Source organism: Camelus bactrianus, chromosome 6 (assembly GCF_048773025.1).
Source record: "Camelus bactrianus isolate YW-2024 breed Bactrian camel chromosome 6, ASM4877302v1, whole genome shotgun sequence".
Taxonomy (NCBI): Eukaryota; Metazoa; Chordata; class Mammalia; order Artiodactyla; family Camelidae; genus Camelus; species Camelus bactrianus.
This window is the reverse complement of record NC_133544.1, coordinates 35916185-36038080: the sequence shown is the minus strand read 5'-3', so window position 1 is coordinate 36038080 and position 121896 is coordinate 35916185. Positions and strand designations below refer to the sequence as shown.

General features: G+C 34.2%; 1 protein-coding gene across 1 annotated transcript; it reads left to right on the top strand.

Annotated features, from left to right (window-relative positions):
* The first annotated feature begins 15093 nt into the window (after positions 1–15093).
* LRRC9 (leucine rich repeat containing 9) lies at positions 15094–103329 on the top strand. The gene is made up of 33 exons (XM_045522061.2): positions 15094–16186; positions 22463–22543; positions 22806–23024; positions 23952–24092; positions 24886–24949; positions 25247–25317; positions 30150–30332; positions 33705–33860; positions 36363–36559; positions 37492–37623; positions 40160–40336; positions 40666–40783; positions 42607–42739; positions 44625–44747; positions 45372–45487; positions 50447–50659; positions 53834–53953; positions 55953–56144; positions 57280–57405; positions 59550–59684; positions 60719–60896; positions 62973–63193; positions 64597–64719; positions 72987–73117; positions 76426–76534; positions 77259–77398; positions 80773–80909; positions 84879–85096; positions 86991–87059; positions 90849–90989; positions 95433–95577; positions 97658–97826; positions 98739–103329. Exons 2-33 carry the CDS (start codon positions 22496–22498, stop codon positions 98776–98778), a joined length of 4485 nt encoding a protein of 1494 aa, XP_045378017.2. The 5' UTR covers positions 15094–16186; positions 22463–22495; the 3' UTR covers positions 98779–103329.
* The last annotated feature ends 18567 nt before the right edge of the window (positions 103330–121896 follow it).

Genomic DNA, 121896 nt, shown 5'->3' with positions numbered 1-121896 from the left:
TAAGGGAAGAAAGTTGGTGACAAAATCTAAGAACAGTTTAAAAAACCTTGAAAAAATGGGTTGTTTTTTCTTTGAATGGAATATCCAGTTGGAAAATTCTTATTGGCAACTTAAAGAATCGAGGCATTCAAAACAAGGTTTGCAGATGAATTAAATAATCACTTCATCTTCTCTCTCTTCTCCACTCTCGGATCTACCACTTTCGAAAAGGCTTAAATCTTTTCTCATTTATTTTCTCTTTGAACCTGATCAAAGGGACTACTGAAATAGTTCTAAATGAGAATTGCAACCATAATTAAACTTACTAAAAAGAGTCTGATGTGGAAAAGGCAACTGTGATTTATTGAAAGTCATCATTTTTATTCAAGTATCATTTGACTTCAACCAGCTTTGGTTAGTAAAAGGATATTATGGCAACATTTCACAGGCTGCTTCCTGGGGTCACTTAATGAGAAGGAATCTTAATTGTTCTGTCACTTCACAACACACACATGTTAAGTAGCCACTACTTGTCGAGTGCACCCCTGAGACCTAAAGGCAAGAGAAGACTGAGAGGGACCCTGTCCCTTGAGAGCTGCCCAATCTAGTGGAGAAAATTACAGTGAGGCTCAAACTGACATGGTGAATCCTTCCCATTTATCTGATTGTATGACATTTTATTTCCCCTCTTTGGTTCCTCTCTCCCTCCATTTCTCAGACAAACCTAAACTAATGTATTTATTTACTAAATTAAATAAAAGTGAATTCATTTTAAGAATCTTCTTGTACCTGCTTAGATTATTGAAGTCACTTGAAGATGCCATAAAACCTTAGCTAGAAACCCATTTATTTATCACATGGTTTCAAGTCTCCACACAACTTAAATAATTTTCTAGAAACAGTGATTTTTTTGTTGGACCAGAAGTTAAGAATACTGATTGAGGGAGACAGAATGAGAGTAATTTGATTTCAACTGTTGGGATATAGCCTGAGAAAATAGGCAAACTGTCTTTGAAGAAAATCAGGAAGAGTGTGGCTTTGAGTTTTTGGAATTATCCGTAACTCTAACTCTTGAATATTTAACCTCGATTTCACACATAATTTTAAAGTAGCGGTGCATTTTAATTAGAAATAGCAAACATCTGTTTATTCAAATACTCTAGTTCTAAACTTGTGTCTGGGAAACATAGAAGCAATAAAATCTAGGTCCATAACTTCTGGATATTTATAGATATTTAGGAAGAATAAAAAGATACCTAACAAAATGATTAAACAGTAATTAAAAAAAAGCAAACCTGCTAAAAAGAGGAAATGGAGTCTATTCTCCAGCTAATCCATTTCTCCAGAAAACAGTCCACATTTAGAGAAACTCTTGATTTAATACATTTGTTAAATACATGACAACTCAAATTTAATAACTAGGCATTTGTATACATGCATGTGTGAACACAAGATTGGGAAGCTGGAAAAAGAAAAGTCATGTCAAATGATCTGGTTATAAGCCAAGATTGAGGGGACCTTCTTCTGTGGCAGAAACCTCTCAGAACATTCCGTAAGCATAGCCCCAGTTCTTGTACTGCTGTCGTTCTAAGGTCAACAACCCACTGGAATCTCTGTCTACTGAAATGTTAAAAGTCAGTAGATTTGCCAGTAAATTAACAAATCTCTAGGTTAATTCTGTTAAAGTAGATATAACCCTAAAGATATCTTGTTTCACTTCCAAACAGTGATGGGTGTATTTAAGACAATCGCATCAAAAATCTATTGTGTTTATAAAAGACCCTCTTGAAATAAAGACTACTAGTTTCCCCTTCATTATCCATTTCCCTTTTTTCTATAGTAGTAAAACCTCCAATTTTCAGTTGGACGTAGGGCTTCCTTAAATTAACACTAAATTTTCCAGCCTCTATTGCAGCTATCTGTGGACTTGTGACTAAGTTCTGGCTGACGCTGTATGATTATAAAATGAAACTTCCTCCTTTTCTTTCTTCCTCTAGGCTGCAGGTATCTTAGACCATGAGGTGACCCTCTTAATAGAGGCCATACCCAGCAGAGCAACAAGGTAAAAAAGCTGAGTCTCTGACACCTTACTAACCCCAGATCACTCTCTCTCAACTTTGTATGAGAGATAAATAAATGTCTATCTTTACAAAGCCAAAGGTTATTTTGTGTTTTCTTTCCCTGAAGTCAAACCTCAGTCTCATACAACTGAATAGCAAAACAAAAACAAAAACAAAAACAAAAAAACAAAAAAACAAACCAAAAAACCCTACAAATAATCCAATTAAAATATGGACAGAGGATCTAAACAGACATTTTTCCAAAGAAGATATAGAGATGGCCAACAGACACATGAAAAGATGCTTAACATCACTGGGCAGCAGGGAAATGCACATCAAAACCATATGATATACCACCTAACACCTGTCAGGATAGTTATCATCCAAAAGACAAGTAAGTGTTGTTGAGGATGTGGCAAAAAGGAGCCCTCGTGCACTGGTGGTTGAGAATACAAATTGATATAGTCACTACGGAAAACAGTACAGAGGTTCTTCAAAAAATTAAAAATAGAACTACCATATTATCCAGCAATTAAACTTCCAGGTATTTATCTGAAGAGAAGAAAAACACTAACTCAAAAAGATATATGGACCTCCAGATTCACTGCAGCATTATTTACAATAGCCAAGATATGAAAACAATCTATGTGTCCATCAATAGATGAATGGATAGAAAATGTGGTTGATATACATGATTATACATATGAATATTATTCAGTCATAAAAAAAGAATGAAATCTTGCCTTTTGTAACATGTATGGACCTTGAAGATATTATGCTAAGTGAAATAAGTCAGACAAAATAAGACAAATACTGTATGATCTCACGTGTGGAATCAACCCTCCCCCACCTCAAAAGAAAACCAAGCTAATAAATACAGAGAACAGATTGGTGGCTGAGGGGTGGGTAAAAGGGTAAACAGAGTCAAGAGTTACAAACTTCTCATTATAAAATAAATGTCATGGGGATGTAATGCATAGCATGGCAACTATAGCTAGTAACATAGTATTGCATACTTAAAAGTTGCTAAGAGAGTAAATCTTAAAAGTTCCCCATCAAAAGAAAAAAATTCTGTAACTATATATGGCAATGGATGCCAACGAGACTTACTGTGGTGATCATTTCCCAATACACACAAATACCAAATCATTATGTCATATACGTGAAACTAATATAATGTATGTCAGTTATACTTTACACTGTAATTTAAAAGACTTCAATGATAATAAATGTGATTTTTAAAATATTGTTAAAAAATTAATTTCACCTACTTCTACTTTTTTACTATGGCTAATAGAACATTTAAAATTACACATTTAAAATTACACATTTGGGGATGGTATTAAGAGACAGACTACTATGTATAAAATAGATAAGCAACAAGGATATATTGTACAGCACAAGGAATTATAGCTATTATTTTTTAATTTTTTTGGAGAAGGTGCTGGGGATTGAACCTAGTACCTTGTGCATGCTAAGCATGGGCTCTTACGACTTGAGCTATATACTCTACCTGTAATTACTTTAAATGGAGTATAATTTATAAAAATATTGACTTACTACGTTGTACACCTATAACTAATATAGTACTATATACCAACTGTACTTCAATAAATAAATACATAAATAAAATTACATATATGGTTCACATGTATTTCTATTGAATAACACCGATCTAGAATATGAACTTTTTAGTATCGGGATCAGTAGCTATCTTCACAGAAGATCAAAAAAAGATGACGAAAATGGAGTCTATAGAATTTCAGATTTAGGTCAGGCAGGGGATAGACATTCTGCTAAAAGGGATTTTTTTAAATGAGAATGGAAGATTGCTAATATATCTTTTAAAGAAAGATTACCTAGAATGATTTTAAATGTGATTCTGTTTTAAGACAAAATGTGAATTAAATTTTCAAGATCTTTGGAGCACAAGCTCTTTAAAACTCTGGCAACTCTCATACAAAACCCACTATCTTAGGTTAAATCCTTCTATGTATAAATACATATACACAAATAAAAGCACATGGGAGATAATAACATTATGTATGTATTAGCTTTTACTGTATGTTGCTAATGTTTTCAAGGGTGTGAATGGCTTTCTCAAATTTGAAGTCTTGGATCTGATTTAAGAGGGTCATTTAAAGTTAATTACAATCTAATGTTCTGCTTGGTGTTCATCTTATATTTACACAATTAAAATTCTGCTTCTATTCAGGTGTTGAGTTTGCAGGTTGGCACATGCAATGATCATTCTGGTATAGCAAGCAAAATGATGCTGTCCACAGCTAGTAATTGCCTCAGATTTCTCCGTATTTACTAACAGTGCTACATCTCTTTCCCAAGACCTCTTGTCAAGTGCACAGATGTGCACATTAGCCATGGTTTATAAAGCAAATCAAGTATTTCTATGTAGCCCAGCTCTAATTTCTACAGATTCTGTCATCTTCCCGTACATGTGGCTAAGTGGTAGGTCTGCAGTAATAGTATAGCAAACTTTCACGTTCCCAAAATGAAGAGAGTTTCTTATTCTAACTGAATATTCTGGTTTCCTCAGTGTCAATATACATTTTAAATTTCAAACATTTGGATTATACACAAATACATTTAACCCAAACTACAGAATTAGGCTTTAAAAAGCAAATAAATAATACCCCTTTCTTTCCTTCCCAAGCTTGAAACTAACTGGGAAATAAACATGAGACAGATAATTGGAGATTAAAATGTCAGATTTAACACCGGAAAAGCCATTGGGAAAATGACTGTATATCTGTAGAGAAAAGAACTCACTAACATTTCCTATTCCCACTAGATCTTGCAAGAATCACCTGAGGGAAACTCTGGGTCTATGTGGGAGATTGACTTAGGCAAAATTGATGCCTCCCACTAGTCTGGGGCACAACAGATGAAAACAGGAGCAAATCCCCTGTAGTAAATTGGCTTTACCAAGTCAAGAAATTTGAGCTAATAGGGGTGGGAGTGGGGGAGGGTGTTCTCACCTTTGCTCTATTAACCTCTCAAATATTTTATTGCAAAATACTACAGATAGAAAAGAAATTAGGATAAATCTTTACAGGCAGATTGAGCATTCACATTGAACATTGATCCAAGCTAGACCAATCCACCTGAATGTTGGAGCTTGTGTTGAAACTGCTGGGAAAAGGGCACCCTCCTTCCATTAGGGTCCTTAAGCTGGCGTATTGATAGCCTGGCACCATATGGAGATGCTCCTCTCTGAAAATGAAACTGATGAAAGTAGATCAGAGAGATGGAGGAATTCTGAGTCCAGATATTACCATTTGAATGAATCCTGGATGTGTAATTTTTTCTAAGGCTTATTCTACCCCTGGACATTTGACCTGTTGCTTGTGAAAGTCAATGAATTTTTAAAAAAATTTATTAAACTTCTTTGAACTGGATTTTATTCACTTAACATCAAGATGATTTCAGGTTAATAAACTCTCTTGTCAAAAAAAATTTTTTTCCAGAAACCTAAAATTGTGCCATTAGAGGAGCATTCTGGGAGAAGTACTATACTATCCATTTTTAATGTTAGCTATCATCTTAGTGTTAATTTATTTACCAGCTTTTGGAGGAAGGGACAGTGGGAAAAGGACATTTTTATCAAGGATGCTTGTATTTTTTTCTAGGGAAAATGAAGGGATAAAGAAGCCAATTTCCTCCTCATTGAATCAGTTTCTGGTTAGAGTTTCATTATTAGCCAGGGAATCCCATCATGACTGATAACTAACAGCATCTGGAGAACTTTTTAAAATGTAAATTTGTGAGCCTCATTCTATATCTACTACCTGGCATTCTCTGGGATATGTCCCTAGAATCTTAAAAACGTTCTACAAGTGATTCTAATTACCAGATAGGTTTGCAAACAATCAATAGGTTTGGATTCTATTGTGGTCTAGAGTGAGGTGGTGGTTCTTTACCCTGGTGGCATTCATTCACTCATTCATTCATTCAGGTATTATTTTTAAGTTTCTACTTTGTTACAGTCCACAGGAATGCAAGGATAAATGAGATGTAACCCTAACTCATAAATATCACAGTCTGGTTGAAGAGACTCACCATAGGTAAATGTGTTACATCTTTAATGGAAGCATGAACCAAGATCTGGGTGCAGGTTGGAAAGAGAAAACAGCTTAGTCTGCTGGGGTATTGAGTGAAGGTGTTGAAAAGAGCATTTAAGGCCTAGGGACTAGTGGATACAAAAGAGTAGTGTGTTACAAGGCCTTACAATGCTCTGGAAATGATACATTCGGTGTGGACAGAGGAATTGCTGCAAAGTGGGGTGTGGGGATGAGGAAGCAAGAGGTAATTTGGTTTTGGATTTTATGATGTACTAAGAATTTGTGATGTTCTTGTGTGACCCCACTGGTATACACAATCCATAGATCCTACACCCTTATCTCCTTACCTTCCTCATGGAGTCACTTCCACACCCAGTCAATCACTATTAACCCTCCTGTGAATATATTCTCAAACTATCTGCAGCCTTTTACTTTGGTGCATACATTTAGTTAAATTCAACTCTTCCTATCTTCCGTGCCAGCACACACACAGCTGAATGTAGCTGGAGAAAAATCACAACCATACTGACAAGGGTCACTTATATTCCTGAACACTAAACTCATAAGAAAGTAACACTGTTGTCATTCTAAGTGAAGTAAGCCAGAAAGAGAAAGAAAAATACCATAGGAAATCGCTCATATGTGGAATCTGAAAAAAAAAAAAAAAGAACAGAAATACAAAACAGAAATAGACTCATAGACATAGAATACAAACTTGTGGTTGCCAAGGTGGTGGGGGTGGGAATGGATAGACTGGGAGTTCAAAATTTGTAGATACTGACAGGCATATATAGAATAGATAAATAAACAAGATTATACGGTATAGCACAGGGAAATATATACAAGATCTTGTGGTAGCTCACAGAGAAAAAAAATGTGACAATGAATATATGCATGTTCATGTATAACTGAAATTTGTGCTGTACACTGGAATTTGACATAACATTGTAAAATGATTATAACTCAATAAAAAATGTTAAAAAAATGAGAAAGGAATCATACCATAAAAAAAAATGTAACGCTGTTAGGCAATCATACTCTGTTGCACCTGGATCGCTGAATCATACATTTTCCTCTTTTAATGAACCTCAGCATCTTCCCAAATTCTTATTCTCAGGTGACCTCCTTTCTACTTCACTGAGAAAACTGAAACCATGAGAAGAGGGTTTCCCCATACCTCCACTACCACATACACCAACCTACCTGCTTCTGTGCCCAACCACTCTCTTTTCTCTCCTGTCAAAGCTGTTAGCTAGGGCTAACCCTGTGACCTGTGCATACTTCTGTCAACTCCTCAAGGATACTGCTGCAACAATTCTCCTTCTGTCTCCTGGATACTTTTTGGTCCCCATTGGATCGCTCTCCTTAGCATAAAAGCATGCTATTATTCTCTCATCTTGAAAAATATCCTCATTAACCCTACTTCTCCTCCAGCTTCTGCCTCATTTCCCTTCTTCCTTTTATAGCAAAACTCCCTGAAGCAGTTTTCTGTAATACTCATGGTCTCCAATATCTCTCCTTCCATTCTCTTGAACTCACTCTATAGAATCTGTCCTTTTAAGTAGTATCAGTCACCTAAATTCCCTTCCCTGACCTATCATCACTCAGTTTTCTTCATTTGGCACTAGAACGCCATACATTCCTGGTTTTCCTCCCACCTTTATGGCAGAGACTCTTAGTCATTGTTGGTTCTTTCTCATCAATCTTAACTTGAATATTCAAGTGTCCCAGAACTTAATCTTTCAATCTCTTCTCCTTTCTACTCACACCCACTCTTTTGGAAATCTCATCCTATCTAATGACTTTAAATACTATCTTTAGGCCGATAACATGCAAAGTTATATTTCTAGCCTGGACCTCTCTACTGAACTCCAAACTCATAAGTCCAACTTCTTACTTAGCTTCCCTATTTGCATTTCTAATAGGTATCTCAAATTTAAAATATCCAAGACTATGCTCTAATATCTTCTCACCCCCTAAAACCTGTTTCATTTGCAGCTTTACCATTTCAGAAAATGCCAACCCCTTTCTCTAATTGCTCAGATCAAAGCCTTGAAATCATCCTCTCCTTCTTTCACATCCCACATCCAATCCTGTATGCTCTTCCCAGACATCGTCATGATGCCTCACCTCCTTCCAGTCATCACTCAAACATCATTTACTGATAGTGGCCTTCCATGAATATCCAATTTGAAATTGAACGCACATGTGTGTGCGTGCACACACACACATTTCCTATCTCCCTTCTCTGCTTTACTTTTCTTTTTAGCACTTACCTCTAGCTAATCTGCTATACGTTTTACTTACTTATTGTCTTTTCTCCATTAGAATGCAAGTTACATAAAGGCAGGCATTCTTACAGATTTTGTTCACTAACTGTATCCTTATTGTCTAGAAGAATGCTGGCACACAGCAGAAGTTCAATAAACATTTGTTGAATGAAGGAATGCACAAATGAACAGACATGTAAAGGATGATGTGAGGGGGGTCTCTTAAAGCATGGCTTTATCAGATCTGTTTTTTAGAACCAGAGCCCTGGAGGTAATGAGGTAGATAGATCAGTGGCAGAGATTAGAGGCTGTCAGTAAAAAAGAAATCATGCACCTGAACTAAGGCAGTAGTAGTAGAAAGAGAGAGATGTTAATGAGCTGGACCAGCCGGGGTATGGATTAGAAAAGACAACAGGATGGTCATGGTGTGTATAGGGATGTTAGTATGATTTAACCTGCCTCATGTCAGAAGTGGGCAGGAAAGTTAGGCTATACTCTTCCTGTCTCTGCCTGACTCAGATTTGGCTCTGCCTCTCAACTTTAATCTTCTTTCTGGCTCTTTGGTTAAGTTCTAGTCTGGATCCCTTCTTGTATGTATAACTTTGGGTAAGCCCCAACAGCACCTGCAAATATTTGCTAGGGCTGCTGTAACAAATCACCAACAACTGGGTGTCTTAAAGCAGAAATTTATTCTCCCACAGCTCTGAAGACTAGAAGCCTGAAATCAAGGAGTGGACAGGGTCATGCTCCCTCTGAAGGCTCTCAGGAAGAATCCTTCTTTGCCTCTTCCTTGATTCTGGTCTTTGCCAGCAATCCTTGGCATTCCTTAGCTTGCAACTCCATCACTCTAATCTCTGCTTCTGTCTTCACATGATCTTCTTCTTTCTGTGTCTGTGTCTTCACATGGCACTCTTATAAGGACACCAGTCATTGGAATTAGGGGCTCCTCTAATTCAGTATGACCTCATCTTAATTAATTACATCTGTAAAGATCCTGAATCCAAGTAAGATCATATTGTGAGTGTCCACACATACTCGAATTTTGGAGAGAAACTATCTTCCAGATAAAGAGCTGGACATTTAGAGTAAACCATCATTATCAATTTGAGTTTTATGAACTTCAATCTTCATATAGTATTAGTTTGCTTAAAGTGGAGGAAACTTAAAATTTCCTGTGAGTTTGTAGACAAAAAAATTATTTGCTAACTTCTTGCTTTCCCAAAGAAAATGAAGAAGGGATGGGATGCTATGGGCATCCTAGAGGTCTAATACACCAAACTGATAAAAACATGAGATTGTTTATTGCAGCACTTAGCACAGAACTTGGTATTCATACATTCCACAAAGCTGTCTTGAGTACTCGCTGTGTGACAGCCACTAAACTGTCAACACAATGGGAAATGAGAGAGAAGTGATTCTGCCTTCACAGAATTCAAAGTCTAGTGGTGGGAACATACGCTAAATTTTGCAAAGATATGGGTGTAATGGTAAATATAAATCCAAAAGGTAAAAAAATTTTTTCTCCTGGTGTAAAAAGGTAAAGAGACTCTTCTTTGGGGGACACATGGCAGGCTGGTGATGCAGGTTGGTAAAAAGAATTCACCGAAAACCAAGAGAAGTTTAAGAACAACAAAAAAAAAAGACTTTAATAGGTACGCTGCTATAGGCAACAGCTGGCCACACAGACAAGGGGTGCCTCTGTGAGCCTCAAGTGTGAACATGCAGGGTGTTTTATTGAGGAAGGGACTGTGAACACAAAAGGATAGGGGAACAGAGTTTTGATTGGCTATGAGTGAGGTAAGGGGCTTTGGTATATGGGAGGATAGTGGAGTTTACGACTCTGATAGGAGGAAATATGGGCTGAGACAAGTTAGCCTGAGCTACAATGAAGTTAGTCATTTCCCAAGGCCATTAGTTTTGCTAAGGCAAACACCCGTCAGGGGTTCCATCTTCTAAAGAGGAGCAGGAGGACGCCTAAAGGCTAGAAGTCTGGGGGTATCGCAGGGCCTCAGCAGGCACCAGTTGGCACTGCGTGTCTTTTTCTCCTTTTCTTTCAGAGCATTACTTTAGAATACTTATAATTACAAGTCTTTCTTTGTCCCTTTTAAAATCTAAGCCACTTGCCAGCTTTATTACCCAGGAATGTCTTTCTCAAGGACCTGGGAGCCATCTTTTTGAAATGGAATCATCAAGGAAGATAGAGTCAAAGAAAACCAGGGCTGGGCAGAAGTTAAAATGGTGAAGACAAATTTTATTCAGGAACTACTGCAATAGAGGAAGAGAAAACTGAGTATAGAGCTCTATTCTGAATACAATAAGGACAAGTGGGGACTTACAGCCAAGCAGCAGGGTGAGAGGGGGGTCACTGGATAAAAAACTGCTCAGAAGAAACATCAAGGATTAGGGGGTTTCTGGACAAGTGGACTTGATAGGATTGTGGAGGAAGGAGGGCCAGAATGGTATGATACTGAGGGTGGGCGAGGAGGAGTCATTTAGGTAATCAAGGTTGAGAGATTTTCCACTAGGATGAACCAGAAGGATTCTTGCTAAAACTGGTCTTATAGGGCCAAGAACAGAGCTCAAGGGTGAGGCCTAGTCAAAAAGGACTCAGGGAAACTTAACTAAAGTTTGGTTAAAGAGCTCATATTTCTCAGTAGCACCCCTATCTCCCAGTTTCTGTGGGAGGGTAAGAGTTAACTTTGGTGGATGCTCTGCTCCAAAACTACCTTCTGCCATAAAGATATGAGTTTATTTTCCCTTTGGATAAAGCCAATGGCTGATACAGATGGTCATCCCAACTGCCAGTTGATAAAATGCTTATTTATTAATAAAACTGTTTTCTTTTCCTTCTACCTGTGTGCAGAGGTTTTCTGGGTTGCTGGGAGATTTTGGTTCTAATTATATTTCCCCAACAAGGGGAATGAGAATTCTCAAGCACTGTTGGTGGGAGGAAAATCTGGGTCAGCCATTCTGGAAAGTTACCAGATGGTATTTAGCGAAATATGTAAGTGTGTTTGCCTTTTGCCCAATAATTCTACTCCTGGCATATATTCCAGAGAAACTGTCCTTAAGAAAACAATTATAAGGCTGTTCAATACAGTATTGTTCATTGTAGTCAACCTAGGTGCCCATCACTAGGGAAACAAATAAAAGGTAAAACATGGAAGGTTTATTATGGAATACTGTGCAGAATACAGAAATAATGAACTACATGAACACACAGAAATAAAGATCAATCCTAAAATAGCACTGAATGAAAAAGAATTAGAATGCAATTTATAGCACAGTAACCTTTATATAAATAAAAAATTCAGACACACAAAATAGTACTACTTATTTTTCAAAGACAAATGCACAACTTGAGTTTTATTAGAAACATCAGATTTGTGCTTATTGTTGGGATGGGGGTGGGACTGATATAAAATAAAACAAGGGCCCTGAACAAACAACGTTGATAATGTGCCTGAGGAATACAATTAACTTTCTGAGCCTGAGGCATAAATAAAAGACACAAAAGGAAGGAGGTAGAGGAAAGAATTCTCCCACACAAAGAACTGGTCAGCTCTCTGATGAATTAAGACTACTATCCCTGCTTAAATTCACTGTCCTTCAATTTACTACCTTAAGAGCTAAATACAAATAGAACAGGGATGGTAAAATGAAGAGGTTATGTTGTCTGAGACAGAGTAAGAGCCTTCTTACAATTCCATTCTGGCTGTCTTTTAAGAAAAGCTTTTGCATTAATTACATGTCAACAAGTCATAGACAAAGATTATTTAAGTTTTTTAGGTAGACTTATTAGAAATAGCATTCTGTTGGTCTAATTAAAACTTTATTTCAGGACAACTCCTAACTTTTAATTGAATAACATATATTCACTCCCAGACATTAGTAATAAGAGGTCCCTGCTGATGACTTTCTAAGTGCCACATAATTATCTCTTCTACCGCCTTCATATTTTTATGATATATCAAATTCAAACATGTGACAGCGAGTTTTCACAGATAATCAAATAAAATCACTAACTGGAAAGTACTCATTTGCACAAGAATCAAATGTCAAAAAGAATACAAAAATTAAATTGGCATTTGAAATCTCCAGACTTTTGGTTCTCTGGGGAATTAAACCTGAAGGCATTACAAAGCCAAATTATAACTAGATGTCTCCACCATTCTCTATCAATAAGAATAGGGTTTGGGGGAAAATAAATTTAATCACCAACAAAAGGTTTTAATTAACAAATTATCGTACAACTCAAGATTTCTTATTTAGATCTATAAAGTCAGCTCTGTTTTGTTTAAATGATACTTCTTTAATTCAGGTGGTGACATAGTAAGTTTGCCATAATTAGTGGTAATATATCTTTCTGTAACCAAGTAGGACCCTAAGAGGCCTTCCCAGGACACACCCCTCCCCCATATCCTCTGCTGTAGCTCCTAAGTACCTAGATAACAGTATCTGATGTGCGCTTCCTGAGTTGTTTTATAGAGGCCAAAACCACCACAAATGTAATAATTAATTACTTGATCATGAACCTCAAGACATACTGGTGCTTAAGGATTGATAATGTTAACCACCTTGTTACTGCAGCATCAGCCAATAAGAGAATTGTGCACAAGTTGATCACATACCCTGTGACCCCCACCTCTCCCTCACCTGGCCTTAAAAAATGCTTTGTTGAAACCCTTTGTGGGGTTCAGGGTTTTTTTTTTTGGAGTATGAGCCACCCATTCTCCCTACTTAGCCCTGCAATAAAGCTTTCTCTGCTCCAAACTCCAACATTTTGATTTGTTTGGCCTCCCTGTGTGTGGAGCACACAAACTTGCATTTGTAACATTCCCAGTTATTTTCAGATTCAAGATACCTTTACCCATAAATAAGTAGATTTAAATGTATATGTTTATATACTGTTGGGGGACACTTGGCAGTGGGCTGGTGATGCAGGTTGGTAAAAAGAATTTTACTAAAGGCAAGGAAAAGTTTAAGAACAAAGGAAAGTTTAATAGGTTCGCTGCTACAGGCAACAGTGGGCCACACAGATGAGAGGTCCCTGTGTGCCCTCTGGCATGAAAAACAAAGGAAAACTTTTAGTTATGCTGCTATGGGCAACAGTGAGCCACAAAGGCAAGAAGTGCCTGTGTGTCCACCGAGTGTGAATGTGCAGGGTCTTTTATTCAGGAAGGGGCTGTGAACACAAAGGGATAGGGGAACAGATTTCTGATTGGCTATAAGTGAGGTAAGAAGCTTTGGTATACAGGAGGATAGTGGATTTATGACTCCAGTAAAATAGAGACATGGGCTGACATAAGCAAGGTAGTGGAATTTATGATTCCGATAAGGAGGAGACATGGGCTGAGACAAATCAGCCTGAGCTACGGTGAGGCTAGTCATTTTCCAGAGCTGTTAATTCTGCTAAGGCAAACACCCATCAGGAGTTTATCTTCCAAAAAGGAGCAGGCAGATGCCTGAGGGCTGGAAGTTTGGAGGCTGCAGGGCCTCACAGGCACCAGTCTGCACTGCACCCGTCTTTGTCTAGGAGTATGAAAAGAGACATGAATGAAATAAGGTCTCATTCACTTAGAATGTTTATTTACTTTGCTTGACTTTTAGTGGCTTTAATTTCTATTGTTTCTTGTATAGACACATAAAACCGTATCACAAAGAAGCTTTAAAATGAGAAAAGGAGATTAACAAGAATGGTCACTGATTCTGTATTTTTCCTTTGGTTTTAACTATAATCAGCTTCTGCTCCAAATAACACCTGGAATATGCTAACAACAGGCAATTCTTCCTTTAAGAATGACTCAGGACAAAGGTTTTAGTTTAGTAACTCACCAATGGTTATCAGTCAAGAGCTATACAAGAACTCTGACTCAGTTACTGACCAAGGCCTTGAGCTTTTCCTAGAAATAACGTTCTTAAAATGATTTGTTTATATAATACAAAGAAAACTATGTATTAGCTCTCACCCAGTCTTTTACTGATTAGGAAAGTCAACAGATTTCTAACAATATCAAAGTAGATCTTTTATCCAAAAGAGCTGCATCCTCCAAAATGAGAAGCTTAATGTAGATAATTCACCTAATTAATTTCTGACCCATTTTCTTAATCTAAAAGTTTTGATTTCTAAACTATCATTATCTGGTGTAAGATGAAAATTTACCCAGACAGGTCATCTTGTTCAACTAGATTATCAGAGAAAATAATAATAAAAGTACAAATATGAACCAGATTTCTCTGGTATTATTTTTAAAGCCCTAAACCATAAATATTGTAATTAATTTTTAATTAATTAATGACAGAAACTGAAATCTCTGTGAAATGAAAATTGTAGGGGGAAAATTACATTTTTCTATATATTTATGTATGTTTACAAACAATCGGTATTACTGAAAAACTATTTGAAATGAAAATATATTTAAAATCTTCAGTTCTATATTTTTCCTGAGAAAAGTTTTAAACTATAGACTACTGAATGAGGCGGCCATCTAGTGACAGAAAAGGGCACTACAGACCCTGTTTTGCACGTAGTGAATGTCATACATGTTCTATGCAGATCAACTGAAAACTAAAAAACTGTAGTAGCTCTGTCCAACATAAACATGATAGAAGTCACACATGTAATTTAAAATTTTCTAATCTCCGCTTTTACAAAGTAAAGGGAAACAATCGTTTTTATAATACATTTTTATTTAACCCATTATATCAAAAACATTATCATTTCAACATGTAATCAATACAAAAATAGTTTATTTTTTCCATACAAGGTCTTCAAAATACGATGTATATTTCATAGCACATCTCACTATGACTAGCTACATTTCAAGGGTTCAATCACCACACGTGGCTGTGGCTAGTGTCTTCCATGTTGGACAGCGCAGATCCAAAGAAGTGACAGCTACAGTTACTTTGATTAGCCTAAGTTCATTCATTTCTCAGCCCCTCTGCCCACTTTTTTTTTTTTTTTAAAGTTTCTCCCTTTCCCTCTTTAAATGCTACTTTACTTTGTAAAGTTTGTTTTTTTTTCCCCTCCTGTACATTTTGGAATATTCAAACGGTTCTCAAAGCTCTGCCCGTGATCAACACGAAGACCTTTGGAGGGTCCATGCCTCCTCTAGAGGGCACCAGGGCGTTACGTTTGCCTGTGCGGTCCTTCCATTTGGCTCGCTTGGCGCTCAGAGGCTCGGGCGGCGGTGAGCTACATGCCTGGAGGGCGGAGGTCGTGGGCCACCAGAGGGAGAGCACGCCGGAGGATGAGAGCTTGCCCGGCGGTCTGGCCGCCTTGTGACATCACAGCGCCGTGCCTTTGGGGTTCAAGACCAGCTAGGCTCCGGGGTTCCAGACCCCGAAGGTCAAAGATTTTCAATGGGAAAGAGCCGGGACTGGAAGAGGCAATGAGTAGGTTCCATCTCGTCCTCTGATCCGGCGAAGACAGATGAAAAGATGCGCTTAGGGACCGAGAGACTCGCGAGAGGGACGCTCCCCACCATTTTCCAGGAGCACCAGCGAGGTCTTCCGGGTAGACCCCCCACCTCTGCTGATTGGTCGGAGGTTGCCGCCACGTGATCCAGAAACGGGTCGATCATCCTTTTCCCCGCCCCCTTTACCCCCTCCCCACCCGGAGGTCGTGGGAGGCGGAGAGCGGTTTCCTAGGCAACCGCAGCGCGTAGTGTGTACACACCAAGCCCCAGTATAGAGAGGGTGTTGTGCCTGCTGCTGCAAAACGGGAATTGAGAGGTGGGAGTGGACTCCGCTCTGCCTCGGACTGCCCTGGAATCCACCCTCTCTCTGGGGTAAGGTGAGTGTCTGTCACCTGGCGGCCTTCGGGCGTACTTGTAGGCAGGCCCTGCGAACCTTTGCTTCCCTCTCCTCCCTTTGTGGGAGGAAGACAATAGAGAAGCACGTTGAGGTCCGAAGACCCCCGTAATTGTGCAGTGGAGATGATGATAATAATGAGAGGCAGTGACGTGGCTTTATATGAGGCCGTCAGGGCTACCAGAGCAAAGCTGAGGAGGAGAGGGAGGGTGGCTCACAGCCGCCTGCGCAGCCTTTACTGAGACCAAGTGCTCCTTGGAAAACCTTGATACTACTCACCTAGAGCTGGAAGGGCGTTTTTTTTGGCCCATCAGTAATAATCGATGGATTCTGATCTCTTTATAACCCGAGGGAGGAAGCGATTTAACCATACAAGGCTTCTAGTTTGTGGAGAACAAATTTAATTTTCGCACAATGACATCTTCCCCAGCTCTCATGGCAGACAGAAACATGGTCATTTATACGCTAATTGTTGTTATGCTCTGACTAATTGGTCATCTACAGAAAGTATTTCCAGTTATACCATATGGGACCATGTGGCATAACAATTAATTCAAACAATTCAATAAACTTTTACCCAATAACAAGCATGTGCCAGGTGCTATAATGGATTCGTTGTCCCTCCCTTCAGTGAACATGTAACCTGGTAAGGGAGAAAGAACTAGAAGCATCACAATGCAGTGGGACAGGTGCTGTACATAGGGCATATGCAGGCCTTAATTAGAGTCATAAGGAAAAGAATAATTATACTACTACCAGAGAGAGTAAAAGTCTTCACACAGAAGACCTTTGATTTAAGATTTTAAGGGTGTATGGAGTATGACATAAAGGGGAAGCTAGGGAGGGGAAACAGCATATGCCAAAGTACAGAAACATCCTATGCCATTCAGAGAACTATAGTTTGGCCAGTGCCAGGGGTGCTTTTGGAAGTTTGTGGTTGATGAGCTTGAGAGGTAGGCAAGAGTTAGAGTCTGGAGACCATGAATACCTTCCATGGGGAGTAGTGAGTGTGGATTTACTTTTCAGGAGATGGCTGTCACAGTAGTGTAGAGGATCAATTGGCAGGAAATGGGACTATAGGGGAGGTATCTGTTAAGTTGAAGTCATGAGAGCCTGAACCAAGGCAGAGGTGACTGGAATGGAGGGGAGGGGAAAAAGTTGATAGACATGTAAGAGTTATACACAGAAAGATTAATAAGTGAGTGAAAGTGAGAGAAAGGGTAGAAGAGTGGTTGAGCCTAAGTCCTAAGTTTCTTACTTGGATGATCAAGGATGGTGTCATTTACCAAGAGAAAACATGCATTAGGAGAAGCAGGCTGGCTGGAAGATATAATGAATTCAGTTTTTAACATACTGACTTTGAGGCACTTCAGATGGAGCTTTCTATGTGGGTAGTTGTATTGTTGCACAGAAAAGAGGAAGAGAAAACTAGTAATTCTTCACCAAGAAGGAAACTGTTGATCAGAAAAGTAGGTTTGAAATAACAAGTAGAGAGAAGCCAAGGAGAAAAAGTCAAACCAAGGAAGAAAACTTAAAAGAGTCACCAGCATTGTCAAATTCCATGTCAAGGTCAACTTAAGTTGAGAGCTGAAATGTGTCCAGTGTCTTTGGCAATTAGATTATTGTTGACCTGAAAAAAGAAACTGCAGTGGCCTGAGGTGTCCCCACTGAGATTGCAGTGAGTTAAGAATTGAGTAGAAGTATTGAAGTGTTGCTGATGACTACCTATCTTTGCTAATGTTTACTAGTGCTAATATGGTGCTAATGAATTCTGTCTAGAAGTTCTTCTGTAAAGGGATCTAAAATCAGCTATTTATAGAATACAGGAGGATAGGGTAACTTTTTTTTTTAAGATAGTAGCACCCTAGCATTCATATAATGGAGAGAAAAGAGACCCTAGAGAAGGAAAGATTCGAATAAATAAAAGGAGAAAAATTTGACAGACCCATGTTCTAACAGACACTGAAGAGGCTTCATTTTGGACAAGAGAAAGAATACTTTTACTATGACAGGAGTCAGGAAGGGAAAGAAATACAGTTAACCCTTGAGCAACAAGGGGCTAAAACTTATAGTCAGTCCTCCTACCCTTGGTTGTTCTGCATCTTCAGATTCAACCAGTCACGGACCCTGCAGTAGTGTAGTATTTACTATTGAAAAATATCCGCATATAAGTGAAACTGTGCAGTTTAAACCCATGTTGTTCAAGGGTCAACTGTATATTTTAAAAGGTAAGGGAATTTAAGGAGTATCTGATGGCATCACTGTTCTCTGTGAAGATGGGGGCAAGATCATCTGCTGAGAGAGAAAGAGAGAGGGAAGGGGGGAGACAGAGGAGAGAGAGAGAGAGAGAGAGAGAGAGAGAACTTGAAAAGATTGGTGGAAGTTTAGAATAGTCCTGATGCTGTGACTCCCACATTTATATCCTGTACTGGTTTCCTGGAGGAACTAGAGAAGACCTGCACTCTCTTAGATGGGAAGGCCCTGAAAAGAGCTTTCCCAAAGTGCACAGGAGTGGGTACAAGCTGGGCATCAGGACTCTCATCTCTTGATGGAATCAGGAGCTTATGCTGGGAGGGTCCACTTATGAGTAGAGAAAGCATACCAAGGCTTGCAAGTACCAGGAAGGTCCATAATTCAGATGCAGTTATGCACAACCTCATAATTCAGGTATAGTTATGCAAATTATAGAATTTAGGAGTTTTAAGTTACACTTTGTTTTGCTAATAAACTCCTGAATTACAAGTTTTTTCCTAACTGAGGGCATTGGTGAAGGGAAGATAAGGTGAAGTGAGAGAAAGGTTAGCATCCCAAATATGCATATTTCTCTATCAAGAAAAAGTAGTCTTCTTGAATAAATGGACAGCTATATCTTGTTCTTGAGGAAGACTCAATACTGTAAAGATGAAATTCTCCCCAAATTAATCTTTACAATCAAATCTCAGTCAAAATCCCAAATTAATTTAAAAACCAAATGCAAAATAATTACATCTTATTTAGAAAATAAATGTGAAAGAATACCAGGAAATTTCCAAAAAAGAAAATGAGGTGGGAATTTACAATATAAATCACAGTAATTAATACAGGATAGTACCATAGGGAAAGATAAAGCTAAAAGAAAGCACAGATTAGAAAATCTGAAATTAGTCTCAAGTATATATGATAATTTAGTGAATGATGAAGGGAGCAGTTAATGTCTTCTGAAATAGATATCTTGGACATAGACTAGAAAGCTTGGATAGCCTTTTGGTGACTTTGAGGGTGCTGAAGTCAGGCTTGGTCCCTTGTGTGGTGGTGGGCAGGCTTTCCTTTGATGCTCACAGACATTAAACCAGAATGCAAGGGCTTCTCTTCTCATGAGAAGAGGTGCTACACAGCCCTCCTTTACCTGGGGTGCCATCTGAGTAAACCAAAGGAGGGAAACCTGCTTCTCTGTACAGGACCCCATGGAGTACCTAAATTCCTTCAGGTTGTTCTTTACTAAATGCTCCCTTTCCTGGCCACTCCTATGCTGTAATATCTGGAAATTGTCCAAGAATGGGGTAAAGAGATGGTTGCCAATTGGAAGCAGGGAAGGAATAATCAGTACTACCTTTAGTAGACATCCGTCATCTAACCACTTCCCACCATCCTCACTCCAACCACAACCCTCTCTCATGTTATTACAACTGCCGCTTGACTGATCTCCATGCTTCTGCTCCCAACCCCTACAGTTTATTTTCAACAGAGTAGGTAGGGCAATCCTTTTCAAAACCTAAGACAGCTCTTGTTACTCTCCCATTCAAAAATCCTCATATGGCTTTCCATCTTACTCATAATGAAATCCAAAATCCTCCTAAGAGCCTACAAGCTAGCACGTGATCCGACCCCACAGTACCTCTCTGACCTCACATCCTATTATTCTCCATTTCCTCCACTGTGCTCCAGATACTTCATTTTCCTTGGTATTCTACAAACATGCCAAGTATACTTTCACACATTTTTCTTTTTTTTGCATTTGCTCTTCCCCCTGCTTGGATGCTTTCCTCTCAGATTCCCCATAGCTCATACTCCATCATTTCCTGCAGTTCTTTGCCCAGAGGCCACTTTATCAGAGAGGTCTTCTCTTTTCTCCCCTACCTGTCATTCTTTAACTGGGGATGTTAGGCCCTCAATGCATAAATGAATGAATGAGTGTAATGAACAGAGATTCCAGTGTATTACGATAATTTTCTGGCTGTATTTTTCTTTGTGATGCTAGCCGGAGGTCCTTCCTCAGCAGAGTGGGCAATGTCCCCAGTTTACAAAGCCTGAGTACAAGTACAGGCTGTGTGCAGTACCCTGATATAAATCTCAAAATCCTTTCACTTGGTCCCTGTGGATGGCCCACAGCCACTTTCTTCCCAATCACTGCTGCTCTGAGGTTGGGAGTTTTTTAAGGAGAGTTTTGTGAAACTTCTTCCTCTGGTACCTTGAATTTTGGGCTGGTTTGTACTAGTGATGGGCTTTTCTCTGTCTGATGCCACCTGCTTCATCTTCATTCAAAAGACGTCTCTCAACATCTCTGGCCATCTGCGCTCCTTCCCTAGCACAGCTACACATCCCTTTCTTATTTTCATAGTTCCCTAGTCATTCTAGTGATGTTTGGGGAGAGAAGGTAGATAAATACATGGACTCAAGTCACCATCTTTTTTCCTTAAAATGTTAATTAATATGTACACCTGCACATGTATATGATTTTGCATAAATGAATAAAAGTGAGCATATAAGTATTTTTAAAACATTAAGTAAATTTTCATTTAAGTATAACATATTTATAGAAATCACACAAATCTTAGATATCTAATTTTATCTTGCAAGGTGAATGCATTCCTTTAACAAGCAACTAGATCAAAAAATATATCTTCATCAGCACTCCCGAATCCCTCTTTTGTCTCCTCCTAGTCACTTAGCCCTGAAAGGTAATCACTATCCTGACTTTTAATACCATAGATTAGTTTTCAAACTTTATATGAATGGAGTCATGCAGTATGTATTCATTGTGTGTGTGTTTTCCTTTGAGCAACCTTGTGTTTGTGAGAATCATCCACATTGTATACAACAATCATTTCTTTCTTATTCCACTCGTAGGTATAAACCCAAAAGAAATGTGTACTTATGTCCTGCATGATAAAAATAACCAGGGGACCACTGTTTGGCTCCAAACTGGAGACAGTCCAAATGTCTACTAGAGCAGTAGAATGAATAAGTAAATGGTTATATATTCATATTTTACAATACTAAGCATTTTTTAAGTATAGGGTTTGTTTTCCCCATTTTTCCCAGATCCATCCCCATCCAATCTCTCATGCCTATCATAATCACAAGTTTTCACCTGTATCCAAGGTAACTCATGTTAACAACTTAGTATGTATCCTAACATATTTTCTCCTTATATGTACATAGTCATACACACATTCACATATCAATGTCTTTATCTATATCTATACACACACATATGCACACACATATCTGTGAGGGAGTTGTTATTCTAAAAAGTGGGATCACAATAAACAAACATACACAATTTCTCCATCTTGCTTTGTCATGTCCTCATATTAAAGCAAGATTCCTGTAATTTTTAAATAGTGTGTGTATGGAATAATATATTGATACATTAAAAATTACGAAAAATCAGGTTAAATTTTATTGAAGTAATTTAAGTATTAAGTAGTTCATATCTAAAATGAATAATTTGGCTAATGCATTTTAATAAACATTTATTACCATGCCTGTATGTCCATAAGCCCTGAGAATTCTTTTCTCTACTAACTACATGCAGAGAACTGTGTTCAGTTTTGGACACCACAGTGTAACAGGAAGAATAACCTGGAGCCGGTTCAAGGGATGGAAACAGGGATCTCTAGTGAGAGAATTAAAAGACATGAACTGGGAGCAAGGTAAAGGGGTAGACAGATGATTATATTCTTCAAGTATTAAAAGCTTATAGTGTAGAAGAAAAATTATACTTGTTTTATTTGAACCCAAGAAGTAGAATGACAATGAAGCGGGAGGAGTTATGGAGAGACAGAATTAAATTCAGAAGAAAAATAACTTTCCAGCAGAAACCTTCAGAGATGGAATAGTATGTCTGTCTTCAGGTCCAAATATACTTGGTAATGTACTGTTGGAAAATTTTAAGCCACAAGTGAGTGGTTCCACCTAAGTAGCTTTTAGGTCCCTTTCAATGACAAGGCATAATTCTAGTATTTACTTTATTTCAACTTTTCATTTTCCTTAACAGATATATTATTGTAACCTTTATTTTTAATGAAAGATGATTGAATGTGAAAACCTAAACCAAGAAGAAATAATTAAAGAACTGGTGAGTCAAAGCCAAATTTCTTTCAACTACATTTGTACGAATATTAAATGGAACATTTTTACACTTCTTTCTGGAGCTTTCCTAGATTTTTTTCTACCCATGACCTTTGGAAATAGAGAAAAATCTTATATATGGCACAACTTTTCTTCTTGTGAGAGTCAAAAATGTTCTCAGTGCAACTGAGAGTTTGTAATTTCTAATGGCAAAAATAACTTCTGATTATTTTAAATAGATAATAACCCAGTTTCTTTTTTGAAAACAGTGTTTATGCAATGGTTTATCTTATGAGATGGTTGGACAAGAAGGATCAGATACTTCAAAACTGGAAATGTTTTTCTCAGGGTATCCTCGTATAGTTGGATTATCACTATTTCCTAATTTAACAAGTCTCACAATTGTTGCTCAAGACATAAAAGAAATTTCAGGACTAGAAACTTGTTTACGGCTTAAAGAACTCTGGATTGCTGAATGCTGTATAGAGGTAAGTCTAAACATAACTTTACTTGAAGTATTTACACTGAATTCTTTGGCTTTGGAAAAATAATTCATTGAAATATATGCATGAGGCATGGATCAAAACAGATGAATTCATACATGATGAACTGCAAAAAAACTTTTACCCAGTAAAAGAAAAGCAAAGCAGACAAATGGACAAAATATAAAAACAGATTTATACAAAGGATAAAATAGAAATAAGAAACCAAAACATAGACACATTCTACTATTTAGTAATCAAATCAGATCAAATAATACCCAGTATTACTTAGTAGTGAAACTGCTTCACTTTGACAGTATTGGTTATGTGAAAATTATAACATCTGTATTGAAAAAAATATTGCAAAATGTATCAAAAGCCAAAAAAAGATACATCCCTTTTGACTCAGAAATCTCTAGTCTAAGATTTTATCCTAGAGAGGTAATTCAATAGCAGAAAACAACTGTATGCAAAAAGTTATTTGTTGCACTATTACTTATAGTAGTCAAAAATTTGAAATATAAATATGTTACACATAGGGTTATTTTGAAGAAAATTATTATAAACTTCATGAAATATTTTGTGATTATTTAATATCACAATTTGAAAGATTATGAAAACATTTTAGATGGCCTTATGTTTAAAAAATCTCACAAAATTATACAACTATTAGTATTATAACCATATAAAAATAAGTATAGAATTGATTAAAATTTAAAGAAAATATGAAAATTGAAAAATTTTATACTCAGGTGGAAGGATTATATGTTTTTTTCTTTAAAGAATTTTAGTTCATTATACTGGGTCTTGATTTTGCAATCTACTCCGAAAATATGATTTTTAAAATAAAATGTACTTAAAATCTACTTTATTGAAAAAATAATGGCAGAACATAAGTTAATACTATTTAGTCTCCTCTTTTTTTTTTTGCAGAAAATTGGAGGTCTTCAAGAATGCAGAAATTTAGAAAAATTGTATCTATATTATAATAAAATTTCCAAAATAGAAAATTTAGAGAAATTATTCAGATTGGAGGTTCTTTGGCTGAACCATAATACAATTGAAAATATTGAGGTAAGGAAACATTTTGCTAACAGTATTGTAATTCAGTTATATTTCAATTAAAAAAAAAAAGAGGTGCAAACTACTAAGTATAAAATAAGCTATAAGGATATATTTTACAGCACAGGGAATATAGCCAGTACTTTATTATAACTATAAATGCACAGTAATCTATAAAATTTTTGAATCACTATGTTGTATACCTGAAACTAATATAATATTGTAAATCAACTGTATCTCAATAAAATATTTTTAAAATAATAATTTAAAAATATTAAGGTGAGATAATTTCAATGATTTATATGTAAAGTCAGTTACTCCTGTGGAGTTTGACCACAATGGCTAAGAAATATTCATGACTAGTTTAATTATTGTTAAGAAGAACTAATGCAGATGTAGCATATTTTAATGTGTAGAAAACTTTGTAACATCATTTGCTTTTCTCTTCCCACCAAGTCTGAGAGGTAAGGTGTTATTTCTTCCTTGAAGTTTAAAAAAAAAAAAAAGAGGTTTGGGGAAGTTTTGTATGTACCTTGCCTAAGACTATAAACACACTCTGTGTGATGCATTCTTACTCCTCCTCCTCTTTTCCTCTATGCTCCCCTCTCTGTTCTCTCCTTCAATAATTCTCTCCAGGTTCCAGAGAAACAAAAACGGCTTCATTGAGGCAACCCCTTACAACTATGCTTGTGAAGTACACAGCACCATGTGCTCGGAACACCCAGAAAACTAACCAGATTCCTCATATTATTTATAAATATAGATTTTGATGATTTCTTCTAAATTATATTGTCTAAATTTTTAGGGCTTGCAAACTTTGAAGAATCTACGTGATCTCAACCTTGCTGGAAATCAAATAAACAGCATTGGTATGTACAATTTCATTTGGGATAGGAGATAATGCTATGGTAATTCTTTGTCAGTTTGAAAAGTACAGCCTTAGATTTCTTTAAGACTTTTTGTATGATATCTTTCAAAGCATTTCTAATTATAGTATATAAAATATTATCCATTATTCAGTAGTTACTAACTATACAATGTTACTGTTAGTCTTCTTTATGTGCAAGAAAAGATGGCCATATACAACTCAGGAATATGACAGGATATGAACAGGAGGTAAAACAAGAAATTTAATTTTTTTCTCATCTTGTTTTTTTAAATTAAAGGTCGATGTCTTGATCCCAATGAACAACTGGAAAGATTAAACCTTTCTGGTAACCAAATATGTTCTTTCAAGGTATGTTTAAGTGGAATAATTCATTTTTATTTACCTACCTGGATCATGAATCATCTTATTACCAAATTGAACTAAACAGTTCCCATTTAAAGAATAATTTAATTGTTTTGGACTACTCAGTACTCCTGGAAATTTTAGAGTCAGCTGACTAAATTGGCTCTAATGATCTGACACTATTAAAACCAATGAGATTTGCAAAATGTTAACCACTATATGCAAAAATAGATGAAAAAATGAGTTTCTTCTGCATAGCACAGGGAACTATATTCCATATCTTTTAATAACTTTTAATGAAAATGAATATATGTATGTACATGCATGACTGGGACATTATCCTGTATACCAGAAATAGACACAATTAACTGACAATACTTCAATTAATTAAAAAGCAAATAACTATTTACTTGGCTTTTAGGACACCACTGTCTCTTAGTTTTTCTCCAATCCTTCTGCTACACCTCTTTAGTTTTCTGTTTTTTTCACCCTCTCCTAGCATCTAAAACATGGATTGCCCCAAGTTAGTCTGAGATCTCTTCTCATTTCTATCTGCATTCATTCTCTAATCTCATTGTCTTATAACTTTAATTACCTTTTACCCACTATTACTCCTAAAGGTTCTCTGCTTTCCCTAACAAATACCCAGAACCATAGACATCTCCTGTCCTAACTCAGACTTTCCCCTCCACTGAACCTCCACCTCCTGTATCCTTCTCCACCTCTCTAAATGGCATATCTGTTCTAATAACTTGAGCCAAAATCCTTAGTCATTTTCAACTCCCCTTATTTATTCATATTCCATATACAATCTGTCATCAAATTCTATTGGTTCTACCTTCAGAATATGTCCAGTCTGACCAGTTTTTGCCACATGCATCACTACCAGCGGTTCAAGACACCATCGTCTCTTATCTGCATTACTGGGTGGGGGGGGGGGTGCCTCCTAACAGTTCTCCCTGTGTTTACCCTCTTACTACCCTCAGTCTGTTCTCCACATAGCAGCCCACTCCTTTAAAAATACGTCCAAAATCACTCTTCTGTTCAAAACCCTACCTTGGCTTCTCATCTCCTTCAGAGTAAAAGCCAATTCTTATAATGGCCCACTAGACTCTATATAATCTAGTCTCCCCACTGTATCTCTGGCCACAGCTTCTACCACCCTTCCCTTTGTTTGCTTCATTCCAGCCCTCTGGTCTCCTCACTGTTCCTTGAATATATCTAGCACACTCACCTTAGGACCCTTTCTGGAATATTCCTCCTCCATTTATCTTCATCGGTCATCTCATTTCTTTAAGGACTTTATTCAAATTATATGTTCTTAGTGATGCCTTTCTGCCTGACTTAGCTAAAACAGCAACAACCCCTACTACCCTCCCCAACCTGAAGCATTCCCATCACTCTTCCCCTGTTGTATGTTTACTCTTGGCACTTATCCGCAACTCTTACTAGAGTACAAGCTCCATGAGGATAGGAATTTTTTGGCCTGTTTTGTTCTCTGCTATATCCACAATGCTCAAAGCAGTACTTGACTTGTAATAAATCTCAATAAACATTTGTCAAGCACATAAATGAGAGAGGAAAAAACAAATAAGAAGACTTAATGTTTATGGCATATAATGTGAGTGGAAACATATAACAGTCATAATTTTAACAGTATCAGACTGAAGGTGCCTATTCAAACACTTGCTTTAGACAATACTGAAGAAAGGTGAGTAAATTTACTATAGAAATAATTTTGAATTGATCAATATTAAAATAGGCATTCTTTTACTCAGAGAGGAATATGACATTAAAAAGCTACAGAATGAGGCAGAATGTTGTTATAAGCACCTTAAAAAGAAATTTAAACAAAATTTAATTTTATTGGTCAAATTCAAAAGGAAATATTTGATGTGAATAATGAAGGGTTGACAGAATTTCAACAGGCATTGTAGGGAGGATCTTCTGCAATGCAGTGGGAAGTATGCATTCCAACTTGAGAAGAACAATATGCACAAAGGCATGGAGGTAAGAAATCAAGGGGTTTATCTGAATAACATCAGCAGAAGAGCTCATAGGGAGCTATGAAAGATTAAATTCGAAATGTTGTGGGAAGTAATATTTAAGGTAACATGTGAGACATGAGCAGGCGTTGCCTAGGGAAAGAAAATTCCACCAAAGGTGTGAAGGACCTAAGTGGTGGAAAGAGCATGGCAAGTTAAAAAACAAAACTAGAAATCCTCTGTCGCTGGAACAGTGTGAGGAAAAGAATCATGAGTTGAGGCTGAAGAGGCTAAGTGCAGAGTGCTGGGAGGATAAGGTATCAGCCTTCCTAGAAGCCTTACAGAAGTTTATGTCGTCCTGGCCAGCCATGGCAGCCTTGTGGTGGTCAAGAGCAGAGGCTGCACAGGCAGGAAGACCTGTCACTTCTAGCCCTGCCACAAACCAGAGGCAGCATAATACAATGGTAACGTGAAGTTGAAGTGAAAGTATAATATAAATCTCTTAGATTAATGACTAACACACAATAAGTACTCAGTAGATATGCTATTTTATTATTACTACTGTCACTTTAATTATGTTAAACTATTTCAGTCCTCTTATTTTAAAAAATAGGTTTAAAAATAGGACTATTTTGAAGATTCATTGTACAGCATAAAATTACAAAGGCTCTAATAATGATGCTTACTTATCATAAAAACCTTGAACATGGTTTACAGCAGCTTTTACTATTCTCATATTAGGAATGTTCCTGAAACATTATTATTCTGAATTTTTATATCTAACCTGTATAGTCATCCTAAAAAGATACTATCCTGGTGGTGATAAAAAAAAAAAAACCCAAAAAACCTCTATGCCACTTTCTTTACAACCTAGGTACCACCAACTAACTTTCAGTGAGATGTTGTACTTTCATAGATTCCAACATCACCTGACTTTTGAGTACAGGTGAAGGATTCCTATGTAAGACTTCAAAGTTCACTCCCACCATAGCCCAGACTGATGGTCCAATGTAACACAGTCACCCAGAAATCAAACAGTATCTTTACTCTTCAGAACAGGATTATCTTCCTTGCTCTGCAGAATTGGACCAAATAATTCTCCGCACAACTCTATCCGGAAATCTCCTTTTCAGAGCAACTCTGCTTTAGTTCCATTTCCGCCATGGGCCCAGCCCTCACCTCAGGTCCAGCCAGTGAGCTAAGTTCTCACTTGTCCAGAGAGAGTTTGGACACACATTATCCACCTGACCTTGTCCTACTCTTGACTCTAGCAGCCTGACTTTGCTACTTGCTTCCCCATTCTGTTTGTACTTTATCTTCAGAACTAATGCCTCCTGGTTCTTGCTTTGGATTTCCCTTAATTCTAATTTTGAGTCTCCTAACTGGCATTGCATTCATTTAGGCCCAACTCCACCGTAAAACCCTCTTACCCCATGTACCACCCTAGTAATACTATTATTGAGAAAGATGTGAGCATGTCTTTAAGGTTGGTAGAAAATAATAAACATTCAATTCAATTTACATTATTTATTTAGTGCCTGCTGTGTTCTAAATGCTGAGTGCTGGGAATACAATGTTAAACAGGACACACACCCTGCTCTCAAAGAGTTTATCTCAGGAATTGGCAGATGTTTTCTATAAAAGGTCCAATAGAAAATATTTTAGGCTTTGTGGGATATGTATGGCCTTTGTTGTACCTTCTAATGTATTTATTTTTTCCAACACTTTAAAAATGCAACCACCATTCTTCGCTTGTAGACTCAGGGCCAAAGCCTTTATAGATCCTTGGCTTATAGACTTGTGGATAACTGACAATAGGATGTGATAAAGTCTGTAACAAAGTTAAGCCTATTGGCTAAGAGTGTTCCATAGGAGGAGCATCTACCCCAAGTTTGGGGGATGAAACAAGGCTCTCAAGAGAAGATGATACGTAGGTTCAGCCTTGACAAATTAAGACGTAAAACTGGGTTGAAGTTCAATACACTCAAAGGCAGCAGCATGAGTGAAGGTCTAAAGATAAATAGGGTCTGGCACATTCTGAAACTTCAAGTTGTTCAGTATGGCTAAAACATAAAATGTCAGGGTTTAAATAGAAGAGACAAGACTGAAGAGTTAAGTAAGGGCAAGATGCCAAATAAAGGAAGGTAGAGACAGTGACTTAAACTTCAAGATAGAAGATGTTAAGGAGGAACATAGGCCTGGAAGTACATTATCAACCCCTACCCCTCTAGAGGCTGTGAGGAAAATAAGGCTCTCAGGAGAAAGCTAGGTTTCAGGTGCCCTTAATAGGAAGAAAGGGCATTTACAGAAAAAAGCAAACTCAAGCAAAAAACTTAAAAATCAGGAGTTCAGTGGTAATTATAATAGAACAGAGGTCTCATAGCGTTTGGTGAGAAGACCAGGTCTGGAGGCTGAGGTAAACAGTGAGCAGAGTTCCTAGGTGGTCAGCGTGGGGAATGGTGGGAATGGTGGTGAAGGATGTGGGAGGCCTAGAGGGGCACGTGTTGGCAAAGGCGCTGGGCAGGGAGGAAGTGGTGTCTTAACGAGTAAATGGGCTCCAAGGTTTCATGTGGAATACCTGACTTAGTAAATATTCTTTGGCCTTTTATATTTAAAATGCATAGTTACATAGAGTCTGCTGTTTAATTATTGTTGATCCATTTTTTTTATGTACTTAGCATCTTTTTTCACTAGGGAATAACATTTTATGCATCTAAATCACTTTAACGTATTAAAGCACATAATTCAAAAGCACTGCATTAAATTATGGGTGATCTTAAGAGTGCAAATGCCTCCTTGAGAAATGGACAGTTACATTTAGTTAATTGACCGTTATTGTTGCTGTTGTTTTAGGACCTCACTAACTTAACCAGGCTGCGTCACTTAAAGGATTTATGTCTCAATGATCCTCAGTATAAAACCAATCCAGTTTGCCTGCTGTGTAATTATTCCACACATGTATTATATCATTTGCCTTGCCTTCAAAGACTTGACACGTTTGATGTGTCAGCAAAGCAAATCAAGGAACTGGCAGATGTAAGTGCATCTATAATCAATTATCTGTGACTTAAGTTTAATTAACCGCTTCTTTCTGGCTATGTCAACATATGGGAGGTAGTATTATCTTGTCGGTCTTGTCACCAATTCTCCTTTTGCCCCAGTGAGCTGGATATTTCATATAAATACATACAAAATAATAACATTGGTGCTAGAATCTCAATTTTGATGACTACTGGAAGGGGAAATCATAGAGAAACATTATTTATAATTTACATAAAACTTAAAGAAGGAAATCTGAAAAATTATCATCACTGTTAAGAATAAATTAGTGCTATATATACAAAAATTTAAAAAGCCTAAGTAGAGTAGAAGTGAAACAAGTAACCTCCTCTCATTTAGAATATTATTTATCAAAATTAGAAAAAATGCATGGTTGATGGTTGTATGCCAGGATACAGTAGATTTTAATCTAACTAAAGATGGTTTGGGGTTTTCTGTAAGTATAAGTGGTACCACACTGCCAAGATCTTGAAGATCTTCGAAATTTTAAAGAGAGCTATTTCTGGGCTGCCACTGATGGTAAACCTCCCAGTAAGGGGCCTACTTTGACATGGTATCAAAGGCTTTATAATTTGGGAATAGAATGCATAGGAATTCACTATGTTTATTAATATTCTTTCCACATTGTATTTCTATCTCTCCATTCAGTAAGTGTCCTTTCCTTGTGGCTCATTCATCATTTCAACCTAGATAAAGGATGTCTTCATCTATCTATCTTATTTCTTTTTTCTTGCTAGCCTGAAGATTTATTCTCAAGTTCCATTCTCTCTCTTTTTTTCAAACTGAGATTATCCCCTCTCCCACCCCAATCTAAGAAGTGAACTGTCTTGCAGTATTGAGCAAAGGGCTGGAGTTCGTATCTACTAGCAGATGTTCAGAGTCACTGAGGGTCGGGGAGGGATGTCTTTCCTAACAATGTAAGTCAAAAATAACAGCAAAACTTTGCTGTGACAACTATAGTTTTGAAATTTCCATTATCATCTCTGTAGTTTTTCATCAGGCACTTTCTGAAAAGGTGAGCAGGGTGAATGTGCTTCCCTAAATTACTTGGTTGATTAATTTACCTAACGAATACTTAATGCTTGTTACATTCCAGGTACACAGTTCAAGGCACTGGAAATAGAGTGACCAAAACAGATAAAACCCCTGCTTCCTTGGAGTTTACATTCTAGTGGGAGAAGACAGATAATAAGCAACTAAATTATGTAAACAACTAGTATGTCAGTGATAAATGCAATGGAGACAAATAAAACAAAGGTGAAGGAAACAAGATTGTTGGTAGGGGCAGAGGAAGGGCTGTTGGCTCTTCTATATAGAATTGTTGGGAAAGGATTTACTAAGGCAATATTTGAGCAGGGACCTGAAGGAGTTAAGGGAGCAAGCTTTTCAGGGATCTGCAAGTACAAAGACCTTGAGCAGGAGCATGCCTCTCATATGTGAAGAACAACGAGGAGGCTAGTGTGGCCAGAGCTGAGCAAGCTGAGTAAGTGAAGGGGAGAGAAAGTAGAGATGAAGACCGGGGGTGGTGGTGGGGCAGGTCGTGTGAGACTGCAGAATGTTGTAAGAATTTTGTCTTTTACGTTGAGTGATATGAGGCCACTGGACAATTCTGAGTGGAGGAAGGATAAGATGACATGTTTTAAGGGGATCCTTTTGGAGAGTGGATTAGGAATAGAGGATTAAAGGGAAAAGGTGAAAGCAAAGAGACCAGTTAGATCCCAATAACTTGGATGAGAGATGTTGATGTTTGATACAGGATTTTATAAAGGAAGTAAAAAGTAATCAGATTCTGGTAGTAGTTAAAAGGTGGAACCCATCTGGATTTGTTGATAGATTGGATTTGAAGTGCAGAGGGAAAAAGTAAAGATTAATTCCAAGTTATTGGCCCAAGCAACTAAACAAGGGAAGGAGTTGCTATTTGATGAGATGAGGAATAGAATGGGAGTATGTTTAGAAGGAAGAATCACAGTTTAATTTAAGCATAAAAAGTTTGAACAGTCTTTTGAACATTTAAGTTGGATATATGAGTCTGCTGTTTAAGAGAGTTGCCTGGGTTGGAAATGTAAATATGGGAATTGAAAGCAGAAGAATGATACCAAGCCAAAGACTGGATGAATCACCAGGGGAATGGTGTGGATGTGGAAGTATGTCCCTTGGGTACATAGGCCCTGATTTTACTTGCTACTTTAGGCAAAAAAAAAAAAAAAAAAAAAAAATCAAGAAACACCATTTGCCATTTCCTTTTTACAGTTTTTTCTTCTCAGTTGCACCTCAGAAATAATCTCTTCCTGATCAGTAGTTTTTATCCATTAATCATCACCCTAAAACAGCTTTTTTCCCCTAACTGTTCTATGTTATGAATGTCTTATTTTTTGCAGAAGAGTTTAGTGATTTCAGTTTCAGAATTTCATAATATGTGTGGGAAAGGAAATTTCTTTTGCCTGTTCATCATGCCATATATTTGTTTCCACTCCATCTTTTATGCCAAATAATTCTGTTGGGATCATGACTTATCCACTCTCTACTAAATAAATCACATAAGAATGTACAAGCCTTCCAACTTATTTGAGGTACAAATTTCCTGGTAAAAAGAAATGCCTTCATTATTTCAAGTAAACAGTTAAAACTAGGTCACATTTTAATATGCATCTGATTTGTTTATTATCTTCTCAGCTAGTTCTTTTTGACTAATGTAGCTCCTGAGCACCATTTACCTGGGGTATTTCTTGATGATGGATTTAATCAATTTATCATGATAAACATTAATAACTGCATGATCCCTTGATATTAAGGAATTCAATATAACTCAATTAGATTATAGTTTAGTAATTTGCTCAATTTACAAGTTCATTTAGAGCATCCTTTCATAGATTTGAAAAAAAACCAAACCGTGAAATCCTATTTCTTAGCCATGCTTTTAAAAAAATGAATTGAATAATGTTACATTTGCTTTTAATTCTCTTAAATTTATTTTCCCCTAAATTAATCAAATAAGAATAATATATTTGTCTTAGTAGTACTGCTGCATTAGCTAAATGACTCTATTCTGTAAATTGAATTCTGTCTATAGTCTCTCGATATTGGCATCCTGAAAGTAAATGTAAATATGCCTCACACTTAAAATATTATCCACAAAGAAAATCTTTGAAACTTTATATTTTGCTTATTAAATTTAAATAGAGAATTCTGTGTAGCTATTATCATTTCAACTACGATCATTATTAGTAACCAAGCATGCAAAATTTTAAATGGTTACATAGAACATATCACACTCATATAGAACCACTAATAATCACTTATAATTTTTTTTTGTTTCAGCTAATCTTTTGGTTTTTTCCTCACTTTTAGACCACAGCAATGAAGAAAATAATGTATTACAATATGCGTATAAAAACTGTTCAGAGGCATCTTAATGAAGACCTTGAAAAACTGAATGAGAGAAAATGTAAATTACAGAAGTTGCCAGAAGAACGAATAAAATTATTCAGCTTTTTGAAAAAAAATGTAAGATTTAATACTGTAAAATTTCAATGGCCATATCTTAAGAAAACTGGCAGATAAAATACCATTATCTTTTACATTTTATATATGTATATATGCATACATATTATATGTACATTTTTATTAACACTAAGTTTCAAGTAAATTTGCCCTGAAGATGTTTTGATTCTAAGTGCTTAACTAAGCTTCATTCTGTGCTAAGAAATCTGCAGTTTAAAAAAGGTATAGGATTTTAATTAATTTGTAAAATATTTAAAATGCTGTGTATTTCAAAATGATTCGGAGAGTTACAGAGATCTGTTAGACTTATTTCACTGCATTTCAATTAGATACCAGCAGGCTGTGCTCAAAATTCATTTTCTTGTCTAAAGTGCTAAAAATTCCCTTACTAATACTATTAAGGTATAAAAAAATGGGAACTTTATAACAAGCTATACTTTAGTAGTTATATTATATATGCTTTTTTATTTAGAATAAAGTGGATTTCCCTTACTAAAAGTAGACTCTGAAAAATGAAGGATTAATTACCTCAAAACAGAACTTTGCAAATATAAGAACTTACTGTATTAAAAAAAATTATGAGAAAATAATGGGTTATTCAAAAAATGATGTTCCAAAAATTGTCAAACTACTTGGTAGTAGGGGATTGGATCCTTAGTTTATACTTTACCAAAGTAAATACAGCAGGGAAAAAAGAATTAAATGCAAAAATGAAAACATAAAAAAGTTGAAGAATATATAGGTTAATATATTTAACTGGTCTCAGTCTGCCAAATAAAAATAAATACTAGAAATAACAAAGAACAGAATTTAGATTTGATTGAAAAAAAGTAAAATGCTTCTGTACTAAAAAGTATTATTAATTAAACAATAAGTGACAATCTAAAAAATTGTTTTCAACAAACATGATGGACAACCACGATATCTTTAGTATAAAGGTACTCATAAATAAAACAAGACAAAAGGAAAATATCCAAATAGAAAAACTGAGGAAAAAATAAACTGTCATTTTACAAAAGAAAAAATAAAAACTGACTAATAAACATTTGAAAGAAGACCTCAATCTCATAATTAATTTCAGAATATGAAATAAGACAACAAGCAAACATTTTCACCTATAAATTTGTCAAGCACGACACATGATGGTCCTCTGCCTGGTGAAGATGGGTGTGTCACTATTGCACCAGGGATGGAGGTGTAGTTTGGGTGATGTGTATTATCAAACAGTCAAAAAATGCTCAAAGCCTCTGACCCAGTAAATCTACTTCTAGCACTCTATTCTAAAGATTTGGGTAAATATTTATAAGGATATTCATCACTGCACTTTAATAACAACAAAAAGTTGGAAACTACCTAAATGTTTAAGAAGAGAGGAAGAATTATTCATTCTGAAGGTAAAGTAGCATGTAACCATTAAAACTCACCTTTTAAATATATTTAATACTCTTTCTAAAATGAACAGAGTTTAAATTCATATCATAATCAGAAAGATATTAAAATTAAAATATTAACCCAACTTAAATTATGTATTTGAATAAAAATCACAGGAGAGCCAGTATGTGAAATCATCTTGTATCTGCCATTTTCACTGGCAAATGGATATATTAATGTATGAAAAATAATAGCTATAGGTTAATGTGAAAAGTAATAGCTATAGATTATACAAACTATAGACATTTTATAAAATATGCTTACTTAGTTTTTTAACAGCTAGAATTAGCCATTATAGAGAAGGGAGTACAGATACCTAGCAAATTTCTATTTATATACAATTCTGTGTACAGTACAATTTATCTTGAAATCCTACAAGCCTGGGACTAGGGTGGGGCAAATGAGGGACTCACCTGGGCCCAAAATCTAAGAGAGGGCCCCAAACCTCCATAATCAAGATAAATCATATATTTAACAAATACTTCTTAAAAATACAAATGAATGCAAAAAAGAGTCCATTATAAGCCAAACTCACCCCCCAAAATACTAAAATTTTAAATAAAGACATTGCTGTGCTGAGCTATATAGAAGACTGAGGCAAAAGGAAAAATGTGCAGCCCCATACCCATGTTTTTGTGTATTTTTATGTTAACTTTCTTCCAGAATACCAAAGTAGCTGAAAAAATACTGGAAAATTGAAAAGTAGGAGGAATAGAATTCAGATTGTTTCAAGTTTAAATATTTTCTCTATACCAAAACCAGCATTCTACTCATTTTACTTTGACTTTAGTAGAAGCAAACTCATCAATAATATTTAAAAATTTCTTTCTTTGCTTTTCTCATTTTCAATTAAGAGAACTGCCGTGTTTGAAGTATTTAATATTGTCTTTCACTTGATCAAGAGAAATTGGCTGACCGAACTTGTACCTAAATTATAATAACATGCTTGCAATGTTTTTTTTATGAAGTTTGGCTTATTTATTATCTGTACTTCTACTTTGTTAATTAAAATTAACTAAATATTTAATAGACTTCACTAAAAGATTTTGCTCTCTGGAACACTGATTTCAACAGCTGGAACGGGAACTAACTGAACTCAAAGGATCTGGCAAAGGGCAGAATGATAGATCCAATAACAATAAAGTAACTGAGCTTGAAAAATCAAGGAACTATGAAACTGCCACAGAAGAACCAAGCCTTCAACAGAAGATAGCGACCAAATTAAATGCCTTGAATGAAAGGATAACATTCTGGAACAAAAAACTAGATGAGTATGTTTAATGAATTATCTGTCTAGTTGTTCAAATTTGAAACATGAGGGAATAGAATGTTCTGGGCTTTTAATTGGCTCAGTTCCCTTCTTCAGGAATGGAAAGAATTATAGTATGAAGTAAAACATGAAATGTGTTTCCAGTCTAGTTTTTTGTAGAGATTAGCATTATTGGTTCAAAGATAGTATACAGTTTTTTTCAGAGGCAGTACTTAACTAGGAACAATGAATTTCCCCTGAGTGGCTGTGTCACATCATTACTCTAGTGTCTGCAAACTAAAACCATTAGTTTTTTTAACATTAACTGCTACTGGTGCAGACACTCATGATATAGATGAGACTGGACAAAGCACATACGACAGTTGTCTGGAATCATGTAGAAACAAACTAAGGCTGAGTATCAACTAGAAATATAAAGCAAGAAGACTTAGTAAGTACTGTGAATTTTCATATATGTATACTAGGGCATTAAGTGGATAAGTTAGTTTGTCCTATAATAATACTAGCTAAATAATAACTAACATTTATTGAATTCTTACTCTGTGCCAAACTCTATGCTAAGAGCTTTACAAATATTTTGCATATGATCCTCAGAAAAACCTATTCAGGTATAGGTACTATCAATATTGCCATTTTACTGAGAAACTACAGCATAAAAATGTTATGACGTCTAAGATCTGAGAGCCATAAATGGTGAAGCCATTAAGCCAGGAGAGTCTTCTAACCTTCACTTACTCTGAGGTTAACAAAATTTGAGGTGATTTTAATTGCCAAAATTAGAATGTCTTTCACCTGGTTTAACTGTTAGCACGAAGCATTCTTTATCCAGTGACAAAAACCTTATTTTTTAACATCAGCTTGAGAAAATTATCATAAATTTTAATGTTATGGTTTTTAGATCATTTTAATAGCTTTATTTCTTTTTTGAAATAGAATTGAAGCAACTTATCGTACTGAAGCAAAGCAAAAAAAGAAAAGTCATGGTTTATTGATCCCACTTTTGTTAATTGAGTTGGAGACTGTGGGAAATATCCACTTTGAAGAAGGCACTCGATCTGATGACTGGTAAATCTGTTTGAAATTTAGTTATAGTTAAAATTAGTTTAAACTAATTTTAAGTGCTTGGGTTTATCAACCAAATATCAACTTAAAAAATCTTAAAATGTCTTATTTTCAAAACACTTTCCATATAGAATATTCACCCACTGAAAACTGGCAGTTACCTACTTTTGCCACCTGTACATTTCTGTTTACACCATTGCCATAAGCTAACCTTGAAAACATCCTGATAGTATTTTCTTTGCTCTTTACCATATTGCCCTTAGCCCAAGAGCAGAATATAATTTAGAAGTTTATGGTCAAGTATTAATTTTATGTGTGTTTATACTGTTTGTTTCTGGGCTGGATATAGCCCTAGATTCTGAATCTAGAGCAGAGAAGGAAAGATAAAGCAAATCCCAGACAAAGAAGAGCTCTATGAAGGATCACACTACTTGGAGTTTCCTGTGCCCCTCCTGGGAGACCAGGCGAGAAGCTAGGAATTGTCCATTTCATCTCTTGCATCTGTTCTTGATTACCATGTGTATTCTTGATTACCCTCAAGGGCAGTTCTTGATACTTCTTTGTTATTATATAGCAGAACCTTATCTACATAAAATGCCTACGGAACTAGTTTCTATCAGAGTGCAAGAATAACAACAATAATTAGAGTGCAAGTAATAATGAGAGCTTCAGTGGTTCCAGGATGTTATTTAGGGGTGACCTGGACTGATTTAGGCTCAGAGGATGGTCCCTCTATATGTGAGACTGTAGGTTTCCCACTCCATGTGATGATCTGGTTGTTCAGCGAACCTCAACTAGTTAGCAACACTATCCTGCATTGCAACACTATCTCTATCTGTCTCTTCTACTGACTGTGAGCTCCTGGGCTTAGTTTGGTTTTGGCAGTTCACTTTTCAGTTCTAGGGGAGGAGTAGTAACTGGGCAGCTCTTAGTATCCTGGTTGAGTCTTTGCTAGTGAGAAAGGCAAATGCTCTACATTAGGAGTTCAGATGTTAGTCTTCATCAGGAAGCTCACCTCTGTGATCTTAGCCCACACCTATGCTCAGGCCCTGGTAGATTATCCCAGTTAGGACCAGTCATCTCATTTAAAGGCAGATGTATCCCATATAGGAGCACTTTACTTCCTTTTCAAATTGATCCATTTTTTTCAAATTTATTTTTATTTTTTTACTTATTTTTTCATTGAGGTAACATTGGTTTATAACACTATATGTTTCATGTGTACATTTTATTTCTACTTTTGTATACACCACAGCTTGCTCACCATTTACTTTCCATCTGCCACCATACAGTTGACCCCACCACCCTTAAATCTCACATTAATCTAAATTCTGTGCTACTGTAAGACAGGACCAGAGTTATTGTGAACATGGCCAGGCGAGGGCAGCAGAGAGCAAATAAGCACTTAAGAACATTCTCTTGAGCTCTTCACATAGTAGATGCCTACATCAACCTTCAGTTCTTAGCTCAAATACCTTCTTTGAAAGGTCTTACCAAGACTTATCTTAAGCAGTCCCCACTCCATTCCATACCCCAAGCCTCTCTTTCTTCAGAGCACTTATCAGTTTAGATTTTATTTACGTCTTGTTTATTTTTTATCCAACTCCCTCGGAATATAGGGTCCATGAGAGCAGGGACCCTGCCTCTTTCACTTCTGTATCCCTAGTTGTGAAGTTATTGCAACAGACCAACTGAGAGATGATGGTGATTTTGCCTGGAGTAATAGCAGTGGTGATTAATGAAATAGGGTCATATTCAGGATGTATTTTAGATGTAGAGCCAAACATGCTTGCTAAAGAACTGGATATTGGTGAGGAAGAGAGAAGGCAAGTTTTATTCCTGGGAGTTTAACCTAAGCTACCATTTAGATGGTGGTACCGTATACTGAGGTGGAAGACACTCAGGAGGAGCAGGTTTAGGAGCAGGTGTGTTGGATGAGTTAAGTTTGAGAGGCCTATTACATATGCAAGTGAATGTATCAAGCAGGTAGTTGGCTATTCAAGTGTGTGTATATCCAGCTAAGTAGGGTAAAGATAAAGCCTGAAAATAAAATGTTGGAATTTATTAGTGTAATCACCTAGGGATAGAGTTTATGAAAACAAGAGGAGAGACAGGCAAAGACTGATTCCTGGGGCAGTCCAACATTTAGAAGTCTGTCAGAGGAAAAAGAAGCAGCAAAGAAAACCATGAAGGAGCAGCCAATAAGATAAAAGCCAGAAGCATATAGTTTTGTGGAAGCCAAAAAAAGAATGTGTTTCAATAAAGGAGGATTGCTCCATGTCTTTTAGTCAGAATAAATATATAATAATTAATAAATGAACTATTATTTTTATATTTCAAACTTTAGCTTCTCTTTCATTGACTGAATAAAAATCAAAGTAGAGTTATACTGTATGACAGTGTATCTTTAGTGAAAAACATAAAATACGAGCTATTACTTTTTTCATATGTAACTTTGTGTTCTCAACATTTTAAGGAAAATCTTATTTTCTTTGTATATATTCTATGTATATTTCTATGTATATGTGTTCCCACATAGGTTTAACTCCTGCTATGAATTAATTCTATCACGTTTTTGTACATGGGACTTCAGAACATACGGCATTACAGGAGTAAAAGTAAAACGTGTCATCAAAGTTAACAACCGTATTCTGAGACTAAAATTTGAAGAGAAATTCCAAAAGTTTTTGGACAATGAAGATATGCATGATTCAGAGTAAGATGTTAACTTCGATAAGGAACATTTTTACAACAGTCTGATTTTAGTTTGTAAAAAAGTCTGTCTGTTTTAGAAGTTTACAATATTGAAAATATCCTTGTTAGTAAATAGTTCCTTTTCATGCATCTTCCTTGACAAGGATGACCTCATAGTTTAACCACACTGGAACTCTTTTTGAGCCTTAGGGAGAGTGGAAGTTTAATAGTGACTCTGGAACATCCAACGTAAATGGGAAACATCCTGGACAGGGCATATGGTCGTCTTATCTATGGCTAAGCTTTTTTAAAATCAATTCTAAAACTTTTTTTGTCTCAATTATTCTTAAGGAGCTATCGAAAGATGCTGGAATGCCTTTTTTATGTTTTTGATCCTGAAGTTACAGTGAAGAAAAAGCATTTGCTACAAATACTTGAAAAAGGATTCAAAGACAGTGAAACAAACAAGGTAGCATAAAATGTCATTCAGAATAATGCTTTCTTCCTAATGAATAAGGCTCTGCTACTGATTAAGCATGGTTTGATTCTCAGTCCTTTCATTCAAATTATAGCAAACTTCTGCTGTTTCACAGAAAGCTTAGAGCTATCATGGAAAGCACAATCCTTTGATATCCAAAGGGTATCGGTTCAGAACCCCCCACAAATACCTAGATTCAAGGATGCGCAAGTCCCTTATATGAAATAGCATACTACTGGCATATAACCTATGCACATCTTCCTGTATACTTTAATCATCTCTAGATTACTTGTAATACCTAATACAATGTAAATGCTATGTAAATAGTTGTAAATGCAATGTAAAGTCTGTGTAAATAGATGCAGGAGCAGGGCAAATTCAAGTTTTGCTTTTTTGTAACTTCCTACAATTTTTTTTCAAGTATTTTCAATCCATGGTTGGTTGAATCCTGAATTACTTTATCTTCCTGATTATCTATTTAATATTTCTAGGCATCTTATTTTTTATATTCTGTTCCTTTTGTAGATAATCTCGAAATCTACTTCTTTAATCTATTTTAAACTCTCTAAAGTCTTCTCTATCCTGTAAAAAATTCATTCACTTGACACTTCTGTGCTTTCTAGCTATCATCCTATTTTTCTCTCGACTTGCCACCATTTCTTTATTCTCTACTTCATTTTCCCCACCCTCATACTGACATTGCTTTATCTCTGTGTAGCACACAGATCAGATAAGCTAAATTTCTATGCTGTGATGTGCACACAATGAGTAAAGATTGATATTCATGTTCTGCATTATTTAAGAGTTGGGATCTGATTAAAAGGATGAGGTGTGTAAGCAGTTTAGAAGAAGGATTTGGCTTAGTTTGGCAGTATCTGGCTGAGGCAGAGGGTCATGCACATTGCTTCTGTCTAAAGGATAGTTAGTGGTATTCATTAAAAATCTGAGATTATACTTACTGGGATGTGGAATTTGTGGTCAGATGAGCCACATTTTAGTATTTTTTAAAATCTCTTTGCATAACTGGTTTCAATAAGAAAATAGGCAACTCAGCATTTGTAGAAAAGATGTATTTCTAGATAATTTGGCTACTAACATTTAACTGGTAATAATTTCAAAACTCCGAGTTACTGACAAGGAGGAGTAGACCTGAGTTCAAATCATGACCTTGCCAATTTCTACATGAGTCCTTCGGTAGATCACATAATCTCTCTTAGTTCTAGTTTTTTTTTTACTGCTAAAAACAGAGACTTTTCTTTGTTGTTTTGAGCTGCTTCAGAGCAAGTAATATGAATATTTCTAATAAAACAGTTTTAAAGAAATTAATTGCCACAATGCAAACTTAAGATTTCCATTCATTAGCACAATCAGATTTATCAGGAAAATAATGTATATTATTAGGCCCAATATATTATTAGACTATTTATTTATTTAAACGAGAATCTTCAATGTAATATGTAATTCCCGCAGAATTTTCTTTTTGGAATCTGCACAATTGCTGGTGGAATATCATTGAAAATGTGCAAAACTGTAGCTCCCGCACTACACAGAGTTGTCAGTTTCAACTTTGGCTGATTTTACAGGAGCAAAAATTGTTCTTTGTTACTTTTCATAAATCTATTTACATATAAATATAAAATGTATTATGTAAATAGTTTTACAGAATGAAGTTGCACCTGAAAGTTATCTTCTGCTTTTCAGTGAGTCTGACCTGCATTTTCTTTGCCCAGAAACAAAATAATAAACCACCCACATTAAAGCTGAAGTATGGTCAATTTTGTAAAAATATTCAGGCTCTTGTTTTGTCTTTATAGCTTCCTCTCAGAAAAGATGCTGTTATTCTTGCTAACAGCCTAAGTATGTGTGAGTGTCCCAGAATTGAATTTCTACAGCAAAAGTACAAGGATGAGAAGAAAAATTCTCTTGAGAATGAGTTCTTCAGGCATGGTAACACAAATATACAGTACTTCTGAACTTTTAAGTTCTCAATTTTAAGTCTTAAAATTCATAAATTATTTTCCTAACATTTTTGATACTTGGTTTTATCCACCTGGGAGGTTTTCTGAAACCCATTTTACTTAGTAGTTACCAGCGTGGTGATACATGACTTCCTAATCTATTACTTTGGTCCAGTTGTCAACAAATATATTTACTGAGCGCTTATTATCAGCAGCATTAATGACACTCATTTGTTACTCATAGCTAATCCAACTTACATGAAATAGACATTTTTCATAGTCTGCTTTTGTTTATTAAGTTGTGTCCTAAAAACAGACTTAACATATATATGTTATATGAACATACACCCTACACAAACCCCAAATTCATAGGGAAGAGAAAAGAGAACTCAGTTCACTTATGTGATAATCATCGTATAAAGCACTCAGGAAGGGAGCCCTTATTTATCCTCAATCATCAAAGTATAAGATGATAAGAAAACCTGGTTATAAATCTAAAATTGGCTAAAGACAAACTGTGAAGTGTACGGATTGCTTTAAATTTCCTTAAAGAATAAACTTTTGGTATTTTAATTTGTGTACAGTTATTAGTACTTTAGCACTCTACTTGCATCTTGTATGTGTGTAAATAAAAGTACATGAGCCAGTTTGTAGGACACGTCTGGGAGAGGTTCCCTGGTACCCACAGATTGGGGACAGAGACCAGTGCATCATGTCTTCTCTTGCCTCACCCTCTTCCACTGTTCATTCTTCAGTTCTATCAGTATTTATTGAATGCTTACTGTGTATTAGGCACTTGGTAGGTGATAGAGATATAGTCAACACAGACTAGACATAGTTTTTCCTTTATGGTGCTTACAAAAATTACTAATCATCCAAATAAATGTAAAATTATAATTATAGTAAAAGCCACAAAGATGAAGTATTAATGCATAGTACCAAAGAATGTAAAATAAAGAGAACTGATTAGGTCAGGGAGTGAGGACACCTTTTCTTTGGTCTCAACTATCCAACCTTCTGAAGATTGGGTAATCAAAAATTTGGTTAACTTCTCTAAGAGCGATATTCTAGATTCCAGACTATAGCTCTGCTAAGATGATCTGTGCTGAACTAAACTATGTGTGTTTTGCAGTCTTTCATTCATTTAATAATAATCAGAAAATTAAGCAGAGTATTGAACCTGGAAAGAACTCCCTATTTGAAAAAAAACTGCTTCTTTTTTTCTCATTCTTCTCCATTCCACTTAAGAAATACCTCATGATATTTTTCCTGATCCTGCTGGAATGTCCTTTCCAAAATACTTATGTTCTCCCAATTTACATTTCATAACTTGTACATAGTTTTAAAAGTCATCTGAATACTGTATGCATAATAATTATAAGTTGCTTCATAGGATTCAGTGACTCCTAGAGATCCTTAGGATTTAGTTAATTTCAAGTTTCTTTAAGATCTAAAAAACAAATGTCCATCCATTCAGTAGGCATATATTAAGTGCCTGTTATGATCTAAGCTATGTACTGGGTGCTGATAGTACAGAGATGAATTTTTACCCAGTTAATAAGAACAACAAAATTCTTATCTTAAATTACTTAATTAAAATGTTACTAAATTATTGTGTTATTTCCTTCTTCCTTTTCTGTAAAGCTTTGTTTGATGAAACAGGAATTATCTTTTATAGCTATTTTATTTATTCAACAAATATTTGTTGAGCTCCTATTTTGGATCAGTGTGCTATGTGCTATCAGTGGCAAGCAAGATAGCCAGGATCTCTACCTTTACAGAACACACAGTCAAGTCTGGGGCCAATAAAGAAGGTGATATTGGAAAATTAATAAAATGAATTAGTGTTTAAAATGTTTTGTTTTTCGTACTAGGCATCCTCCTCATTACAAAGGTTTTCCTTGGCCAGAGTGTTCAGGCTCATGATCAGGACTCCATCAGTCAAGCCAACTACCCAATGGTTAATTCAGTGTTCATTCCTCAAAAATATTTACTAAGTATGTCTTCTATGAAGAGAAATCTGTTTTCATCTTTCTGAATACAAATTGTTACAATTTAATACAGATGCTTACAGTTTAACCTCTATCTAACAATCCTTATGAACTTTTCTACAAAAAATTGTTCCTAGCTACTAATGAGCTTCTATTTTCCCCCCTATTTCAATGACATTTATATACATGTGTATATGTATTTTATTTTGTAAAATTTTATGTTTTACATACAGATATATATATCATATGTGATACATATATTATGCATATATAATATATATTTCAAAAGATAGAACCCACCCAACTTTTAACAACAAAGGTTTTAGAGTAATACATTTGTCAAAACTATATGGCAAAACACTGAATAAAAAAGTACAAAAAGGAAAAGGATATTAACGGAATTAAACCTTACTAGTCTGTGTAGTGAAAGGGTGACTAATAAGTACTTACAGAATTTAAAAAATTGTCTATGGTGGTGGGAAGATATGAGAAAAAACCTCAATAACATAAGATTTGAAACTTACTGAGTTTGTTGTTTCTTAATCTATATAAGAATGAAAAAAGTGTATTAAGGTGTTTCATTTTCAAGAGTGTTTGTTTTGCTTGTTTTTGTTTTTGATTTTACCCTAGATTCTATCATGGGACAACGAGACTGTGATTGCAGCAGTCGGCAGTGCAAGTGGTTTGTCTTTGATCATGACCTTGTTTTGCCTGAATACATCATAGAATTTGAGTATATTACAGCGGTATGAAATCATTTTTAAAACTGAAATTCGTTAAATGAGAACAGAACAATAATTTGAAGTCTAATAATATTATGTCAAATTTATAATATAGAGAGAGACATACTTCAGAGATATTGCAGGTTTAGTTCCAGACCACTGCAATAAAGTGAATATTGCTATAAAGTTAGTCACACAAATATTTGGGTATCCCAGTGCATTTAAAAGTTATTTTTACACTATACTGTAGTCTATTATGGGTGAAATAGCATTATGTCTAAAAATAATACATATATCTTAATTTTTAAAATACTTTATTGCTAAAAAATGCTAATCATCATCTGAGCCTTCAGTAAGTCATAATCTTTTCGCTGGTAGAAAGTTTTGCCTCCAGGTTGATGGCTGCTAACTGATCAGGGTGGTGGTTGCTGAAGGTTGGGGTGGCTGTGTCAATGTCTTAAAATAAGACAACAATGAAGTTGCTACATCAGTTGAGTCTTCCTTTCATGAACCATTTCTGTGTAGCATGCAGTGCTGTTTGATAGCATTTTACCCACAGGACTTCTTTCAGAATTGGAATTGGTCCTCTCAAACCCTGCCACTGCTTTATCAGCTACGTTTATGTAATATCCTAAATCCTTTGCAGTCATTTCAGCAATCTTCACAGCATCTTCACCACGAGTAGTTTCCATCTCAAGAAGACACTTCTTCACTCACCCATAAGACGTAACTCCTCACCCATTAAAGTTTTATCATGAGATTGCAGCAGTTCAGTTACATTTTCAGGATCCATTTCTAATTCTAATTCTCTTTCTCTTTCCATCATATCTGCACATACTTCCTTCACTGAAGTTTTAAACCCCGAAGAGTCATCCATGAAGGTTGTAATCAACTTCTTCCAAACTCCTGTTAACACTGATATTTTGACCTCTTTCCATGAATCATGAATGTTCTTAACAGCATCTAGAATGAAGAATCCTTTCCAAAAAGTTTTCAATTTCCTTTGTCCAGATCCCTCAGAATAATCACTAACTATGGCAGCTATTGCCTTACGGAATGTATTTCTTAAATAATAAGACTTGAAAGTCAAAACTACTCCTTGATTCAAGGGGTGCAGAGTAGATGTTACATTAGCAAGCATGAAAACAACATTTATCTCATTGTCCATCTCCATCAGAGCTCTGGGTGACCAGGTGCACTGTCAATGAGCAGTAGTATTTTAAAAGGAAGCCTTTTTTCTGAGCAGTGGGTTTCAACAGTGGGCTTAAAATATTCAGTAAACCATGCTGTGAACAGATGTGCTATCATCCAGGCTTTATTTTTCCATTTGTAGAGCACATGAAGAGTAAATTTGGCATAATTCTTAAGGGCCCTAGGATTTTCAAAATGGTAGTTGAACATTGGCATCAACTAAAAGAGCCTCTAACAAGACAGTCAGCCTGTCCTTTAAAGCTCTAAAGCCAGACATTGACTTCTCCTCTCTAGCTATGAAAGTCCTAGTTGGCATCTTCTAATATAAGGCTGTTTTGTCTACATTGAAAATCTGTCGTTTAGTGTCGTCACCTTCATTAATGATCTTAGGTCTTCTGAATAACTTGCTGCAGCTTCTTGAAGCACCACCACTTGCTGCTTCACCTCGCACTTCTATGTTTTGGAGAAGGCTTCTTTCCTTAAACCTCATGAACCAACCTCTTTTAGCTTCAAGCTTTTCTTGTGCAGCTTCCTCACCTCTCTCAGCCATCACAGAATTGAAGAGAGTTAGGATCTTACTCTGGATTAGGCTTTGTCTTAAGGGAATGTTGTGGGTGGCTTGATCTTCTATCCAAATCACTGAATCTTTCTCCATATCAATAATAAGATTGTTTTGCTCCTTATCATTCTTGTGTTCACTGGAATAGCACTTTTAGTTTTCTTCAAGAACTTTTCCTTTGCATTCATAACTTGGCGAATTATTTGGAGCAAGAGGCCTAGCTTTCAGCCTGTCTCAGTTTTTGACATGCCTTCTTCACTAAGCTTAATCATTTCTAACTTTTGATTGAAAGTGAGAGGTGTGACTCTTTCTTTCACTTTAACACTCAGAGGCTGTTGTAAGATTATTAACTGGCCTAATTTTAAAACTGTCGCGTCTCACGGAATAGGGAGGCCCGAGCAGAGTGAGAGAGACAGGGGAATGGTTGGTTAGTGGAGTAGTCAGAACACACACAACATTTATTAAGTTTATCAGCTTATAATAGCACAATTTTGTCACCCCAAAATAATTACATTAGTAACGTCAGAGATGACTGATCGCAGATCACCATTGCAAATATAATAATAACAAAAAAGTTTGAAATATTCCGAGGATTACCAAATGTGATACAGAGCCACGAAATGAGCAAATGGTGTTGGGAAAATAGCACCACTAGACTTGCTTGATGCCTTCAATTCATAAAACATGCAATTAAGCAAAGTGCAATAAAACAAGGTTTGCCTATATATAAATATAAAATGGTTATTCTGTTTAGGACCTAATTTTCAAAACAAATCATTGTGACACCTAAACATTTTTATTATGCAAATATATTACATGAGTAATATATGGCTATAGTCTCGCTGGAAAAGATTCAAATTGTATTGAAGAATGTAGGATAAACATGAAAATCTGCTTTCACTCCAATCCCACCACCACTCCCTATCATAAAGTCATCCACTGTTAACAGCTTTGTGGGCTTGCTTTCAATCGTTTGTGTGTGTGTGCATATGTGTGTGCATTTACATATATAACAATACATACCCTTTTACATGTAGAATCAAGTTCTAAGTATTCTGTGAATTTTTCTGCCTTTAACAATATGTTTTGGACATATTTCTACTTCAGCACTTATAGGTCTATACTTCATCCTTTCAGTGGCTACATACTATTCAATAGTTATTTGACTACTGATGAAACATGTTTCCATTTTTATTTCTGTTTAAAATAATATTTCACTGATCATCACTGCAGGTGCACCTTTATACAAGTATGGAAGGTTTTCTGCAGCATAGATTTGTAGAAGAATTGGCTAGTCAAAGGATATATGGATATGTGTTTTAATTTTGATAGATTTTGCCAGTACTCTTTACAAAGGTTGGACCATTTTACAAATTTCCAACAGTATATAATAGTACTTGTTTCTTATATGTCTTTACTAACACAAGGTGTTAGCAGTCTTTTTGTTTTCACTCTTACGGGCAAAAAAAGGATATTCTTTTATGTGCTTATATGGATTATTTATCGTTTCATGAATCACCTGTTATATCTTTTGACCATTTTCTGTTGGACTCTATCTTTTTCATATTGTTTATAAAAATCCTTATATGCATTCTAGATATTAATCCTTTATCTTTTATACACGTTCCAAGTGTTTTCTGTCACATTTATTTTAACTTATTTGTAGAAAAAAAAAGTATTTTTCATTTTAATTTGTAATTTACAAGTTAATTTTTAAGAGGTCAGATCTCTTTATCTTTTCCATTATGGATTCTGAATTTTACATCTCATTTCAGAAGGCTTATATAAATATTCTCCTTTATTTTCTTCTAATACTTATATAGGTTGTTTTAAAACTTTTAGCTTTTTAATTCCATCTAGTAATTGTTTTATATTGTGTAAGGTGGGATGATCAAATAATTTTTTTCTTAAAAAATGGATAGCTACTTGATCAAGCATCATCTTTTTAACTCTGTTTTGAAATATTATCTTTATCATTAAAATTAATTTCATATGTAAGGTGTCTATTTATAGATTCTTCTATTCTGTTCTGCAGTATTGGGCTTCTCATCCAGGAACATTAAGTCATTCCATTTACTCAAGTCCTCTCCCACATTTTTCTTTAAATAGGTCCTAAACATTTCTTGTTAAGTATAGTTCTGAGCATTTATATTTTACATTGTTATGAATGGGGTTGTGTCAGTCAAGTATGCTTTCAACAAAAGACACAGAAACCTAGACAAACAGAAAACAGAATAACTCAAATCATAAGAGGAGAGGCCAAGTCCCTGGCTGTTGTGACTGACTGTTCCATGAACAGCTCCATCATCCTGCTGCTGCCACTTCATAAGCTCTTTAGATCTGAAAGTTCAGTTCTTCACTTCTGGCAAGTTTTCTTCTCTTAATTCCTTGATCATTTCTTCTCTCCCATTCTCTGTTAAGCTCTCTCGAACTTCTTTTTGTTAAACATTGCACATTCTGAATTGATCCTCCATGTCTTTTAATTTTTTTCCCTCATATTTTATATTTCCATTTTTCAATTCTGTGTTCTGAAAGATTTCCTCAATATTGGCCTCCACAATGCTAATTTGACCTGCTGCCATATCCATTTGGTTTCTCAGAGCATTTATTGAATTTTTTTTCTATTTTATTGTTTTTATTTTGACTTTGAAGCATTTACCCTATTCTTTTCTACAGCAATCTATTTTACAGATGCTTTGTTCTCCTACAATTAAAAAAATTCTCTTCTGAACCATTTTGATTTTTCCTAGAGCCACTTCTAGAAAAATGTTCATTCATCCACAATTCTTACCGTATTTACTTAATTACCTGATAATTACCTAGTTATTCACATTGAATATCAAGTTTCTCAGGATCTTCTCTTTGAAATGGTTATCTCCTGCATATGTTTTGACTGCAGGTTATATTTCTGTTCATATTTGTCTGTCAATTCAGCTCCTTCTGATTTATGTCTCATAATTTCTAGTCTTCTGTCAGTGCCCTCTTCATTGTTACAAAATATTTTTAAATTATCTTTTGCCAGTTTTAAGGAATTTCAGTGGGAGGGGATGAACACACCCATTCTTAGCTCACAATTTAATCTACTCTCATAGATTTCCTAATGTGATACTGGTCACCATAGATACTACTATATAACTGAAAAAAGTTAATTCATCTTTCCTACATAGCCTACTTCTTTATCAAAATGATAAATACAGCAACCAAATTTTCAATGTTTTTAATAAATTTTTTAGGTCAAGGCTCACTCTTTATTTTCTTCATTCAACAATGTTATTCTAGAAGAAAGCAAAAAAAATTCAGAAGGATCAATGTTGTCCCAGGATTTGAAATTTGACGATGAAGTTATAAAAATGGATCCCAGGATCAAGCCCAGACCAAAACTTATTAGTTTGGATGACAAAACAATACTTTCCCTTACCAAGACTAGCATTTACAGTCATATTGTGGTGAGTATTAGGAAGAATAAAATTTGGTCAGAATCTATCACATGAAATCTAAAGATACTAAAGCACCTATCTAATGATGCCAGGCATCATGCCATCCATGCTGGGCATGCTTAAAAAAGTGTCTAGCCCTTTTCTTCTACAGATCAGTGTTGTCCAGTAGTATATGATATGAACTACATATATAATTTTTCATTTTCTATTAGGCACATTTTTAAATTTTTTTTAAAAAATAAAAGTTAAGATTAATTTTAATAATATAGTTAACTCAGTATATCCAAATATTATCATATCAACATGCAGTCAATATGAAGATTCACTAATCAGATGGTTTCATGCTAAATCTTTGAAATCTGGAGTATATTTTACACTTACAGCACATCTCAATTCAGACTAGCCACAGTTCAAGTGCTAAGGGCCACGTGTGGCTACTGGCTACCAGGTAGCTCTAGAGGTAGCTGTCTAATTTGCAAGGAACTTTACTCCTGAAAAACAAACTCTCTTCAGCTGATTAAGATGAAGACAGATAGGTTTCAAAACAGTTTCCAGGATTAAGCAACACAAACTATAGGAGCTTTATCTTTACAAAATTAATCAATAGAATTTGGGTGACTTACTGAAGCAACTTAACTTTACACTGAAGAAATTCTATTAAGATATTAAGCCTACTTCTGTATCTTGACTCCCAATCTGTCCATTTCAAATCTGCTACCATTCTATCCAAACTCTCTCTATCTCTGACCTAGACTATTTCCAGAGGTCTCCCTCCTCAATCACAACATTACACAACTCCAGGAGGCACCATGCACATTATGTACTGTTAATGTGCTCTTTGGACACCATTCACTGTATTACTGATGCAAGTGTGTGTGCGTTGGGCTGGAAGGAGGGAGGGTGCGTGCTTCCTAGAGCTATGCAACAGAGGTCCTGTCCTGCTTCCACTTTGAGCCCCCAACCCATTCTCCATGTTGAAGATAGAATAGTCATTTCAAAATGCAAATCTGATGTGACACTCTTTACCATTCCTACTTAAAATCCTCAAATGATTTTCCATTGTTTTAAAAATAAAACCAGAGTCCTTAATATGGCCTATAAGATTTTATATGATCCGGTCCCTGGCCTACCTTTCCGGACTCTTCTTGTAGTACCTTCCCTGTAGCTCTCTGTGTTCAGCCTCTTTCCTGTTTCTCTGTGTTCAGTTTCTTTTCTGTTTCTGTTTACCCTGTTTGCAGCCACACAGAGTCTCTGCACTTGCTACTGCTTCTGCATGGAATGCTCTCCCCTGACCCTGTTCTCCTTAGTTAACCCACATATATTTTAGATCTATACTTAAGCATTAAAGCCTTCTCTTACCTCTGAGTCTAGGTAAGATTCCTTTGTCATATGCCTGTATCCCTCCTAGACTGTAAATTCTACAGGGGCAGAGGCTATGGCTGTTCTTAGTCATGTATATCCCTAGCACTAGGGCAACTATATAAGGTAGTGCAGTGTGCATTGCACAAAAGGGCCACATCTAAGGGACAACTTTTATATAGAGAGTAAGATATTTACTACAATAATTTTCTGACAACTGTTGTTAAAATTTCTTATAAACAAAATCAACCTATTGTTACAATTTTCTAAAAGCTGGAAATAAAGGAATCTTGAGGAAATGATGCTTTTTTTCTAATTTACTCATAAACACTATGTGACTAGCATCAACTTTGCCATTATCTAGCACAATGCCTAACACATGTGAGATACTCATTAGTTACAATATCTTTTCAAACAGCGAGTGGTTCTTACAGAAAAACTGGGTTGTTTGCTTGAACCTGCAGTAGTAGACAAATTGATATTTAATTGACAAATTGATAAGAATACTTGAGAAGGCAAGTTATTCTTGCATGACACTATCTTTCTATGTATGCACTGAAAGCTGAGATACAGATAAAAATTCAGAGATGATTTTTATCTTGAAAGTCAATTACATAGCTCCATTGTGGCAGTTCTAAATGCATTGTTTATGATGACAGTTTTTTCTCAGGTGGTTATGTGAAACAGAAAGAGAATGCAAGAATAGCTTTTAAGATAGTAAGTGACATCACTAGTTTTAAGTCTGCTTCTGAAAATATTCAAAAATCATCTTTTTCAGGAAGTTTATGGGATTGCTTTGGTAAAACTGTTTTAGTACCATCCACCAAATCTTTAGGTCTAGGAGACTATCTTTACCTTAGAGAGGTCTTATTAGAGAAGGAACGCTTCATAACATGATGGCTTATCACTATCTTTATCATAAAAGTGCAGTGTAGTTATCATCGCAGGATCAATCTTCCAGCTGACAGCTTGAAGGAATTGTTTCTGAACTATAATGTCAAGATTTCTTTTGAGTAATAAGTTCTTGGTAATAAAGTCTCAGTAATGAAAAGTTTAATAAATGAATGTTCTGATTGGATTGAGCTTCCACAACATGTATACAACGTAAAGGAATTAAATTAAAAAAAAAAAACTTAAAAAAAATACCCCAGCACTGGAAGGTAGGTCTTTTTTATTATCTTTGGTTTGTAAGATAAAAACCAGAGAGGAGCGTAAGACTTAAGAATATCTTGGCCAGCTTGTGACCTCCACTGGACTATTAATTTGGTCAACACCCATAACATAAAGATGAAAGGCTTTTTCATCTTAAATTTGCCTATATTGCTTAAAAGCCAGCAAACTTTTACTAGATATTAGAAGAAGAATGTTTAGACATCACACCCTTTGTTTTCCTTTCTTTGTGCCATTGCTGTAAGAGAAATTCAAGGTACAGACCTCTTATTTTACTTTCAGTCTTCCCCACTAGATTGAGTTTTACAAGGACATCCATAAAAATAAATAAAATAATGTAAATTAAAAAAAACCCAGAGTGACATATAATTTTATATGTCCACAGTATAACAGGGTGTGAGACAGTGGTGGTGAGTGAAGGGGGTTGGAAGGTAGACACCTGATTTTATCATAATACCTGTTTGTTGGGAATACTGTGGTCAACTGTATTAATACAGTTGCTATTATAAACTATACCTTTTAAAATCAGATTATAAAATTAGACTATGCTTTTAAAATTAGATTTTTTTCTCATTGGTTCTCTCAATGTTATTTAAATAACTAGGATTAGAATATAATCTGTCTTTTTTAAATGTATATTTTATTTTACTTCAGAGTCTGAATCTACATGGAAACAGCTTGAGTAAATTGAGAGATCTCTCCAAGTTAACAGGACTTCGAAAACTTAATATCAGCTTTAATGAATTTACTTGTCTAGATGATGTATACCACCTGGTAAGAACTGTCCTTTTGAAATTAAGTAAAATAAAATTATTAATTTAATGAATAAATTATTTTTGTAATTATGACCTCATATATATCATATTCAATATTACACAGCCCAAATTAGGAGCAAAACATACACTATTGTATGTTACTTTCCCTAAAATAGATCTTAGATTTAGATCCTGTTTACAAACCAAATATACACCTGCGGTCATATCTGTTTTCTATCTACTTTAAAATAAATGTAGAACTACTCCAGACTTGCTTTTAAAATGTCATTTATAAAATACCATTTCCAATTTCTTCTGCTCATTTTCCCACTCTTTGTTTTTCTCCTTCTTGTGAGTCCTTATTTCCTCTTCACTTTCTAGCTTACCGCTTGACAGCTAATGTCGTCAGTCCTTCCCATCTGTTCATCATCTGTATGATTATTTCTTTCTCTTGGCCTTGTCCTTTCTACCTGAACATTACACACTTAGGTCTTTTTTGACTTGTGTTTGCCTTATAAATCACAGGACAAATGCAGTAATACACATGTACACATAGGTATGGCTCTTACCTGGCTTTTGTTTTCCTTGTTATATATAATACAACAAAAATAACTACATATGGGTTTCAGAACTCCAACCCAGCATCCCATTTCCACAGGTCCCAGGTCACTGACATACCTTTCCAGAATATATTATCATTCTCAGCTCTTGCTCATTCTCTACTCTACCTCTTTGCAAGCATGTCAAGGCCCTTGCAATGCTGCTTCTACCACTGGGGTGGGACTTGTTACTTTGCTTATTGGCTTTAGTATTAAACCCCTTTCTGTGTTTCTTTTGGTAAGCCAAAGTCCTTTTTTTTCCAAACTGAGGTAACATTGGCTTATAATATTATATAAATTTCATGTCTACAATATTATATTTTGACTTTTGTATACACTACAGCGTGCTCACCACTAAAGTTTAGTTTCCATCCATCACCACACAGTTGATCCCCTTTACCCATTTTGCCCTCCATCTACCCTACTTCCCCTCTGAAAACCACTACTCTGATCCTTGTATCTGTGTGTTTGTTTTTGTTTGGTTTGGTTTGTCCATTTATTTTGGATGTTTTATTCCACATACAAGTGATATTATACAGAATTTGTCTTTCTCTGTCTGACTTATTCCACTTAGCATAGTACCCTCCAAGTCTATCCATATTGTTACAAATGGCAAGATTTCATCTTTTTATGGCTGAGTATTCCATACACTGAGTAGTATGTGTGTGTGAACATTTGTTGCAGTGTTGCCAACAATTAGAAGCCACATAAATGTCCATAGTAAAATGTTTTAAACAATCCTAACAATTCACATATTAGAATACTAGAATAATGAAAAATCACTTGGAGAATATTTAATAATGTGTGACCATGTTAGAAGGATACAAAATTCTATATAATATAATCTATTTTATATAAGACAAATACATGAGCATATAATTTAAAAAACAATGTTTTCAGTGGTTCCTTCTGAGCAACAGAATTATATATGCTTTCTATTTTTCTTTTTATTTATTTACTACATTTTTCAGATCTCCAGAAAGAACATGTGTTACTTTAATGATTTTTTAAAATGTTATTAAAAACTGTACTTTTAAAAAAGGAAATTATAGAATGGAATAGGTTTAGTGTCTATCTCTGAAGAGGAACCCTTTTTAACCAGGCTGTGGGTTCAGTGGTATAAACCAGAAGCCTAATTCCTTGTCTGTTGGGGACAGATTATCATGCCAGTTTTTCTTTGCCTTTTCTTTCATGAAAACAAACATCAGCACTCCATGTATCAAGGGTGAAGTAGGAATTAAGAGAAAATGACTAGAATAACATACCTATAGCTCTTTAGGAGAATACGTACATTGATACTATTATTGCAGCATAACTACTGTCTAGGTTTTCTGTGAGGATTATCAGAAAGCATGTAAAGCACTAAGAGAATCAGAGAGATGATCTTTCTAGCATCACTTCCATTTGTATGTGTTGCAGTATAACCTTGAATATTTGGATGCAAGCCATAACCATGTGATAACCCTTGAGGGATTTAGAGGTCTGATGAAACTTAAGCACTTAGACTTGAGCTGGAATCAACTGAAAAAATCTGGTGATGAAATAAATACGTTATACAAACACACCACAAGCCTTCTCACTCTTGATATTCGACATAATCCATGGCAAAAGGTATGGCACAGACGTGTTTATTAAAAAGCAAACAATCATTTTTATTTCAAAGCCATTTCTCACTACTATTCAATAGTAGCCAGAAACAGGCAAACTATTTTTGTTTCACTACAATTCCTTTGGGTATTTCATAAGTTGAATTTATTGTAGTGATCAAATGAAATTGAATGTTACTTTAAGAAAAGTCTATAATTTCATATCAGATTTTTTTGCAACCACTAATAGTTTGAGACTATTATGGCTTTACTAGTGTTAGATGTCATTGCCAGTTGCAAACCTGCAGAGAATTTTTATTGCTCAGTGCACTGAAACCCTACGGTAATGAGGCACAGGAATCAAGAGTAATAGAATACAGTGAGAGAAACACTATTAAAGGGGGACCTAATTTGTCACCTCCCCTTATAAACCTGAATTATAAAGTCTTATGTTCTGTTATAAAAGACAATTTGATTGAACACTATTTTTTCATCACAAAAATAGGTAGACTCATGCTAAGAAATTTCAGTATTCAATGATTATATTTAAGACTATCTCCAAGTATTTAAAATAAGCCCCAAGTTTATGTCAAGAATCCTCCTTTCCCTACTTTCAAAATATATATAAGACTGTGTTCAACATTTTTAAAAGGGACTAGAGCATGATTGGTTCTATTAAACTGGCCATATTACTACGTTTATATTGTTGTATTTCTCCTTTTTCACTCAGTAAAACTGAAGGATTTTTTTCTTTTGCCAAATCAGGCTTCCTGAATGATCACAGTACAGCTATAGCCTTCTTGCCAAATTAAATGTCAAGGGCTAAAAATCTATATGGAATCCTGCTTGGAGCTGACTAGCTAAGTGCTGATCCAGATAAACAGGAGGCAGTGCAGTTGTTCTTTGAATACTTTTCACCACAGTCACTTTTTAACAGCTTACCACATTTCCTCCCTTCACCAGAGTAGCACCAGCCACCTTCAAAATAAAACAGATTAATTCTTGAATATAATTTAATTTTAACTCTTATGTAAGCCTCTTTTTAGACATATATGATGAAGTAGGAGACGCACAGATGGGAAGGGATGAAGAAGCACTTCTTTCCATGCCACAACATATGTAATATTTTGTAAAAATTAACTTTTGTTATTTTTCCCAAGCCAGCCACATTAAGGCTGAGTGTTATTGGCAGATTAAAGGCTCTTACTCATTTAGATGGAGTCCTCATTACTGAAGAAGAAGCAACAGCAGCTGTGAAATTTATTACTGGAACAAAGATCACTCAGGTTGGATTTTACTATTTAATATTTCTTGTTCTATTCAGAATATACAAATAGTAGTTCCTATACTCTTGTTTTGAGATTTTGTATTCTCCTTTTAGTGTGGTAATAAAAAAATCAATCCATAAGTCATATCACTTGAATTTTTTTTCTGTTTAAATGTATCCCATTTAAATACCAACTTGTTATATGGATTCTCATCCTTGCACACTACTCCAAAAATACCGGTAGAGTAACTGCTTTTTTCCTAGTCAACCTGAACTCACCAGAGTCCTTTCTAGAGCCTACATGAAAATAAGCAATTTTCCATGGATAAGGTAAGCTTAGAGGCCTTGAGAAAGCATTTGGTGAATTGTTTACCTAATGATGATATTATATGTGTCTGGCTGAAAAAAAAAACCAAAACCTGTTAACTTGAGGGAGGGTAAATTATCTAGATTAAGAATGCTACTTTAGCCAAAGTAGCTTCAACATCCTAAAAAATCTCCACTCTAGTTATCTACCTATTTACTTTTTGTGGAGTATTTAAATATTAATTCTTTAAACAATGTAATATTTAATTTTGGATCTATTCAAAATGAAGAAAAGAAAATTTTTATTGGTCAAAATAGAATTAACTCCTGAAGGAGAGGTGGGGATTTACCATACCAGAAATCAGAACTTACTAAGATTCTGTAAAACAATACAGAATTGGCAGAGTTAAACAAATAGACCAATAGAACATAATATAAAGACCCACAATACATGGTAGCTCAATAAATAGCAGAGCTGTCTGCACAAATCAGGAGGCTAGTCAATAAAAGGCCCTGGAACAAGTGCACTGAGGACTTCCTTACAAAAGGCAAAACCAAAAATGTTTTTAGAAGAAAAGATCAGAGATTATCATTTGACCTTGAATTAGGGAAGAATTTATTATGCAAGAAACAAAGAACATAAATTATAAAATACTAGATTTGTCTCTGTTAAAATTAATACATCTATTCCTCAAAGGGCATGCCATAAAGAAAGTGAAATGACAAGCTACATACTGGGAAAAGAAATCTGCAACATATCTAACTAACAAAAATATTTTTTATATATTCAGAGTATATTAGGAAAAAGACAGTCAATCAAACAGAAAAATGAGCAAAAGATTTAAACAGACACTTCACTGGAGAGGAAATCGGAACAGCCAAACAACTTAGGAAAATATGTCCACCACATTAGTATTCAAGAAAATAAACATTAAACTGCAATGATCTACCAATTTACAGCCACCAATCGGAAAAATATATTTTTTTAAATAATCAAGTTTTATCAAAAATTTGAAGTAAACGTTACAAGTGGTACAACCATTTTGGAAAACAAATTGTCATTATCTAATAAAGCTGATTATGTACATGCCTTAAACCCAGAAAGTTATATACTCTAAAGAAACTTTTGGATGTGTGCACCAGGAGTCATATAAAAGAATATTCACAACAGCAATGTTTATAATAGCAAAAAAAACTGAAATCAGCCCCAATGTTCATTAAGAGGAGAACTGATAAGGAAATGCTATATAGCAATGACATATGAATGAACTACCGCTACAGGTAGCAGCATAGATGAATCTTATGAATATAGTTGAGCAAAAAACACAACTCACAGAAGTATACATGCATATTATTCAGTTTACATAAAGTCCAAATATGTGCAAGACTAAATAATATCTTATATATGGATACAAACATAAATATATAGAGCAGCCAGTAAATGGTAGATAAAAAATTTGAGATCATTTGATTGCTTCTTAGGGATTGATTGATTCACTTGAGACAAGTGATAGCTTCCGAGGAAAAGAGGAAAAAGATTAGGATGGGGCACACAGGGAGCTTTTGGTGTAGTAGGAATATTCTAGCTCTTAAACTGGTTTTATGGGTGGATTATATGGTGTTTGTATTACAATAATCCTTTCAGTTTTACAAATATTATTTTGTAATCTGCTTAAAAATTAGTGAAATGTATGAAGTATATCTAGATACTGAAAACATTTTAAGGCAAAGAAAATGTCATTTTAAAAACTTATTCATTGGACCACTCATCTAGGAAACAATACTTTTAACTATATATATATAATTGGACCTCTTATGCTATTTCCTTAATTTATCATGTGTTTTTTATTTTATTAGTTATCTCTTTTACGGCATTCTAGTAGTAAAGAGGAGAGACCACGGATACTTAGTGTATGGCCTTCTGCCAAAATTCTGACACAGATTTCAAAGTTAGGACCACATTCACATCTGAGTGGAAACTGGTTCTTAAAGGTAAAGGTTAATTCTATTAAATCTAATATAAAAGCTTAATTTCAATTGATTTTCTGTCAGCTTTTGTCTGTGTATCATAAAGAGGGCACAAATAGGTCATGGGCAGAAAATTGGAAGAGCTAAATTAAAATTAAAAGGGAAGTCAGGTTGTGAGTAGTTATGTCACAAGGGCTAGGCCTCAACAGTGGTCACCACAGAGTTGGAAATTTAGGATAAAGGTACACTACAAATCCAAAGGATACGTTCTGATGATATGTCAAAATAAGCAAGGAAACTTTAAAGCTCAGAGCCAGGGATCAAGTCAAAAGTTTGGGTGGCAAGGTGAAAGGAGCCAAGAATCCTGGCAAAGGAGTAGAGGCACTGGTCAGAATTCAGCCAAGAATAAGGGAAAGGTAATAGAGCACCAGCAGCTCCTTGCTTCATAAGCACCCTTACACCTCCTGCCAGGTATCAAAACCGTGTTAAGAGAATCTGCTCCCTGAAAATGGAAGATATTAGTGGCGTTATTCTTATTACAGAATAGACATAGATATTTAGCTGTGATGCAGGCCCAGTAGCAGACCTGGCTGGCTCCACAGGGACTTCTGGAATTAGAATGACCTTTTAAATCTGTCCCAGGTTGGGCTAAGATGGCCAGGCCTTTCTTTCCCTCTGTCATTGGACATGGGCCAATCTGGGAAGGAGCATGACCTTGAGCAAGGCAGCTCTCTGCAGCTGATGCTGTCCCTGAAGGAACTGACAGTGGAAGGCTTTCTGCCAACAGCACTCCCAGCAGCTGGGACAAGTCCCTCACTGCTGGGAATCTGATTGGCACAGATCAGTGTCTGTAACACCATATAAGTCCCTCTTTGGATTTTAATCTTGTCAAATCTTACTTTCCTGTAAACTAAGAGCTTCACAGTATCTTTAGTTCCTAAAGGAATTTTTTGATGTTACTTACCACATATGAATTATTTCATTAGCCTTTTTATCTTATAACATTTAATATACTGATGTGATTTAAGAAGTAACAAATAATGTGAATTATTCTATAGATAACTGCCTTAAATTTAGATGGGCAACATCTCTTTGAAATCACAAATTTAGAGAAATTGGAAAATTTGAAATGGGCATCATTCAGCAACAATAATCTCACTAAAATGGAAGGCTTGGAATCCTGTGTTAACTTGGAAGAGCTCACATTAGATGGAAACTGCATCTCAAAAATAGAAGGTAAGGTATTCGAGAATTTGAAAGTCTTAAAATATGAATATCTAATTTAACGAGCAAAAAATGAATAACACTTAGGATGGCATTTCTGAAGAGGAAGATCTCCAGAGAAGTTTCAAGAAGGTTTGGAGTATTCTAAACACCTATTAGTGGGATCTGTGACTGGCTGCTATATAGAATGAACCAAACTAGCTGACTCTCACCTCCTCTGCCTTCCCTCTCCTCTCTGTACCAGTGTTACCATCTGTTACCAAACCTAGCACATTACAAACTAGGCAGAAATCAGAATGAATGAGGTGTGCTTTTGAAAAAGATAAAGCAGCCCAGTTCATTTTTCAGAATATAGAATTAAGGTTACATTTGAGGACTTTTAACAAAATGAACATTTTATTCTCTAGAAGTTGACAATCAAATGTACTATATAACTACTAGATAGCCTTTTTTTTTTTTTTTGGATGCACATACAAGTATAATTAAGCAGCTTTACTAATGTCTGGGTAAGTGCGCGCACACACACACACACACACACATGCATACTCATCTAGGTATAGAATATTTTGGTAACAGGGTTGTCCTTGTTAAGGAGAGAAGGTTAGAATTCAAAATTGTGCCTGGGAAAGAGACTTAATTTATACTTTATTCACTTTTGAATTGTTTTATTATTAGCATGTGTGTGTACTACCTTTTTCATAAATAGAAAACTTTATTTAAAAAATTACATATGCAAAAGCAAGTATTAAACATCTTTTAAGAAACAGCATGTATAACATTTGTTATACTTTATTTTAATGGCTGTTAACAACAGTTTCTAAAACTTGCTTGGTCATAAGAATCAGTTAGGATGTTTATTGAATATATAGATTCATGGGCCTCTCCTCTGTAGATTTCAGCTGAGTAAACCTGGGGGTAGCTCAGGCATCTGTGTTTAGAACCTCATCACTCTCATCACTAGTCTTCCATTCTCATACAACAGGGTATTAGTTTTGTGTTGTGTATGCAATTGGGTACCCTATTTCCTTTTTATTCCCCCCTATAAGACCATTGAAAAGAAGAATTCTTCAACTTATATCTTCTCTATACCACTTTTCAAAGATAGCTATCCCACTAAACTTTAACAGATACTTCTTTTTTTCCAGACATAGGTATATTTAATATCTATTTAAGGATTTTTGCTTTGATGGTACATCTAAACTGCCCTAGATCTATTTACTTTCAGCATTGCATAGTCCCATAATAGTGGCTGGTGTGGAAGGGGAGCATGGATAAAATTTATGGAGGACCAATTATTTATTTGCCAAAAGTTATCATTGATACTTTTCAAATGTCATTCCATTTAATTCCATAACCCCTTAGATTTCAGTATAACTGTTTCATGGATGAGGAAAATGAGGCTCAGAGGTTACATAATTTTATATAATTTACCTATAGTCCCAGATCTAGTAGTGGTACATTTGAAACCCACTCCAACTCCAAAATTCTTTCAACTGCACCATCCTACCTACAGTTATAAAGTGTCTATGGTATATAACATATATAAGGGTTAGATCGTGGTGAAAGGTCACGTTTTCTAAAGTTCTGTCTTAGAGTACGTTTAAACATACAAAGGTAGAATTAGCCAAAATGTTTCTTTTTAATACAAATGATGCCACAGTAAGGAATACTTTTCCAGAATGTTTCGTTCTAGTTTGTTACCCTTAATGTCTTAAAATGGGGGCTGGTGATTATTTTGAGCTTTGTGTAGAGCTTTGTGTTGCTGTGATGGTGACAATCTTAATTATATCGTTCAAAGGTTATTTGAATGCTTAATTCAGTATTTCCTACTGAATTAACCTTCCCTTATCACCTAAGAAGAACAAGTCTTCTTATAAATCCAAAATTGGAATTTAATATATTAGCTGGGACTTAATAAACATTATATTCTTCTTAAACAAAAGGAAAAACAATGATGATTAATACTATAAATTCCACAAAGCCACTTGAATTTAGAAAAAGAACAACAGTAAAAGGACCAGCCAGTTATTTTTTAATTAACCTTTCAGTGCTATCTAAATGTTTTCTTTAATTTGCTTATTTTTCTAGGCATTTCCAAGCTGACTAAATTAACCCGCCTCAGCATAAACAATAATCTTCTCACTGGTATGGAAAAGCATACCTTTGATAACATGCTTCATCTTCATTCCCTTTCTCTTGAAAACAACAGAATCACTTCTTTGAGTGGTTTACAAAAAGCTTTTACTCTGGTTGAATTATACATAAGCAATAACTATATTGCGCTCAATCAGGAGATCTACAATTTAAAGGTGACTATCTGGGGTACTAATGTTTTTATTTTTCTAAATATTTTTTGTTTCCTTATACTATGAAAGTAATGCATCTTCATTATACATAATTTGAAAAATACAGAAGAGTGTAAAGAAGAAAATGAAAATCAAGACTAACAAGGTTTATTAAAATATATTTGCATTCAGTTTATGTATACAAGCAAACATACGTATGTGAAACCATAATGTGCCCAACTTGATAACCATCTGGGGTAAATTTTTTTAGTTCTCCAATAAAATAACCCAAGTCCCATCCCTTCTAACTCCTGCCTTCCTCAGTATTTCCAAGGATTCCCCAACCTGATTGGGAAGTAAGATTCTTTAACGTTTCACGTTCTGAGAGAAATTCTTGATTATCTTTCACTTACGTACTGGTTCTTAACTGGTGGTTTCAGCTCTTTCTGGTCAACCTGGCCCAGCTTTGCTTTCTTTGATTATCCCTAAGAAGTCACGAATTCAAGGCTGCTGTACAGCAAGGCTTTACTGAAGGTTTGAATAAAATAGAAGTTTACTACAGCACAGAATAAAGAATTTTCTTCAAATGTAATGTAGGACTTCACTGTTTCTAAAGTTCAGTGGCTGTTTCCTACCACTGGGACTCTCACAATGGCCTCTTTTCTTTTGCTGATACATATTGCTAGGACGTTATCTCCCTACCAAAAAATTATGTCCATTTCCTGTCCTTTCTTACATGTAGCCTTATCCTCACTGTACTCCCCAATATAACGACTTCTAGAGCTTCAGAGTCAACCTAATCAACAATAGCAAGAAAATAAACCATTTTACATTATAGACACAGAGTAGTTTTACTCCCTCTTGTCTTAACCTCTCCCATCCATACCTACTCAGGGCCCTTCCTTCATAACAAATGCACATCAAAATATCTTGTCTACTAAGGAAGCATATTTTCCCTTAAGATGAATTCTGCTCTTCTCTTACAAGGCAGACGCACTTCAGCTTTATCCTTCATCAGAAGGCTATGTTTTTCATCGTTTCATTTCACTGTTATATCTGTATACATATATACTATTTAATATGTACATACACACAATGAAATAGGCCACTATTCCATAAACAAAGCATATTGTTTAAACTTTGCTAAGTTCTCTACAAGTCTTTATCAGTGGTAATACATTTAGTACCAGCATCTGAAAATGGATTCTAATCATATAATGTAGACCACTGAAATATTGCACAAAATTAGATCTTAATGGTCTGAAAGGGTAACCCTGGCACTAAAAAGTACACTTAAAAGCACTCAAATCACTATGAAGTGATAGAGTAATTTAAATATTAAAATTCAAGGATGATTAAACTCTTAAGGGGAAAAAAACTTGTTAGAGTGATGTATATCTCACCTTAAATGTATTTTTATTACCTAGGGTTTAAGTAACCTGGTCATTCTAGACATGAATGGAAACATTATTGTATGGAATCAAGAAAACTACCGGTTGTTTGTAATATTTCATCTTCCAGAACTGAAGGCCTTGGATGGAATCTCAATTGTAAGTCATTTTAGGACTCATGACATTTGATCCAAGCTTCATATTAACATATTCATAGCCATAATCATTTTGAATGTTGCTTTAACACTAGTATGTTACCCAAACTTACTATGCTTATTAAAATCTAGTTCTTCAAAGCATATTTTAGCTTTGGGTTTTAAAATTTTCTCCTCCGGCCAATTTTTAATTGTCTAAGTTGAGGTGACAGGGGAGAGAAGATGCTGCCTACATTTGCACCTACTGAATTCAATGCCTAACAAATAAAGAGCACAGTTTTATGGGACAGGATAGGAAAAACTGCTCTGGAGCCTTACCATCCTCTTGGGCCTAGAAACAGCTTCCTATTCCTGAAAAAATATAGTTGTTAATATTTAAGAAAAATACATTTGAACCAACAATTGGTATGTCAACATAACTAGTAAACTATACTAGTAAAAAAAATAACATTTTATACTGTGTGAAAAATAACACAGAACATAGGTCTGAGTGTACAAGCAATATTTGGAAACTTGGATTCTATAACAGGCAGGTTCATAAAGGGCTCTTGATTCCATGTAACAGGTTAAGTGCATGACAAATGCGTGCATAATAAAAAGGTTCCCTGTGTATCATTGCCTAGTCCCTGTCAGACAATACAACTCATCAAATTTCTAGAAAATTGAGAGATAGTTCATGATTATGTGGAATTTTGAGGTGCTCTGAGAAAATGACTAATTCTAGCCCTGCTTCTTCAGGGCCCTCTTCAGAATGAAGAATCAAAAATTCTCCCCCCAACATGAACTGTTTACTTCATGAATCTTGTATACTGGGTTTTATTTAGGTGTTGGCTTTCACTGAGGGATGTTTTAAAAATAGTCTTATGAAACTAGAACTGCATTTGCTCTAAGGACGTTGTTGAGGATCTCACCCTTCCTGTTTCTCTGTGCCCTCATTTGAAGGCCCACATGAGAAAGTGCTCTTAGAAGTAATTGTAGGAAAACATTTTTCCCCTAAGGAAAAGTTATGCTCTCCTTACTGACAATGAGTAGAATTTAAGTATTTTCCTTTTAACTTTGACTGCCTAAAGGCTCAGGGCTAAATTTATGGTTCAATATCAGAAACCCTGCAGGACTTTTCATCTATCTGTCCCTAACCCGTTTTGATCTATATAACTTATATCATTCTTGGTCTTGATCTTCACTATTTATTATTTGCATTTTCCTATTTGATTATATGTGCTTCCTGTAAGCTGCCACAAATTCTTGGTAGAATGAGGTAGAATATAAATGTATGAATTAATAATGGGACATGAATTAGACTGAATAGTTTAGACTTTAATTGAGAGGTAATGGGAAGGCACTGAAGATTTTTAAGTAGGGGGATAATAAATTCAAAACTATACATTAGGAAATTTAACATCAGTGTTTACAGTGATGAAAGATGAAAGACCAATAGGAGACTATTAAGATAGTCTACATGTGCGGTAATGAGAAACTGAAATGAATGACAGGGAAGTGACTTTAAAAATGGAGAGCTGAAAAGTATGAGAAATACTAGGAAAAACTGACAGAGCTTGGCAACCGATTAAATTTGAAGGACAAGGAAAGGGAAGAATAAACGATGTCTACAAGGCTTGAGTCTATGTGAGAAGAGATATCATAACATAAATATGATTATAGGAAGAAAAGCAGTTTCAGGAATAAGATGATTAGTGTTGGACACACTAAATTTTATGTGATAGTGGATCATCTGACTGGAGATGGCAAGCAGGCAGTTGAAAACACAGGCCTAAATTTAGATACAGACTTTTAATTTACATTTGTTTAGATTTAGAAGTTATTTGTAGAAAGCTGATAGTTAAAACCAAAAACATATGTAAGATTGTCTAAGGAAAGAGAGTAGAGAAAATAAACAAACCTAAGTGAGGCTTTCATACTTCCATTTAGGAAATGAAAAGAAGACACAAGAAGTAGATGCAGGGGGAGGTAGAAGAGCAGTATAATCCTAGAGTGTTTGAGATGTAATTGGACATTGGGCTTTAGAAATGACATGGTCCAAATCCGTTATTTTATGGATGAGCACAAAGAACTGATTTAAATGACTTATTCCAAGTGACATGACTCTTGAATGGTAAAGCGTGGACAGCTGAGCCTCACTCTGTGCCCAGGGCTCCATGGATAGATAGATAGTCATAGTCACTGCCTTCTTTGGAGTGGGAGTGAAAACTAAAGGAGGACATACACTGTGGAGAACCAAGGAGCAGTCTTGGTAATTGTATTTTCATTTTTTCCCCTCTTTCCACAAACTTCTGTTTTTTAAACATTATTTTTACAGAAAAAGTACAGAAAAAGGTCGCCAATCCCTGATTTAGAAGGCCATTAATCAAATGTTATTTTTATGATTATGAAAAATGCAAAAGCAGTGGTATGCCTAAAGCTGTATTAATATATTGTTTAAACTTATTTTGAGATTGTATCATCATTAAAGGTACAACCAGAAAAACATAACTAGTAGGAGATACATGTATTGTGTGTGTGTGTGTGTGTGTATCTATATTTGTACCTGTATATGTATATTAAGAGATTTATTAAAGGAATGCTTAACAGTTGTGAAGGCTGCCTAAGTTTCAGATCCAATGGGCAGGCTAGAACTCACAGTCACGGACCAAAACTGCTGTCAGTAGGTGGATTTCTTGTCTTTCAGGAAAGTCTCAGCTCTACTTTTAAGGTCTTTCAGTTACTTGAATTAAGCCCACTCAGTTTATCCAAGATGATCTGCCTATTGAAAGTCATGAATTAGGAGCTTTAGTTGTATCTGCAAAATACCTTCACAGCAACACCTACATTAATGTTTGATAGAATAACTGGAGACGGTAGTTTCACTTACTTTCCATCTCTGTTGTTTGGTTGGTGCATACACCTTTAGGATTGTTATGTCTTCTTGGTAGATTGACCCTTTCATCAGTATGTAATATCCTCTCCATCCCTGGTAATTTCCTTTGTGTTGAAGTCTATTTTATCAGATATTAATATAGCCACTCCTGCTTTCTTTTGACTGTTTGTGTGGTATACCTTTTGACATCCGTTTACTTTCAACCTACATATATCATTATATTTGAAATGAGTTTCTTGTTGACAGCACACAGTTGCATCATATTTTTTTGTCCACTACCGATATCTATATTTTAAATAATTGTTGACCATTCTCATTTAAGGTAATTATTGACATGTTAGTGTTTAAGTCTGCCATTTTATTTTTTGTTTTCTGTTTTCTCTATTAATCTTTCTTCCTTATTCTTTTCCAAAAAAGAGAAAGCTTCCTGTGAACTACCTGAACATTTTATAGAATTGTATTTTGATTTGTCTATAGTGTTTTTTAGTTTATCTCCTCGTGATTTTAGTGGTTTCTCTAGGCAAAAGACATAAGTTGAGCCTAATATGTATTACATATATATATTATAGTATGCTAGTGTTGACATTTTTACTAGTTTGGGTGAAGTATTAAAGACTTATTTACTTTTAAGTCTGTTTCTCCTCTCCTGTTTATAATTGTCTTAAATATTTCCTCCATGTATATTGAGAAACACATCAAACAATATCATACTTTTTACTTCAGTTGATCAAATATAATTTAGAAAAGTCAAGAGGAGAAGGAAAGTTACTATGTTGATATATTTCCAGTGTGCTTTTTTCTTTCCTGGTATTCCAAGGTTCTTTTTTTCTTTTTTTTTTTCTATTTCAAGAACTTCCTTTATCCATTCTTTTAGAGTAAGGCTGCTATTGACAAATCATTTGATTTTCCTTCATCTGAGAATGTCTTAATTTCCCCTTCATGGCTGAATGATAATTTCTCTGGATGTAGGTTTCTGGGTTGACAACTTTCTTCCATGATTTTTCATCAGAAACCATGGACACTAGAAGAATGTAGCACATTTTCTGAATAAGAACCACAATATTCTCTGGTTTCCATGATTTTTGATGGAAAATCTACTATAATTCAAATTGTTTTTCTCTTATAAGTAAGATTTCATTTCTCTCTTGCTTCTTTCAAGATTTTTTCTGCCTTTAGTTTTCATAAATTTGATTAAGATTATGATTATGTGTTTTGACATGGATTTAGGGGGAGTTTTCTTCTTTTGGGGTTTGCTCAGCTTCTTGAATCTGTAGATTTATGTCTTTCACCAAATTTGGGAAATTTTCAGCCATTATTTCTTCCAATACTTTTTCAGCCCCACTCTATTTCTCCTCTCATTCTAGAAATATGGTGATACTAATGTTAAATCTTTTTTGTGGTCCCACATGTCTAGAATATAGTCTGTCTCAGTAAGGTAAGGCTCATTTTTTTTTTGAATTCTGTTTTTATCTCTTTTGTTTATATTGGATAATTTCTATTCTATATTCAAGTTCACTGATTCTTTTCTCTGTTCTCTCTATTTTGCTATTGAGTCTATCCATTGTGTTTATTTGGTTATGGTATTTTTCAATTCTAAAGTTTCCATTCTTCTTTATATCTTCTCTTTCTTTGTTGATACTTTTTATTTCTCTGCTGAGAGTTTCTATCTTTTCATTTGGTTCAAGGATGTTCATAATAGGATAGTGAAGCATTTTTATGATGGCTGCTTTGAAATCTTTGTCAGATAATTATAACCTGTGTCATTTCAGTATTGGTGTTTGTTGATTGTCTTGTCACATTGAAAGTGAAGTTTTCCTGATTTTTAGTATGCTAAATTTTGCTATTATATTGTGCACATTTGGGGTATTATGTCACAGACTGTGGATCTTATTTAAATCTTCTATTTTAGCAAGCTTCCCTTGACACTGTACCAATAAGGAGATGGGACAGCACTTTGTTGCTGCCAGGTGTAAGGTAGAAACCTTACTTGGCCTCTGTTGACAAGCTGGAGGAGTGTTCCTCATTAACTGCTAGGCTAGAGTAGGAGCTCACACTCCCCACAGACTTCCACTGACTTATTCTGACTAAGTAAGACATAAGTGCTTCATTAATGCCGCTCAGACACATCATTACTACTGGGTGGAAGTGGACAGGCTCTCCATATGTCTCTAGTAACACTTGTGTGTCTGGGTACATTACTGCTGGGATAGGAAGAAGGTCCTGGCTCTCCATTTAGCAGGGATGGAGGAGTGCTTTGTTACAGCTAGGCAAGGGTGGAAGTCTATGCTCCCATTCTGCTATTCCTAGTGGAAATGGGGCTGCAATTTATCCCATGCTATTTGGCTGCAGTAGACCTGTTATTGCCTAAAAGTTTTCTGTCTTACTAAGGCTGCCCCTTTTCCTTTCTTGACTAGAGAGAGCAGGCTTTCTCAGAGACTTTGTTTGTTTGTTTGTTTGTTTTCTCCTGTAGGCATTTCTAGACTTCTGGCTTCTCCAGCACCTAGTCCAGCATATATGAGACAAAAAGAAAACCCAGGTCTAAAGGAAAAACTCACTCCAAGTGTTCCTTAACTCTCACACTACTACCATACTCACAAAACTTTACATCAAGTAATTCTCCAGCAAAAGTCAGAGGTCTGAGAATTCAATTCAGTTCTGACATTATCTACCCGGAGATACCATCAAATTGCCACACGCCAAGGGCTTAGTCTCACAATACTGCCCTTGCCCCCACTTTGGATATCTGTCATAAGTCCAGGATGTCACTTGTGCCTCTGACTAACCCTATATAGGAAGTTTCCATGACCCCCTGCTTGGGTTGATTAATTTGCCAGAGCAGCTCACAGAACTCAGGAAAACATTTACTTAACAGATTACTGGTTTATTATAAAAAGATGTGACTCAGGAACAGCCAGACAGAAGAGCTGCATAGAGTAAGTTATAGGAAAAGGCACAGAACTTCCACTCTTTCTCTGAGCACGCCTCTCTCCCAGCACTTATATGTACTCACCAACCTAGAAGCTCTCTGAACCCGTTCCTTTTAGGATTTTATGGAGGCTCCACTACAGAGGCATTATTGATTAAATCATTGACCATCGGCAACTGATTCAACCTCTAGTCCTTTTCCCCTTCCTGGGAAGTAAGGGAGTGGTACTGAAAGTTACAACTCTCTAATCAATGTTGATTCCTCTGGCAACCTGCCCTCATTCTCAGGGACTTTCCAAAAGTCACCTTGTTAACATAAACTCAGGTGTGGTTGAAAGGGACTTGTTATGAATAACAAGACACTCCTTTCACTTTTATGGCTCTGGTGCCATTTCAGGAACTGAACACAAAAAACCCAAATATAGTAACAAAAGATGCTGCTATGACTCTTACGTAGAAAATTTCAAGGGTTTTAGAATCTTTGTGCCAGGATCAGTAGACAAAAACCAAATATATATATTTCTTATTATAAATCACATTATCACAGTCCATGCCCTGGTCTTTGAACACAGATCCTTTACAGCAAAATGATTATAAAATTCAAAAGATATTGGCATATTACTATAATCCCATTCAGTCATTATCCAGTCCATAATGATATGGAAATGTCTCCCAGGATGAGGCCACTCACATTTGTAGCCTTCTATTTGGAGACCTTGTCAGGTTCCAAAAGCAGGAGTGGTCTTGGAAAACACAGCTACACCCTTTCAGGTATCTGATATAATTGAACTGAGACAATATCATCTCTTGCTCTGAGCCTCTTCTGAGGTAATGTAATATTAGAATTTCCTCATTACATAACCTATTTATTAATTCCTTTACCCATAACTGCTCTTCCCGTTTCTCTCCATTTACACCCATACTTTTCCACCTTTGGAAGGGACATTAGGTTCAGCCACTGTGCTGGTCTAGCTTGCAGACAGCAATGCTAGACTAGCAAATACTTCCCCTCAGTCCACTCCCATTCAGATACAGCAAGGTTATACAGGTGCAAAACTTGTGGGCTATTTTTTGCCACCAGGAAATACAGCTACATTCGCTGTTAACTCCAATTTGCCAGATAGGGTGAAGGCATAACCTGTCTCCATCAGGCCCTTAGGAATTCTGATGCAAGGTTTAAAAACATAGTTACAGTTTCTTGCTTAGGAATTTTCCCTGTTTCCAGCACTTACAGTTGCAGTTGCGGTCCTGTAACCACTGTATCAGGTAGGGAAAAACAGTTGAGGTGACATGGGGAGGAAGGGGAACAAAAGGTATAGTGGTTATACCAGCATCATCCTTCCTTAGCAAGAATTGCATAGTCATACCAGCAGCCTTGCCCCTCACCCCCAGATCCATCAGAAAAACAGCAATCTATCCAGTGGAGACAGTCCTTTAGCCCCACTCATGTTCCCAGGGAGTGTGAGCACTCTCACGAAGGCGTGTGAGCCAGCCCTTCATGCTTTTATCTCCTGCATTTTAGACAACAAATGTTTTAATTGCCCGTTCCAATTCTCTACCAAACTACAACCCTGAGGAAGATATCTTTTTACCCATTGTTGTAGATTATGGGCTGTTAAGTGTGTTCCTTGGTCTGAAGAAATAATAGTCAGCTGTCCAAATTGGTGCAGTATCTTCAGTTCTAGTTCTTTTACAGCATTCTGAACATTTGCATTTATACCGAGTAAGCAAGACCCATTCCAGAGTCAGTATCTATTCCTGTCAAGACCCATTTGTAGCCCCCCAGGGCTACCAGCCTCAGTCTGACTTGCCAGCTATATTCAGGGCCTTCCCACAGGGAGATCTGCCACATAGCCATCTGCAGTCTCTGTCTCTTTTGCTGGCAGACAGAATGGTTCTAATTGGCATTTTGTGCCTCAGAGGGTACAAGAGGAGTATGTCTAGATTCAGCCCATCTCTGCATTGTTGTGGACCCCCAGTGTCCACCTATCTTACAGACCCAGGTGGCCACCTTAAGTGAGCATATGGGGATATCTGCTTGTCGATTCCAATCGTCTCCCAAACCTGGAAGGGACTCCTGATGGGCATCAAACGTGTCCCACTTTATGTACCCCTCAAATTTCCATAGGGCTGTGCCCATATGGGCATCCTTTTAATAGGTCAGGTTTCCACTGCCCTCCTGCCTGACCATATGGCCAGGCCATGAACAGTGGATGAATGTTTCTTATTATCACAGTAACTCACCATGGTGTCATTCCTCAGTTCCAAGGTCCCTAGTTGGTCTGCCTTCCTCTCTGCACTTTTCAGACTCCTATGTTTATTTCACACATAATATCCAGGGGAGTTAGCTGTACTTAGGAGGACGAATAGGGAGAAATGAGTCTTCTCCATTTTGACCTGAAACCAAAGAATTAATGTCATTTAGTCATCTGTAAGAGAAGACATCACTTTCTAAATATCCTCATATATAGGAACCACCAGAGACTGAGTGTGCAAAAGATTTGTTTGGTGGCAGACTTACTTCTGACATGATTGCAGAACGACAAGGACATTCAGATTTTACTCAAATGCAAGAATTAAATTGGACTTCATCATCCATCAGGTACATTTTATTATATGCTATTTGATATTATAATTAAATACTTAGTTATTATTTTTCTCAGGTTTATAATTTATATATCTTATCCAAATATAACCAATAATTCTGAAAATCATCTACCTTACTTCAAAATCTCATGCTAACTTTATCATCTTTGAAATGCATTAATAATTTTTATTATCACACACTATGGTTAAAAATGTCATCAACCCATTTCTAAGACCTTATATTTCTCTCTTCTTTTATAAACAAGCTTTTATGTATTTTTAAAATTTTGTTTACTTTTGGCAGGGTAATTAGGTTTATTTGTTTGTTTGTTTTTGCTAGAGGTACCAGGGATTGAACTCAGGACCTAATGCATGCTAAGCATGTACTCTACCACTGAGCTATACCCTCCCTTCAAACTTTTAAAATTAGAGCATGCTGGGTTTGCTCCTCACACTGTATCACTCTAATTCAGTGGTATCTTGGCTTTCACTGCCACCATTCCTCTGATGCCGCTCTCATGAATGTTATCGTTGTCCTCTTGGTTAATAAATCCTTTTCTCTCCTCTCTTTTTCTATTTTGCACTCTTCACTGGCAGACATCTTTAGCCATAGTTTTAATTTATGATGATGACTCCCTAATTTCGCCCAAACCTAGTCTCCTTATTTGAGCATTCTCTCTAGATACCATCTAGGAGACAACATTCACCTGTGGTTGCCCAAACCAAAAATCTAGGGTCCATTTCTCTCTCTCCTTTGTCCTCCATTTTTAATTAACCACCACATTGTACAGAGTCTGTGTCTTAAGTATGTGTCATAATTCCCCTCTTCTTTCCACAGTCATTGCCACTGTCCTAGGTCAGGGAATTAACTATTTTAGAAACTCTTTTTGTTTTTTGTCTTATTTAACTTTACCTGCAAATCCATCTATTATCCATACTGCTTTCTAAGATGCAAAATTTATCAGATCACTTCCCTTCTCAACATTGTTCAGTTGCTTTCCACTGTCTACAGAATAAAACTTAAAATCTCTATGACATAGAAGACCCTTTAATTACCTATTATTATCTCTTATAATGCTTATCTTTACTGCCCCGTAACTCTTTATAGTACAGAAATTCTAAAATATTCTAGTTCGTTAATCTCAATCACAAAATTCCATTTCATGTTTCTGCCTTTGCTTGTGGTTGTTCCACTGCCTAGAACTCTTTTTTTCTAATTTGCCTGACAAATGTCAAAAGGTCTCTAAGTCTCAGTTTAAGTTCCTTCTCTCCTGTGATGTCGTTCCTGACTTCCCCAAATAGGTTTTTCTTTCCCTAAAATGCCATTACACCTAAATGTATTACAGCAATTTTCCTTTTTTTATTATAGTTTTCCTCGATTCCATTTCTTGAGGACAGAGACAGTGTCTTTCATATTTGTTGTAGCCTTTCCAAATATGTTGTCTGCACTTAGGAAATACTAATTAAAACATGTTGAATGAATGAATGACTTATTAATGGATAAAGTATGTTGTAATTGTAACTTCAGGGTTGAGGATTTATTTAAAGATGTGGTCAGGCTTTTGCACAGCAAAGGAAACCATCAACAAAATGAAAAGACAACCAACTGAATGGGAGAAAATATCTGCAAGTTTATATGACCGACAAGGTGGTAATATCCAAAATATATAAACTCATATATCTCAATATCAGAAAAACAAACAACCTGATTAAAAAGTGGGAAAAAGATCTAAATAAACATTTTCCAAAGAAGACACACAAATGGCCAACAGGCACATGAAAAAATGCTCAACATCATTATCATCAGAGAAATACAAATTAAAACCACAATGAGATATCACCTCACACCTGTCAGAATGGATATCATTAAAAAATGATATCATTAAAAACAAATGGATATCATTAAAAAAACAAATGGATATCATTAAAAAACAAATAACAAATGTTGGCCAGGATGTGGAGAAAAGGGACCCCTCATACACTATTAGTGGAAATGTAAAATGGTGCAGCCACTGTGGAAAACAGTATGGAGATATGTCAAAAAACTAAAACTAGAACTACCATATGACCCAGCAATTCCACTCCTGGGTATTTATCTGAAAAAAGAAAGATACTAATTTGAAAAGATACATACACCCCAATATTTAGAGCAGCATTATTTATAATTGCCAAGCTATGGAAGCAACCTCAGTGTCCATCAGCAGATGAATGGATAAAGAAGATGTGGTGTATATATATATACATACACAAAATAGAATAGTACTCAGTCATAAAAAAGAATGAGAATTTGCCATTTGCCAACAACATGGGTGGATTTGGAGGGTATTATGCCAGGTGAAATAAGTCATACAGAGAAAGACACATGCTGTATGATATCCTTATATGTAGAATCTAAAAAATAAAACAAATTAGTGAATATAACAAAAAAAGAAACAGACGTATAGAAAACAAACTAGTAGTTACCACTGGGGAAGAGGGAAGGGAGGAGGGGCAAGAGAGGGGTAGGGGAGTAAGAGGTACAAACTACTATGTAGGAAATAAATAAGCTACAAGGATATATTGTACAACATAGGGAATATAGCCAACATTTTATAACTATAAATGGAATCTAATCTTTAAAACTTATGAATCAGTATGAAACTTATGTAATACTGTGCATCACCTCAACCTCAGTAAAAAAATAAATTAAATAAATTGGCACATTTAAAAAAAATGAAGTGGTTAGGACAAGATGATTTAGCTTTATGCTCCTCTGCCTCACAGCTCAAAGGAAAGTAAAACAGTTTTAAAGCCATGGACTAGGAATCAAGCATTCTGACTAATTACCTAGACATCCTTACAAGGTGGAATGCTGTAAAAGTTTTCAGGAGATCCCACAGAAAACTCTGTTTTCAAATACCTTACCTACTTTCTCCTTTTCTTTCCCAGAAAAAAAAAAAACAACCTATTTCATATATATCCTCTGTAGCTTACAACCTGAAAATCTTATAGTTTACCATATCAATTTCACTATAATTTCATGTGAATTTATAAAGAAATTGTAGACGTTTATTTTTAAAGTTTCTTTTATGATAGTGCTTTGTTTCTGTGGTAATAGACTTTTTGGAAGTCAATGAAATTGTATGTCATTTTCTTACACACGTACCCAACAAAAAGGCATATTTACCGGATCATTTAACCCATATATTTTACATTAAAGCAATTATTTTTAATAGAATTTGTTAAATGAGATTTTTAAAATGGCTTTGGGGTTATATGTGAGGGATTCACCTATATAATTTTCCTATTAAAATTATAACTGCATTTTACTCTATCTAAATTCAGAACTGTGGATTTGGTTCCAGTTGACCAATTTAGAAATGTGTCTAATGTAAATCTACAGAACAATAATCTTACTTCATTCAGTGGATTAATCTATCTGCCTAATGTGAAGGTGAGTCACTCACAAATTTTCTTTTTTCTTTCGAGGTTTTCAGTGCAAGTTGTAATCTTCTTTACTTTGGATTGAAATGTTATTCATGTTATTAAAGAAGAGAAATTATTCCTAAAGTATTTTTTTTCACCAAGCAAAAAAAGGAATTACTCCCTAAAGTTATTTTGGCTGACTTCAATTTTATGTGATTGTCTTATGAGCTGTGAATCTTCCTCTATCTACAGCAGTAGGAGATGGGATGGAAGGGCTGCCTCTGTAGTAAATGGGTATGGAGTGAATTTGGAGGACACAGCGGTTCTCAAAGCAGCCTCATTACCTCCTGTCTTATAGCTTTGAGCCATCTAATCAGGCCTTTTAAACTTAGGGAAATAACGATCTCTCCAACCAAAGAGTTATTTCATCTAAATAAGGCTTGGAGAAGTCAGGAGTGCAGATTGAGAAAGTTGAGGAACTTTCTAGGGTCTCCATTATTTTGTTTGAAATGTTGTCATTTCCTAGCATGTCAGATAACAAAAAAAACACATTCAAAGCCAAATCCAGACAATTTGGAATATAAAAATTTATGTCATTTTTAACACTGATATATAATAAATTATGTTGTATAGTCCAAGTTTTATCCATACTGTTTTAATAGTTTTTAGGATGGTGATAATCTCAAACCAAAGACATAAATACAGTAGCATTCATATTTTAATGTTTGATTAATAAAGGATTCTTTCTGCAGGTCTTATGCCTCAACTATAATCATATTGAATCAATCGTGCCCCAACTAAAGCCTCAGACTCACTTGACAAATAGACAACTGCTCTACCAGAAAGTGCCTTCAAGTGGCTATGGGCAGCAAGGAACTTCAAAAATAAACAGGTATTATTCTCTTTTTTACAACTATAAATAATTTTAATTGGGAATTTAAAAGGCAGTTAGTCACATTAATGATAGCAGTAGCATACATTTAGCTTATTTCAGTACTTATTTGATAGCTACATGTCCAAAATGAACTTCATAGATTAAAAAAAATACTCCCTTGTCATTGTTTTTTCCCTCCTTCCTCTATCTCAGGTCCATATAGTAAAAAATGAAAAAAAGAAAAAAATTGTATTTTAATGACCTTTTTTTTAATTGAGATACAGTTCACATGCAATAACTCTTACCCTTTATGTATAATTCATTGATTATTTTAGTATATTTACAAAGTTGGGCAACTATCCCTACCATCTAATCCCAAAACATTATCACCCACAAAAGAACCCCTTACTCAGTAGCGTGGACATAGGTTTCTTTCAACCTTTGTTTTGGTTTTGTTTCTAAATTATTTATATGGTTACTTAATGCCCCAACATAAACAGAAAAGATACTTTTTAAAAAAGATGAGGACATAACCTGCCACCTTCCTACATATTTTTGGTAGGAAAATATATAACTCCAGTCAAAATACTTTCATTCCAGTTTTCACAATGAAAAGCATTCCTTGAGTTTTTGTCACCTTTATTGAAGTATAATTTACATATAATAAAACTCACCAATTTAACTGTACGATTTAATGAGTTTTGACAAATGTATTTAGTCATATAACCATTACCACATCAAGGCACAAACTATTCCCATCCCCAAAACTTCCTTTATATCTCTTTGCAGTTCCCTCCCACCACACCCTGGTAACAAGCATTGGTCTGCTTTCTTTTGCTATCATTTTGTCCTTTTCTAGAACATCATCTGATTAGAATCATGTAGTAAGTAGTCTTTTGTGTCTGGCTTCTTTCACTTAGCATAATTCTTTTGAGATTCATCTATGTTGTTGCAAGTGTCAGTAATACATTTCATTTTATTGCTGAGTAGTATTCCATTATATAAATTATATGACAAGTTGTTTATCCATTTGTCATTGATGAACATTTGGGTTGTTTCCAGTTTGAAGCTATTCTGATTAAGGCTGCTATGAAAATTTTATTTATATACATCCTTTATATTGGGGACTATTCATATTTGTTTTTTAACAGCTTTATTGAAACACAGTTTACATACCATAGTGACTCATTTTAAGTGTATATTTTTTACTAAATTTATAGAGTTGTGCAACCTACTGCAATAGTTTTAGAACTTTCCATCACACACCAGAAAGATCCTTCATGTCTATTTGCAGTTAATTCCCTTTCCCACTTCTAGCTCCAGGAAACCACTAATCCACTTTCTATAGAGTTGTATTTTCTAGACATTTTACATGAATGGAATCATAAAATACATGGTCTTTTGTATTCGACTTCTTATACTTAGCATAATGTTTTTGAGATTCATCCATGTTATAGCATCTATTAGTAGTTCATTACTTTTTATTGCTGAATATGTTGGGTGTTCTATTGTATGGATATATGCCACATTATGTTTATCTATTCATCAGTTGATAGACATTTGGATGTTTCCACTTTGGGGTTGGTATGAATAATGCTGCTATAAATATTTGTGTATAAGTATCTTTATGGGCTTATGTTCACATTTCTCTTGGGTAGAAATTTCTGACTCACGTGGTAATTTAATATTTAACTTTTTAAGAAACTGCTATACCATTTTCCAAAGTGGTTGCACCATTTTACATTACCAAAAGAAGTTTTGAGGGTTCTTATTTCCCCACATCCTCACCAACACTTCTTGTTGTCTGTGTTTTGATTATAGCCATTTTAGTGGAGTTGAAGAAATATCTCATTGTGGTTTTAATTTTACATTTCCCTCATGACTAATGTTGTTGAGCAGCTTTTCAAAACATATTAGCCATAATTATATCTTCTTTGATGAACTGTTTAAATCTTTTGTTTATTTTTAAATTATATTATTTGGCTTTTTACTGAGTTTTTAAAAATATTCTGCATACAAGCCCTTTATCAAATAATTTACAAGTATTTTCTTCTCTCAATGTGTGGTTTGTCTTTTTATTTTCTTAAATGGTGTCTTTTAAAAAGAATTTTAATTTTGATGAACTCCAATTTATCAACTTTTTCTCTTACAGATTGTGATATTATTGTTGTACCTAAGAACTCTTTGCCTAACCTAAGGTCACAAAGATTTTTCTCATCTTTTTCAAAAAAATTTTGTCTCTTACATTTATGATTGTGATCCATTTTGAGTTAATGTTGTGTTTTTGTATACGTTGTGAGGTAAAATGTGAGGACTGAGTTCATCTTTTTGCATGTGAATATTCATTTGTCCTAGCACCTTTTGTTTAATAATATACTACCCTTCCTCCGTTGAATTGACTTGGTATCTTTGTTGAAAATCAATTGACCATAAATATAAAAGCTTTTTTCTGAAATCTTCTATTCCATTGATCTATGTGTCTTTCCTTTTGCCAGTTTGGACTAGTTTGATTACTGCAGCTTTATAATAAGTTTTGAAATCAGGAATTGTAGGCCCTCCAACTTTGTTCTTTTTAAAGACTGTTTTGGATATTCTGGGTTCTTTGCATTTCCTTATAAATGGTAGGATGAGATGGTTATACCCAGGAGGGAAAAAAAAGAAAGCCTGCTGCACTTTTGTTAGAGATTGTATTAAATCTATTGATTAATTTTGGGAGGTCTACCATCTTAGTAGTAATAGGGAATTCTTCTGTGAACATGGAATGTTTCTCCATTTATTTTGATCTTTATCTCAGTAATGTTTTGTAGTCTTCTGTGTGTACATTTGGCACTCCTTTTGTTAATTCTTTCTGAAATATTTTATCCTTTTTATACTATTTTCAATAGAATTCTTAATTTCATTCTTTTCATTGCTGATATATAGAAATTCAATTGATTTTTGTACATTAATCTTTTACCCTGTGATCTTGCTAAACTCATTTATTGATGCAATAATAGTTTTTTGTAGGTTCCTTAGGATTTTTAAAATACAAGATCATGTACTCTAAGAATAAAGATGGTTTTACTAATTCCTTTCCAGTCAGGATACATTTGTTTTTTCCTTCTTTTGCCTGATTAAACTGGCTCTTGCTTTTTATTTCAAGTAATAACTCTTTCTGTACTTCTTTTTTCTTTACCATATAAAAATGTTTTTAAGGAAGAAGATGTGATTATTATTTAAAATATAAAGATAGGATATTATAGTTTAATTTTGATTTACTAGTAAATTCATTCTTTTTCTTTTTTTTAAACTTCAATTTACAGTGAGTACACATCAAATTGTCTTTTTTATGTTTATTCAAATAGATGGCTTGAAATTAAGTTTATGGGCTCAAACTTACATGTGTGTTTCAGAGATACAATGAGCAGTGAAAATTTGCCTCCAATAATGCACAGTTTAGAAGTTCTTCATTTGGGCTACAATGGAATTTGTAATTTAATTCAGCTACAACTTAACAGACTAAGAAATTTAAAATTCCTTTTCCTTCAGGGTGAGTAGAAACACTATTGTGTGTAAGTCTTTATTACTGAAAGTTAAATTGATTATCATCCTCTTTTGAAAGCAAATATAAGCATCAGTATTAAAACAAGTCCATTGACAAAAATATTTTAGTAATCACAGACAGGTTTATCTTGGGTTATTTATGTCAATAATGTAAATGCAATATTCTAGGGCTATAAAATATTGTATTCTAGGACAATTTTCTATAGCTATAGAAAATGCAATCTTGTAGGATTTTATATAGTATTATATCATAATTTACTTTTATATCATATTCAATTAAAAAAATAAATAGCGACCAATAATTCACAAGTACTTATTAAATCCAGAACTGTGCTAAGTACTAAGAAAGATACAGAAACACTGTATTATTGGAATTACATATAATTGAGATCCTTGCTCTAAAGTAGTTTCCTATTTACCTGTGGATATATACTGAAGCAAAGATGAATTAAGTTCTATGTGTTACTACCTTAAGTGCAGGAGAAGTTTAGAGAAAAGAGAAACTGAAACATTAACTCCTCTACATACCTAGGATTCTTTGAAAGACTGATGGAATTTAAGTTGAAGGTGACCATGACAGAGAACTTTGCAAGTAGGGGGAGGAGGAGAAGGATCACAAGGGCATAATTGTGGTGTCTGTGAGCCAGCACTTAAAAACAAAGAGTATACAGTTCGCTGACAGAATTATAAAGCCTCTAAACATGATCAATTTGATAGAAAACACTCATTTCACATTTGAAAATAGGTAGGCATTGTAAATTTTTAGAAAAGTAGCATGAGAAAAACACAAGGTTGAAACAGTAGACATATTTAATGACATAGAAGAAAGGTTGTGAGACCATCAGTGAAATGTGTTAGGAGATATCCATATAGTTGATCTGGGTATAATAACTTCTTTCTGAAAGACAGGATTTTCTAGGGTATATTTTAAAAGTATTAATGCATCTTTTTCCCTATCAAAGGTGCATATGAGTTGGCTCAATGACATGGAGACTTAGCCTTAAAAGAACAAGAAATTGAGCACAGCAATGAGAGATTTTTTAAAAGATACATTGCATACCAAAAAGCAGAGAACCTAACCCTGGAAGGTCTATTTTAATCTAATAATGTAAATGGGGAGTGTGTTCTGTTACCATATCTAGCATGACAAATCACAGTGGGGCAGTCTTATGCAAGGAATGAGGCAGTTTACTTTGACAATAATGGCTGCCATTTATTAAGTCACTGGGCACGGTGTTTGTCTACATAGATTATCTCATTCAACCTTCACAGCAGCACATGGTAAGAAATTTTATGTGCATTTTACTAAAAAAGCAATTGAATCTCAGTGGGGCTAAATAATTTGCCTAAGTTTGGACCAGTGAGTGGTATAGCACGGAGTCAAACACAGCTCTGACTCCCAAGCACATGCATTTTCTATCCAGCATGAATGACTTAATAAGGGCCTAGGCTGGAGTGGTATCAGTGAGAAGTGTAAGTAAGAGATGAGTCCAAAAGCAGTTTAAATATTAGTACCTAATGAACAATTAGATATACAAGAAGAGAACAATAGTTCAAAGTATTTTCATGCTTTCATTAGGAGATTGGGCAAAAGGAGGTACTAAAGCTAGGACAAGATTGTGTTGTGACAACTTTGAGGCATAAAAATGGAAACTTTATAGATAAAAAACAAATTTCTTATTTATACCACAGGGAACTATATTCAATATCTTGTAATAATAACCTTTAATGAAAAAGAATATGAAAATGAATATATGTATATATATGCATGACTGGGACATTATGCTGTACCTAGGAATTGACACATTGTAACTGACTATATTTAGGTTAAAGACTATATAGGTTAAAGACACTGAACTAGAGGAGATAACTCTGAGATCAGTCTAAAGGGGGAAGAGTACAAAAGCTCTAGGGGAGTACATAAATGTAGGCAGTGATAAGATGAGGCCATGCCAGGGTCTGTCCACAGGAGAGTTTATGAACCTGCATTTTAGCTGTTGTGTTAAATTTGCAAGATGGTGGGGAAGGTGAAGTCTTTGGGGGAAGGGCAGGGTGGGGCTGTAGGGAAGTAAATCCTTAGAATTTTAAGGATTAAGGATCAGATTTTCTAAAATGTAACTATCTAGTTAAATAAATGGGGGTTTTCAAACAGTGGCAAATGCTGCTGGTTACAGAAATGTAAGATCCCTGGAATCACATTTAATATGGTTTTGGAATTTTCTTTCTTAAATATGTTTAATGAGCATTCTAAAATGAATAATGATCAAAAATATGCTACTGCAGACATTGTTTAATACCCAAGTGATTTTTATACCATTGGACTTAAAATATTGAAAGTGATAGTCCAAATTCAAATTTCATGAAAGTAATATATTAACACGACTGAGTCATTTTTCTCAATATGACTTGAATTTTTTTTTCATTTATAAGCAAGGCACTGTAATGTTTCAAAGTTTGTGATTTAGTTCTGTGAGCAATTTTATTGAAAGTTATGATGTTATCAGTTTCTCTACAGGATAAAACAAAATAAATTTACCAGATTTCATTAATTCTGATACACTCACTTTTTATATTTTAACATGTCTTAAATCAGGTTGTATCTGAAGTGATGGCATCTCATAGTTTACCTAGATGAGTTATTTTTCTTTCTTAGTGTACATAAAATACTGACATAACTTAACAATTGTTGGTGTTTTAAATTTAATAAAATATGTTAAATTTCAAAGAGAAGAATTATAAGAAAATGGGATTACATGTTCAAAAACATGCTAGATTCCTAGGACTACCGTAAGAAAATACCACAAACAGTGGCTTAAACAACAAAAATTTATTTCCTCACAGTTCTGGAGGCCCAAATTCCAAGATCAAGATGTGAGCAGGGTTGTTCATTTCTGAGGGCCTCTCTTCTGGGCGTGTAATTGTACCTGTATCTTCACATGGTCTTCTCTCTGTGTCTGTCTGTGTCCTAATCTCTTTATGTAAGGACACCAGTGATATTGGATTAGGGCCCACCCAATGACCTCATTTAACATTAGTTACCTCTTTAAAGACCCAAATACAGTCACATTCTGAAGGACTAGAGGTTAGGACTTCAATATACGGATTTGTAGGGGACAAAATTCAGTCCATAACAAACAAGTGGATAAATAGTGAATGAAACATAGAATGGCATAGTAGAAGCAGCATTGTAAAAGGTCTAGGTTAAGCCTGGTGGTGTACTTTTACATCTTTGAGCAAGTCATCCAATTTTTCTGACCCTCAGTTTTCTGATCATTAAAAAATGATAATGTTTTCCCTGTCCTATTTTGAGACTCTAATAGAAATCACATATAAAAGCATTTAGTCAACTCAGGGCTCCTCCTCTTATATAAGTTATCATTCATACTTATAAAGCTATAGATTGCTACAGTAGAAAGAAATCATGTTACAATGAAAGAATTGAGGTTTTAAGTGATGTAATGAAGTCTTAATTTTTTAATGTAGTTACAGTGTAAAAATAAGTGGAGAAAGAGATAACAGCATAATCAAGGTATATCCTTCTAACTTAATACAACAAATTCGTTTATTTTAATTAGATATACCTATTTGAATACCTATTAGAATAATCCAGTATACTCAAAACACGTATCTTTTGCAGCACTTTTATATACCCACTTTGGTCAGTATCAACTAATCAACTATTTTAACACTTCATTACTGAACAGACAGGTTGGGTCAGTTCAGTACATTGTGGACATGACATCTTGATCTTTCACATAAAGGAGAAATTTTACTAAATATTATTTGATGATGATGCAACCTTCCTGTAAATTACATTTCTATTTCTCCCTGGAAATATATTTTTAAAAATTTTACTTTTTAAAAAATCATTTGATAAAAAATTTAAATGATGACAGATAACTTTTATTCAGGAAGTTTGGGTTCACTTGACATATCATAAGTTACCTCTTTTCAGGGAATGAAATCAGTCAAGTTGAAGGGCTTGACAACCTAGAAGTCCTTCAGGAATTGGTAGTGGACCATAACCGCATCAGAGCATTTAATGACAGTGCCTTTGCCAAACCAAGCTCTCTGTTGGCACTTCACCTGGAGGAAAACAGACTACGAGAGCTAAGCAAATTACAACCTTTGGTAAAACTAGAGAAACTCTTCTTAGGATATAATAAAATTCAGGTAATATTATTTTGTTTTTGTTATGAGATTTATAAGACTTAAATCCTTTGAGCATAAAGCTTCCAAACACACCACTGAAAATTTTGCTAGTATGTTACTTATCATTTATAAAATGCCATGTAAATACTCTGGGATGCAAAAATGCTCACCCTGCTTCTAGACTTATATAACTTGACCAACTCACATGCATCCACCTGCAGATCCTCTAAATCTCTTTCATTCCTGACTGTTCTTGGTCCAAGCTATCTTGCATCTCAATCCCAGACTGCCTCTGGCTCTTTAAACTTAACATACACACTTGGTCTACCTGACATTTGAATCAACTCCTAATGATGGGCTTTGACTTGGCTTTAATATTCCATCTCTTCCCACTTAAGGCTTTCTTAGCTAGCAACCTGCCTTTGTTTCAGCTACTAATGGAAATTCAACCTATTTCCATCAGGCCACTGCCCCAACTGAGACTGCCCAAACTCTCTCCTGAGACAGTATGCAGATAAGAGGGTCAAAGGTATACAAATAACCTTATATAGCCCTAATGTTTCTCTTACTCTTTTTGTGATGATCTGTTAGCCCTCCTTTTACCAATTTTTCTATTTCTGTCCACACCTCTAAGACAACCTTGAAGATAAATTGAACTGTGGACTACCCCAAGGGCAGAGACCAAGTCTTTCTTGCCCACATTTGTATCCGTTTATAGCATAGTGCCTGGTACAGAGTAGATATACAATCAGTATTTGTGGCTTTACTTGCTTAAGTTCAGGAAACCTGTTCTGGAGTGATATAAAAGCCTGTTCAAGGCTACAAGGAAATCACGAGCAGTGCTCCTTTCTACATAGCAACTAGGAAACACATATGTAGAGAAAATGACATACAACTAATGCAAGCAATGTTCAAACAACATCTGAGAAAAAGGCTGCCAGAAGTGGCAATGGTGCTTCCAAAGCTTTAGCCAGAAGGAATCTAAATTAGGAAAATTGCTATTCTGTGGGAATTCTTTCCAGTTATAGCAGCTGAGCTAACACAAAGGATCTGTCAAATCAGACTTATATGAGTCAGAGACCTTACCCAGTATCAAGCTTTACTAATAATTTCAAGGATACACAGGGTCTGGGACATTCCTGGGTATGAATGTTCCCAAATTCTATTTCCAAATGATCTAAAATTTTGTATAGTTACTAGATGAATTGGCAAAGCCCACTTGTCATTCCAAATAAAAATAAGAGCATAGCAATAACTTTGTTTTATTACTTGAACAAGCAACAACCCTAAGCTGAGCTTGTTGCCTAAATTTTGTCAGAAATAGTATTTTAGAAATAATCTTGCAGGAACTAAAATGTATTTGTAAACTTTCACCAATGTTAAATAGATGATAATAAGTAATCCCACCCAGTAGCAAAGGCAAGCCATTTCTAGACAAATTGTTTTATATATATATACCTTACCCAGCAAATATATCAGGATGCCGTCCACTCAATATGACATCTCTTTTTATGGTTAAGGTTGTGTTTGACATGTACCTTTGAAATTGTTTAGGCTGGATTCACCTCCTTTTCCACACTTCTGGGTCAATCTTCTTGGGAATTAACTAAACATAATCTGAGTTTTAGTAGATCATAACTCTTTTGAAACAAATATGGTCTTTCCTTGCAAATCCTGCTGTATAGCCTGTTTCCCGTGTTAGCATGCCATCTTTGCCAGTCACGCACTTGGAATCAATAATACACAGATCTGTCTTTAATCAACAATACTGAATATTGTCACTCATGCTCACTTCCGAAGATTCAATTGTGAACTCACTCCAGTCCAACACTTATGTATAATTACTGCAAAGCAGCAAATATTTGAAGATATTGGGTCAAACCAAATAATAACTTATTGCTTAACTTTTGAATAGGATATGGCAGAACTGGAAAAACTTGATGGTATCTCTTCCCTCAGAGAGCTTACAGTTTATGGCAATCCAGTGAGTATGTCAGTTTTCTAATTTATTAGTTAATTTACTTCAAATAAAATTTACAGTTGTATATTTATATTTATTTTTATATAATGTGAGAAAAGATTTAATTTTACCTGTTTCCATTTACATAGACAGCTATGCAAGGACAATTTATTGTCTAGTGTCTTCTTCCAACTGATTATAATATAAGCTGCCACTGTCATGTAGAAGAAGGTCTGTTTTTGCATTCTACTTTGTATTCATTGGCCTGTCAGTCCCTATACCAATATTACACCATGTTAATTACTAAAGCTTTATATTAGCTCTTGATGACTGGTAGAGTAAGCACCTTTAATTTTCCTTTTCTTCCAGCTTCTCCTCTTTTTTTTCTTCGTTGTCTTGGCTATTCTTGGCGCTTTACACTTCCTGTGAGTTTTAGGAAATAGCTTCTCAAGTTATATGGGAATCTTGCTGATATTTTAACTGAAATTGCATTGAATTCATAAATTAATTTGGGGGAAAACTGGCCACCTTTCCTATTGGGAGTCTTTAAAGGGATCAAATAAGTAGCACCCTTATTCACCTAACATCAGAATAAGTTGAGAAATATGGCAGCGACAGATGAAGAGGTGAGAATATTTTGCTTAGCTTAGTGAGAAAGGCAAATGGGCCTGCTAACAGATGAAGTAATCATGATCACCCGGTAACAGGAAATACTTGGCTGAGGCCTTTCTACATGGGAGGAGAGCAGAAGGCATTCTCCCAGCAATAAGCTCCTTCTCAAGAGGAAAGAAAGATAGGAGCCAAACATGCCCAGTTTAATTTTACCAGATTTATCAGTTAAGTCACCCCATTTCCACTAGTTGAGGAGTGAAGGGATGAGAGAGCCCACTAGTGCCATATCACAGAGCTGTTTCTACCAAGAAAGAAATACAGTAAGCAGTCTCTCCTAATATTTATAACATTCAGTCTTCTCATTCATAAACATGAATATACCTTTATTTATTTCATGTCCTTCAATAAAGGTTTGTAATTTTCTCCTAAAGGTTTTAATCATCTTTGGTTAGATTTATTCTGCTGTTTTAATAGCTGTTTTAAAGAATGTCTTTTTACATTTTTTTAGTTGTTTGTTGCTAGAGTATAGAAATTCTGATTTGTGCATATTATTCTTTATCCAGGAACTTTGCTCTCCTCTCTTTTTAATTCTAATGGTTAGTAAATTTTGTTGGATTTTCTGTCTAGACTATCATAGTATATCTGCAATCTCTGTATCCTTTCTTTCCAATCCTTGTGGTTTTTATTTCCTTTACTTCTCTCAGTGTGCTGACTAGAACCTCTAGTACAGTGTTGAATAGATGCACTGGTAGTTAGTTACTGACTTAAAAAAAATGCTTCTAAATTGTCACTATTAAATATGATGTTCGCTGTAGGTTATGAGTGGATAACCTTAAATATTTTAAGAAAGTGCCTTTCTAATTCCAGTTTATTACTTGTTTTTATCATGAGTGGACACTGGATTTTAATTAATTGGTAATACACTTTTTCTCTTTAATCTGTTAATATGCAAATGACATTAATAGACTCTGATGTTAAACCATCCTTAAATTCCTGGGATGAATAATACTTGGTCATGTTTTATACTTTATTGGATTTAATTTCCTAAAATTTCATGTAGCATATTTGTCTCTATGGAAATAAGTAAAATTATTCTGCAACTTTATGTTCTTATACTATTCAAGTTCATCAAGGCTGCTCTTGCCTGATGAACTTAATTGGGGAGTTCTCCCGCTTTTTCTAGTCTATGAATTAATTTATATAAGAGAAGATTCTTGTGTTCCTTGAAGGATAATTAGATCTTATCTTTCAAACTATCTGGACTTAGTTTTCTTGAAGTTAGATTGTAAACTACTTACTCAAATTCTTTAATGGATATAAATCTAGTCATTTTCTATTTATTCAAAAGTCAATATTGAGAAGTTTTATTTTTCAATAAAATTGTCCTTTTCATTTACCTTTTAAATGTACTCCTACCACAGTACTTTCATGCATTTTTAAAATCTCTACTGTATCTGTTTTGTCACCTTTTTCTACCTAAATTTGATTTTTTTTTCTGCTTTTTCTCTTTTATTCTTGATGAGCCTTGCTAAAGTTTGGTCTATCATATCACTCTCTTCAAAGAACCATTATTTTGGTTTTATCAAGTGTAATATTGTTTACTTCATTAATTTTTACACTTTGTTATTTTCTTGGAATTAATTTTAAAAAATTCTGAAACTTGTTAATTTTTAATATTTCTTCTAAATGAACAAATTTTAGGTGACAAAACACTGCTTTAGCAACATCATAAAAGTTTTGTATGTAGTGTTTTTTTCTATTATTTATTTCTTAGAATCTACTTTACAAAAGATGTCTTCTTTAATCCATGAGTTACTGAGGTCTGTGTTAATTTCAAACTTAAAAGATATTTTTAGTTAGTTTTTTGTTATTTATTTCTAGTATTATTACATTTTAATAAGAAGAGATAATCTATTTATACATTCTTTGGTATTTATGAAACTTGCTTTGTAGCCTAGAATGTGCTCACTTTTTTAACTTGATTTTTCACTCAGTTTAATATGTCTCTCCATTAATTTTTATGTATCTACTGCACTTAAAAATAGATTGTTTATTCATTCCTTTTTAACTGTAGTTCCTTTCTCTCTCTCTTTCTCTTTTTCTTTCTAGCTTACTTTCTTCCCTTTTTTCTCTTTCTTTTGCTATCACAAACAGTACTGAATACTTTTTCTGTGCGGTCAGTCTCCCAGATCACCCCACATTTAGAGATTTGCTGGAAGATTTATAAAAGTCATGGGACTTAGCATATAGTTGTACTCATGGCTGATTTACTGCAGTGACTTAATGAGGATATATAGCCAGGTGATGAAGGAAACAGACACAGACAGAGTTTGGAGGGATCCATGTGCAGGCTTCCTTATGCTCTTTCCCTCATATGAGGGATCACACAGTGTACCCTCCACCCAGCAACAAAAATACATCAACAAGTGTGTTATATTTCTACCCAGGAAATCCCCCCATTAGACTTATTAGCATTTAAGAACTGTTTTGGAGGTTGGTCACATAGGTACCTTATGCCTATAATACCAAAATTCCAGACTCCCAGAAGGAAAGCAGGGTAAGCATAAAATCATATTGTTTGTATAAGTAATCTAGGCACAGTGAACTACCCTTATCAGTTTAGGATTAGTGGGAAAGCTTCCAAAATCTAAGTACCAAATACCTGTCAAGGGCTATCCTTGCAAGCAGATCCTTCTAAAGATAACAGTCTTAGGCCTACTCTATTAAACTCTTTCTGTACACTTTGTTATGCACAAATGCAAATATTTTTAGAGTAGGTTAACACTATGAAGTGATGGATCATACAGTTCAATAGATGTGTATTGAATTAAATTGCATAGTGCCTATGGGAAATTACCATATAAGTTTCAAACTAATTACTTATAAGTGAACTTTTATAATATAATTCTGTTCATGAGTTGGGATGAACTCATATTAATGAACAATATTATATATTCTAAAAAGAGACTAAACCTCCAAATAGTAGCCTTGGTTAAAAAAAAAATTCTTACCTTCATTTAGCATAACAGGAAATTGAGAAATCTTTCAAAAAGGGAGCTCATAGTTGTTTCATATAATACTACAAATTAGCAGTTACCTGTCATCTTTGCTGTCTATGCTAAATTTCCTTCTCTATAAAGGTTAATCTTAGAAACAAAAAGTTTTTTTTAAAAATGAATTGTTATTTTTAACTTTATTCAGATTTGTAGAAAAATGCTGCATCGCCACATGCTTATATTTCGACTGCCTAACTTACAGATGTTAGATGGAATCCTTGTGAATTCAGATGATAGGGCAAAAGCTGAATTTCACTTTTCTGAACTACAAGTAAAGAAAAATTCGGTAATAATTATATTACACTTTTCCTTTTAAAATGTGTAAGTTATTAGTAAATTAACATTATATTTTGTCTTGTGCATTTTTAGTTAATGTTTAAACCTGGGCTATGATGTTTTTGTAGATTATTTTAGTACCTATTTAATGATTATTGTCAAAGGGAAGCTAGGGAAGCTCCTTATTCAAATAACATGCTTTGACATAGAGCAAATTATTTAAAGCTCTGTACCTCTTCCTCCATATGTCAGATAATGCTAGAAGGTAAGAAACTGTAACACTATCACCCTTATAAACAAAAGCTAACAATAGAACTCTTTCCACTTAGCAGATAGAAAGAGAAGGAAGGAATACTGCTCTCAAACTTTCTGGACTGTGTAGTTCATCTAACAAGGGAGGTGCATGCCTCTTCTCTTGTACATTGGCAGAATAATTGGGCCTTTTGCCCAAGTACCCTAATAAGGTATCTGACCATGACAGGGAAGAGGTTAGAGAGAGAAGAAGCCATAAAAGTATATCTTTAGGAAATTATGTCATTGACCACCAAGATTCTTCACAACCATCTTCAAAAGACTAAATTTAACACACCAAAGCTATGACTTTTGAACAAAAAAGTAACATTATTAGAACCGTGCCTTTGCAATGTTTGAGGAAGAAGAGGCTGGAGGCAGGGTAACCAGTTAAAAAAGGCTTTTAGAATAATCCAAGAGAGAGATCATGAAGACCTGGACAGGTGAAATGTAAATGAACTACTGATGTAAGTGAAAGCCAGAGAGCAAAGGCATTAGTCAGTGAACAAAGATTACTTTTAAAAGTTATATTGAAGAGGAAAGAGACAAGACTACTGTAGTTGCTTTCACTTAACTCACTGGACTACCCACTACTCTCTATTCCCTCTGTAAACAAACTAACTGACTCCCAGAGCACACTGAACATTTGATACTAATAGGCTCCTCTCTAGTTCACTTCCATCTACAGCAATAGATTCACATCACATATTTATTAAGAGTTGTCTGTGTTTTTTCAAAAATGTGTTATGTCAGTCTTTTATTTTAAATAAATAGATACAGAAGTACAAATTTTAAATTAGTATTTCTAGGCTTCTATGAAAGCCAAATGGGATTCTTTGCAAAGTCTGGATAAAAATCAATTACACACATACACAAACAATGTCAAATTAGGTTGGAAGAAAAAAACCCTGAAGAATAAAGAGAAAATTATAAAAATTCAGATAAAATATATGGGAAAATTATTTTTTTTAATCTAGAGAGAGTCTTGTATACAAATTTTCTCCACATCATTAAATTCTTGCTACTTTAAAGAAACCAAAACTGACTGATATATCTAAAATAGATAAACAAGATTATACTGTATAGCACAGGGAAATACATTCAATATCTTGTAGTGGCTCATAGTGAAAAAGAATATAAAAATGAATATATGTATATTCATGTATGACTGAAGAGTTGTGCTGTACACCAGAAATTGACACAACATTGTAAACTGACTATATCTAGATAAAAAAGAAATTAAAAAAAAAAAAAAAAAGAAAGAAACCAAAACTGGAAATTGTAGGCAAAACCTGAAGGGTGGATTTATCAGTCAGATAAAATTCTAGTCAAGAGATTCTTCCTTGCAGTAAAGGCCTTGGCCCTTCATCAGAAGATGGGTGAGTGCATGTACTTTTATGTTTTTAATTTTTTTAAGAGTTATAAAAAGAATTATACATATAATTCTTCTTATTCCCTGACTTTTAAAAATTAACCTTGACTTTTTTATTAACCAAGAGGATTCTATTATAGGTCAAAATAGCTACTGAGACCTGGGGACTTAAAGTTCTATAATGTTAATAAAGATTATCTAGATTAGGCAAAGGAAATTGGTTCATTTGTGAGTTATAGCTACAAATGTTTTTCTAAAAACGATGCTTTGTAGAAAAAAATCTTAGCTACTCATCTGTATGATATAACTGAGAGCACCATCTAATGCCATCTACTAAAATTACTGTCACAGGCTCTTGCCTTTAAAAAGAGAACAAATAAATAAAATTTAATTCAATGATCTAAGCCTCCTTTCCTTTTCCCTGTTTTGTATTCCATGAGCAAGTCACTTCTTGCTTCCAGAAGTGGAAAACTAAAGGAAACTTTAGTTTCCTATTGTTGTTGTAACAAATTAGCTCAAATTTAATGACCTGAAACAACACAAATTTACTATCTTATAATTCTGGAGGTCAGGAGTCTGAAAATCAGTTTTTTGGGCTAAAATCAAAAGTACCTGCAGGGCTGCATACCCTCTGGAAGTTCTAGGAGAGAATTTGTTCTTTGCCTTTTCAACCTCTCGAGGCTATCTGCATTCCTTCGTTCCTGGAACCTCTTCCAGCAAAGGCATCACTTCGACCTCTGCTTCCATCACTGCATCTTCTCTCACTCTGACCCCCCTACCTCCCTCTTATAAGGACCCTTGTTATTGTATTGGGCCCTCTAGATAATGCAGGATAATCTCCCCACCTTAAAATCCTTAATTATGCCTGCATAGTCTCTTCTGCCATGTAAAACATTCACAGATTTTGGAGATTAGGATGTGGACATCTTTGAAGGGGACATTATTCTGTCTACAGTTCCACATCTGTGAGGTCTCCAGTGAGAGGCCTATACAAATTGTCCCATTAAAATCTATGAATTCTGTTTTATGGTAATGTTGGCTACATTTGAAAAATTCCATGTAAATGTCATAAATATTCACTAAATTACATATAAAGAAATCACTTAGAGCAACTTTAAAGATCACAATTTCCATATATTTTAATTGGTTTAATTAATAAAGCAAAAAAAAAAAAACCCATAAACTCAAATTTTAGTAACTGATGAGTATTTCACTAAAGGTTTTGCTTTTGGCTATTTTCTATTTCTCATATAGTGAACTAATAAGGTTCTTTGCATTACTATACTATGACATTACTTTGAGTGATTCTAGATACATATTCTTGCCATTTGAATCAGTGCCATACATAAGAATTTAATTATCTTTCCATTTATTCTATATGTAAACATTTTATTTAAAAATTGGCTTTTTATTCATCTGTACATGGTTAGTAAAATAAAGGGGGTATTTGAAGTCTTTATTTCAGAGAAATCTATTTTAAGATGCAATAATAATTTTTATTTTCTTCGCTAGAACAAAACTGAGCTATTATTTCATTGAGCTGTTCTGAAGACACAAGAACAAAATACTTTACAAGTTTATCAGTTCAGTCTAGTGTATTTTCCTTTGTTTTAGTTGCTAATGTTCTTCCTTTATTTAACAGCAGACAAAAAGGGAATAAATGAAATCTAAAGTTGTCCTTTAAAGGAAAGAGCATAGCTCAGTAGTAGAGTGCACGCCTAGCATACATGAGGTCCTGGGTTCAATCCTCAGTACCTCCATTAAAAAATAAATAAATAAACTTAATTATCTCCCTCCACCAAATAAATAAATTAAATAAATAAAATTGTCTTTTAAACCAGGACATTTTGGTGCTTTGGTTTCAGAAGAAAATTTGACAACATTCTAGATTAGTGATGGGAAGAAACTCCCACAAAGGAATTAGGGAATTTAGGACCAGCTTTAGTAAAAGGTCTGATACCTTAGTGCTCATAGAAAGCTGCATTTTGGTTATACTTACTGAAATATGAAGAAAATTGGTAATTTTACACAAATGGCAAAAGCCTGTATCTCTAAATAAACTGAATCATATATTGAGAATTTATGTTTTTTAAAGTATAAGCAAGGTCAGTCTTACTGAAGCAGAGCAGGCATAAATTTCTAGGGAAACCAACAATCTCCCGCCTAAAATACTTCTTTCTTCCATTTGCTGATTCCTGAAATTCTTTTAAAAGCCTCTTAATCCTCAACTAACTTAAAATGTAAACACTATTTAGAAAGTTAGCATGCACATTCTTTTTTTTTTACCATGCACATTCTTACAAGTGATTTTTACAAGATGCTTTTCTTAGTCCCCATTTTATTTACTTATTTTTTTAAAAAAAACTAACTGCAAGGCACCTGATGAGGTAATGTGAGGAAAACCAAGATGCAGAAGATATAACTCTTACCATCTAGAAAGTCCTATTCAGAAAAAAGAAGCAGCATTACAAAGGGGAAAGGCTTAATTCTCATTTTCTTAATTCTACACTTAGCCTTGCTAATACCCTTGGAAAGGGGAAGATACCATCACACTAGATTCTAGTGATGAGTACAATGCAGTCTGAAAAAAACATAAGGTTCTGAGGGAGCTCAGGGGACCAAAAAACTTTCAGTTTTTGCTCCATACAAACTGTAGAATTTAGACAAGCATACAACTTCTGATCTAAAAAAAATGTAATTTGATTATCAAGTGGGGCTTGTGGTAAGGACTAAAACTATTGATCTGAGTTTTGGATGTAAGGTGTTCTTAACTTTTATTTTATTATATAGTTTATTCCTGTTACCAACTCTCCTGTGGATGGTGGATCATTTGGCCAAGTGAAAGCTCCTCCCATAAAGATAACAAATATAATTCTGCCTGGTGGATTTAGCCATTACTTGGAATCTAACTTCACTTTAACTCCTGAAGTTGAAGGTATTTTGACAGTTGCTGAGTGAATGAAAACAAAAACAAAACAAAACAAAACAAAAAACCCACTTCATATGAAATAAAAATCTATTTGATTTCTAATACTACTTAAAATTGCTTATTTTAAACGTACATTTCCTAAAAGTGAATATTTGTTCAAGTTTCATGTGACCATTCTCATTTCAAATAATCTATTGTATTTTTTGGTTCTGATCAACTACTAGCAGGTTTTAACTAAACATCTGCTTACAATTTGAACTTTGTGATATATGCATAATTATTTCTTGACATTTCTTTTCAAAGCTGTTATTTCATTTTGTGTATTTAATAGCAAATGACTTTTAAAACCAGTTCATTAATACATGCTGCTAGAAGTAGAAATCTGAGGTTTAAAAATATTGGTAACAACAGACTCTTGGGGTACAAAAGGTATCTTACAAAGAGATTAAACTTTATCCTTGAAACCACAAGTAAAATATTCATGAAGCTATTAGTAGGGAAGAATTTTAAGAGGTAGATCTCCAAAGGAGGGAGTATATTAAAAAGACAGGGCATGGTAGCAGCACTATATACACTAGCCAAGACATGGAAACAACCTAAATATCAATCGACACATGACTGGATAAAGAAGTTGCAGTATATTTATACAATGGAATACTACTTGGCCATAAAAAATAACAAAATAATGACATTTGCAGCAATATGGATGGACCTGGAGACTGACATACTAAGTGAAGTAAGCAAGAAATAAAAAGAAAAATGATATCATTTATATGTGGAATCTTAAAAAAAAAAAGACAAATGAACTTATTTACAAGACAGAGACTCACATAGAAAACAAACTTATGATTACCAGAGGGGAAAGAATAAATTGGGAGTTTGAGATTTGCATATACTAACTAATATATATAAAATAGATAAACAACAAGTTCATATTTTATAGCACAGGGAACTATATTCAATGTCTTGTAGTAACCAGTGAAAACGCATATGAAAACAAATAAATGTATGTTCCTGTATGACTTAAGCCTTATGCTGTACACCAGAAATTGACACAACATTGTAACCGACTATACATCAATAAAAAAATATAAAAAGGAAAAAAGAAAAAGAAAAAAAAATTTTTAATTTTAAAAATAAAAAGACAGGGTATGGAAATGATTCATTCTATTATATATATATTTTAATTCAGGCTTAGAGCAAGACTTTTCTCTTAACTCCAGATCTTCACTGCCTATCATTTTGGTGAAATTGGGGGTAGCTTCTTTTTTGAGAGCTCACTTCTTCCATTCTTTTTAACATCCCACTTTGTTTCAAACCACAGTTAGACAATAAAACTGAACATCACAATAATGATAAAATGATCTAAGAGCCTGCTAAGACTAGTAGATCTCTCTATGCAATTAGTTTTAAAGAAAACTCAGTTAAAGGAAACCCAACATAATTTACTCTGTTAAGATTTTTTTTGTTTGCTTGTTTAATTTATTTTTCATACTTCTACATACTTACGGCTTTAAAGGCATTAATCATAATGAGAATTTTTATGGTTTGTCCAGTAGATATAACTATCAATAAAGCTGCACATGCCAAATTGTTATTAGCCTCCTTGATAGTACAATGTCATCACTATCATCTTTAGGAATGTCTTCAATATCTTTTTTTTTTTTTTGGCATTTGTTCAACCCTAAATTCATCTCCATAACTTTCTTCTCCTATATCTTTCTTTAAGATTAATTGTGCAACTACTTTTTAGGATTCTAGAAAAGTCTATTTCTTTCTTATTTTCTGACTATTGCCCCAATTTCTATTTTGAAAAGTATGGTCACTTTATCTGTACATTTATTATAGCACACAGCTCTGGATATTTATAGTTTTTAAAATTACCAAGAAAGTATCAAATTGATTCACTAGCTCAGAGAAATTTAAGCAGCATTAAGTGTTGGAAATATATTCCAATTCTATATTTTTATTTAAAATATTTAATTCATTTTATGAAATATATATAGCATACATTCAGCTGAAGGATAACCAAATGTAATTACTTAATTTATTAATGGTTTTCATTGTTTCATAATCCTAATTTCAGACCAAAAAAACAAGAATGCAGGAATTCTGACAAATAATCCTCGGAGCATCCATGCAGAAATAGCTTTTCGGCAACTCAGAGGGATAAATCTTTCTCCATCTCTTTTATCACAACAGGATATGGCATCTCCAACTGCACAAATGTACCAGAGCAACCAAGATGAGGGAAGGTAGAGCTATTCTGTTTTAATATCATTTCTCATCATTAAAAAAACCTCCCAAATTTGCTAGTCATGTATGAAGATAGGAAATATTATTATATAGTATAATATATTTCCTCTGAGAGCTGGGGAAAAAACTGTCAAGTAGCATAAGGCTTCTTTTCTCACATTCATCAAACCTTTCTCAAAGTCCAGTATTTATACATAATAATTCAAAAAGGTTTAGAAATGGCTATCAAGGTACAATAGTGCTCACCTAGCACTTATGAGAGGGAGCACTGAAATAATTATGGGAACTACTTTTAATTGTATTCTCTCTTAAGTCATGTCTACTCACTGGATATGCAAATCAGTTCACATAATTTTGAACAACAAGTAAGTTCAACTCTGAATTCACAAAGGCTGAGAATTATGTAAATTCTTCAAACCTCTCCTTATAATCCCACTTGCCCTTCCTCCAGTTTGGACCCTAGCTCTAGAGGCCTGCTCATGGCCTAAGAATGTGCTATTTCTCAGTAAGAATCCACTCTGCTGCTCAACACCTGTCCACCTACATTTCCAGTTATTGCTTGTCCTCCAGCTTCTTTGTAGCCAAGCTCTGCAGCATCTGTTATAGTGACCAGCAGGTCTAGCTTAGGCCTGACTCCTGCCACACTGATTTCCCTGCTTATAATCAGTTGTGTCCTACTGAGTATGTATGTATTGAGTGTAATATATTGATATGATATTTTGACATCAATGGGTTATCCTCATGATGATCTGACTTATAGATAGCAAAACAAGATATTTTTCTCTTTTGTATTATCTTTTTGAAATTATACACATATAAATTATAGAAATTATTTACTGCAGAATTAAGTTAGTTGATTCATTAAGAAATTGTCATCATTATTTGACTCATAAATATTTTATTTCTGACAGAATTCCTGGCATCCACTTTCCAAGATCAAATCGAATGTAATTGCCTAAAGGGAAATGTATATACACCAAGTAATCTATTTCTGTTTAGAAGTTGTGAAAAAACTAGCAGACAGTGCCAGTGAAAAAATATATAATCACATTACTTATTTAACTGAAGCACTTTGGTTCCACATGAAGATAATCTCTAACAATCTAGGTGAATTTTTTTAAAAATCACCTCTCTTAACTTTTTTTCAGTTATCTTAATTATTCATTTGAATTTCTATGTTAGAAAAATCATGAAATAATTATCTCATAGAACAATTTGAAAAGATACAAGCGATATAAAACAAAGTCCAGAGAATCAAATAATTAGTCATGGTACTGGAAGAATTTAGTTACAAAATCTCATTTTAGCCTGTCATATAAAGATACTAAGAAAAGTAATTTTAGGAAATAAGCATATTTTCATTTGTAGAATATTTGTTCATCTGAGCTTTCTTAAAGCTAAAGCATATATTTCTTACAAAACGCCACTATTACTCGAGCAAGTTGAGTTTTGCTAGTTAAACTACAGATAAGTTTTTTAGGATTGTACTTTGAAAAGAACACCTTCAAACACGGTCTGCTCTAAGAATTATTTAGAGATGTGAATCAGAGGTATCAACAGTACTTCCTGAAGGTGGCTAACTATGGGTGCAACCAGCCTTTCATGCTCTAAGAATAAAAGAGTACTTACTTCACATACAAAATTTGTTAAATGGGCCCATAGTGATATAATTTTACAAGTGGGTTTTAAACTAAATAAACACATGTTCAAACTGAGTGGACACATTTAAAGTTTGGACTCAATAATTATATTTCACTGGAAATAATTTTTCTAAAGCAATTATACTCCATAGTACTAGGACATATCACAAATCAATCAAATATGGTTTTGAATTTGTTTATTAAGTACATTTCTTTAAATTAATGATTAAATTGGCGATCATATTTTGAGCTCCATGATTCATGAAGTATTCCATTTTAATTTTTCAAGTAGTGGTTTAACACCACATGCAATTTTCATGTTTTATGTGTTCCTTACATGAAAATAAATTATTTTTACTAAAATACTTGTATTTTATAATCTATCTGGAAATAGTGTTAAGGATATTTTAGAAATGAATTCCAATGTGTATACAACAATTTTGTATCTTTTCTTCTTTAAATGCTGTATGTTTGTAATTTAATTATGTGATATTTAAAACTTCAAACGGAATACAGATTCATTTTACCCTTCTTAGTGTGTCGTTTTTAAACAACTATTACTCAGGTAGAAATATGGTCCTTTGTTTAAAAAGCAACTATGCAGTTCTTGAGATGTCCAGAAGATGTCTTTATCGCCCTTTAGTTTTGACAACTGCTTTCATTACAGTGTTGTGATGTCTGCTCTTAACTATCTGCAACTAACTTGGCATCATCTGCTTTTTCTTTACCTTATAATTATGTATAAATAAATACTCAATATATCCTACTTTTATAATAAAGTGTCTTTGTAAATAATAAACTAGGTAGGAAAAATAAAGTAACAGGTTTTCACTGGAGAAAAATCTACAAGAATAGAAAAATATAAAGTAGTTATAAAGCAGGAAAAACATAACTTATTATCCAGAATCCACTTAACATCTGACATTCTTTCTTTGAGAAGTTTTTCCTACACATTTGTAATATATTTGAGATCATTTGATTTTTATGTACATGTTGTTACATTTTGAGATTTTTTTATTATAAATTTTAATTAAATCTGAATTTCTTTTGGAAAGTAAGTTAATTTATAATTCATAATTTAACAGTAACACGAAGTGGGGGAGGGTATAGCTCAATTGGTAGAGTGCATAGCTCAAGTGGTAGAGCGCATGCTTAGCATGCACAAGGTCCTGAGTTCAATCACCAGTACCTCCATATAAAACAAATAAATAAATAAGCCTAATTACCTCCCCAAATATATATATTAAAAAAAATAGTAACACTAAGAATAACAGTAAACATGAATTTAAGCTTGCTAGTTGCTATACAGAAAAAAGCCACTGATCTAACCTTAAGAATATTTTAATGTAAATATACAATAAACAATTTCATATAAAAGCAATGAGCGGGATGATTATTAAGGTGATTTGGCTCAGTATTTCTCAAGTTTTTTCTGCCATGATAGCAGATGATACTGACATGATGTGCAACATACTCCCCTGGGAATGCCTTGCTAGGTTAAGCCATTGGTTATGTGCAGTTCTTAAAACAATAGTTGTAACTTCATCCCCTTCCTATTCAACAAAACAAACGAGAATGTAATTGAATATGAGAGATGTTTTTACAGGCGTGACCAGATCTGCTCTAAAATATTTTTTAAGTAAATAATTCACAAACTGTGAAATTTTAAATTATTTGTAACATACTTCACAATTGATTGTAACAAAACAAACAGGTAGTGCTTTAAATTTATAAATTTAGTCCACTAGTCCACAGTTTACTTGGTTTATCCTAATTACAACCCTAGGAAGTAGATATGACATATACTGTCTCCAATTATAGATAAAGAAACTGATTTTAGAAGGGAAAGATAACACACCAAATCCTAGATTTTTTAATTCATTGTTTTTTTGATTACTGCAAGTGAATTGACATTTAATTTTTCCTAATGTGCTATTTAATCAGCCTCTGTAGAGCTCTAATGTGTGTAAAACCTGTAAACTATTTATTCATTCTCTTTCAGTGTACTTCGCTTAAGGAAATATATAATTTCTACAGTAAAATTAGTTCTTTGCCCCCAGCAAATGTCTTGAAAGATTTATTTTGCGTGCAGTTATATGCATGATTATATGACTTGTTTTAAATTAAAGGACATGTCTATAAACAACCTGGAAAGCTAAAAATTAGGGCACTTTAGCTACAGACAAAGTGCCTATAATGCTGAACTGCATACAGATGATGTCAAAGTGATCTTCTGATTTCTATTTATGAAGACTGACTAGAGTTAATTCTTTATTATTTACTTGATTTATCTACTATTGACACAAAATTAACTATGGTTGTGAACATATTTTTGCCTAGAATATTTAGTATGGCTCTGTGTGTGTTTGTAGGCACTCGTAACTAGTTTTAAAATAATCCTTATATTTAACATGTCATTTCACTGTTTATTCATAAGCTATCATATTATGAGAGGTGTTTAATGTTTTAAAACATTAGTTCCTAGTGTTAATCATGCTGTGGGCTCTCAGCTTCAATTAAGTGTTACTTACATAAAAAGAAGTAAATTATTTATAGTTTTATAAGAGTAGAAGCAACACTTATGGCTGAGTTCTGTTGGTTATTCAGTGAATTTAATCATATTGGTTTGTTTTGGGATAGAAACTGGCTGGGCTTTTTTCATTCCTTTGCTATAAAACTTAGAGCTTCTGGATGACCTCCAAGTGCTTGACTACTTTTCTTGCTCATCTCTCTGTACTTTCCTCCATTGTTGAAATTTTTTTTGCTTTCTTTTTTTTAAATGGAAATATAGTTGATGTACAATATTACATTAGTTTCAGGTGTACTACATAGTGATTTGACATTTACATACATTATGAAATGATCACCGTAGAAAGTCTCATAACCAGCTGTCCCAATACACAGTTATTACAATATTATTGACCATATTCCTTATGCTGTGTATTACATCCCCATGGCTTATTTATTTTATAACTGGAGGTTTGTACCTCTTAATCTCCCTCACATATTTCATCCCCCACCCCTACAAGCCTCCCTTCTGGCAACCACCCATTCCTTGATCTAGAAATCTGTTTCCATTTTGTTTCATTTGTTTTGTTTTTTAGATTCCACATATAAGTGAGATTATGTGGTATTTATCTTTCTCTGTCTGACTTATTTCATTTAGCATAATACTCTTTAGACCCATCCACATTATTGAAGTATTTTAAAAGAAAAACCTATACCAAATTGCAATTTTAGTTTGCAATTGCCTTTTAGAACTAAGTCAGCAAAAAGCAGTTACTTTATCACTAATGTTTTATGTCTGTCTTTATCTTATACAAATATGAACTATATTATTACTTTTTCTTTAATTTATGAGTAAAATTGTTTTTAAACTACAAAAAAGACATTTCTCACACCCAATATGTGTATTTTTTAATCTTAAAATTTTGTTTTGGTGATGATTTTTCCTTATAATTAAAATAAAATAAATTATAGCAGAAGCATGAAATGCTGTAACCTAAAAATAGAATAGTATATTCAAAGGAACTTAGAAGTAGCTTTGAAACTGTTAATTTCCTGAAATCAAATTATTATTTATGTGTAATCTATTAGGCCTTACCTTAACTATATGCTCTTTTAGGAAACTCCAAAAGTAAATTCATTAACATCATTTTCCATGTAAAATACTGGTAATTCTGAAATACTAATTTTAAAATTAGAATTTTTTCCTTATATTGTATCATTTAAAATAAAGTATTTCCATATGCTCTGAATAAAAATCCACTGGGATAACATATTTTGGTAACTTTTAAAATTTAATTATACTGTGATCAAACAATAAAATTAAAATGGATATGAAATATTTTTCACAAATAGTATTCTAGGTTTTCTTCTGGTTTTTAGCTTTATAATCTAATGAACTTCCAAATGTTTAAAAGTATTTCATGCCAGTAGAGTTCCATTTTTAAACATTACAAATAGGATAAAAAAGGTCAGTGATGATCTTAAATAAATCACTTGTAGTTTATGGTTTTATAAACCATTATTTTCAAATAATATTATCTATATTTTAAATAGAAAAAAATTTAGGTCATGTGGTTTAAAAGCTGTAGATTTTAACCACAGATGTGTATGTTTTACATCTTATTATAAAACATTATTTTTCTAGAAAATGGTTTAGATAATTTTAGTAGTTTGGCTCTACTATTTCCTTATTTGTTTCATCGTTAATTATAACATAATGCTCCCCTTCCCTCCCTGCGCCCAGATGTTTTATGTGTGTTTCTCAAAGAACAACCAAAAAAGACTAATCTGTAAAAAATATATCAATAACATTTTTACATTTCCAATTATTTCTTATTTCTTCCTATCCATTTGGCTGAAAACAAGTATTTATAAACACTGGTAGCCTACTTTCTTATGGCCTTTCATTTTTTTTTTTTTTATGAAGTTCTTTAAATGACTTCAATCAACCTTAATGGTACGTTTTTAGTTAAGAAAATAGAATGAGAATTCAATTTGAGCACCCAGATGAAGAACTGTCTTCAGAAAGAATAGGCATAAATGGGTTTAGAAAACAGAGAGAATAGAAGTAAAATGCAGTGAGCAGAGCACTCAGGGAAGCCAGATACAATGGAAAGAGTAAAATACTGCAGAGCTTTTTAAGCTACATACAATTGGAACAATGGACTTGATCCAGCCATCTATGTTAAACTGTTAAAAGATAGGTGAAAAGCAAGCTGGAATTCTATAAAGAGTGTTGAGGAACAGTAGAACGAAGAGCTTTAAATCTAAAGAGAATAAATGCAGTCATTCAATAGGATGGAAATGAAGTCAAAATTGGCATATTTCCCTGGTTAATTTGCCTTGTGACCAACTCTGTTCCATTTTAGGTATTAAGCCATTATTAGCAACAAAATAGTCTTTAAATTGCCATCATTGGAGTTTTTAAGCAACAACATAGTGTACATCCATGAATTTAATGTATACATACCACTGTCTAGGACAGGGGATGAAATTTCCCCCCTATGTGTCCTGAGTTCTTGTGGCTGGACTAATAAAAAAATTTACACAAGACAGATTAACAATAGAAAAACCAAATTATTTTGTGCACATGGGAGATCATAAAATGATGCTCACAGAGTGACCAAAAGCAGGCAGCTTTTATTATATCTTTTTACATAAACAAATTTGTGAGGACTTGACAGGACAAAGAAACTCAGGTTTGGGTGCTTAATTAGTAAGGAACTTAAGAAAAGTTTGGGATTGGGTAGTAAATTAGTAAGGAAGTAACAAGGGTTGCTTATACAATCTTCCGGGCCCTGAATGCCCTGTGTCTTTCTTCCTCCAGGTACAATGAGGGCACCTTTCACAAGGGAAATTTATTTCCTGCCTTCAGGGAGACAATTAGGAGGGGGTCAATGTGCCCCTCTTGCATAGGCCATATTTTAAGTAACTTTAATTCAAAATGTTCAATATGCCATTAGGCATATTTTGGGGTGGCCCCAATACCACATACACATACACATTCAAATAAAAATACAACATATAGGTCTCATATAATTGTAACAAGTTAATATTATGGTCTGTAGCAATCAGTACACTATTTATGTCAAACTTTCTATCCTTCAAAAATGAAAAAAAGCCTAATTTAGGGTTAGTGGAAAAAGTGTAAGTATACAATTACAAAAAAACTTGAAAAAGCTAATCTAGTAATCACATGCAACTCATAGAATAGGGTATTTTGGAATAATCAAGTGGCTTAATTTTTTTAATTAGCTAGAACTCAATCAGAAGATTTGTTTTCTACATTTTGGGAAAACCTATAATATATATATTGACATACTTTCCTGCTTTAGTAAGTAGAATAAATTTTTAAAATTTTATTTTCAATGATTTATAGTATCTCAGGTAATAATTGTACATGATTTACAATTTTAGAGAAGTGTAGCTGAAGAAAATTCTGTAGACCATGTCCTGAATTGAGGATATAACCTTGAAAGTTACTTATGGCCAAAATTCCTGATTTGTGCTTTTGTTTTCAGCTTGCATTTTGTGTGTGTTGCTTCACTTACTAAGATGCTAAAATAATTTTTCAAGTTAGGTGAAGATATAATATTTTCATGTATAGTAAACTGAAGCATTACTATATTGTTATATCATTTTGAGTGAAGGCATGAGTATATTTATCGAAACAGATCTAAAACTTCTATAGATAGAAACTAAATAAAACTAAAGCCCAAATATTTGTTAATGTTAACAATTTGGGCCATTGTTACCTCCCCAAAAGAATAACTATGAAAATGTCAGCCACATAATGTCATCCTTTAATTGTTCTGCTATTAAAAGTTTTATACCTACTTATTCTTTTTAAGATTTAGTATTAACTATATACTATTGACATTATCAAGAATTTAAATGACAGCTACAATAGACTTCAGACAGTTTCCTAGTATCATGAACTGTTTTAATGTAATGCTATTTCCAGGGTTTTTTTTTTTCAATGCATTGTAAGAAAGTAAGAGTAGGGAGAGATATATACCTATAACATGAATATTTCAGTCACTTCAATATTTAGAAGAGAAATCATCATAAACAGCTATTAAAGATAATAAAAACCAAAGTTACTTTTTAAAGAGCATTATTTTCATGGGAGAAACAAAAATGAAAGGAATTAGTTTTTGGCTAGAAACCACTTTTCTCTTGTAATTCAAAAATAACTTTAAAAAGTGAGATATTTGTTTCTAATATTAGGTCCTGCATATTTTTATCAGCTATTTTCAATTATATTCAAAAATCAATAAAGAATACTATTGTGATCCTAGATGGGGAAAAATCAAATGAAAACAAAGCAGACTATTGGTATCCAGAGTAATTTTCTTGATATTTGGCTATAAAGAAGCTTGAATTCCCTTACTGGATCATAACTGTTTAAGTTATTTTGCCTTGAGATCAATTATTGATAATTACATGCTGTTTTGTTTCCCACTGAATTTTGTAAATTTTATTCATTATGTTTATGAGTTTTTCCATAATGTTTGTAGAAGAAAGAATAAAAATGATTTTTAATAAATAATAAAATAAAATCTACTCACTAATTTAAATGAAGGTATAAGATTGTGTAAAAATATTAAAAACTTATGAACTATAAGTTTAAAAAATTGATGCTATAAATCCACTTATACATTTGGATATGTGATCGAGCTTATTGCAACTAAATGGTCTGTGTATTAAAGTAAACACATAAAAAATGTTATAGCAGAGCATAGAGAATACACAATTAACAAAAAGAATGGTATAAATCAAAAAGCCATCCTACTATATACTAGATCACTTCTATTTCAATGCATCATACTTTTACTGTTCTTTCACATTTATAAAAGAGTTACACCTCACCATCTTGAAAACCAAAAAATCAGTTACAAAGACTCTCTTATCAAATCTTCAATTGATCAGACTGTGCTTCTAAGCTACAGTAATCAAAACAGCATGGTACCGGCACAAAAACACATAGATCAATGGAACAGATTAGAGTTCAGAAAACCCACACATCTGTGGTCATATAATCTACAACAGAGGAGGCAAGAATATACAATGGAGAAAAGACAGTCTTTTCAATAAGTGGTCTGAGAAAAGTGGACAGCTACATGTAAAACAATGAAATTAAAACATTTCCTCATACCCTAGAAAAAAATAAACTCAAAATGGATTACAGACCTAAATGTAAGACCTGAAAACATAAAACTCCTAGAAGAGAACATAGGCAGAACACTCTGACATAAATCAGAGCAATTTTTTTTTGGATCTGTCTCCTAAGGCAAAAGAAATAAAGGCAAAAATAAACAAATGGGACCTAATTAAGCTTAAAAGCTTTTGCACAGCAAAGGAAACCATTGGTAAAACAAAAAGACAACCTATAGAATGAGAGAAAGTATTTGCAAATGATATGACCAATAAAGGGTTAATATCCAAAATATATAAACAGCTCATACATCTTAACATCAAAAAAACAACATAATTTAAAAATGGACAGAAGACCTTGATAGACATTTTTCCAAAGATATATAAATGGCCAAAAGCCACATGAAAAAAATGATCAACATTGCTAATCATCAGAGAAATGCAAATAACAACCACAATGAGATATTACATCACACCTGGCAAAATAGTCATAATCAAAATAACAAATATTGGTGAGGATGTGGAGAAAAGGAGCCCTAGTACACTGTTGGTGGGATTGTAAATTGGGGTAGCCAGTATGGAAAACAGTCTGGAGGTTCCTCAAAAAACTAAAAATAGAACTACCATATGACCAAGCAATTCCACTGCTGAGTATATATCAGAAGAAAATGAAAACATTAATTTGAAAAGATACTTGCACCCCAATATGCATTATTTATAATAGCCAAGATATGAAATATATATTAATTACAGTATGTATACGTGTGTGTGTGTATGTGTGTGTGTGTATATATATATATATGAGCTGGTTGGAGATTTAGGGAGTCCTAACTCCTTGTTACTTACATTACTTTCCCCATCCTTTGCTATGGGCCAAGGTTTATTCTGCACAAAGAGAAAAGCAGGATTAGAACTAAGAGTCAACACAGAAATTCCTTGCTCCCATCAAGAATCCTACTGACCCCACACATAGAGATAACTGGATCATATATCTGTGCTTTTCTCAGCTGAAGTAGAAAATGCCACAAATAATTCAGCATTTGCACACAGTTTTCCTGTATCTTTCACAAAACATCTCAGCCATTGCTTTAACCTACTGATGAAAATAATTTCCAATCAGACTCACATTAACAGATCTTTGTTTCTAACGAGAGTAAATAACTTTCTCCTACATTCAAATAGATTGTGTGGTATAAGAAATATATTTGGTCTTTGTCCCTGCTTCCTAGCATAAAGCACCTAAAACCCTTGGAACTTCCTGAGTGATAGCAGGGGTCTTTTATCATTCATAAGGAGCCCCTTTAGAGCACACCTGAGTTTATGCTAATGAGATGATTTAGGATGATGGCCTGGGAGCTGGTCACCAGAAAGACCAAGTGATTAGAGTGTTGGAACTTTCGGCCCCAATCTGTCTTCTGGGAAGGGGAAGTAGGGTGGGGGTGGAGATGAAAGATCTAAAGAACTCTTGAACAATGAGAATTTGATGAGTTTCCAGATTAGTATACACATCCTTGTGGTGAGAGGGTGGCACAACATAGGTCCATGAGGACAGAAGCTCCTGTGCTTGGGACCCTTCCCAACCTTACACTATGTGCCTGTTCATTTGTATCCTTTATAATATCTTTTATAATAAACTAGTAGACATAAATGTTTCTCTGAGTTCTGTGAGCCACTCTAGCCACTCTAGCAATTTAATCAAACCTGAGGAGGAGGTCATAGGAACCTCCAATTTATAGCTAGTTGGTCAGAAGCACAGGTAACAACCTGAACTTACAGTTGGTGTCTGAGGTGGGGCCACTCTTGTGAGACTGAGCCCTTACCCTGTGGGATCTAATACTATCTCCAGATAGATAGTGTCAGAATTGAGTTAAATTTGTTCCATTGTTCCCTGAGAACTGGAGAACTGCTTGGTGGTGTGAAAAGAAAATATGTTGAAAAATGAAGATGACTATGGCCAACAACACAGTAATAACTGTTGCAGGTAAGAGTCATCTATGAATACTAAAATCAATAGATGGCTGTATAAATAGGATATTTGAGTAGTCTGTAAGAATTTCCCACAAGATACTTTTTAATTACACATAGAAAAATAGTAACTTTACAGAGGAAAGACCTGGTAAACACCACTTTAACTAAGTGATCAAAGTTAACATCACCAATAAGATATATTAATACCCTGATATGCTGCACTAATAAGGGCACAACATCAGTTCTGTAATAGTCTTGGTAAAAAATACACACTCTGATCTTGAGAAAATATCAGAAAAATCTGAAGTACATTCTACATATAACTGACCAATAACTTTTCAAAAAATCCAAGGGTACTAAATGATGAAAAGTGAGCAACTGTCATAGATTGGAGGAAACTAAGGAGACATGACAACTAAATATAATATGTGAGATCCTGGATTGGATCTTGAACCAGAAAAAGGACGTTAGTGGGAAAACTGGTGAAATCTGATAAGGACTACAGATCAGTTAACAGTATTTATAATTGCTGATAGTGTGGATTCAATCATTGTTCTATTGTATAAAATGTTATGCAAAATGTTAAGATTAGGGGGAGCTGGGTGAAGGGAAATGCACTATTTTTGCAACTTTATGTATGTTCAAAATGAATTAAAAAAAAGAATAAGGAATTTGAAATGTATATTTTTGACAATGTTCCTGATTCAAATTGTTATTTTACTGATGCTTATGTGTAGGAGCAAAACTAATATAGGTAGTAAGTCCAACTACTACTGGATTTCACACATTATTCATGAGACTGTGGATTCAGTAAGGTCTTAGGGATCTCTGTATTTTATTTTAATACCACAATCTACAAAATAATAAAAGATAAACATAGTTTATTTTTAAATATGCATTCTTTTTTATAAGAAATTAACACATTATGAAGCCATCATATTTCAAAAATAATTGATTTAATAGCAATTATTGGTAAGAAAATCAAACCACTCTATGCAGGCATTTGGAATAAGAATAATTATATGATAAAAACTGTATAATTACAAAAAATAAGATTTTTATTACAAAAGGAGCACTATTTTGATTTTTTGTTCCAAGTTTTTACTGTCCTAACTAACTGAATAAAAATATACAAAGTAGTCCTAGAACATAAAATAAACTGTCTTAGCTAAAAGAGGTGATAAGTTACTTAGTGACATAGGCAAAAGAAGTAGAAATTAAAGAGAAGACAGCTAGTTATCTCCCAGCATGTCTTCTGTCATTTTCCTTTAGTAAAAGAACTCTGATTATTCACTAGGTGCAGTGCTTCCCTTGCAGCTAAGTGTGGTCATTTGTTTTGGCCAATGATATCTATGTGGTAGCACTGGATAGACACTTTCTGGAAATCTCCTTTAAAAGGAAAAGGAAAACAATTCCCCTTTCCTTCATCTTGTGGCTTGGGACAAAAATATGATGGAGGAGCACAAGATGGATCGGGAAGGAAAAGATGCTAGGGATGATGACATAATAAAACAGATGGATCCACCAGCCCATGGAACTGCCATACTGACCCTGGTACCTAAATCCAGACTCATTAATGGTAGAGAAATAAATTTATATCTTGTTAAACCATTGTTGTTGTGATTTTTCTATGACATGAAGCTCAACCCAATTCTGATATAGGAACAATACCAAAAAAGAAATTCAAAGGATTTTTGTATTAAAATTTTAGCAGACAAATATGACTCAGTGACAAATGACAAAGAAAGCAAAGAAGAAATGTAAATCTTAGGGAAGAGTATAAAATGAAGGATAAAAATGAAGGCAGCAACTACTTCTAAATGAGTCAGATTAGGACACTGTGAAGTTGTTTAATATTAGTATAAAAAAAGGAGCCATTGAAAAATAAACTCTAGAATTTGGAGCTGTTAAACACATCAAGAAGATGAAAGAAGAGGATCATACTTAAATTCATCAATATTTAGAACCAAAGGAAAAATAATTCCACTTCAAAATTATTTGGCTAAAAATTTGCAGATTGTACAAGTCAGTGGCTTTAGTTGCAAGGAAAAGAAAGTTATTCTGGTTAATCTAAACAGAAAAGGAATTTGTAGGATATTGAATAGCTCACACAATCAACAAGAAGGCTGGAGAACCAGGCTCACAGAATGAGTAATTACCAAGGGAAGCTAAGTGGTCAGAATCATAGCAGTGCCGTGACACAGGAACAACTCAATTAAGGTGCCAGTATTTTGCTGCTACATGAGTGCTGCTGGGCCCTGGATGTTCCTGCTGCCATCAAAATGAACTCTAACTACTCTTGCTTCTTTGCTTCCCATGTTTTACACTGAAAGCTCCAGAAAGATGGCCAATCTTTGGTTTCCTGCCAAAAGTTTAGTCAGGAGAATTTTTTAAAAGCTTTTGTTATTTTTCAGCTTCCATGGGGGAAGATGTGGCCTGCCTTCCCACTAAGCCTCCAACAGTAGCAAATTCCAAAATGAATGCAATTCAAATGCTGAACAGCCAAAAGAAAACAAATATGCGATACATTAAACAATTTTAAATATTTTAATGGAGTTGAACAGGAACATTGACACTTAATTTATCTAAAACGTCTTTAAAAGTTGCCTCACATACTATAAAGTGGGTAGAGTAGACTATGCGAGTAGTTCTTTTAGTCTGCCCAGATAATTTTCCTGCCCTCTTTCTTAGATTCCTTTGGGAAACTCCTCCTTGACTCCATGTGTTACTGTTGGGGCTGCAAATCATAGGGTTAGTCACATAGGACCAGAAATTGAGATATGGACACTGAGAAAGAATTCTTTATTTCCTCCATTGCAATTGCTTAACCAGGAGGACATGAGTCTAATGCCTCTGACAGTATTTGCCTGTCACTAGGAGAGACTCCATTTGAAACATAAAATAATGCAAACCAAAAGATAGAGAAAGTCCTGACAATGGTATTTGAGTCCTTGGATGCAGTATTTCCTTAAGATCTACCCTTGGACTTCTCAATTACATTAGCCAATAAATTCTTTGGGGGGCTTCAATTTCTGTCACTTGCAACCAAAGTGTTCTAAGTGCAGTGTATAAAATCTAGGAGATATTGTTTCTATTTTGAGTCCTACAATTAAAGAGTAATTAAAAAAAATACAGTTCCCCTATTTCTTACAGTAAGGGTAGAAAGGATATCTGGCCGTCACGTTCATAAAAGTAAAAGAAAATGCATCTTCTCTTACCATCAGAGGAACTATGGCTTTGGAAGAGAAAAGTTGTGAAGTTAACAACTGCTTAAAAACGTCAAAAGCAGAAGTAAAAGATAGATTTGAGCTATAGCATAGGAAATTCATGTTTGACATAAGAACTTCCTAATTGAAAATAAATAATTGAATGTTTCATAAGATCCATTTTTTAAAAAAAGATTAGACTCTGCCCTGCTTTACATGGTATAAATCTTAAACAACATCATAAAAAAAGTCAAGGGGTCCGTTTTAGTTATATCTATCATTACCTACTTAGATTATCTTAACTTCTCTGGACCTCTGGTTTCTCAACTCTAAAAGAAGTATCTCCTTTCACTTCTAAAATTGTGACTAAGCATTAAAAGCTCATTTTGGTCTCACAATTACATTTTCTGCTACTAACCAACATACATGCGCTTAGAAGAGAAAAGCATGAAAAATAAGTAGAACAGATTTCAAGTCATTAATTTGAGCATAACACAAAATAGAATTTCGTGATAACCATTTAAAAAATTACTTTTCCAACTGCTTTATGCATTTCATTTTTTCATTGTCCTGTACTCTTAAATCTAACCCTTTTTTGAACTTCTGATACATAACTAGAAATCCATCCATAATTTGGGAACCACTTAAAAAACACATTTATTTTAATAAAATATACAGAACATAAAATGCACCATTTTAACCTTTTAAATTTTTTTAATTGTGCTGAATTACACATAAAATTTACCAGCTGAACTATGTTTAACTGCACAGTTGAGTGGCATTAAGTACACTTACATTGCTGTGCTACCATCTCTAGACCTTGGAGAACTTATACTCTCGAACCCAGTAAATAACAACTCCCCACTCCCCCTCCTCCAAGACCCTGGCAACCACCATTTCACTTTCTGTCTCTATGAATTTGACTACTTTAGGTACCTCATATAAATAGAGTCATACAGTATTGTCTTTTTGTGATTGGTTTATTTCACTTAGCATTATATCTTTAAGGTTCATCCATGTTGTAGTCTTTATCAGAATTGCCTTCCAAGGCTGAATAATATTCCACTGTAAGTATATACCACATTTTGCTTACCTGTTCATCTATCGATGGACACTTGTTTTGTTTCCACCTTTTGGCTATTACGAATAATGCTGCTATGAACACTGGTGTAAAAATACCTGCTCAAGTCTCTGTTTTCAATTATTTTGAGTATTATCCAGAAGCAGAATTTCTGGATCATATGGTAATTCCAAATTTAACTTTTGAGGAACTACTATATAATTTTTCACAGCAGCTGCTCCATTTAATATTCCCATCAGCAATGCACAAGGGTTCCAACTTGGGACTACTTTTATACATTAAGATATTTTATTAATTATTTTTAAATAGTATACAATTCTTCAAAAACATTGAAATGATCCTCTAAAACACCACCATGCTAATACAACTATCATTTTCTAAAATCTGAATGTTTTTCTCATTTGTATAGTTTTACAGAATTATACTTTAATTTTTTTGTTTTTTCCACATTATAAATCTAAGCATTTTCCATACTACAAACCCAACACAGTTCTCATTTTAAAGTTTGAATTATATTCAACTAAAGGGAAATATATTAATACCATAGGAAGGTATTAACCAGTTAAAAGGTATGCACTTTTTTATAGAGTTGTTGATAAATAGACTAGATTTTTTTTCACAAAGAAGTCATATATAGATTTGTATTACCCCAGCACTCTCACCAGAAGGAGCTGTGGTGGCAGGTACAGTTATCCTTCTATGTATCATTAATACTTCAACAAATTGCTTACCACCTAGTAAACATATAATACATATTTAACTGAATTCATGAATGAGTAAATGAGGATGTCTTTTAACTGAATCCTAAGTACCACTGAATCTTATTTTGTTGGATAATTTGACAGCCAGTGAATTTTAGACTGATTTAAACCATTTATTTTAAAGTAATTAAAATTTTGGCCTTCAAATCAAAAAAAATTTTTTTGCTACATAAAAAATGAGTCTTCTTGCCAATATGGAATTCTTCTTGATATGTAAGTGTGTTCCTATACATTTCCAAGTGTAATGTAATTTCAATTACAACCCTTCTTTCTAAACGTAAAATATTGTGTGGGACCACTTTCCTAACTTGCTGTAGTTTACGGTATTAGGTATACAGAGCCTCTAGTTAGCATTTATGTACAAGCAAATGAAATAGTACTAGCCACACTTATCATAATGAAAGAGTCATTGGCTCTAAGTTTTCTTTGTTCTTTTTTCTTGTGAATTTTCTACTAAACTGTTCAGTCCTTTGACATTAAATGATGTTTCTTTTCATCTTTGTATCTACCAAACTGACTAGCACAAGAAAAATGTGCATATAGTAGGCATCAGTAAATATTTTGATATATTTATTATACTATGTATTTATGTTTGATCTAATTGAGAATAATTTTAAAGAATCATGATAAAAATAAATTATATATGCATTAAAATACACATTACAAGGATCCCCTCTTTATGTTAAACTAGTAGAATAAAATTATCAGATAAAAAGGAAGCTTTAAACTATACTGATGTTCAACGTAGTATTCAATTCTTCTTCATAGGTTGTAAATTATAATGGGAATGTTACCAGAACTGTCAAATTCTTCCCAAAGCAATCTTCAAGCTAATCAACATAGACAATCACTCTTTTCATTTCTATAGCAATAAAAAAATTTTAAGCAATATCTTTTGACTGTCTTGAAAATTGCTTAGTTGGAGGCTTTATTTTAAAATGCAACAAGCCTGAAATATTAAATGTAATTTGCAATGTAGTCTAGAGAAAGAATGAAGCATTTGGTACATTTTCCCTAATTGTTTCTGATTGCTGCCTGGGTAGCTCCAGCAGTTCTCCATCTTCAAAATCACCTTGAAGGGTTTCAACAACTTTTGACCACTGCTTATAATCAAAGAGGCTAAACATAATTTGACTATTATGTAGCAACAATCATAGCAGTACTGGCTTTGACATTTTTATTTAATTGACCTTAAAGAGAGATCCCTCAGAAAGTAAACTTTTGGCACTTAGTGAATTGTGATTAAGGTGACACATTACCCAATGGTTAACAATGAAAAGAAATCACTGTCCCAGGAAAAGTGGTCAAAACTGAAGTGAGCAGAATTAAGTTTTCCAATGATCACCATGTTTTGTTTAGGTCTGTTTAACAATAAATAAAGCTCACTCTTATGTTTAAAGTATTGTTACTTAGAACACTGATACACCTTAAAAACTTTGCACACAAAAACTGTTATAGCCTGTCTTTATTTCTACCCATACCATGATACATTTAACACAAAAATAATACAAAAGCAGAAATAAAGAATTAAATGGAAATTTAAAGATGTAGCCCCATCACTTAAAGGAAGAAAGTGAAGTCTGGAGAGTTTAAGTGACTTGTTAAATGCCAGATTATGTGGATTCTTGCAGAGAGTGAATTATATCTTGGATCTCATTATTTCTGATTAAATATGATTTCTATAGTTCTATGAAAATCACTGGCTTTGCCCTTCACACTAAGAGCACTGTCTTCTTAAATTTTCACTATTTTAATCTGGAGTGAAGTTCCCACATCCATTTATCCAACAAGGAAGAAGAAATCAGTTACTGAGTTGCTATTTTGATACAGAGTGAGGAAAAACTTGGTCTAGTAAATAGAGGTTATGAAGAGAGGGCAAAATATTTCAGAATGTTGTCAGGTAAGACTGTTTTTGTTTCCGAATGAATGAGTCATTTTCTTTGGGAGGAGGCTGTAATGTATAGGATATTGGTGCCATAATTGAAAGAAGGGAAAAATTGGCTCAGGGCCTTCCTTGTTGTTCTTAAAGATTGTTTATTGTCTAATAAGGCAAACATTATTCACTATGTGCATCAGGAAGAAAAGGAATAAAAATTCTTTCCAGAAGAATCCACATCACATTCAGGTTAGTATTTTTTAAGATGTACTATAATTTTAAAGAAAATGCATTTTGGGGAAAGGAGACAGATGAACAAAGTAAGTCTTTTTACAGAGTAAGCGTAACTTTTAAGTTTTTAGAGCCCAGTGTGCCAGCCCAGAATACATTCAAGCTTACGAATGATACAGGAACAAGTTATCCAGGGATACTGGACTGTGGAATTCAGAGTGTATGGCCTCTACACTAATTAGCATATTGGAGAAAAAAATGTTTTCATTTGATTTTTCTCAGTACAGTATAAGTATTTATTTGGTTTTATCACGTGTGTTAGGCAAGGCATATATGCTCTTAAAAGAAAGCTTGCCACTAAAATTTTATTCATTATTGTTGCCAGGTGAAAAAGTTGTAAGGGAAAAAATTCAGAGGGGAAAAAAAATCCATAAGCTAGGTTTATATAAAATCCACAAATAAAGATGATTCACTGTTTGTTTCTTAATAAACTGTTACTTCTATGAGTAAATATATCTTTCTTGCATGCTTCTCTTTACTGGTATGTACATTTTCCACTAATTACAAAATCTTCTAGGAGGAACATTTTTATGTGAAAATATGAATTCGATATTTGACTTGAAATTTCTAAACAGACTTTTTTTTAACTCAGTAGGATTAATCATCATTCTGATATTCATTTCTGTATATTGGTTTTCATTTAAACTAAGAGCCTAAAGAGTAGATCTGGTAAACTTTTTTATTACTTCATATATTTTATTAAAAATTGTTGTGCTTTAAAATTATGTTTCTAAAGACAAGCCACATATGAAAATTTCTTCCATTAATACTTAGTCATTGCTGGTTCAATAAAATAGGATTCCCATGTATTTTGTTCTACATGTTATATATAACATATACTTTCTACATACACAAGTATTTTATGCGTATATCTTTATGAATACATTAATCTATGTATATTTAAATATATACAAAAATTAGGATTTTATATCCAACATTAGAAATAAATCCTAATAATCTTGAGAATTCATTAAATGCTCTCAATTTAGTATAACATGAACTAACTTTAAGGATTTCTATTGATATAACACTGAAGTGGTCAAGATTCTAAGCAGTCTTTGATTACCAGAGCTCAAAATTTCCCAGCATATCAAGTATTTTATTAAACTTTTAATTGTAATGTAACACTAAAAATAACATAGTAGTTTTCTTCAAAAGCATCAATATGGTAATCATTTATTCACAGAAACTAGCAACTATATGTTTCAAATTATTTTCTGGATAAAGATAGTATTACAAAAACAAAAATCCACTATGCCATTTTTTTGGTTGTATAGCAGCTTGGTAGGTTTTTTTGGAGGGGTAGAGGGGGTGCTTGATTGTCAATTTATTTTTGTTTGTTGGCTTTTTTATTATTTAAAGATTATAAAAGCAATATTGATTGTTTAAAATATATTACCAGCATTAAAGAATAAAGGTAAAAAGTAGAAGTTCCCCTTCCTATCAAATCCCAGTTAGCCTCTTCAGAGGTTGAATTATATCATAGTTTCTTAGGTATCCTTTAAAAATAGGTATAAACAAAGCGCGCTCATGCATACAAATAGTTTTTACATAAAATCATACTATACAATCTAAATTTTAAAAAATTTTACTTAATGCAAGTTGGACATGTTTGCATAGCAGTACATATAGATGTCCATCTTTTTAAACCTGATTTATTTAAACCTGTTCCTATTGAAGATGTTTGTGTTTTGCTATTACAAATGTCCTAAGTACATCTTTGTACAACTATTGCTGCATACTTATGTGAGATATCTGTAAAAGGAGATATCTGTAAGGTATATTTCTAGAGATAAAATTTCTCTGTCAAAGAGAATTGCATTTTAAATTTTGTTAGAGCCAAACAAAGTTTCAAAATGCACCTCTAAACTGCCATCCCATCAAAGCTGGTTACTGTTGATACTGTTGTTGTTATTTATAGTTTATGGATAATTTTATTTGCTAAATGTGGTTTCATTTCCCCTAAATTATTTATCTTCAAGTAACCTCAAGTTTTCATGTCTTTAAATATATTAACCTGAAGAGGGCATCACAATGCAAGATGTAATCATGAGTCTGAAGAGATTATTAGATTATAAACTTCCTTCTACCTTTAGACAAATTACACCTAACTCTCCTCCATATTCTTATTTAATTACAATTTCAAACAGAAATTTTATCAGGCAATTTGTTCATTGCATTTCCTTTTACATTCATTCTATAGGAAAGTGAAGATGATGTTCATGTGATTCTAAACAGTTGGTACACCTACAAACCAAGAAGTTAGCAGGCAAATGCCAGGAAAAGAACACCTATTTGAGGTTACTAACTTCAGTTCTAGCTTTAGAGATTAACATTACTAATAATAACACATAATATTCTTCGTAACACTGTCAACAGAAGAGGTTAATTGATGTTCCAAATTTAATATAGGACACTGGGGATAAAAACTGAATTCTGCATAGTCAACTCTTAATTATATGTACCAAAACAAAGGCGAATTGTAATTAATTCAAATCTACATATAACTTAATCTTTGTGAAGAGTCAAATTGTAAATATGCTCGTGGATATACACACAGTTTGGTTACTCTTAAAATTTGATCTTTCAATGAAGTTATATTCATAAACTTTTACAAAATGTAACATAATTTTAAAAATGAAACTCTAGCCTTTTAAACACTCCAATTTAGTGATTTTCAGTCTACCAATAATTCAACTGTGTTCCATTTCTAAATGACTATGTAAAATAAGTACCAGTGGTGGTAACTTTACAAAATAATATTAACTGAAACACTCCTAAAATTAAAAATCTAATCTATGAAGATATTGATGTGGAATAATTACATTTAAAAGCTACACAGGAAAATTCAAAATCAAAACCTGAAAAACTCTATCCTTTCACCCTACACTTCTCATCAGCAATTACTGTAAGATTTTCAGAATTGTAATTTAAAATACATTGTGTTTTATAACAAATCTTAAAACCAATTAATGGCAAAGCTATGACTACATTATATATTATATGATAGTCCTATTTATGAATGTTTATGCAGTATGAAACTTTTTCTATAATAAAGGAAGTTTTAATATGAAACTTTGCAATTAACAGTTGGTCACTCCCTGTCTTTAATATCCACATAACTCAATGTCACCCAATCCGCATACCTGTGAATATGCTGGGACATGCTAAAATTTCCACCCATCATGTGCCCATTCATTTGGACTTTGTATACATTTACATGCATGTTATGATCTGTGATATAGAGCAAGGAGATGAATTTCAATAAGCCATGTAAGAACTCAATCATCTTATGAAACTGACAAAGGCTTGATCTCCAGAATGTATAAGCAGCTCATATGACTTAATAAAAAAACAAACAACCCAATCCAAAAATGGGCAGAAGACCTAAATAAGCAATTCTCCAAGGAAGACATACAAATGATCAATAGACACATGAAAAAATGCTTAATATCACTAATTATCAGAGATATGCAAATCAAAATTACAAAGAGGTATCACCTCACACCAGTCAGAATGGCCATCATTCAAAAGTCCACAAATGTTAAATGCTGGAGAGGCTGTCTAGAAAAGGGAACCCTCCTATGCTGCTGGTGGGAATGCAGTTTGGTGCAGCCACTATGGAAAACAGTATGGAGATTCCTGAAAAAACTAGGAATAGACTTACCATGTGACCCAGTAATCCCACTCCTGGGTGTATATTCAGACGGAACCCTAATTCAAAAAGTCACCTGTACCCCAGTGTTCATAGCAGCACTATTTACAATAGCCAACGCATGGAAACAGCCTAAATGTCCATCAGCAGATGACTGGATAAAGAAGATGTTGTATATTTATACAATGGAATACTATTCAGCCATTAAAAAGACAACATAACGTCATTTGCAGCAACATGGATGTCCCTGGATAATGTCATTCCAAGTGAAGAAAGCCAGAAAGAGAAAATACCATATGAGATCACTCATATGTGGAATCTAAAAAAGAAAAGAAAAAGACAAATGAACATAAATACAAAACAGAAACAGACTCATAGACATAGACTACAAACTTGTGGTTGCCGGGGGTGGGGGGTGGGAAAGGACAGAGTGGGAGTTCAAAATTTGTAGATACTGACAGGTATCTATATAGAATAGATAAACAAGATTATACTGTATAGCACAGGGAAATATATACGAGATCCTGTGGTAGCTCACGGTGAAAAAGAATGTGACAAAGAATATATGTATGTTTGTGTATAACTTAGAAATTGTGCTATACACTGGAAATTGACATAACATTGTAAACTGACTATAACTCAATAAAACAAATTTAAAAAAAGAAATCAATCATCTTATTTTATAGTCCCTTTCTTCTCTCCTGATGGTTTTCTTTGCAGCCACTAATGTCAAACTTTGTCCATTCTCTTTCAATCTTGTGATTTCAACTTTTTTTTAATGTATACTCCCAAATCTTTACGTCTTGACCTTTCTCCCAAATCCAATCCTATATATCTAACTACACATATCCCACAAGCCTCTCAAACTGTCTCAAAGTGGATTATATTTCTTTCTAAACCTAACCTTTCTCTGTGCTTATTTTAATATACCTCAAATTTTGTGGTCACCTCATTCCAAGGTTGGGCTTATCCTCTTTTTTCTTTGGTTTCTTTGGTTTGAACCCCACTCCTACCCCAAACCAACCTTTACAAAATTTTAGCAATTCTATTCCCTTGCCTTGGAAGTTCAGCTTTCTAATTCCCTGAGACATTTCACCTTCTCTTTAAGCCATCCTACTCTGTGCTGTAGCTCTGCATGGTTATTTTCAGAGCCCTGTGGTTAAAAGGCTCTGGGTCATGGGGGCAAAGTGAGGGTTTTATGAGTGGTGGTTTTTTTCCTCCTACTTTTTGGCAAGAGGAATGACATGGGTATGAACTGAAAATGGGCATAAATTACACAAAAACATGTATGCCATGATAATCCCTGGACAAATATTTTCTCTGGCTGAAGAAGCAGATCCAGAGTTTTGGTAATGTTTCAGTTTATGTGAATCAGCAGGGTAACAGAAAAAATATGGATCTTGGAGACATACAGGTATGTGCTCAATTCCAGACCTTACCATATTTTACTCTTCTGAAGCTCAGATTCCTTATTTGAAATGAGAATAATAAACTACCTCATAACATTAAGATTAAATAAAGTACATATGTACCTGACTCTACACATGATATAAATATTTAACTGAATGAATGACTGAAAATACCCCTACTCTGAACACTCCTCTCCCACAGCTTCATCTACCTAATTTCTACTTGTCTTTTAAAACTCAATTGCATTTATCTGGATTTCCTCAGAATGATTTCTGTGTCCCACTTTTATGTTTCTTTAGCTCAGATGCCTATCTGCTTATCACACACTCTACAATTACTAATGCCCTATTGGTTTCCCAAGTTATTATATTCTGATAAATTTCTTGACGATAAGGATAATTTCTATTTGAATTTGTATCTGCAGAAATCAATGTGTTCCTGGCACATAGCCTCCACTATTTCAATATATGTTGAATGAATACTTAATACACGAGTAACCAAAGGCCTTGTACCATA

What these genes read in the sequence shown, in the direction of transcription:
- LRRC9 (XM_045522061.2), top strand. Translation starts at nt 22,496, where the DNA reads ATGATTGAATGTGAAAACCTAAACCAAGAAGAAATAATTAAAGAACTG. An exon ending in GCATTTACAGTCATATTGTG is followed by an intron (nt 50,660 to 53,833) that starts GTGAGTATTAGG and finishes ATTTTACTTCAG; the next exon opens with AGTCTGAATCTACATGGAAA. An exon ending in AGCAACCAAGATGAGGGAAG is followed by an intron (nt 97,827 to 98,738) that starts GTAGAGCTATTC and finishes TATTTCTGACAG; the next exon opens with AATTCCTGGCATCCACTTTC.